The 144179-nt window shown below is 43.2% G+C and overlaps 3 protein-coding genes and 1 pseudogene across 6 annotated transcripts in view; 3 read left to right on the top strand and 1 right to left on the bottom strand.

Moving 5' to 3' along the window:
• The first annotated feature begins 18602 nt into the window (after window positions 1–18602).
• On the top strand, window positions 18603–97745 carry LOC139559608 (pre-B-cell leukemia transcription factor 1-like). 3 transcript variants are annotated; one of them, XM_071375753.1, is made up of 9 exons: window positions 18603–19069; window positions 20053–20126; window positions 88728–88975; window positions 90757–90947; window positions 91191–91326; window positions 91661–91820; window positions 92914–93026; window positions 94097–94186; window positions 96280–97745. In XM_071375753.1, the coding sequence occupies exons 1-9, from the start codon at window positions 18885–18887 to the stop codon at window positions 96370–96372; spliced, it is 1290 nt and encodes a 429-aa protein (XP_071231854.1). In that variant the 5' UTR covers window positions 18603–18884; the 3' UTR covers window positions 96373–97745. The 3 variants fall into 3 exon arrangements, with proteins under 3 accessions (XP_071231854.1, XP_071231853.1, XP_071231855.1); XM_071375752.1 differs by having other exon boundaries at window positions 92914–93047; window positions 96280–96506; XM_071375754.1 differs by lacking the exon at window positions 92914–93026.
• An 8953-nt stretch (window positions 97746–106698) lies between these two features.
• Window positions 106699–121738, top strand: LOC139560008 (hypoxanthine-guanine phosphoribosyltransferase-like; annotated as a pseudogene).
• Window positions 121739–129639: 7901 nt separating this feature from the next.
• LOC139559785 (rho GTPase-activating protein 21-like) overlaps window positions 129640–144179 on the top strand; it is a 108217-nt gene continuing 93677 nt past the window's right edge. For both annotated transcript variants that reach the window (XM_071376137.1, XM_071376138.1), the window contains exons 1-2: window positions 129640–129877; window positions 130667–130892. In XM_071376137.1, the coding sequence (XP_071232238.1) occupies window positions 130824–130892 (69 nt within the window). In that variant the 5' untranslated portion in view covers window positions 129640–129877; window positions 130667–130823. The remainder of the gene's footprint in view (window positions 129878–130666; window positions 130893–144179) is intronic.
• LOC139559939 (piggyBac transposable element-derived protein 4-like) lies at window positions 136151–140247 on the bottom strand. Its single transcript, XM_071376419.1, has 2 exons — window positions 139221–140247; window positions 136151–138520 (listed from the first exon to the last, which is right to left on the bottom strand). The coding sequence occupies exons 1-2, from the start codon at window positions 139577–139579 to the stop codon at window positions 136804–136806; spliced, it is 2076 nt and encodes a 691-aa protein (XP_071232520.1). The 5' UTR covers window positions 139580–140247; the 3' UTR covers window positions 136151–136803.

Raw genomic sequence — 144179 nt, forward strand, 5'->3', positions numbered from 1 at the left:
ATTTATGTTTACATGAGAGAATGATTTGTCTGTCAGCCTGATGGTTCCTAATGTTCTTCTCCCAGGAGCATTCTCTCTGCAGCGAACGCTGGCTGACACTCACCCTTAAGGACAACCTGTCCCTTCCTCCCTTACCAAAAGTCATGAATAGTTAATGTTTTAATACTGCAAGTATGCAAATAATGGAAATGGCATTTGATGTGGAGTAGGGTGGTTTGAAATGCACTGAAAACAAGTGCATTGAAAATGTATTGTATGTGAAACAGTAAGAAATTGAGAACTTACTGCATCAAGAGAAGGCTTGTTGACTGGATCAATAAGTAAGCACTATAATATGCTCTGGCACCCCAATGGTGGAACAAACTCCCTCACGACGCCAGGTCAGCGGAGTCAATCACCACCTTCCGGAGACACCTGAAACCCCACCTCTTTAAGGAATACCTAGGATAGGATAAAGTAATCCTTCTAACCCCCCCCCCCCCTTAAAAGAGTTAGATGCACTATTGTAAAGTGGTTGTTCCACTGGATATCATAAGGTGAATGCACCAATTTGTAAGTCGCTCTGGATAAGAGCGTCTGCTAAATGACTTAAATGTAAATGTAAATGTATAAATATAATATGTAGGAGCAAGGAGAGAAGGTCGTTTTACAAAGAGCCCTATTCTTCATACCTGGGAATTTGGTGTCATCATGTCATGCCCATATTGGCATTATATTATCATCTTAACACAAGCCGTGAACTATCTCTAGTTTTATTAATAACGTTTTATTCTGGTCCGGTCACGTGCTGAGGAAAAACTCCTGGTCCTGTACTGTATCTATAACATCTCGGGCCTGTTTCCCGGTTTTGCATTGAACATGCTTTTTACTTAGTCTATAGGCTTAAACGTGTCCAGAAAACTGACCCATACAGTAGCCTATATGTACTGTATATGACTTAACTGATCTCCTCCCTCTCTTTACTGTATTCAGAGGTCCTCTAGGGACACACAAAGCCTACATCAACTCAATTAACTGGGCACAGCCTGAGTATTACCATCATAGATTAGATTTCAGTGTGCGTTGTTTACCGGAGAAGAGTGGTTCGTAGAATAATATCTTTACAATTTGTGTTAGAGAAAAATGATGATGTTATCGTAGTGCAGAACAATAAAGATAGACCTACTCCTGCTTTAAATGTTTTATTATTATTATGTTATTTTATTTCTTCTTTGTTTGTACAAGTTTGCTCAGTCTGTTTATTGAAATAAATGTTATTTCTATATGTGAAGTACGCCTGTCTGATTTTTGTAAAATGCCACACAAAAAAAGACTTGCTCCTGCGTCTGGCTAAGTGATAATGTCTGTAGGGGCTTGTAGAAATAGAAAGTCGACCTTTTGTCGTATTAGGGTTTATACCTACATTCCTCTACTGTACACTGGGGAAAGTTGTGATCTTGTCTCCATGGTTACATAAGTGCTTTTGAACTGGTAGGAATCAAATCATGTGGCTGATGGACTTTTCAAATCAAACTTTTTTTTATAAAGCACATTTGTTACACTGGAAGGATTTCAAAGTGCTTAACAAATAAAATAATAAAAGGAGAGAAAGATAAGAACAATAGGTTTTCTAAATTAGATTAATTTAAATAATAATAAAAAAATTAAAAAAAACTGTGGACATGAGAGACTAATAAATAAAACAATATACAGTACCAGTCAAAAGTTTGAACACACCTACTCATTCATATGGAATCATGTAGTAACCAAAAAAGTGTCAAACAAATCAACATGTATTTTATATTTGAGATTGCCTTGATGACAGCTTTGCACACTCTTGGCATTCTCTCAACCAGCTTCACCTGGAATGCTTTTCCAACAGTCTTGAAGGAGTTCCCACATATGGTGAGCACTTGTTGGCTGCTTTTCCTTCACTCTGCCGTGCAACTCATCCCAAACCATCTCAATTGGTTGATTGTGGAGGCCAGGTCATCTGATGCAGCACTCCATCACTCTCCTTCTTGGTCAAATAGCCCTTACAAGGCCTGGAGGTGTGTTGAGTCATTGTCCTGTTGAAAAACAAATGATAGTCCCACTAAACCCAAACCAGACGGGATGGCGTATCGCTGCAGAATGCTGTGGTAGCCATGCTGATTTAGTGTGCCTTGAATTCTAAATAAATCACAGACAGTGTCACCAGCAAAGCACCCCCACACCATCACACCTCTTCCTTCATCTGTATCATCTGTTCACCTACTCTGCGTATCTCAGAAAGACACAGCGGTTGGAACCAAAATTCTCAAATTTGGAATCATCGGACCAAAGGACAGATTTCCACCGCTCTAATGTCCATTGCTCATGTTTATTGCCCCAATCAAGTCTATTCTTCTTATTGATGTCCTTTAGTAGTGGTTTCTTTGCAGCAATTTGACCATGAAGGCCTGATTCACACTGTCTCCTCTGAACAGTTGATGTTGACATGTGTCTGTTACTTGAACTCTGAAGCATTTATTTGGGCTGCAATTTGAGGTGCAGTTAACGCTAATGAATTCATCCTCTGCTGCAGAGGAAACTCTGGGTCTTCCTTTCTTGTGGCGGTCCTCATTAGAGCCAGTTTCATCATAGCGCTTGATGGGTTTTGCGACTTCAATTGAAGAAACTTTAAAAGTTCTTGAAATGTTCCGTATTGATCTTCATGTATTAAAGTAATGATGGGCTGTCGTTTCTCTTTGCTTATTTGAACTGTTCTTGCCATAATATGGACTTGGTATTTTACCAAATATGGCTATCTTCTGTATACCACCCCTACCTTGCCACAACACAACTGATTGGCTCAAACGTATTAAGAAGGAAGAAATTCCACAAATTAACTTTTAACAAGGCACACCTGTTAATTCAAATGCATTCCAGGTGACAACCTCATGAAGCTGGTTGAGAGAATTCCAAGAGTGTGCAAAGCTGTCATCAAGGCAAAGGGTGGCTACTTTGAAGAATCTCAAATATAACATGTATTTTGATTTGTTTGACACTTTTTTGGTTACTACATGATTCCATATGTGTTATTTCATAGTTTTGATTTCTTCACTATTATTCTACAATGTAGAAAATAGTAAAAATAAAGAAAAACCCTTGAATGAGCAGGTGTGTCCAAACTTTGACTGGTACTGTATATAGAATGGAATAAAATAATCAAATAGATAGTATGATTAAAAGCACCCTAAGTAAAACACGGCTAAAAAGGTGTGTCTTAAGATTTTTCTTTTAAAAAATGCTGACGCCCTCAGATCCTCCTGCAGGCTGTTCCAACGGCCAGTACCATTGTGGCTGAAGGCAGCCTCAGCAAACGTTTTGGTTCTGACCTTTAAAACAACTAGAATACCAGTGCCAGAGCATCTGAGGAACAGCTGAGGGCACATATCTTCAAAGCATATCAGACATGTATTTGGGTGCAAGGCCATGTAGTGCTTTAAAGATCAATAAAGTGATTTTAAAATCAATTCTAAAACTAACAGGCAACCAATGCAGGGACTTTAAAATAGGTGTTATGTGAGAGTTACATGGACTTCTACATGTCACTTCCTCTTTTGATTTTCAATCAGCATACAGAAAGACAAACCCAAACGTCACAAATGCTTTTAGGTATTTTGCTAGGGTTGCAAGTCAAAGTGTCATGGTGCCGTGAGGTCGCCTAGGCAGAGAGCTCCTGAACTTTTGTAAATATTGAATCATTTTTAAATGTATTTTTTTGTAAATAAAATTAACTTTTTTAATCCATTTGTTTACCTTGGCTGGCTAGCTAGCTAGCTAGCTGGATGGCTAATGCTTACATTTAAATAATATAGCAGCAGCTCCAGCTTTTTTGTTTCACTTGCCGGTTGGAGGGTGGAACCTGCGGTGTCTGAGATGTCAGAGAGGCAGAGGGACTGTTCCTGACCACTGCTGATGTGTGGATGATTTTCTGGTGCTTTACTGAAGCATCACCCAGGTGGGTGCTACACTGTCGGTAATGGAGGATCCTCTACCTACGGAGGTGTAGATACTATGGAGGACCTGGGAACGTCGGACAAAGCGATGGGCCCAGATGAAGAGCTCCTGGCTTGTCTGGCAGACTGTCTTTCTCCCTCGCTGTACTGTATCATTGATGCGCCCTCCGCTAACACCATACTGACTTTTCCAAACTGCCTCAACACCATTAGTTTTCAATCTTTCATTTCTTGTTCATTGAAGAATGATGTATTTTGTTAACAAGAGGACCATAATTGAAATGCATTTCTAAACTTTTTTTACACTTTCCTAAATGGTTTTTAAACATATTGTATCCACATGTGTAGTTGTATTGTGTTTTTAAACCAATTCAAATACATAATTTCATAAAGAAGCATACTGCACTTGACTTGTTGTTGAATTTAGGATTGGCAGAATGACAAGGTGTCATCTCATCCAATGAAAGTCGTATAAAACTGTCAGTCTGTCATTACGAAACAACAGAGTGCATGAATGCAGCTTTGACTACATGCTAATGGCTTCCCCTAACGGTCGATCATTATTGTGTTGTTAGCCACACGCTAATGTGTTTATATTATATGAGAGCTCCTCAATGGCATGCTGTTAGCTTTATGCTAATGAACTTAAAAAATAGTTAATCACTGTTGCGCTGTTTGCCACATGCTCGTCTATTGCTACATCATCACGGCGATGTGTTCCAGAGGTTAGCAAAACAGTGGCGTAACACATGATCGCTCTTTATGACTCTGGGGCCAGGAAGAGAGAGAGGGCCCTCAGACGACGCTAAAAAGACGCTAATGACAAGCCATTCAACGCAATCCAATTATGCAAAAGGAGTCTAAACAATTCCATCATCCCCTAAATTAGATTGTCCTAATGAGATGAAGGCACCAATTAATCCTGAATTAATTTCTACAGCTCATTTTCCCCCAGAAAATACTTTAAAATGCAAATACAAACCAGAGAAGAAACGGATAAGTGCCCTTCTGCAGGGGTTTTGGAGCAGTTTCTGATAATTTGTTGTGTTTTGGGTTTAATTGAGCTTAGCACAGAGGTGCATCAAAAAAGAAGAAAGATAACATAAGGAAGGGTGATGGACATTTAAATTGATTGCAGTGGGTTCAGTTTGAGGAAAGGGTCACGGGTGTCTGGGAAAATATCCTCAACATACTAACTGATTCTGACCAACTCAGGAGAGTGAGAAGAGCATCAGAAGAGTCAACAAAGGTATGTCTGGCTGTGCCCTAGTCAGAATTTAAAAACAAAGCAATTAAGAATTTTGTTCATTATCATCCTCACATTCCAAATTGTTTGCCTGCCAGCTGTCTAGAGTTGTGATAATTGAGTGATTTAACACATTTTTACAACAGCTTTCCCGAAACAAACTCCCCATCACCAGTGAGCTCTTATTTACAGAAAGGCACAATTTAGAAAGCTGTGATTCACATAGTTGGTTTTTAAGACATTTACTCAAATCTGCCATTCACTGTTATCATTTCAGTTTGAGTCTAGCTGGTGGAGGGAGAGAAACAGCCTTGTGTGCTGCATGATATCACTAAAGGTGAATGTTTAAATCCTAGATTCTTTGACTATGAAGCTGAAACTATCATATTGATTTTGCACTTTCATGTATTGTAACATTACTTTTTTAATTGCCTACTGTTTGAATCTTTCTTTTTAATTTAACAGTCTAACAGTGATGTCAGAAATAGAAGGACTCTCCGTAACCAGGCCCTGCTCACAACAGAACCGCTGGTGCACATAAGCTAATTATACAAGAAATCGAGTATTGAAAGGTGACATATTGATTGCAGAGCCAAGCACTGCCAGGTTCTAAATCACCAAACACTAATGAATCATTTTCCTGTTGGGAGAATTACATTTTATTTTGTTTGACACCATACCTGGCTGTACATAGAGTGATGATGTTTCATAAAGTGACAACTAAGCATCTAAACAGCTGAACTTAGTCCTCCTGTTCCTGTTTGTGTTTGTTTAGAATTTTCTTGGAATCCAGAACCAAATCTCGCGCCAGACTAGTTTTGACGTACCATATGTATATTTTGTGACAATGTAATTTTCATTACATGAATGGTTTGTATACACTATAATGATTGCTTACAGTAGTTTTCTCTCCACAGTTTTTTTAGTCTAGATGCCTTCTTGTTCACTTTCAGCCTCTGGAATAAGAGAGAAAAGACTAAACCAATGGACTGTGACACAGAGAAAAGATATCTGAGATAAGAGCCACTCTCCTCCACCTCCTACCTATCTCCCTCCCCCCTCTTCTCCCCCTCTTCTCCCCCTCTTCCCCTCTCTCTCCCTCTCTCCCTGTCTTCCACTCTCTCTCTGTGTGTGTTGTGCAGTAGTTATTTTTCGTCTCGGCGAGGCTGGGCAGTAAATACCATGCTCCTCAGACCACGGACCCGATGTGACCCTGCAACCTCCGTGTCTCCAACGCCTCTCCCAAGGTTCCTGGTTCCAAGGCCTTTCTGATGCACCGATGCTATGGCTGCAGCGCGGCCCAGGCCTGTAATTCACCCTGCTGCTAAATCGCCTGCCAGCAGCTATTGATTTTTGTTTCCCCAACCTCCAGTAGAGAGGGAAAGAAAAGATTAAAAACACTTTGTCAGTTTGGTGGGGAATAAAAATTCTGTGCAAGGGGATACCTAGGAGGCCAAGAGGTCAGGGCTGAGGCACTGTATGTCTTTATGGCTTTAACTGTTTCCCCACCAAATACATCTAAAAAATCTCTCTCTCTCTCTATTCTGTCTCTCTATTCTGTCTCTGTGATTCCCTGCTTAGTGGAGAGAAAATACTGCAGTGGTGGAGAAGGGATAAAGGTAGGGGGCTCGTTACGTAACACCACCCCTGTTCTTGGTAATCTAGCTTCTGCTTTATGAGTGTGCCTTATGGTTATGAGTCAGCAGCACCCAACACTTCTGTCTTATCCCTGCCAGTTAGGAAGGACTAGTTACTAACTTTTAGCTGCCAAAGCTAGGTTATTTATCATCCAATCTGATTACATAGTACCTTGACTTCAAACTGAGAAGAATAGCTAGTCTGGGTATGCTAATTAAGGCTATATAAGCTGCACTTTCCCCCATCCTATACAATTACAACAAAAACTCTATTCAGAGTATGAAGTAGCAGCCTACCTGTTGGCTCTTGGCCCGTCATTTTAATTCCGTCCTCCATTGAGCTCCTAACTTGCTTGCCATTGCACACATAGAGCCAGAACCTATCGCTGCTTACAACAAGCTACACAGACGTGCCTATCTCGTGAAAAGCCTGAGCATAAAGGAGACAATTTTCTCTCTTTCTCGGGGCCAAACCGTTATAATTACACATACCGGTGACCCGTGACAATCAAATCAGATCCGACCCGGATCTGAAGGTACACTACAGAATTTTGGACCCAACCCACCCACTCGGATCCTAGGTCGGGCACTGGATAATCACGTTCGGCTGGACCCATGAAGACCTCTATGTCTGAGTATTTTCAATCTAAGTACACAAAGCAACACCTTACATTTATTTATTTTTATAATTTTTTTATCCATTATTTTACCAGGTAAGTTGACTGAGAACACATTCTCATTTACAGCAACGACCTGGGGAATAGTTACAGGGGAAAGGAGGGGGATGAATGAGCCAATTGTAAACTGGGGATTCTTAGGTGACCGTGATGGTTTGAGGGACAGATTGGGAATTTAGCCAGGACACCGGGGTTAACACCCCTACTCTTACGATAAGTGTCATGGGATCTTTAATGACCTCAGAGAGTCAGGACACCCGTTTAACGTCCCATCCGAAAGACGGCACCCTACACAGGGCAGTGTCCCCAATCACTGCCCTGGGGCATTGGGATATTTTTTAGACCAAAGGAAACAGTGCCTCCTACTGGCCCTCCAACACCACTTCCAGCAGCATCTGGTCTCCCATCCAGGGACTGACCAGGACCAACCCTGCTTAGCTTCAGAAGATATAAACCGCCTCAGTAACAAAATACTGTCTATGGGTTGGGTAAAGTGTACATGGTCAACTTAGAATATCCTTCTAAAGAGAACTTCAAGGAACTGCTCATGACTGACGTCCATCCTACTGCATCGTACTGCATGTCTGTCTGTACCATGATTTGAACAGACTTTTTGACAATTTTTTTTTTTTACAGATTAATAATCCTTTAGCATTACTGTATCTCATCAGCCTATAGAAATCGGCCTGCTTGTGTCGTGTTGCCTGCTAACTGCCAACAGATAGAATGCTTGGAGGGAAAGTAATCCTAAAAGAACTGGTTGCCTGCTCCAAGGCAGATCATTGCATATTCACTTATTAACATAAGCCTCTGAGCTTGCAGATTAGTCATGTCTCCAAAGTGGACTCTCTTACCGTGTCCCGCTGGTTTTTGTTTGCGTGTGTGCTTTTGTGTGCACCCTTTTGTACAATGAATGTGTGTGCGGGTGTGTGTGTGCGTGCGTGCAGCTAGGTGGTACGCACTTGTGTGTGTGTGTGTGTGTGTGTGTGTGTGTGTGTGTGTGTGTGTGTGTGTGTGTGTGTGCAGCTAGGTGGTACGTGCTCATCCATGCCTAGACACATGGCTTTGTCTTGTCCTGGCACCATGCTCAGCTCACCAGATGTTCCCCTGTTTTATCATGCTCCTCCAGCGCTACATGTTTCAGGGGACAGTTGTGCTGTGTTAAGAGCATCCCGCTGGCTGCTCATATACAACCTGCGCTTTTTCTTTTCATTGTAGTCTTGCTTTGTAGAAAAATAAATTGCTATCGCCAACAATTCATAAGAGACTTCATTTTTGTCATTTTATAATGTGGACCCATAGAGCAGTTTACATTTGTGATAAAAAAAATTTTTTATATGGAATAATAGTAATTGACAATGTCATGGTAAAAATAGGTCAAATAAATATATCTAACTATTCCTGTTTTAATCAGCCTACGTGTCATGTGAGGCCTGCCTACAGTATCTCGTCCTATAATATTCTTTATTTGACGTGATCTTTCTGTGTGCAATGACACAGTACAACGGGTTACCAACCACATTACTGTGGTAGCGTTTTTTACTGTGCTCTGGCCCTCATTGGTTAAACAATCACAGGTGGACCTTGTGTAGATTAGTATTGGCATGATAAAGGGGAAGGATACACACACAGACACACACAGACACACAGACACACACATGCTAAGCAGCTGAGATACACCCAGGTGGAATTGGAACAAGCTGTACCCCTTGTCCACCCTGCTAGTCACCCAACCATCACACACACCCACTCACAAACACATGAAGTAAATCTGTCAAATAAGGCACCACTTGTTATGAAGGGGAAGATTCAGATGTATTAATTCAAAAATGAAGCAATCCTGTTGACAGAGGGACAGCTCTTCTCCATCTGTCATTGTTGAAGCCACACACGTCTGAATCCGGCATTCATTTGTCTTGTCGTCCCTGACAGTCAGATTTTCCCAGCGCACTCCCACCCAGGGATTTTTGGAGGGAGGCAGACATGAAAAAAAGGAAAACAATCTCGTGACAAGGAGAGGAGTTGTCTTTTTATGAATGCAAATTAATCTGTGAAAAATCAAGGAGCAGCTAGAGGGCTCGTCAGTCTCCCTCTCTCCAGCAGGCAAAATGAAAGCACAGAGCTCTATGAGGTCGGGGTGCTTACAGCCTTGCAGCTAAAGAGCCTATAGCTAATGTAAACAGGCATGGAAGTCTGGTGGCTGGTTGGCTGACACTTACTGTGTATATATCACTGGTGTCTGCTTCTCTGGACTGTTTCACAAAATGATAATAATCCCCTTCTACTTTTAACATGGGAAGTAAATGGCCATGACTGGCTTTGTATATGGCATTAGCAGCCATATAACATTGCCATATCGGTATTCTGTATTTTTCTTCTCTTGTACTGGAGGAGAGGGTCAATGCAGTTTAGACCCTATGCAATGCTGAGTCAACTCCTGCCCTCTAATCTTCTAATCTATTTGAGGCTTGATTAAAGTTGAATTCCTGCCCATCTTGACCTAATGTCAATGACCGTGTGTGTTTAGTCTTTTTCAAGAATATACAACAAAAACAGTAAAAAGCAACAACAGAAACAATGAAATTAAAGAATAAATAAAAGCAAACAGAAGTTGCCATTCAATAGGTACACAATAATACATAGAGTGGTGATGTTGTGTTGTTAACAAGATATTAGTTAATCAAGTCTTCCTGGTTTGTGAATGATATCCATTTCTCCCAGTTACTTTCAAATTCAGGTTTTTGGAGTCTTTAGGCATATGTCAAGCTTTCCATATTAAAGTTGTATTGGATTATACTTTTTCATTCTTCCAATTTTGGAACTTCTACTTTATACCAGTTCCTGGTAATGGCTTTTTTACTTGCAGCAAGGAGAACGTTTATCGGGTATCTGCCACTGCCCCTCACATTCTCTGGAACATTACCAAGGCACATTACAGGACAAGTTCTAGGGATTTCATATCCTAGGACATCTTTTAACACCGAACATACATTATCCCAAAACAATTACATCTTCTGACGTTTCAAAAAACATTGGTGTGTTTGGCATCTACATGGCCACACAGCCGCCAGGATCTGCTGTTGTATGCCTAGCTTTTGACTTTTCATTCTAGGAGTGATAAAAAAAAACTGGTTATATTTTTCCAACAAAACTCTCCATGTTCTTGAGTTTGTAGAAGTATGTTGAGTACTGCATATATATTGTCACAGTCTTCCTCTGAAATGTCTATATTCAGTTTCTTTTCCCATTTTAATATAAAGAGTTAAGTCTTGTCTAGGGGCTATCAGGCTATGACAGAGTGAAGAGATTGTCTTGGACATTGCCTGTTTATATGCATTTCGTTTCACATGGATAGTCATTGGTATTGAAGAAGGTTCTGTCATTTTGATCTATTTTTCAAAATAGTCCCTTAACTCTAAGTATCTTAAGAGATCTTGGTTTTTCATACCATATTTATCCTTTAAATTCTGAAAACTTAAGACTGCTGCATCCTCTACAATGGTACAAAATGCTGTCATGCCTCTCTTAGCCCATTCCCTACATGCTTTATCATAGATACCTGGTTAAAATGTTGGATCAAACACAAACCATTTCAACATTCAGATTTCTTCTTCCAGCTTGTGTTGGTTCACCATCTGAAACCAGAGGTCTAATGTAAATAATGATATAGGGTTAAGTATTCCTGTTAATGTCCCAGATGTGTCTTTATCCCCAGCTACAGTACAGACTGGATTGGGTGACCTTGAACTGCAGCCTCAATATCTTTCCATGTAGCACTGTATTGTGAGTCACACCAATACTCTAGTGACCTAAATTGTGCAGCTAAGTAATATTCCCTAAGATTTTTTATTAACTAGGCAAGTCAGTTAAGAACAAATTCTTATTTACAATGACTGCCTACCCCGGACGACGCTGGGCCAATTGTGCACCACCCTATGGGACTCCCAGTCACGACCGGATGTGATACAGCCTGGATTCAAACCAGGAACTGTAGTCACGCCTCTTGCACTGAGATGCAGTGCCTTAGACCGCTGCGCCACTCCGATGGATGATTAGGTAGTGCCATCCCCCGTTTGTCTTTAGGTAACTAGAGTTGAATATCTAATTCTTTGTTTCCTGCCATTACAAATTAACCATGATATTGACTTGTCCAACAGATTGAATTGTTTCAGGGGGACCTCAACTGGTAGAGACTGGAATAGGTAAAGCAATCTGGGGAAAATATTCATTTTAACACTCTCTATTTTAGAGCTGAAATCTAAAGGGAGAATGGACCATCTCTGTATATCTTTATGAATATGTAGGATAATTGGTTTATATATTTATATAGCTTTGAAATATCCTTTGTTAGGTTTACCCCTAGATACACAATATATACAAAAGTATGTGAACACCCCTTCAAATTCGTGGATTTAGCTATTTCAACCACACCCGTTGCTGACAGGTATATAAAATCGAGCACACAGCCATGCAATCTCCATAGACATTGGCAGTAAAATTGCTTTACTGAAAAGCTTTGTGACTTTCAACGTGGCACCATAATAGGATTCCACCTTTCCAACAAGTCAGTTCATCAAATTCCTGCCCTGCTAGAGCTGCCCCGGTCAACTGTAAGTGCTGTTATTGTCAAGTGGAAACATCTAGGAGCAACAACAGCTCAGCTGCGAAGTGGTAGGCCACACAAGCTCACAGAACGGGACCACCGAGTGCTGAGTGCGTCTTTCTTCGGTTGCAACACTCATTACTGAGTTCCAAACTGCCTCTGGAAGCAACATCACCACAAGAACTGTTCGTCGGGAGCTTCATGAAATGGGTTTCCATGGCCAAGCAGCCACATACAAGCCTAAGATCACCATGCGCAATGCCAAGCGTCGGCTGGAGTGGTGTAAAGCTCGCCGCCATTGGACTCTGGAGCCGTGGAAATGCATTCTCTGGTGTGATGAATCACGCTTCACCATCTGGCAGTCTGACGGACTAATCTGGGATTGGCGGATGCCAGGAGAACTCTACCGGCCCCAATGCATAGTGCCAACTGTAAAGTTTGGTGGAGGGGGAATAATGGTCTGTGATTGTTTTTCATGGTTCGGGCTAGTTCCAGTGAAGGGAAATCTTAATGCTACAGAATAATGGCATTCTAGACGATTCTGTGGTTTCAACTTTGTGGCAATACTTTGGGTAAGGCCCTTTACTGTTTCAGCATGACAGTGCCCCCATGCACAAAGCAAGGTCAATACAGAAATTGTTTGTCGGTGTGGAAGAACTTGACTGGCCTGCAAGAAACCCTGACCTCAACTCCATCGAATGCCTTAGGGATGAATTGGAACGCCGACTGCGAGCCAAGCCTAATCGGTCAACATCAGTGCCCAACCTCACTACTGCTCATGTGGCTGAATGGAAGCAAGTCCCTGCAACAATGTTTCAACATCTAGTGGAAAGCCTTCGCAGAAGAGTGGAGGCTGTTATAGCAGCAAAGGGGGAACCAACTCCATATTAATGGACATGATTTTGAAATTAGATGTTCGATGAGAATACTTTTGGTTATGTAGTGTATTTAACCTTTTTGTAATTCCATTTGAAAACAACTATCTTTTATTTTCTGCGATGGGATGTAATTAAAGCAGGGAATTTGTGTCTTGTGTACATTAAGGTGTGGCTGTGTTCTTCATTGCTGGGTCGGTGAGTAGTTTCAAGCTGAGCCCAGGTCTCTCTCTCTCTCTTTCTCTCTCTCTCCCTGTATGGGCCCCACTTTATTCATGCCTGAGGAATGCTGGTAGCTGCAAACAACAGATTTTTTCATCAAGGTTACTTCCTGGAGAGATGTATTGTTATGTACTTTACAGTCATGGCTTTCTACATAATCCTGCTTATAACTTGTCTAGTACTGTCCTGACCTGCAGTTCTGTGCAGTGAGTTGTTTGACCTTGGTAATGTTAGGTGGGTATATGTAGAGTCAGCATCCATTTGGTTGTGTAGCTCAAAATCATAGGGATTTTGTTCAGGATGATTAAATACCAACCTGAGCTCTATCAGAATCTTTATGGTCTTTTTTTCCGAACATAATCAAATTATTTGGCTGGAGATGATTTTGTATACTAATAGTATATTAAACTAGATCCTATTACTGTTGGGAATATAGAACTGCTTGAATATGGGAAAAAAAGTTGTATTACAAAAACAACTCTCCCCATTTATGTTTGAAGGAAATATCTAATATTTATAAGAATGTTATTTTCAGTGAGCTTCATTTGCAATTCTAATCAAATCCGGCTGAATATTTTTGGTGAGCTTATGAACGCTGCAGCAGCACATTAGGTTTTAATAGAGGGGAATGCGCAATGTCAGTAAAAAAAATAATTACGGCTCCACTGCTGTTTTCCTGAATTTGTAAGTAGGGTAGTGCCACAAACAAGGTCTTGTTTATTCAGTTCCTGTTTTAAGATCATTGTTACAGTATACTGTATGTGGATAAGATGCTTTTCAGAGAGATATGTATTGTAGCTAACTAACTCTACAACTAGCCTATAGCTCCAGTCATTCTGTCTGATTTATTCTGAAAACATTGAAGTTATTAACGTTTGAAAATGTATCCCACTGACTTACTTAAAACATAATTTTTTAACCTTTGTTTATCCAGGAAGTGCCATTGATGTCAGGAGACCTCTTTTACGAAGGAGACCTAACAGGAGGGAGATGATACACATATCTGAAAGGCATTATTTTCTGTTGTACATTAGTAAATTCTGAGAATAGACCCTTCAATAAGCACTACCCCTCCAGATTACTGTTGCAACCTCGGACAACATTTTCCCGGGAAGCCCAATTCCCCCTTCTAACCACTGGCAAAATCCCCTCACAATGATAGGAAACAGTGTTTTTAATACACAATGAAATTAAACACAGAAAAGCCTTTCCTAATCAGGAAACTATCAGGTATGTTGTGGTGGACTCTCATTACAATTGCTTCATGGTAACCTGGTAAAATTCTGTTTGTAGTGTGGCTAACCACGGTATGGCTCTGAATTCACTGTCAGCGTGCAGTCAAAGCTACAACCACTTTTGGAGCAAACTAGTGCACTCAAATCCTATCCTGATGTTGACAGCAGATGGGAGTTGTATTAATAACATGGATAACTTTGCTAGCTAACATACTTTTTGAGAAAACAAGTTATATTAAGTTGCTGGCTAGATAGCTAGCATTGGCAACGTTTGGTGGTCAATAAGACTAGGAGCTAGCTAACCAGCTGAGCTATCAAATAATGTAACAAAAGTATAATTTCGGATTTGAAAAATACTCCAACAGGCTCTGTATTTCAATAATCACAGTAGCAAGTACCCCTGGTACACTGTTAAATTATTTAGCCATTTAAACAATGTATTTTCTGAAGAAAACTCAGTTTTTCCCATGGTCTCACTGGCTTTCATGTGTTTCAAACTGAGCTTGACAGAGGTGTCGGACTCAATGACATTTGCTATCAATTGGAGCGCTTCGATTGGTTGCCCAAAAGTCTGGGTCAATTGAGAATTCTGATAAAATGATAATGCCCTCAAAGCCAAGGTTTGGAGGATATATTGGCACAGGTTCGTAGAGGGCCGGCAAACCGTGCCAATATATCCTACAAACACCGGCTTTGAGGGCATTATCACTTACCAACATATTTAAATAATGATTGACATAATTTCATTAAAAACATTATTTTGACGAGTTTATTCATACTATTTAATCCTTTAATTTAATCCACAAGATATAGTCCCGAAACAAAATCTATAGTTGCTACCCAAGCCGGCTTGTCACGTTCCTGACCTGTTTTCTCTTGTTTTGTATGTGTTTATTGGTCAGGGCGTGAGTTTTGGGTGGGCAGTCTATGTTTTCTGTTTCTATGTTGGTTTTGGGTTGCCTGGTATGGCTCTCAATCAGAGGCAGGTGTTTGACGTTTCCTCTGATTGAGAGTCATATTAAGGTAGGTTGTTCTCACTGTTTGTTTGTGGGTGGTTGTCTCCTGTGTCTGTATGTATGTTCGTGCCACACGGGACTGTAGCGTTTGTTTGTAGTCGTGTACCTGTTCGTGCGTTCTTCACGTTATATGTAAGTTCGTGTCCAGGTCTGTTTTCATCGTTTATTTGTTTTGTAGTTTATTCAAGTATAGTTCGTTTTCTGTCTTCGTTGTTTTGTCGTGTCTTAAATAAATCATGTCATCATACCTCGCTGCACATTGGTCTTCAGATCCCTCTCTCCTCTCCTCGTCTGAGGAGGAGGAGGATTTAGAGTATCGTTACACGGCTGGTCGTTTGTTCTATTGGTTCGGTTGCCAGAGAAGTGACCTAGTCGTTCAGTCTTTTTGTTCTGTATCTATGGACGTGACCCAGTTGTTCGTTCTAAATGTTCCATTGCCATACTGGCTGGCAACATTCTTATCCCTTGCTTGCTAGCTAGCCAACTACGGCTAACTTACAGTCACATCAAACAGCACAGACAGAATAACAACAGTAGCTGCAAGTTGTTTTCTAGTGATATTTATTTGGATACATCCATAACAATGAGCTAATGAGGCACAATTTCACCTGGCATAGAAAATGTGCTCACTCGTCAGGACACTGTTGTTCAGAGGAGCTAGCCATCAACACAGCGAACACAATAACTTCAAACTGAAGCTGGAAAGACTGCAAACTAGCTTTTTGTCAATGGACATTTCTTTGTAGATATCCATAAATATGATGCCAGCTGATTCATAATTTTGACTGTTATTGTAGCTATTGTTATTTTACTGCTGCTCTTCATTACTTTGTTACTTTTATTCTTATTCATATATTTTTTTTAAACTGTATTGTTGGTTAGGGGCTTGTAGGTAAGCATTTCACTGTAAGGAACCTGTTGTATTCAGCACATGTGACTAATAACATTTGATTTGATTTGATTTTGACTGGCTGAGAAATTCTGCCTGCCTCTCTCTCATCCCGACTCCCAGCCCCTACACGTTCATTACTATTGGACAGTTGGAGATCGAATTTGAATATTGAAACAATCTTGCAAATGTCAAAGAAACAGACAGCAAGGTTTATACAAATCTCCACTGTTGAAAACTAAATGTTAGTCTAAAAGAAATGTGAGATAATGTCTAGATGCTTTTTATAGTGAAGATCAAGTTTATAACTTCTCTGCCTCTGCTGATGAGACAGTGGATTCTGCAGTCAGATGGAAAAGAGTAAATAGGTATTTTAATGTCATAGATTTAGCCGGTGGTAATTTGTGGAATAGACACCGGCTGGAATGCGCTTTTAACCAATCAGCATTCAGGATTAGACCCACCCGTTGTATACATTTGAGTGGAACCTGTGAGTGACTGAGTGACATACGTGGTTCACCATTATGGGATCAAATTCCATTTAAATTGAAAGGCTATTATGCACAATATTACACAATAGATTTATGCAACACTATTACTCCACCTCAAGGCTCTTTAGGAAGAGATTACAAAGGTACGTTATGTTCATATGGCAGAAATCCATCACAGTTTTGTTCACATAAATGGGCATATGTGTAAAGAGAGTGTAGTGTCAGGGTGCAAGGTTAGAGCATGAGTCTAAACTGGGTGTGTGGTCCTGCAGTATAGAGACCAGACCCACACACACACACACACACACACACACACACACACACACACACACACACACACACACACACACACACACACACACACACACACACATATATATATACACATACACACACAGTTAAACACACACACACACACCACTTCCCCCTGCCCCCTGGGACAATTACTGCCTCACCTTCTATTCAGGACTTAATGAGAAAACGGACTGATCGATTTAACTCCAGCCATAACACGAGAGGAGGCCAGCACGGTGATAGCATAGATCAATTGTGCTGCTGTGAGGTATCCAAGACATCTAAAACACCAGCAACCTGTGTTGAAACAAATACTGTTTCCAAGATTATAACCATGTTCTTTCAGTAGTCTTTATAACATGGTAATAACATCATAACAGCTCAGTCTATATCTATATAGACTTAAATACATAGATTTGTAGTGAATATCTGTAGATAAATGATCAACGTTAAAGCCAAATCAACGTTATGAAAGACAAAGGTGTCTCAACGCAATATAGTACCTTAAACAGCTTGACCAATAAACATTCAAGTGGGTGTGGTCTGGCACATAAATGCATATAAATCAGTCAAAGATATTTCTATTGTAACATCATTTGGTACACATGTTGCAAATACCGTCAAGACTTAACATATACAAAAACATTCATATCGACCTAACAGTGGCGCTATAATGGGAACATGTTCATATCTCTCGATCTGTTTGACTCAGAGTGATGCAATTTGGTACACATGCTCAGGGATATGAGTCTAGCTAACCCACGCGATATCTCAGACTTCACTTGCCCGAATTTGACAAAACTTGGGTGAATGATATGTGGTGCCATAGAGATCTGTTGTTTACAAAATTGCACTGATTGGCCCATGGGGGGGTGCTGTATAATTTGTGGGGGAAGACATATTTACAGTTGCCTTGTTTTAATAAGCAATAGCCAGGTGAATCTGAAATGAAAGAAGACAATTCATTTATTTTAGATGGGGTGCCTGTTCCTTGTGACATCAGGTACAGAGCTTTGGTGCCAAGCCCAAATATTTATTACATATTCAGTCTCTATCCATCATTGTATTGCCACCACGTCCAGACCACTGAGCTGTTAAAGAAGGTCCAGACCCAGTGTTAACGCTCACATTTTATGTTTATTGCCGCGTCCCGAAAAAGATGATTGACTTTTCTTGAGGAGACGGAGGTGGGACTTATGCCCCCTTCTTCTCCAATCGTGGCTCAGGGGGCGGAGGCTTTTATTCCATACTCTGGTTGTGTGTCAGTTGCTACAGACATAAGCGAAACAATAACAATTGGTGTTACTTTCACTAACCCTCTGAGATTGTGACTGTTACATGTTCCGTCCATCAAGCTTTTAAGGAAATTGGGAAAGGCATATAACGTGCTCTGTGCACGTCAGTTTTGACACGATTTGAAACCCTTTAAAGTTGAATCTACTTTTTTTCTACAGTAGCTGTGCAGGAGTGGCCAGAGCCTAAAGCAGCTATTCATATCAGATTTCAACCAAACCAGCTGGGAGAGAGAGAGAGCGGATAGAGCGAGCGTTTGTCATTATCTTTCCCTTTCCGATACAGGAAAGCTTACCAGGGAGAGAGAAAATAGAGAGAGAGAGAGAGAGGGTGAGAGAGGAGGAAAGAGAGAGGGATCCAAAGGAATTTCTAAGGATATTTCTTCTGTTGCCGTGAAAAAAAAGTGCTGGTCAGTTGGGGGCGAGGCGAAGAGCGCGGTCAAGGATGGACGAGCAGCCTCGGTTGATGCACTCCCACGGCGTGGGAATGGCCCGACACCCCGGCCTGGCGCAAAATATGCAGGATGGCACAGGAGGGACGGACGGAGATGGAAGAAAGCAGGACATTGGAGACATATTACAGCAAATAATGACAATCACAGACCAAAGCCTGGACGAAGCGCAGGCCAGGTACGGTGGCATAGAAAATTATATTATTTTCAAAGTAATACCAAGATAGCATATTTATGAATTAAGAAATAACTACTGTAGGCCTACATTGTAATAATATGATGTGCATTCATGCTATCCAACGAAAACAATTACGCCCACCCGAACGCAACAACTGCTCGTAGGAAATAAAGTGCGTAACGTTAATCTACCTTCAACCGACCAGTTTTTATTTTGTGAAAGTTAACTTTTAAATGAACAGTGTCATCAAAAATGTAAAAAAATGTATGACGATATTAAACTACTGCAACTACAACTGAGCGGGGTGCATCCTCTTCCCAATTTCCAATCGCCTTGTATATTGTTACATATGAGATTACACAGTAATTCCCCGCTGTGTTACATATTGGGGGTGCATTCCTTTTGGATACTTTGTTTCTTTTTAGCCAACGGCAATAAAGGTTATCGCAGCACCAGTGCTGCGCCTCGAAATTGAGACAACGATCACATCTATTCGTGTTCCTGTGCAAGAATAGATTACATAGGATAGATTGGATCATATTCATTATTGACATCCCACCGTGAATTAAAATTGAAATGACCCGTGCTATTCATGTTAATTCATCTTAGTGGTTATAGATCAAGTGTAGTGGGACGACAAGTGTTCCAAGTGTGGTTTGTTGAGACAATGGAGACACTATAAAAGTACATTTTACACCAAAGTGTTTTCTCTATTAAAGAATAAGACTATGCTATACATTAGCTCTTTAGTTTAGATCACTGTGATTGAAGGGTTGTTCAATACTACATTCAGAATAATATGCATTGTTAATATCAATAGCAAGGATGGGCTTTATTCTTCCTTATCAAATTGACAGTGATCAAACAAGTCTCCTCATTTTAGATATGATACAATTCCATACAGAACACTTTTGCAGTTATTACTATTTCCTCATCTTATTGGATTTGGTTATAAAGTTGTGTGTGTTTCCCCTTTTTTATAGGAAACATGCACTGAACTGTCACAGGATGAAACCGGCTCTCTTCAACGTCTTGTGTGATATAAAAGAGAAAACAGGTAAGGTGAAATTCTACCACATTGAAAGAATAACTTGTATCAATCTTTTTTTCTCAAACCTTTTTTCTTATGTGGCATTTTTATGAAGTTATTATGGCCAAAACGACTTATAGCCCACATTATTATTTATAACAACCATATTTTGAACATTATAATATTTATATTACATTTCTAAACATACTGTATGTGTTCAGGAAGTTAACTCATATTCTTAACAATATGGTTCTACAATGCAACATGGTGCTTTGTGGCATCCTACTGTATCTATGTGTATTACCACACAACCAAACATCCTTATGTGTGTCAGTCAGTAGGCCAAAAGCAGACACACACATTCGGAACAGACAGCAGAGAAGAAAGGTCTTTACTGTACAACCAAGGTGGTGTCACTGAGACATGTATTAGGGCTGCACTAATTCACTTCGTTCTGTGTCATCATATTTTTCCTTGCCAAGTGTGATGCTGTTTGTTTGTGACACGCTGTGAGTGTTTCTACATGCTGATGCTGGCCAGAGGGATTTTCTCTGTTTGGGTTTGAAGCGAGGGTCAAAGTCATGTATAAGAATCTGTGAAATATAGGCACTTAACACAATATTAAAAAGAAGAAGCACTTGTCTCTGTTTATAAAAGAAAGTATGTGACTATTCTTGGAAAAAGTCCAAGTTCTAGCCTACTAAAGAGATATGTAGAAAATGGAAGTCAAACCGCAATCTAATACATATCTCTGAAGAGATATCTCTGAAGAGATATCTCTGAAGACATATCTCTGAAGACATATCTCTGAAGACATATCTCTGAAGACATATCTCTGAAGACATATCTCTGAAGACATATCTCTGAAGACATATCTCAGAACATGCCTTTTAACGGGATACTCTTTTGAAATTGTTAGAGGATGTTATCACTCACTCTGACTTTAACGTGGAAAAATGTTTCCAGCGACTATCATGACTGTCTGTAGCCAGCCAAAGAAATAAGAAAACAAATGGATTCAGTAAAGGAGGCCGTGTTATATCGTCTTCCTAATTTGCCTCTAAAGGTTAATTTACGGACATTTCATTACTGTGAGTCACTCTGGTACAGTGCTTCAAAAAAAGACGGGTTATTAACAGCGAACCCTGTGTGGTTTTCATTTTAGAAAAAAGGAGGGAGAAGAAATTAAGTCCAGTTTGTGAGAAGCCAGTGAGGTTTGGCCCCGGCCCCCTTCCTTCTCAGAGGAGTATGCTTAGAGTAGGGAGAGAGTTATGCCTGTTTTTTTTCAAACTGCCTGGCGTCGTTCTGGGTTCAACCAGAGTTCGTTTCCAAAATGAAGAAGAACAAAGTGACTTGGACCTTTTCATGCCCCCCCCTTGCTTCTCTTCTCTTCCCACCGTTCCTGGCAGGAACATAAGGGAGTCTGACTATAATGGCTCTCTTTGCCTGCTTACTCTCTCCGTCTTAATTTAGAGGTAAAAAATGCTGTTGAAGGTAACATTTCAACATAGATTTGCCATGTTGTTTTTGTAGGTTTCTACTCCTATCTCTTGAGTGGATTTAGTTCTGCTAATGTTTTGGCCTCTATCCAGTATTAGCTTCCTTTGACAGGGTTTCAGTTGGGTGGGCTGAATTCAATGTACTTGGCCCCTCAAGATAAAAGCACCATGGGGGAATCCCTTTTGAAGAGTTTACTGGTTCGCACACGCAAACTCACACATGCACGCAAGCACACAATGTCCATTGAGGTGTTGTTGTTACTCAAGCGCTGCATGCCTTGTGTTGCTGGGGGAAGTCATACTAAATTCTCGCTATTCTGTTGTTACATTTGATCCTGATGCTTTGTCACGTTATAGTCATCAAGTCCAAGCTATGAGATGTGTTTCACTCTATAAATGTAGATGTGTTATCAGCATCAACATCAGCATGTGGCAAATGTATTTTAGTGTAAAAAATAAAATGTTATTGGTCGAGAACCCAGTTTAGCAGATGTTATAGCGGGTGAAGCGAACTGCTTGTGTTACAAGCTCCTAACAGTGCAGTAAAATGTCAAACATGTACACAAATAATCAAAAAACGAGAAACGAGAAATCAAGAATGTCAGGATGAATCAAACGCTGTGTTAGTAATCCAAATGCAATCTTTGCATATACACCAAAAATATATACTAAGAATGATATGTACAGCCATAGATATATTACAGAGAGCTATGTCAAGAATCCTGTATATAAATACGCAGTGTGTATAAACAGTGTAAAAAAAAAAAAAGATATATTTGAATGAGCTATGTGAGAATACAGTATATCAATGCACAGTGTAAAAAACGGTATAAAAGAAACGGGAAGTGTCCAGTGTTTAATGTCTCTAATATACAGGGCCTTCAGAAAGTTTTCATACCCCTTGACTTATTACACATTTCGTTGTGTTACAGCCTGAAATCCAAAGTAATTCTTTTCTCACCCATCAACACACAATACCCCATAATGACAAAGTGAAAATCTGTATTTAGAATTTTTTGCAAATGTGTTGAAAATGAAATACAGACATATCTAATTTACATAAGTATTCACACCTCTGATTCAATACATGTTAGAATCACCTTTGACAGTGATTACAGCTGTGATTCTTTCGGGGTAAGTCTCTAAGAGCTTTGCACACCTGGATTGTACAATATTTCCACATTATTCTGTCAAGTTGGTTGTTGATCATTGCTAGACAGCCATTTTCAAGTCTTGCCATAGATTTTTAAAGCCGATTTAAGTCAATACTGTAACTAGGCCATTCAATGTCACCTGGTAAGCAACTCCAGTGTATATTTGGCCATGTGTTTTAGGTTATTGTCCTGCTGAAAGGTGAGTTTGTTTCCCATATTGAACCAGGTTTTCCGATAGGATTTTGCCTGTGCTTAGCTCTATTCTGTTTCTTTTTATCCCCCAAAAACTCCCTAGTCATTGCAGATGACAAGCATACTCATAACATGATGCAGCCCCCACCATGCTTGAAAATATGAAGAATAGTACTCAGTGATGTGTTGTGTTGGATTTGCCCCAACATAATGCTTTGTATTAAGGACATAAAGTGAATTTCTTTGCGAAATCTTTAGCATTTTTACTTTTTATTCTGTATAGGCTTCCTTCTTTTCACTCTGTCAATTAGGTTAGTTATTGTGGAGTAACTACAATAACACAGCCATTAAACTCTGTAACTGTTTTAAAGTCACCATTGGTCTCATGGTGAAATCCCTGAGCGGTTTCCGGCAACTGAGTTAGGAAGGACATATCTTTGTAGTGACTGGGTGTATTGATACACCATCCAAAGTGTAATTATTAACTTTACCATGCTCAAAGGGATTTTCAATGTCTGCTTTTTTATTTGTACCCATTTACCAACATGGTTGGGTAGGTTACTTTTTAAATGTAATCTGTTACAGTTACTGGTTACCTGTCCAAAATTGTAATCAGTAACGTAACTTTTTGATTACCCAAACTCAGTAACGTAATCTGATTACATTCAGTTACTTTTAGATTACTTTCCCCTTAAGAGACAAGAGAAGAAGAAGAAAAAATCATGTTCCCAATTGAACATCTATTGCAGGATAAATCAATGTTAAAGTTTACATAGCTGGCCATATACGGATGTTACATTTTACTTTATGGGTTGGTTGTGTTGGCTTTTTCAAACCCATCGCTTTCTACTACATATAATCATACGATTAAATTATATCTTTACATTAAAAACCCAATTCTATCAGAATTCCAGTCATTCCAATAAATGTTATACACCTTGATCTTCAAGAATAGGACTTGGAAATATGGAAGTATAGATTAGCCAAATTGTTTTGGGCATAACCTCAAAACTAAGGACTTACATGCTGACCAGACCGGACACGTCGCGTGCACGAGCGTCGCAAAATAAATGTGGAAATCCATGTTATTCAATTATTGCACCCACACTGCTCACGCGCGCCAACGAGCGTCTGCGACGCCAAGGGCTAAAATAGAACTCATTCCTATTTCTGATGCAGATCGCGCTGCAAGTCCTGCCTCTCCCATCTCCTCATTGGTTTATAGAAGCAGATACCCACGTGCCATCTCCTCATTGGTTATACCCACGTGGGTGATTGAAAGACGAACTGTTTTGCCAGTAGTCGTGGTAATACAATGAAAGTTTAGATGCGATCACCATATAAGTTAAACGATGAAAAAGACTGGAAGGAGGAGAGATGACTAGAAACGATTCGGTTGGCCGTTTTATGTGTGGATTAATTGTCGGAGTAGAGGTCCTTGTGCATTTCAGGCAAAATAACAACTCAATGTTTATATCCCAGGACAAATTAGCTAGCAACAGCAAGCTAGCTAAATAGGACAAATTAACGTTAGCTAGCAAGTGCAAGCTAACTAGCTAAATTGCCATACATGTTTAATGCTTTTCGACCTGTCCCCAAATTAATGTCATTGGTTCAGAGTTTGTTTTGATATTTTAACCTGCGTGTCGTGATTGCGTTTGGTGTGGGGGGGCAAAATAAATGTATGCACGATAGCGCACGCGCGCAACTGGTTTGGGTTCCATGTTATTGGCCAGCCCTACTCTGTTGATTATGATTTTGTTGTCATAGAGAACTGATTGGGCTCATTGATTCGAGTTGAAAAATAAATGTCGCGCTCATGGAATGGCATGCTTTGAGTACTACTGAAAAGTGCTATTTACATGTGAAAAATGAATGCCATATGCTGCATTTGCTATAGGCCGATTGTTTACCTTTTAGTTGGTGACACTTTGATATCTTGATAATATGCAACTGTTTAAAGGGCAAATCCACAAATGAAACAATAACAACACGGTCGACCCACCTCTGTTTTGATAAAAAGCTGAGGTATGGGCCTGGAGAAATGTAACCACTCAGATTAATAATATTCAGGGCTATGGGTGCAAGGACTGACCATCCATGATATCAACATTATTGTTTTAAACATGTTATGAGGCTATACAGTGTTTGTTTACAATTACAATGTTTACAAACATTGGAATAAAACAAGCTTATATTTTGGGTTCTCATGGAGTGTGACAGTTGAACTAAACTCATGAGGCATTTATAAGTTATATTCTTCAACAATCAATGGATATGTATACAGTTTAAGTCAGAAGTTTACATACACCTTAGCCAAATACATTTAAACTCAGTTTTTCACAATTCCTGACATTTAATCCTAGTAAAAATGCCCTGTCTTAGGTCTGTTAGGATCACCACTTTATTTTAAGAATATGAAATGTCAGAAGAATAGTAGAGAGAATGATTTATTTCAGCTTTTATTTCTTTCATCACATTCCCAGTGGGTCAGAAGTTTACATACACTCAAATAGTATTTGGTAGCATTGCCTTTAAATTGTTTAACTTGGGTCTGTCACGTTCCTGACCTGTTTTCTGTTGTTTTTGTATGTGTTAGTCGGTCAGGGCGTGAGTGTGGGTGGGCATTCTATGTTCGTTTTGTTCGTTCGGTTTTTGTGTAGTCTATTTTCCTGTTCGTGCGTTCTTCGTGTTATGTAAGTTCGTTTGTTCAGGTCTGTTGACTCCGTTTATTATTTAGTAAATTCTCAAGTGTTTTTCGTATTTGTCTTTATTCTTTAATAAATATCATGTCAAATTACTACGCTGCAAATTGGTCCTCCGATCCTTCTCGCCTCTCCTCGTCTGAGGAGGAGGACGAAGTAGAAGAGCGTTACAGGGTCAAACGTTTCGGGTAGCCTTCCACAAGCTTCCCACAATAAGTTGGGTGAATTTTGGCCCATTCCTCCTAACAGAGCTGGTGTAACTGAGTCAGGTTTGTAGGCCTCCTTTTTCAGTTCTTGTAGGCCTGCTTTTTCAGTTCTGCCCACATTTTCTATTGCATTGAGGTCAGGGCTTTGTGATGGCCACTCCAATACCTTGACTTTGTTGTCTTTAAGCTATTTTACCAATTTGCTTGGGGTCATTGTCCATTTGGAAGACACATTTGCGACCATGCTTTAACTTCCTGACTGATGTCTTGAGATGTTGCTTCAATATATCCACATAATTTTCCTCCCGCATGATGCCATCTATTTTGTGAAGTGCACCAGTCCCTCGTGCAGAAAAGCACCCCCACAACACGATGCTGCCACCCCCGTTCTTCACGGTTTGGATGGTGTTCTTCGGCTTGCAAGCCTCCCCCTTTTTCCTCTAAACATAATGATGGTCATTATGGCCAAAAACAGTTATATTTTTGTTTCATTAGACCAAATCAAATCAAATCAAATTGATATATATAGCCCTTCTTACATCAGCTGATATATCAAAGTGCTGTACAGAAACCCAGCCTAAAACCTCAAACAGCAAGCAATGCAGGTGTAGAAGCACGGTGGCTAGGAAAAACTCTCTAGAAAGGCCAAAACCTAAGAAGAAATCTAGAGAGGAACCAGGCTATGAGGGGTGGCCAGTCTTCTTCTGGCTGTGCCGGGTGGAGATTATAACAGAACATGGCCAAGATGTTCAAATGTTTATAAATGACCAGCATGGTCAAATAATAATAATCACAGTAGTTGTCGAGGGTGCTACAAGTCAGCACCTCAGGAGTAAATGTCAGTTGGCTTTTCATAGCCGATCATTGAGAGTATCTCTACCGCTCCTGCTGTCTCTAGAGAGTTGAAAACAGCAGGTCTGGGACAGGTAGCACGTCCGGTGGACAGGTCAGGGTTCCATAGCCGCAGGCAGAACAGTTGAAACTGGAGCAGCAGCACGGCCAGGTTGACTGGGGACAACAAGGAGTCATCATGCCAGGTAGTCCTGAGGCATGGTCCTATGGCTCAGGTCCTCCGAGAGAGAGAAAGAGAGAATTAGAGAGAGCATACTTAAATTCACACAGGACACCGGATAAGACAGGAGAAATACTCCAGATATAACAGACTGACCCTAGCCCCCCGACACATAAACTACTGCAGCATAAATACTGGAGGCTGAGACAGGAGGGGTCAGGAGACACTGTGGCCCCATCCGATGATACCCCCTGACAGGGCCAAACAGGCAGGATATAACCCCACCCACTTTGCCAAAGCACAGCCCCCACACCACTAGAGGGATATCTCCAACCATCAACTTACCATCCTGAGACAAGGCCGAGTATAGCCCACAAAGATTTCCGCCACGGCACAACCCAAGGGGGGGTTGCCTATCAATCATTGTTTTTGAAACCAGTGAAAATGCGTTCTTGCAACAGCTGCATAGTGTGGATCCCAGCCTACAGAATAAAAGTGGGGCTATTATTGCTCAATCTAATTCATACTGATAAAAAAAAATCCATAGGCCTAATGGACACATGCTCAAACTCGCACACTTTCAATAAACTTAAAGGGGCAATCTGTAGATGCTACATCCATTTTTGTACATCTAAATTGTACATACAGTTGAAGTTGGAAGTTTACATACACTTAGGTTGGTGTCATTAAAACTCGTTTTTCAACCACTCCACAAATGTCTTGTTAACAAACTATAGTTTTGGCAAGTCGGTTAGGACATCTACTTTGTGGATGACACAAGTAATTTTCCAACAATTGTTTACGGACAGATTATTTCACTTATAATTCACTGTATCACAATTCCAGTGGGTCAGAAGTTTACATACACTAAGTTGACTGTGTCTTTAAACAGCTTGGAAAATTCCAGAAAATGATGTCATGGCTTTAGAAGCTTCTGATAGGCTAAATTACATAATTTAAGTCAATTGGAGGTGTACCTGTGTATGTATTTCAAGGCCTACCTTCCAACTCAGTGCCTCTTTACTTGACATCATTTAAAAATTCTAAAGAAATCAGACCCCAGAAGACCCCCGGAAAAAAAAGACCCCAGAAAAAAATTGTAGACCTCCACAAGTCTGGTTCATCCTTGGGAGCAATTTCCAAACGCCTGAAGGTACCACGTTCATCTGTACAAACAATAATACGCAAGTATGAACACCATGGGACCACTCAGCCGTCATACCGCTCAGAAAGGAGACACATTCTGTCTCCTAGAGATGAACGTACCTTGGTGTGAATCAATCCCAGAACAACAGCAAAGGACCTTGTGAAGGAGGACACCAGTACAAAAGTATGTGTATCCACAGTAAAACGAGTCCTATATCGACATAACCTGAAAGGCCGCTCAGCAAGGAAGAAGCCACTGCTCCAAAACCGCCATAAAAAAGCCAGACTATGGTTTGCAACTGCACATGCGGACAAAGATCATACTTCTTAGAGAAATGTCCTCTGGTTTGGCGCCCCCCCCTTTGGTTTGTGGGGGCGCCAAACAATGATTGATAGGCAGCTTAAACTTCTTGAATTCAACCATTATTGGGTTCAAATACACATTTAGATTTGTGAACAGCCATTCACAACAACCACAATCCGTAAGGCGCAAATGGCTTAATGAGAGAGCAGCAGTGTGATTCACATCAATGCGCTATGTTGATATCAAGAATAAGTGATATCCGTATCGCCGTAGACTACACCACTGCTTTCGTCCTTACCTCCAAGCGTTTATTCAAGTTGGATAATCTTTGAATTCTGACAACAGTCGCACCATTAGAAGACATAGCTTGGACTGTAGCCTACAAAATCCTCTTCCTGCTCTTTCCCCGCAAAAGTGGTCTCTGACTTGCGATCAGACTCGCTCTGGTGGAACAAACTTAAACTTGCGCCTTTTTCAATGCTGATTTCAATGTTATTGAGAAAACAGAGAAGTGTCAATAATATTTTTTCCCCGCAAACATCCTTTCTGAATTTAAAAGTAATCCTCGAAGTAATCATCTAGTTTTTCAAAAGTATCTGTAATCCGATTACAATATTTTTGCTGGTAACGTAACGGATTACAGTTACCGGTTTTATACTTTACTCCCCAACCCAGTTTGCCAATAGGTGCCAATCTTTGCGAAGCATTGGAAATCTTCCCTGGTCTTTGTGGTTGAATCTCTGTTTGAAATTCAGTGCTAGATTGAAGGAATTTACAGATTATTGTATGGGTGGGGTACATAGATGAGGTAGTCATTCAAAAATAATGTTAAACACTATTATTGCACACAGATTGAGTCCATGCAACTTATTTTGTGACTTGTTAAGCACATTTTTACTCCTGAATTTATTTAGGCTTGCCATAACAATGGGGTTGAATTAATTTGTTAAACTTTCTAAAAACATAATTCCACTTTGACAGTATGGGTTATTGTGTATAGGCCAGTGACACAAAATCTGAACTTAATCAATTTTCAATTCTGGCTGTAACACAACAAAATGTGGAAAAAGTTAAGGGGTGTGAATACTTTCTGAATGCACTCAACATGGGACAGCAGCGTTGGCTGTGTGTGTGCGTGTGTGCGTGTGTGTGAGTGAGTGAGTGAGTGAGTGAGTGAGTGAGTGAGTGAGTGAGTGAGTGAGTGAGTGAGTGAGTGAGTGAGTGAGTGAGTGTGTGAGTGAGTGAGTGAGTATGGACGTATGCGTGTCTGAGTGTATATGTGAGTACAGAATTGTGTGTGTGTGTGTGTGTGAGCTTGTGTGTGTGAGCTTGTGTGAGTGAGTATTTTTGTCTCTTACTACAGGAGATGGTGCGATGGCTGTTCAACAGTATGATTGCCTGGAGATAGAAACTGTTTTTCAATCTTTCGGTCCTGGCTTTGATGCACCTGTACTGTCTCTGTCTGCTAGATGATAGCAGAGTGAACAGACCGTGACACACCTTAGTGATGTGCACACCAAGGAACTTGAGGCTTTTAACCTCTCCCACTTCTGTCTCCTGTAGTCCACAATTAGCTCCTTTGTTTTTTTACATTGAGGGAGAGGTTGTTTTCCTGGCATCAATCCGCCAGGGTCCTCACCTCCTCCCTGTAGGCTGTCTAGTTGTTGTTGGTAATCAGGCCTATTACTGTCGTGTCGTCAGGAAACTTGGTGATTGAGTTGGAGTCGTGCGTAACCACGCAGTTATGGGTGAACAGGGGATACAGGAGGGGGCTGAGCACACACCCCTGGTTGAGGAGCAGTGTGGCGGAGGTGCTGTTGCCAACCCTCACCACCTGGGGTTGGCCCATCAGGAAGTACAGGACCCAGTTGCACAAGGAGGGGTTCAGACCCAGGGCCCTGAGCTTAGTGATGGGCTTAGAGGGCACTATGGTGTTAAAAGCAGAGCTGTATTTGGTGAAAAGCTTTCTTAAATAGCTATTCCTCTTGTCCAGGTGGGATAGGGCAGTGTGCAGTGCAACAGTGATTGCTTTGGCCGTGGATCTGTTTGGGCAGTATACAAATTGTAGTTTGGATGAGATTTATAGAACACAAAGACCTAAAATCACATGGTATCATACCATTCCTTCTTTCTATGTATCTAGTTGCTGTTCATCTTGTGGGCATAGATAATTTCCCCCCTGTGAAGAGCAGACAGAAGCCCAGAGATCCACTGCAGCAACAGCAAAAAATTACTCAAACCTTCACCATGACATTTACAGCCAAATGTGCTGAGAGCAGAGTGTGCAAAAAGAGAACAAGCCCGTAATTTGTCAGGTCTTTTTTATATTATTTTATAAAGACTCAGCCTCTCCTCAGTTTTACATTGTTGCAGCCAGAGTCTCTGGAGGATTGCAAAGGAGAGACTATTAAATCGGCAGGCAGCCTGGTTTATGCGACTGTTGTGTCCCCTTCTGTGACAGCACTAAGAGGTCATAGATATGGCACTGTAGGTTGGCTTTCCTTTTCTAGATCTGATTTAATGTTTAAAGGAAAAGTTATGTTTTTAAAGGTAAAATCACCTGGGTACACTGTATCGTGTGTGTGTGTGTGTGTGTGTGTGTGTGTGTGTGTGTGTGTGTGTGTGTGTGTGTGTGTGTGTGTGTGTGTGTGTGTGTGTGTGTGTGTGTGTGTGTGTGTGTGTGTGTGTGTGTGTGCGCACATTTGTGTTCTCTCATTTTTTGCCCCCAGCACGTCTATCTTACTGTTTTACAGAGGATTACCATAGATGAACTACAACTTTTCTCATTAGAAATACTTTGTGGTATAGAGTACATATAATTGTTCAGTATTGTTTGTTTGGTTTTCCTCAGTGTCTCCAGCTATTTCAGGAAAGCGTGTCTTTATTTGTAAAATTAATGTAAGTGCTTAGCACTGTGTTTCATTTGTCATACACCCTGTGTGTGTGTGTGTGTTTTTGCATGTGAAAGAGCGTTAGTGTGTGTCTGTGTGGAACCATTACGGATAGTGGAGCTGGCACGTACAGGTTGACAGAGCAAGAAAAGCCAGACACCAAGTCAACGTTTCTAGGTGTCAGATTACAGGCCAGAGCTCTCTCTCTCTCTCTCTCTCTCTCGCTCTCTCTCTCTCTCTCTCTCTCTCTCTCTCTCTCTCTCACAAAAACCCTTTCAAACTCTCTCTCTCTCTCTCTCTCTCTCTCTCTCTCTCTCTCTCTCTCTTACAAAAACACTTTCAATCTCTCTCTCTCTCTTTCTCTCACTGTTCACCAGGCCAGTGTATGTCGACAGCCGCTCATTACTCCAGACTCAGGTCAAATGGATAGCTCCTGCATGTCAAATATGATCAGATGTAGACTATATTATACCACTGGTAGTTGTCAGACCTAAGGACCTGGTGAACTCAGTGACCCATGTCACCGAGCCACTAATTTTCACATACTAGATAATAGAACCGCTGTGCTTTCGATGTTGAGCATATTGCAGCATTGCAGATTGTACCTGTGATCGAAGTTGAAGTCTGGTGTGGTTCTTATATACTGTAGCACACATCTGGAGAACACTGGTATTCTTTCATTAGAATAGAGCAAACCTGCACATATTTTCTTTGACAAAATTTGCTTTGATGGCTATGTATTTGCTAGTTAATGATTTTGTGGTGGACTTGGAGTAAATTTAGTGATAATGGAATGTCAGATAACTATTCAGTTGGTTTTATAGCCCAGTAAGCTAATAAACACATCAATTACATCAGTATTGTGAATGATGGTCTGCTTGTTTTAGCCATGGAGAGAGACTGGACTGGACACTTGTGTTGTGTTGTTGCTGCTGCTGTTTTTCACTATTTAATTGACATGGCTGTCCATGATGAGTTCAGAGGTTAGTTTTCAGTCTTTTTGTTACTCCTCACTCATCTCCGCTGACAGATGGAGTCATTTGTCTGCGATATGCCGTGTTCTGTCCTGAAACTAATGGCTATGTCCTTGGTTTCCCCACCGTGTTAGCAGGCAGACAGTATATCTGTCCCCCGGCCTGGCCTGTTGGTGTTAGCAGGCAGACAGTATATCTGTCCCCCGGCCTGGCCTGTTGGTGTTAGCAGGCAGGCAGTATATCTGTCCCCTGCCTGGCCTGTTGGTGTTAGCAGGCAGACAGTATATCTGTCCCCCGGCCTGGCCTGTTGGTGTTAGCAGGCAGGCAGTATATCTGTCCCCTGCCTGGCCTGTTGGTGTTAGCAGGCAGGCAGTATATCTGTCCCCCGGCCTGGCCTGTTGGTGTTAGCAGGCAGACAGTATATCTGTCCCCCGGCCTGGCCTGTTGGTGTTAGCAGGCAGACAGTATATCTGTCCCCCGGCCTGGCCTGTTGGTGTTAGCAGGCAGACAGTATATCTGTCCCCCGGCCTGGCCTGTTGGTCTTAGCAGGCAGACAGTATATCTGTCCCCCGGCCTGGCCTGTTGGTGTTAGCAGGCAGACAGTATATCTGTCCCCCGGCCTGGCCTGTTGGTGTTAGCAGGCAGACAGTATATCTGTCCCCTGCCTGGCCTGTTGGTGTTAGCAGGCAGGCAGTATATCTGTCCCCCGGCCTGGCCTGTTGGTGTTAGCAGGCAGACAGTATATCTGTCCCCCGGCCTGGCCTGTTGGTGTTAGCAGGCAGACAGTATATCTGTCCCCCGGCCTGGCCTGTTGGTGTTAGCCGGCAGACAGTATATCTGTCCCCCGGCCTGGCCTGTTGGTGTTAGCAGGCAGACAGTATATCTGTCCCCTGCCTGGCCTGTTGGTGTTAGCAGGCAGACAGTATATCTGTCCCCCGGGCTGGCCTGTTGGTGTTAGCAGGCAGACAGTATATCTGTCCCCCGGCCTGGCGTGTTGGTGTTAGCAAGCAGACAGTATATCTGTCCCCGGCCTGGCCTGTTGGTGTTAGCAGGCAGACAGTATATCTGTCCCCGGCCTGGCCTGTTGGTGTTAGCAGGCAGACAGTATATCTGTCCCCCGGCCTGGCCTGTTGGTGTTAGCAGGCAGACAGTATATCTGTCCCCCGGCCTGGCCTGTTGGTGTTAGCAGGCAGACAGTATATCTGTCCCCCGGCCTGGCCTGTTGGTGTTAGCAGGCAGACAGTATATCTGTCCCCCGGCCTGGCCTGTTGGTGTTAGCAGGCAGACAGTATATCTGTCCCCCGGCCTGGCCTGTTGGTGTTAGCAGGCAGACAGTATATCTGTCCCCCGGCCTGGCCTGTTGGTGTTAGCAGGCAGACAGTATATCTGTCCCCCGGCCTGGCCTGTTGGTGTTAGCAGACAGACACTATATCTGTCCCCGGCCTGGCCTGTTGGTGTTAGCAGGCAGACAGTATATCTGTCCCCCGGCCTGGCCTGTTGGTGTTAGCAGGCAGACAGTATATCTGTCCCCCGGCCTGGCCTGTTGGTGTTAGCAGGCAGACAGTATATCTGTCCCCCGGCCTGGCCTGTTGGTGTTAGCAGGCAGACAGTATATCTGTCCCCTGCCTGGCCTGTTGGTGTTAGCAGGCAGACAGTATATCTGTCCCCTGGGCTGGCCTGTTGGTGTTAGCAGGCAGACAGTATATCTGTCCCCCGGCCTGGCGTGTTGGTGTTAGCAAGCAGACAGTATATCTGTCCCCGGCCTGGCCTGTTGGTGTTAGCAGGCAGACAGTATATCTGTCCCCGGCCTGGCCTGTTGGTGTTAGCAGGCAGACAGTATATCTGTCCCCCGGCCTGGCCTGTTGGTGTTAGCAGGCAGACAGTATATCTGTCCCCCGGCCTGGCCTGTTGGTGTTAGCAGGCAGACAGTATATCTGTCCCCCGGCCTGGCCTGTTGGTGTTAGCAGGCAGACAGTATATCTGTCCCCCGGCCTGGCCTGTTGGTGTTAGCAGGCAGACAGTATATCTGTCCCCCGGCCTGGCCTGTTGGTGTTAGCAGGCAGACAGTATATCTGTCCCCCGGCCTGGCCTGTTGGTGTTAGCAGACAGACAGTATATCTGTCCCCGGCCTGGCCTGTTGGTGTTAGCAGGCAGACAGTATATCTGTCCCCCGGCCTGGCCTGTTGGTGTTAGCAGGCAGACAGTATATCTGTCTCCCGGCCTGGCCTGTTGGTGTTAGCAGGCAGACAGTATATCTGTCCCCCGGCCTGGCCTGTTGGTGTTAGCAGGCAGACAGTATATCTGTCCCCGGCCTGGCCTGTTGGTGTTAGCAGGCAGACAGTATATCTGTCCCCGGCCTGGCCTGTTGGTGTTAGCAGGCAGACAGTATATCTGTCCCCGGCCTGGCCTGTTGGTGTTAGCAGGCAGACAGTATATCTGTCCCCGGCCTGGCGTGTTGGTGTTAGCAGGCAGACAGTATATCTGTCCCCCGGCCTGGCCTGTTGGTGTTAGCAGGCAGACAGTATATCTGTCCCCCGGCCTGGCCTGTTGGTGTTAGCAGGCAGACAGTATATCTGTCCCCCGGCCTGGCCTGTTGGTGTTAGCAGACAGACAGTATATCTGGCCCCGGCCTGGCCTGTTGGTGTTAGCAGACAGACAGTATATCTGGCCCCGGCCTGGCCTGTTGGTGTTAGCAGGCAGACAGTATATCTGGCCCCGGCCTGGCCTGTTGGTGTTAGCAGACAGACAGTATATCTGGCCCCGGCCTGGCCTGTTGGTGTTAGCAGGCAGACAGTATATCTGGCCCCGGCCTGGCCTGTTGGTGTTAGCAGACAGACAGTATATCTGGCCCCGGCCTGGCCTGTTGGTGTTAGCAGACAGACAGTATATCTGGCCCCGGCCTGGCCTGTTGGTGTTAGCAGGCAGACAGTATATCTGGCCCCGGCCTGGCCTGTTGGTGTTAGCAGACAGACAGTATATCTGGCCCCGGCCTGGCCTGTTGGTGTTAGCAGGCAGACAGTATATCTGGCCCCCGGCCTGGCCTGTTGGTGTTAGCAGACAGACAGTATATCTGGCCCCGGCCTGGCCTGTTGGTGTTAGCAGGCAGACAGTATATCTGGCCCCGGCCTGGCCTGTTGGTGTTAGCAGGCAGACAGTATATCTGTCCCCCGGCCTGGCCTGTTGGTGTTAGCAGGCAGACAGTATATCTGGCCCCGGCCTGGCCTGTTGGTGTTAGCAGGCAGACAGTATATCTGGCCCCGGCCTGGCCTGTTGGTGTTAGCAGGCAGACAGTATATCTGGCCCCGGCCTGGCCTGTTGGTGTTAGCAGGCAGACAGTATATCTGGCCCCGGCCTGGCCTGTTGGTGTTAGCAGGCAGACAGTATATCTGGCCTGGCCGGTTGGAAGTGCAGAAGCAGCATTTTATTCTAGCCAGGATTTTAGTTTCCATAGAAATACGAGTGACCACGACTCTCTCTGTTCTTTCATAAATAACAACGTTTCCCAAACGTTCTTTGAAGTTTCTCAATTGATTAGTAGTTTTAACAAACCTCATGACACTGCTTCCTAGAAATGTAAATGGTCGATAATTGGCTGCGCTGATTCTCCTGACAAAAGACGTTAACTTTCATAAAATGTTCTACAGAAATAGCCTAGACCCCTTTACTGGTGGGAAAATGAATGCAGTGTCTTTCCCATCTGGGTCCTGAAGAAGATTCTCTTCCTATCTACATTGTAGCACTTTGACAGTGCAAACAGACAGACACACTTCAGAATCACTTCAGTTGTTCAGAACCGACAAGACATGTCCAGTGTTTCCCCTGTTCCTATTTTCCCATCATATGAACCCACACTTGCAATTAGGACAGCTTCTAAATTATGCAAATGGTGAGTGTGGTAATTGAGACATGCTAATCATGTTTAAAGAGGCTAATTACAACCTGTATATCTGAGGTGGGAGTTGTTAATTTGCTATGATAACAGGTCTGGCTGTTGGAATGGTCATATGGTGGAATAGTGTGCGTGTTCGTGTGCGCGTTCGTGTGTGTTTGAGTGTGTGTGCGTGCGTGCGTGCGTGCGTGCATTGGTTCCCCAAATGTCCCCACAAGCATAGTAAAACAAGGAAAAGTCTCCCTCTTGGGGACATTTCACACATCCCCATGAGAGAAATGTCCCTATGAGTGTTAGGTTTAGGATTAGGGTTAGAATTTGAATTAGGAGTTAGGGTTAGGCTTTGAGTTAGAGTTAGGGGTTAGGGAACATATCATTTTGAATGGAAATTATACTGAACAAAAATATAAACGCAACATGAAAGTTATGGTCCCATGTTTCGTGAGCTGAAATAAAAGATCACAGACATTTTTCATTAGCACAAAAAGCTTATTCCTCTTAAATTTTGTGAACAAATTTGTTTACAACCCTATTAGTGAGCTTTTCTCTTTGCCAAGATAATCTATCCACCTGACAGGTGTGGCATATCAAGAAGCTGATTAAACAGCATGATCATTACACAGGTGCACCATGTGCTGGGAAAAATATAAGGCCACTCTAAAATGTGCAGTTTTGTCAAACAACACAATGCCACAGATGTCTCAAGTTTTGAGGGAGTGCGCAATTGGCATGCTGACTGCAGGAATGTCCACCAGAGCTGTTGCCAGAGAATTTCATGTTAATTTCTCTACCATATGCCGCCTCCAATGTCGTTTAAGACATTTACGTCCAACCGGCCTCACAACCGCAGACCACTTGTAACGATGCCAGCCCAGGACCAACACATCCGGCTTCTTCACCTGCGGGATCGTCTGAGACCAGCCACCCAGAAACTGAGGAGTATTTCTGTCTGTAATAAATCCCTTTTGTGGGGCAAAAACATATTCTGATTGGCTGGGCCTGGCTACCCAATGGGTGGGCCTGGCTCCCAAGTGGGTGGGCCTATGCCCTCCCAGGCCCACCCATGGCTGTGTCTGTGCACAGTCATGTGAAATCCATAGATTAGGGCCTAATTTATTTATTTCAATTGACTGATTTCCTTATATGATCTGTAACAGTAAAATTGTGGAAATTGTTGCATGTTGGGTTTATATTTTTGTTCAGTATAATTTGAGTTCCCTACAAGGATAGAAGAACATGAAGTGTGTGTGTGTGTGTGTGTGTGTGTGTGTGTGTGTGTGTGTGTGTGTGTGTGTGTGTGTGTGTGTGTGTGTGTGTGTGTGTGTGTGTGTGTGTGTGTGTGTGTGTGTGTGTGTGTGTGTGTGTGTGTAGGAGGTGGTGTGTACTGTACCTCCTCTGGGTCATCAACCAGTACGAATAATTTCCCTTTGGGAGAAATATTTTTCAGTATCGATTCCTCAGGTGAATGTAAGTGTGCATAAATCACCTAGATATTGGGAGTATTTCATAAAGGTGAAGGTGAAGTGGTTTCCGATTGATCTTGCCTCTTGAAATACTCCATTATCTCTGCATCTACATGTAGCCTACTGTTCAGAATAATTGTTTTTGTCCGTGCTAGAGACACATATATTGGTCCAATAGTACATTACTAATAAAGGTCCAGTCCACTAATGAAATAAATGTATTATATATTTACGTATATATATATATATTATTTAATAAAATTAAAAAAAATACGATTTTTCAGGGGGTGCTGCAGCACCCTCAGCATCCCTACTTCCTGCGGCAATTGGGAGAGAGAGCTAGAGAGAGCGCGAGAGACAGAGATTTCATTGCACTTATTCAACAAAAAGTATGAATGTATTGTATTTCTATTTACAGTCTATGTTTACTGCACTCCTCTCAATTTGGTTATCTGATACAGCAGTATCGTATCGGCCATTCTGCAAATGCGGCATTTATAAAAGGCTTTGTTCTTACTTGTCTGACATATATCATATTCAGATCCATTACGGTAAGAATGCCTTCCCACTTATCTGACACTAAATTGCTTTATAGAGGAAATTTGTTCCACAGCGCAGTGGAGTGTTCTGTTTTATCTGATGTTTGTTTCTAGTGCAGTTTTCAGTCCTAGGAAACAATAACAACATAATTGCAGTGGAGAGCCTCCTCCACTATTGTTCTTTTTTGGGAGCAATGTGTAGTGGTTTTCTTACAGTAGATGTAATGTTCCTTCAAGCTGTCTGAAAATTCCATCCGCTTTATTTCTCTATGAAAAGAGGTTCAAATCACACTCAGTTTCTGCGATAACGTGGAGTTAATATGTGGAATGAAAATGTCATTGGTAGTAGGTGTAGTGTCACTACACAGTAACTAATAGTGGTGAGCGATTAGTGCTTTTTGAGGTCAGTTCGATTTCGGTTTGATTGTTAAAAAATAATCAAGTTTTCGATTTTGTTTTTGATTATTTTTGGGGGACGTTAAATGCATTATGTGGGTTGATTTCTGTAACAAGAATAAAACAATGAATAAAAGTCCCATGATGGTAGTAATTGCCCATTACTGCTTATATCTTGTTGACAATCAGTTATTCACATTTCTTTACTTTAATAAAATATTTCAGTTGATGTTTATATTACATTTGTTTTAGGCCTATTTGATAACTTTATTATTTCATTCCAAGTCATCATCTCATCTCTATAGAGCTGCTGTCTGACAAAACCACTATTTTAGTGGTTCTTCAAAGTAAATAAGGCATACTTTTATGACTGCTGAATACCAGCTATCACTCAATTAGATCATGTATTTTCAGGTAGAGATACCTCACGAAGCAGCTGCTCTCTATCCCTCTCGATTGGTGCATCATTCTGTCCATTCTCTCTGTCTCTGTGTCTGCACCGATGAGACAAGTAGGCGCACAGTGAATGATGGTCTTTGTAGTTAATTACCACATTTTCTGCTCTAAACTATGTAGAATATTGGCCTGTTTGAAACTACAACTCCCTACTACATCGCACAGTTCGGGCTTGATCTGATTTAACTCTAGAGAAACTGCACATTGCGCTCACAGAAAAAAACTGAACGAAATGGAATTCAAATAATTGGTCAGTAAATTAGTTGTTGAGGGTGAATGAGGGTTCTTATTCACAGCTGTGGAACAAGTCAGTTTTTATGATTTGTTTCTGTAGTTTGTAGGCTACTAAAATGTAGTAATTTAGGCCTCTGTACTGTACCACCATGCATTTCAACCTGAAATGTTACTGATCCATTCAGATTTTTCTTCAATATCTTGCTTGGTTGCCATTTAAACACCCTGGGACTTGATATCGTTTAATTCAAGGGTCTTGGATCACGTTTCTCTCGCGCCCCGCTGCTCACATTTGACGAGTGCGTCAGCCAGCAGCATGCTGTATAAAGAAACCCCCTCGGCTGCGGTGAACAGTCAAACATGAAATGGCGAGAGGCCCTTCCCTGCCCAACTTAGTAAAAATGACACAAATTAATACACGCTACTTAAACCAGACCAAGATTAATGGTTGCCTTTCGCTGCGATTTAGGAGCACTGTCAGTCGCTGCTCACTGCCCAGACGGAATCAACACCAATCGATGTTGCTGCTCCCTCTCCGGCTCTACTCTCACTGGAGCTGGTTAGGATGGTAACAGGACTGCAGTAAGTGTGCGTGCACACACAAATGCACACACAGACATACATATATATATATATATATATATATATATATATATATATATATATACACACACACACACACACACACACAAATCCCAGTGCACAGAACAAGAAATAGCTATACTATGAAGAAGGATGTAAAAGTGTTAAATCAACGTTTGTGTCTGTGTATGTATCATATTTTTCTTATGTACTGTAGTGCGGTGTTCACCACAGATGAAAGCTAGACAGTGTATTCTGTATTATTAATCAGTTGCTACATATCAGATGGAGAAGAGCAGTGATTGGATGTTTCAGTTACTCATAGTAATGCCTTGGTGTAGTGACTCATGCAGTGCAGATAGCACCATTCATTTTAATCAGGACAGGGGGGTTAGATGGGTGTGGATATGTCTCCCTCATCGCAGAGTAGTTTTCCATTTAAATGCTGTCAGGTGTTCACACATTCACACATACAGGTGCGCGTGCCATGCACACACACACTTCAAATGCAAAAATCAAATCAAATGTTATTTGCCACATGCACCGAATTCAACAGACCTTACAGTGAAATGCTTACTTACAAGACCTTAACCAGTTTTAAGAAAGTATTTACTAAGTAAACTGAAGTAAACAATAAATATATAAAAATGCAAATGAAAAAAATAAGAAAATAGAAGAAAAAAAGAATAATTAAAGAGCAACAATAAAATAATAGGAGTGAGGTGGGTACCGGTACAGAGTCAATGTGCGGGGGCACAGGTTAGTCGAGGTAATTGAGGTAATATGTACATGTAGGTAGAGGTAAAGTGACTGCATAGATTGTAAACAGAGAGTAGCAGCAGCGTAATAGAGGGGTCTGGGTAGCCCTTTGATTAGCTGTTCAGAAGTCTTATGGCTTGGGGGTAGAAGCTGTTGAGAAGCCTTTTGGACCTAGACTTGGCGCTCCGGTACCGCTTGCCGTGTGGTAGTAGAAGGAACAGTCTATGACTAGGGTGGCTGGAGTCTTTGGCAATTTTTAGGGCCTACACATACGAGCACATACGAACACACGCACACATACACACAAACACAAACTTACACACAGAGATACATGCGCACACACCGGTGGAGACTCCTCAGAGGAGGAAGGAGAGGACCATCCTACTCAGTGAATTTTCAATTTTTTTATATATACAACTATTCAAAATATATTAATGTCGCAAAATAACTGACTAAAACATAATGTTTTGTAATGATGGTCTACAGTAGTTTTAACAGCACTCTCGGTTAGCATCATGGTGCAGTGATATAAAGTAGTTAAGTAAAAACACTTTAAAGTACTATTTAAGTACTTTTTACTTTTACTCCACTACATTCCTAAAGAATATTATGTACGTTATACTCCAAACATTTTCCCTGACACCCAAAAGTACTCGTTATGCTTAGCAGGACAGGAAAATGGTCCAATTCACACACTTATCAAGACAACATCCCTGGTCATCTACTGCCTCTGATCTGGAGAACTCACTAAACACATGCTTCATTTGTAAATTATGCCTGAGTTTTGGAGTGTGCCCCTGGCTATCAGAAAAAATAAAATAAAATTCTTAATATAAGGAATTTGAAATGATTTATACTTGTACTTTTACTTTTGATACTTAAGTATATTTAAAACTACTTTTAGACTTTTACTCAAATAGTATTTTACTGGGTGACTTTCACTTTTACTTGAGTCACTTTCTATTAAGGTATCTTTACTTTTACTCAAGTATGAGAATTGGGTACTTTTCCCACCACTGCCATGGTGTAGCCAGAGGACAGCTAATTTCCATCCTCCTCTGGGTACATTGACTTCAATACAAAACCTAGGAGGCTCGTGGTTCTCACCACCTTCCATAGACTTACACAGTAATTATGATGACTTCCGGAGGACATCCTCCAACCTATCAAAGCTCGTGCAGCATGAACTGACATGTTGTCCACTCAATCAAAGGATCACTGAAAGCATAAACTGCAGCTAGCTAGCACTGCAGTGCGTAAAATGTCGTGAGTAGTTGATTCAAAGAGAGAGCAAGACAATAGTTGAACAGTTTTGAACAAATGTATTTCTTAAAAATTAAGGAGAAGCAGCAGAGAGAGGCGATGTCACGTTCCTGACCTGTTTTCTGTTTAGTTTTGTGTGTTAGTTGGTCAGGACGTGAGTTTGGGTGGGCATTCTATGTTATCTGTTTCTATGTTGGTTTAGGGTTGCCTGGTATGGCTCTCAATTGGAGGCAGGTGTTTGGCGTTCCTCTAATTGAGAGTCATATTTAGGTAGGCTGTTCACAGTGTTTGTTTGTGGGTGGTTGTCTCCTGTGTCTGTGTCGATGTTTGCACCATACGGGACTGTTTACGGTTTGTTCATTTATGTAGTCTGTTCCTGTTCATTTCGTTCTTCACGTTGTATGTAAGTTCGTTGTTCAGGTCTGTCTACTTTCGTTTTGTTATTTTGTATCATTTTCAAGTATAGTTCGTTTTCGTGTTTGTTCGTTTTGTTTATTTAAAATAAAAATCATCATGTATTCACAACCCGCTGCGCCTTGGTTCGATCACTACTCCTCCTCTTCTTATGAAGAGAGAGAGGAACGCCGTTACAGAACCACCCACCTATCCAGAGCCAAGCAGCGGTGTAAACGGAGTAAGGGACAGCGAAAGAAGGAGGAATGGACTTGGGACGATGTATTGGACGGTAAAGGTTGCTACACATGGGAGGAGATCCTGGCTGGAAGGGATCGCCTCCCATGGGAACAGGTGGAGGCACTGAGGAGAGCAGAGGCTACTGGGTTGAAGAACCGGAGTTATGAGGGGACGCGTCTTGCACGGAAGCCCGAAAAGCCCGTGAGTAACTCCCAAAAATTTCTTGGGGGGGGGCTAAGGGGTTGTGGGCCAAGGGCAGGTAGGAGACCTGCGCCCACTTCCCAGGCTAACCGTGGAGAGCGGGAGTACGGGCAGACACCGTGTTACGCAGTAGAGCGCACGGTGTCTCCTGTACGAGTGCATAGCCCAGTGCGGGTTATTCCACCTCCCCGCACTGGTAGGGCTAGATTGAGTATTGAGCCAGGTGTCATGAGGCCGGCTCAACGCGTCTGGTCTCCAGTGCGTCTCCTCGGGCCGGCATACATGGCACCTGCCTTACGCATGGTTTCCCCGGTTCGCCTACATAGCCCGGTGCGGGTTATTCCACCTCCCCGCACTGGTCGGGCAACCGGGAGTATTCAACCAGGTAAGGTTGGGCAAGCTCAATGCTCAAGAGTGCCAGTACGCCTCCACGGTCCGGTATTTCCGGCACCACCTCCCCGCCCCAGCCTAGTACCTACAGTGCCTACATTACGCACTAGGCTACCAGTGCATTTCCAGAGCCCTGTTCCTCCTCCACGCACTCTCCCTGTAGTGCGTGTATCTAGCCCGGTGCCTCCAGTTCCGGCCCCACGCACTAAGCTACCAGTGCGTCTCCAGAGCCCTGTACACACTGTTTCTTCTCCCCCTACTAATCCTGATGTGCTTGCCCTCAGCCCGGTGTCACCAGTGCCGGTACCTCGCACCAGGTATAGAGTGGGCTTTGAGAGTCCAGTGTGCCCTGTCCCTGCTCCCCGCACTAGTATGAAGGTGCGTGTCCTTAGCCCCGTGCCTCCAGTTCCGGCACCACGCACCAGGTCTACAGTGCGCCTTATCCGGCCAGAGCCATCCGTCTCCCCAGCGCCATCTGAGCCATCCGTCTCCCCAGCGCCATCTGAGCCATCCGTCTCCCCAGCGCCATCTGAGCCATCCGTCTCCCCAGCGCCATCTGAGCCATCCGTCTCCCCAGCGCCGTCTGAGCCGCCCGTCTGCCATGAGCCTGCAAAGCCGCCCGTCTGCCATGAGCCTGCAAAGCCGCCCGTCTGCCATGAGCCTACAGAGCCGTCCGCCAGACAGGAGCCGCTAGAGCCGCCCGCCAGACAGGAGCCGCTAGAGCCGTCCGTCAGACAGGGTCTGCCAGAGCCGCCAACCAGACAGGATCTGCCAGAGCCGCCAACCAGACAGGATCTGCCAGAGCCGCCAGCCAGACAGGATCTGCCAGAGCCGCCAGCCAGACAGGATCTGCCAGAGCCGCCAGCGAGCCATGAGCAGCCAGAGCCGTCAGCGAGCCATGAGCAGCCAGAGCCGTCAGCGAGCCATGAGCAGCCAGAGCCGTCAGCGAGCCATGAGCAGCCAGAGCCGTCAACCTGCCATGAGCAGCCAGAGCCGTCAACCTGCCATGAGCAGCCAGAGCCGTCAGAGAGCCATGAGCAGCCAGAGCCGTCAGAGAGCCATGAGCAGCCAGAGCCGTCAGAGAGCCATGAGCAGCCAGAGCCGTCAGAGAGCCATGAGCAGCCAGAGCCGTCAGCCAGCCATGAGCGTCCAGAGCCGTCAGCCTGCCATGAGCGTCCAGAGCCGTCAGCCTGCCATGAGCGTCCAGAGGCGTCAGCCTGCCATGAGCGTCCAGAGCCGTCAGCCTGCCATGAGCGTCCAGAGCCGTCAGCCTGCCATGAGCGTCCAGAGCCGTCAGCCTGCCATGAGCGTCCAGAGCCGTCAGTCAGCCATGAGCTGTCCCTCAGCCAGAAGCGGCTAGTAATTCAGAACTGCCCCTCAGTCCAGAGCTGTCTCTCTGTCCGGAGCTGCCCTTCAGTCCGGAGTTGCCCCTCTATCCTGAGCTACCTCTTTATCCTGAGCTACCTCTCTCTCCTAAGCTATCCCTCTGTCCTGAGCTATCCCTATGTCCTGAACTACCTTGTCCCAGAGCTGTCCTTGATTCTGGTGTTGCCCCTAAATTTAGGTGGGGTTATTTGGAGGGTGGTCATTGTGGGGAGGATACGGAAGCGGGGATTGATTATGGTGGGGTGGGAACCACGCCCGGAGCCTAAGCCACCACCGTGGTCAGATGCCCACCCAGACCCTCCCCTGGACTTTTTGGTGATGCGTTCGGAGTACGCATCTTGAGGGGGGGGTTATGTCACGTTCCTGACCTGTTTTCTGTTTAGTTTTGTGTGTTAGTTGGTCAGGACGTGAGTTTGGGTGGGCATTCTATGTTATCTGTTTCTATGTTGGTTTAGGGTTGCCTGGTATGGCTCTCAATTGGAGGCAGGTGTTTGGCGTTCCTCTAATTGAGAGTCATATTTAGGTAGGCTGTTCACAGTGTTTGTTTGTGGGTGGTTGTCTCCTGTGTCTGTGTCGATGTTTGCACCATACGGGACTGTTTACGGTTTGTTCATTTATGTAGTCTGTTCCTGTTCATTTCGTTCTTCACGTTGTATGTAAGTTCGTTGTTCAGGTCTGTCTACTTTCGTTTTGTTATTTTGTATCATTTTCAAGTATAGTTCGTTTTCGTGTTTGTTCGTTTTGTTTATTTAAAATAAAAATCATCATGTATTCACAACCCGCTGCGCCTTGGTTCGATCACTACTCCTCCTCTTCTTATGAAGAGAGAGAGGAACGCCGTTACAGGCGAAGCGAGAGAGAGCTATCTATATATCGTTGTATTTTTTTCCACTTACTTAGCTAGCTAATCCAGCTAGCTAATTTAGCCCACTCAAACACCCTGCTCAAACAGAGAGGAATGCTATTTATGTTAGCTAGCTGGCTAAGACTATCCAACACTGGAACTCTTCCAAGTCAAGGTAAGCTTGCGGTTTTATAAATTTATTGGCAATGCAGCCCGCCGGTGTAACTGTTAAACTGATTGCTGTACACTGTACTGCGAGATTGAAGTGGGTTTACTAACGCGTTAGTTCTTCTGTGTTAGCTAATATGGTGACAACGATGTAGGCTGTGTAGCGGTTAGCGGTTAAGGTATGAAGGTTTGGCTTGGAAAGTTTTTTTTTGCCTAGTTACCGACAGCTGTTGTGTTGTGCACTGAAGTCCACAAGCGAAGGGAAAAGGTGAGTCCAACTGTTTGGACTAATGATTACACCCTAGATCAGCTAGATGCAGTCAAGAGTGTGCAAGGTGGTGTTGAATGTGTCACCATCTGTCACCTTGATTATTCCAATTTGTCTCTCGACCTGTGCACCTACGTTATAATCTTTCATTCGTAGTCTAGGTTATAGCAACCTCATGATGGGTACAGGGAAAATTCAAGTATCATGTAGTAGCCTAAACCTATCGATGTTACATTGAACTGGGTGAATGGAATATGAATGACAGTCATCCAATATGCTGTAATAGAAATAAGGCCTTGCTCATGAAGAAAAAGTCCTTCCTAATCTTAAACAGCACCGGCCGCAACTAGCACCGACATGCACACACACACATACAGGCACGCATGCCCACACAAACACACACACACACACTCACACACATGTTCAAGTGGATTGAGAGTGGGGGAGAGGTTGCCGTGGGTAACGCATAACGACGAGGTAGTCTCTGTGAGCTATTCTAATTCATGTTAATAAACCTCGCCGTTGCTGTGAGAGACAAAAGGCCCCCAGATGAGTCTGTCACCGCACCACCTTCAGCAGGAGGATAGGAACATACAAAGAATACTGTAGAGAGAGAGAGAGAGAGTATGGAAGGTAGGGAAAAGAGAGAGAGAGATGATACATTTTGTATCCATTCTGAATCGTTTGGGGTCTGCAGAATCAAACCGCCTCACATCCACAATCCCCGGTGTGTGTGTGTGTCTCTGTACTCAGTGTGTGTGTGTGTGTGTGTGTGTGTGTGTGTGTGTGTGTGTGTGTGTGTGTGTGTGTGTGTGTGTGTGTGTGTGTGTGTGTGTGTGTGTGTGTGTGTGTGTGTGTGTGTGTGTGTGTGTGGCTGGGGAATTGAAATAAGCTCAGCTCCCAGTCTCTTGTGATAGCTAGCTAGCTGGTGACTCTGTGGGGGTGTGGATGAGGTGGGGGAGGAAGTAGAGCTGTGGTTTTGGATCACTTCCCAGGGCGGACAAGAGTGACATCCCAGGTTGTGTTTAGCACAGCGGGGTGAGAGCAGCAGTGTTAGCACAGGTCAGCACTTGGCTTGGCTCCTTGGCTACAGATCATAGTAAAGGCCATCTCTGGGAGCCAGATAGTAGGGGTCCTCTGAAGTCCCCTTAAAATACCCAGGGAGGGTTCTTCAAAGGGGGATGGAAACCCAATGACCTGAATTTGAAGAGTGTCCTGTGACGTATACTTTATAGTAAGAAAACCGTTTCAGATGGTGGATCAGGAGGACAAATAATATTTGGTGTAGTTTAAGTGTGTTGTGACTTATACCAATTTCCACAGTTCCATTGTTAGAATGAATGATATGAATGTATAATCTGACATGTTTCAGGGGGGCAGGTAGACTAGTGGTTAGAGCGTTGGACTAGTAACTGAAAGGTTGCAAGATCGAATCCCCGAGCTGACAAGGTTAAAACTGTCATTCTGTCCCTGAACAAGGCAGTTAACCCACTGTTCCTGGGCTGTCATTGAAAATAAGAATTTGTTCTTAACTGACTTGCCTAGTTAAATAAAGGTCAAATGTAAAAAATGGTGGTGTGTGTGATATGCACCAACCCATACCTGTTGACCATGACAACGACCTATAGGATGAAAGTGATTAAATACACTTTGGATCATGCAGCTTATTCTCACTATGATTCTCCCTAGCTGTACTCCATATACCCCAAAGATGTAGAGCTGTTGGTTTCCCTGCCCCTGCTGTCTACCAGCTTGCCTTTGGCAGTGTTAGTTCTGGACAGTTAACTCCCACTGATATGATGTTAATTGCTGTCATTTTCCTTTTTAGCTTGAGCATAATCAGCAAATTATAGACTTCTCGAACAGTATTATTAGACCACATCCCCATCACATGTACCCCTTACCCTTGGAGCACAGTTGGGAAAGGCACAGGTGGCAGGTTTATGTGTGTGTGTGTCATGTACTATTTGAGGAGGGGGCAAGATCATGCATTGCATAACAAAATGGAAAGTGAGTCGAGAGGCATGTGTTGCGAATTTAACGAGACTTCACATGACTATGTCCCCGTCAAGTGTTAAGCTGACATTTTGCAGGTCCTGCTTCTCTAGCTGACTCTCTGTATACGTTTCAATGTTGATGATTGATCATCCCATGTTGTTCTTCATTTGCCTGTGTGTCATTTCTCCTTGGTTTCCTTTCCTCTCTCGTCGTCACTGCACTGCTCCATGGTAAACACGGCTGTTTTATGACACAGGGACGTAAATAGATGTTGTGATCATATTGACGGCTTGCTAACTACTGCACACACACCACGGTGGCTAGGAAGTAAATTTAGACTGAAGGGAACGTCAATTAATTTAAACCATATGAAAGTGAACACCGTCCATTAAAAGAAATTCTTTTTTTTTTTGGTGGGTGTAGCCAACACTCATCAAAATACATTTCGGGAGGCTCAAATGTAACCATAAAGATTTTGACTTACAAGTACAGTTGTCCTGTAGCACAAAATGATAATACATTTTCCAGACCTCTAGCCTTTCAAATGTCAACACTAACATCGAAAGTTATTGTGGGCAATATTGTGTCACTGTTGATCTGAAGATAACTCTTCTATTGTGATATTTGACCTTTGTCCTTTTCAGACCCGCTCCTAGCCCCCTAGTTTTATAGGAGATGGCCTTCGACAACATGTTTAGCAGTCTCCTCCCACAAATACATAAAGTCCCTTTATGTCCCCATTACTTCCTTTTATAGAGCGTTTCCCTCCTCTCCTTCCCTCTCTCCACCAATTCCATCATATTGATATTGGGAGAGCCTCTGCGGGATAAAGGAAGGGGTCTAAGAGCTCCGTGGATAGTTTAACCTTGATAAAACAGTTGTTTCAGTGAGCCTGATTTTCTTCCATCCGTCTTCATCCGACAAGGCCCTGCTGAAGTATGCAAATGAAGCCAGCAGAGGGGAGCGCCCTGTGCGGTTAAATGGGGCGTTGCGAATGTGCGGTGTACCGCGCCGCTGGGGTGATACTACTTTCTGTCCAAATTTACTATGTCTTCTGTGAACGAACTGAACCCCCCCTTTCTGTTCCTTGACGGCTCCACATCCAGAATATACAGCCCCTGGGTAGATATAGGACCTCTCATAAAACATTACTACCATGTAAAGAATTTTACACTTCCCACGTACTTGTTCATGTTATAGCTTTTTAATGTTTTGTGCACTGACATTTGTGTTTATGTGTGTGAGAGAATACAGAATATGTGTGTGTGCGTGTGTGTGTGCGTGTTCAGTTTGGTCTGTTTTATTGAGCCATTTCAGGAATATGTCTATTTATAGAGTTAATTGGGGAGTATGGGAGTGTAATAATAATGTTTATGATAATAACTGTTGATGTTTTAAAACTAAATGCAGTACAATGAGCTTCTGGACACCATTAAAAACACATAAAACATAATAAATATCACCAATCAATCATGTTTAATGATTTATGGTTGTTTGATATATATTTGCTTGTACTGTTTAGTGTTACAACCACTGGAACTGCGGAAATATTCGGGTTGACGTTGAATTCATTCGGAGCGTCATTAGAAGCAATAGACAGAAATGGGTTTTCTCTTTTTTTCCTGGTCTTATGAAAATGCTACATAGTTATATATATATTTTTCATTCAACCTTTATTTAACTAGGCAAGTCAGTTAAGAACAAATTCTTATTTACAATGACAGCCTCCCCCGGCCGATTGTGCGCTGCCCTATCACAGCCGGATGTGATACAGCCTGGATTCGAACCAGGGACTGTAGTGACTGAGATGCAGTGCCTTGGACCGCTGCGCCACTCGCCAGCTTTTAATATGTTTAATTAATTTGTTTTAGCTTAATTTGCCTATTAAGTTGTGTAAGTGTTTTGTTTGTGTGTTTGATATCACTCATGTATGCTCACATGGCAGCATTATGATTGATTTCCTCTCTCTCGCTCTTGATTTTGATTTGATTTGATTTTGTTCTCCACTTTACAACTAATTTCAGAAAGTAGGCCAGCGGAGAGTTCTGGAACACAAACCACACATCTAGTCTCGCCTCCATCACTCCAGCCACCACACATATAAAGCTGTCAATCAACCACACTACTGCCTGGCCCTGTTATGGCTTGCTGGCTGTGTGGGTGGGTCCTCAGGGTGATGGATGGCTCCCAGAGCCTATCAGGTGGCACAGAGCATCCATCTCTGTCTGAAGCCTGTTAAACAAGCTTGGGAAAGCGGCCATGTAGTTCTAACCACCATTGGCCTCCACTAAAAAAAACATTAACATTAATGAAGGATGGCTTTAAAAGTTCACTAGTAATAGGCTGGAATTAAATTTATGAGTCAGACGGTTGGCCGGAGAGACGTTGTGATTAATGGTTGTGGTGGATGGATGGGAAAGAGGCATTTAACCCCCTGAAACATCGATTTGAAGGGAACACCTGCTCTTTCCATGACATAGACTGACCAGCTGAATCCAGGTGAAAACTATGATTGCTTATTGATGTTACTTGTTAAATCCACTTTAATCAATGTAGATGAATGGGAGGAGATGGGTTAAAGAAGGATGTTTAAGCCTTGAGACAATTGAGACATGGATTGTGTACGTGTGCCATTCAGAGGGTGAATGAGCAAGACAAAAGAGTGCACCGGTTTGAGTGTGTCAAAAACTGCAAGGCTGCTGGGTTTTTCCACGCTCAACAGTTTCCTGTGTGTATCAAGAATGGTCCACCACACAAAGGACATCCAGCCACATGACACAACTGTGCGAAGTATTGGAGTCAACATGGACCAGCATCCCTGTGGAACACTTTCGACACCTAGTAGTACAGGCCTACACGAATTGAGGCTGTTCTGAGGGCAAAACGGGGTGCAACTCAATATTAGGAGTTCCTAATGTTTTGTACACTCAGTGTAGATAGAACACGCTTCCTTATCATTATGCCTCTTTCAGTCCTTTTCCTTCTGTCATCAAGCTGTAAAATATTTCCACCGTCTCCTCAGTGGCTCAATGGAGAAACAAGAAAGTGTGTGATGTTTTAAGTGATCGCAAAAATAAAGCTGCCACTCTGTGCTGTTATTCTAATAGTGATATTCACTTTTGTCCCTGCTGTTATTTAACAGCCTTTCTTAATTGTTGCGGCAGGTAACTGCTCAGGTCCTGGTGGTGAACATACCAAGGCAATTTCAATACACTCCAGCTGCCACTTTACCTGGCTGACAGGTCCTTTTTAGATATGTGACGTGAGGCTGCCGTTGACACACGGCAGCACTACTCCTCTCAGTGGTCTTGGAGGCCGTAGATTACTGGAGCTGCGTAGGGTAATTAAACACTCAAAAGGTCTGATTGCACAAGCAACACAAGCAACTTGATTCTGCTTTTCAGCAGTGCAGTTCACCATCGTATAGCCTACTGCAGGAAAGTGCTCGGGTTGTCATAGTGCATTACGACTGTCAAAGGCAGAGTGGTCTTCTTTCACACTGCAACCTACTCAGAATTTGCATTTTAAAGGGACATTCAGAAATATATTTGTACTGAGCAAACAGTGGTCTGTTATATTACGTAGTCGTAAGGAATAGTATCAAGACCGTGAACCGTGTCTCTTTCTATCTCTTCCCTCTTTTTCTCTTACTATCTCTCTCTCTCTTCCCTCTCTTTCTCTTACTATCTCTCTGTCTTCCCTCTCTCTCTGCTCGCCTCCTCTCTGCTCGCCTCCTCTCTGCTCGCCTCCTCTCTGCTCGCCTCCTCTCTGCTAACCTCCTCTCTGCTCGCCTCCTCTCTGCTCGCCTCCTCTCTGCTAACCTCCTCTCTGCTAACCTCCTCTCTGCTAACCTCCTCTCTGATCGCCTCCTCTCTGCTCGCCTCCTCTCTGCTCGCCTCCTCTCTGCTCGCCTCCTCTCTGCTCGCCTCCTCTCTGCTAACCTCCTCTCTGCTCGCCTCCTCTCTGCTCGCCTCCTCTCTGCTCGCCTCCTCTCTGCTCGCCTCCTCTCTACTAACCTCCTCTCTGCTAACCTCCTCTCTGCTCGCCTCCTCTCTGCTCGCCTCCTCTCTGCTCGCCTCCTCTCTGCTCGCCTCCTCTCTGCTCGCCTCCTCTCTGCTCGCCTCCTCTCTGCTAACCTCTGATGCCATTAGCGTTGGATGAGGGGAGAGGGTTCTAGTCTTAATGAATTCTGATGTGTCCTCCCATTCCCCCACCTAGATAACCCGACCCTCTCCAAAGCTAAGGGTGTCAAATTAGAACAGCCTGGAAAGGAGAGAGCATGGGGATGGAGCGTCTCCTCTCTCATCCAGGCCTCTGAATCACCTTCAAATCACCTAATGGAACATGAAATTCATAAAGAATACCTACAGAGCTACAGTAAAACTGATTTCATTACCATTCACGCCAAGTCATAATGTTCCTTCCATTTTAGGGGGGTGGGGTCACTGAGCAAATTTTCGGTCTGTTGAGCGGAAACTTCAACTTCGTGAACATTCTGTGCAGCTTCCGGTGCGAGTTTACTGTGAACACTAAGGCTTTACCTGCTTCAAGTTACAGTTTTAACAGTGGCCTAGGAGGCTACTGTGGCTATTTGATCATAATGTAGGTCTATCAGAGTGGACTACTATCATAACACATCATCACATGGAAATAGGTATTGAAATAGCCATTCTATGATACAGCCTACAGTAGCAGTCAATGTGTGGTGTTCAATGTAGGCTTACATGCAGGGCTTGACATAAAAAAGAAATGCCACTTGACCTTCAGGCAAGTAGGTGACTGAAATTGTTGTTGTTTTGTGTTGTATGACGTAAGAAACCACATTATACAATTTTAATGACATATTATTCCCATACCATTATTATTACAGAAAATCCGACACAAATCGATGGTACCCTCTACCTACTTAGTGGCTGCTTACCGTAAAACTTAAATGAGTAGCCCATTTATTTCCTCAAATCTCTGAACACAATAGGCGCTTATTAGAGACAGGCTTCTATTTGAGCCAGGCATCTATTTCCTTAATAAACACAGATTTTGCTCATTTGCATAATTTTTTGTTTAATTCCAGCATTCACTTCGAGCATTTTAATAAATTTCTTCATTTTTGGCACTAATGTGTTATAATTTACACACTGAGTCACATTTGTTTTGTCTTAAAAATAATTTCTTATCCTTTTTGACTGTGCTTTTTCGGCAGTTATTACTTTCACCACTAGAAGGTGATCAGCCGATTTCTAAATCAAATCAAATTGTATTGGTCACATACACGTGTTTAGCAGATGTTATTGCGGGTGTAGCAAAATGCTTCTAGCTCCGACAGTACTATCTAACAAGTAATATCTAGCAGTTTCACAACATTTCCTGGCACCACACTCCCAGAGCCCTCACCTCCTCCCTGTAGGCTGTTTCATCATTGTTGGTAATCAAACCTACTACTGTTGTGTCATCTGCAAACTTGATGATTGAGTTGGAGGCGTGCTTGGCCACGCAGTCATGGGTGAACAGGGAGTACAGGAGGGGGCTGAGCACGTACCCTTGTGGGGCCCCAGTGTTGAGGATCAGCGAAGAGGAGGTGTTGTTTTCCGACCTTCACCACCTGCGGGCGACCCGTCAGGAAGTCCAGGACCCAGTTGCACAGGGCGGGGTTCAGACCCAGGGCCTCGAGCTTGATGATGAGCTTGGAGGGTACTATGGTGTTGAATGCTGCGCTATAGTCAATGAACATCATTCTTACATAGGTATGCCTCTTGTCCAGATGGGACAGGGCAGTGTGCAGTGTTATGGCGATTGCGTCGTCTGTGGATCTATTGGGGCGGTAAGCAAATTGAAGTGGGTCTAGGGTGGTAGGTAAGGTGGAGGTGATATGATCCTTGACTAGTCTCTCAAAACACTTCATGATGACAGAGGTGAGTGCTAGTCATTTAGTTAATTTACCTTTGCTTTCTTAGGTACAGGGACAACGGTGGCCATCTTGAAGCATGTGGGGACAACAGACTGGGATAGGGAGATATTGAATATATCTGTAAACACACCAGCCACCTGGTCTGCGCATGCTCCGAGGATGCGGCTAGGGATACCATCTGGGCTGGCAGCCTTGCGAGGGTTAACATGCTTAAATGTCTTACTTACTTCGGCCACAGAGAAGGAGAGCCCTTGCTCCTTGATAGCGGGCCGTGTCGGTGGCACTGTAAGGGGTTCAGCCTGTGCGGAAGCAAGAGGTCGGTGTCCGCGACGTAGCTGGTTTTCCTTTTATGATCCGTGATTGTCTGTAGACCCTGTCGCATACGTCTCGTGTCTGAGCCGTTGAACTGGGACTTTGTCCCTATACCGACGTTTAGCCTGCTTGATTGCTTTGCAGGGGGAATAACTACACTGTTTGTATTCTTCCATATTCCCAGTCTTCTTGCCCTGGTTAAATGCGGTGGTTTGTGCTTTCCGTTTTGCGCGAATTCTCACATCTATCCACGGTTTTTGGTTGGGGTAAGTTTTAATAGTCACAGTGGGTACAACATCTCATATGAACTTCCTGATAAACTCATTCACCGTATCGGTATATGTGTCGATATTATTTTCTGAAGCTACTCTGAACATATCCCAGTCTGCGTGATCAAAACAATCTTGAAGCGTGGATTCCAATTGGTCAGACCAGCATTGAATAGTCCTCACCACGAGTGCTTCCTGTTTGAGTTTCTGCCTATATGAGGAGAGAAGCAAGATGGATTCGTGGTCCGATTTGCCAAATGGAGGGCCTTATATGCATTCTAGAAGGTAGTATAACAATGTTTGAGAGTTTTAGCAGCGCGAGTACAACAATCAATATGTTGATAGAATTTCGGGAGCCTTTTCCTCAAATTTGCTTTGTTAAAATCCCCAGCTACAATAAATGCAGCCTCAGGATATGTGGTTTCCAGTTTGCATAAAGTCTAGTGAAGTTCTTTGAGGGCTGTCGTGGTATCCGCTTGGGGGGGAATAACACGACAGTGGCTATTATTGATGAAAATTCTCTCGGGAGATAGTACGGTCGACATTTGATTGTGAGATATTCTAGGTCAGGTGAACAGAAGGACTTGCGTTCCTGTATGTTATCACAAATACACAATAAGTTGTTAATCATAAAACATATACCTCCACCCTACTGCTACCCGGAGAGATGTTTGTTCCTGTCGGCATGATGTACTGAGAACCCAACTTGCTTTACAGAGTCAGACAGTATATCTCGAGAGAGCCATGTTTCGGTGAAGCAGAGTATGTTACAATCCCTGGTGTCTCTCTGAAAAGCAACTCTCGCCTTGAGCTCATCTATTTTATTATCTAGAGATTGGACGTTAGTGAGTAAAACACTCGGGAGTGGGTGGTGTGCACCCTTCCTATTTTTGACCAGAAGACCGCCTCGAGTACCTCTCCTCCACCGGCGTTGTTCTGGGTCAGCCTCTGGAATAAGTTAAATTGCTCTGGGGAGAGCAAACAAAGGATCCGCTTCAGGGAGGTCGTAATCCTGGTCGTAATGCTGGAAGTTCTGGTGAGTAACTGCCGCTCTAATATCCAATAGTTCTTCCCGGCTGTATGTAATGACGCAAAACAATTCCTGAGCTAATAACGTAAAAAATAGTACATACACAACAAAATAATGCAGAGTTCCTTAAGAGCTAGTTGCAATGCTGCCATCTCCGTTGGCCATCTGTGTGTCTGTACTCCTGAAGCTGTTGACTGTTTTTATTCTTGCCAGTTAGCTAGCAGTTCTCAGCTGTTAGCAGCCAATGGCTAGCAGTTCTCAGCTGTTAGCAGCCAATGGCTAGCAGTTCCTACTGTCGAAATACTGATGATTATCATAATCAGAGTCATTACTGAATTATTTAATGTGACAAATCAAACATTAAACCCCGCAATCAATTCATGGTAATTCATTTCGACCCGGCGTTTATTTGAAACAGGTGTTTATTTGCTGAAATCTGCGCCATTGCCAGGCTATTTAACTTCTTACGGCTGAAATCCCACTAACGGGATCGATATGACAACAGCCAGTGGAAGTGCAGGGCGCCAAATTCAAACAACAGAAATCTCATAATTAAAATTCCTCAAACATTTTAAAGATAAACTTGTTCTTAATCCCACCACAGTCTCCGATTTCAAAAAGGCTTTACGACGAAAGCACACCAAACGATTATGTTAGGTCAGCAACTAGTCACAGAAAAACACAGCCATTTTTCCAGCCAAAGAGAGGAGTCACAAAAAGCAGAAATATAAATAAAATGAATCACTAACCTTTGATGATCTTCATCAGATGACACTCATAGGACTTAATGTTACACAATACATGTATGTTTTGTTCAATAAAGTTCATATTATTATCCAAAAATCTCAGTTTACATTGGCGCGTTATGGTCAGTAATGTTTTGCTTCCAAAACATCCGGTGATTTTGCAGAGAGCCACATCAATTTACAGAAATACTCATCATAAATGTTGATGAAAATACAAGTGTTATACATGGAATTATAGATCCACCTCTCCTTAATGCAACTGCTGTGTCAGATTTTTTTTTTAATTACGGAAAAAGCACACCATGCAATAATATGAGTACGGCGCTCAGACACAAAAACAAGCCATACAGGTACCCGCCATGTTGTGGAGACAACAGAAGTCAGAAATAGCATTATAAATATTCACTTACTTTTGATGATCTTCATTAGAATGCACTCCCAGGAATCCCAGTTCCACAATAAATGTTTGTTTTGTTCGATAAAGTCCATCATTTATGTCCAAATACCTCCCTTTTGTTCGTGCAAAAAGTTCCGTTACAGTTCGTAGAAACATGTCAAACGATGTATAGAATCAATCTTTAGGATGTTTTTAACATAAATCTTCAATAATGTTTCAACCGGAGAATTCCTTTGTCTTTAGAAATGCAATGGAACGCAGCTAACTCTCACGGGAGCGCACGAGACTGAGTTCATGGCACTCTGCCAGACCTCTGGTTGAAACAGCTCTCATTCCCTCCTCCTTCACAGTAGAAGCCTCAAACAAGGTTCTAAAGACTGTTGGCATGTAGTGGAAGCCTTAGGAAGTGCAATCGGACCACATTTCCACTGTATCTTGGATAGGCAAAGAGTTGAAAAGCTACAAACCTCAGATTTCCCACTTCCTGGTTGGGTTTTTTAAAGGTTTTTGCATGCCATATGAGTTCTGTTATACTCACAGACGTCATTCAAACAGTTTTAGAAACGTCAGAGGGTTTTCTATCCAAATCTACTAATTATATGCATATCTTAGCTTCTGGGCCTGAGTAGCAGGCAGTTTACTCTGGGCACCTTATTCATCCAAGCTACTCAATACTGCCCCCCAGCCATAAGAAGGGACAGCCATCATACAAAACAACATCACAGACTAAGTCTTGCATAGTTAGAATTGTTTTGGTATGTTGCATTGAAATGGGCTAATATTATGTTGATTCCATCACAATTCCCACCTTAGAGGGAAACGTTGATAGTGTAAACTAACAGGTGTTTTTTCTGCGTGGCAGTCCTGGGGGAGCTGCACAGCTTAGTATACCTACTACTGTACAAGTACAGTCGTGGCCAAAAGTTTTGAGAATGACACAAATATTAATTTTCACAAAGTTTGCTAGTTCAGTGTCTTTAAATATTTTTGTCAGATGTTAATATGGAATATTGAAGTATAATTACAAGCATTTCATTAGTGTCAAAGGCTTTTATTGACAATTACATGAAGTTGATGCAAAGAGTCAATATTTGCAGTGTTGACCCTTCTTTTTCAAGACCTCTGCAATCCTCACTGGCATGCTGTAAATTAACTTCTGGGCCACATCCTGACTGATGGCAGCCCATTCTTGCATAATCAATGCTTGGAGTTTGTCAGAATTTGTGGGTTTTTGTTTGTCCACCTGCCTCTTGAGAATTGACCACAAGTTCTCAATGGGATTAAGGTCTGGGGAGTTTCCTGGCCATGGACCCAAAATATCGATGTTTTGTTCCCCGAGCCACTTAGTTATCACTTTTGCCTTATGGCAAGGTGCTCCATCATGCTGAAAAAGGCATTGTTCGTCACCAAACTGTTCCTGGATGTTTGGGAGAAGTTGCTCTCGCAGGATGTGTTGGTACCATTCTTTATTCATGGCTGTGTTCTTAGGCAAAATTGTGAGTGAGCCCACTCCCTTGGCTGAGAAGCAACCCCACACATGAATGGTCTCAGGATGCTTTAATGTTGGCATGACACAGAACTGATGGTGGTGTTCACCTTGTCTTCTCCGGACAAGCTTTTTTCCGGATGCCCCAAACAATCGGAAAGGGGATTCATCAGAGAAAATGACTTTACCCCAGTCCTCAGCAGTCCAATCCCTGTACCTTTTGCAGAATATCAGTCTGTCCCTGATGTCTTTCCTGGGGAGAAGTGTCTTCTTTGCTGCCCTTCTTGACACCAGGCCATCCTCCAAAAGTCTTCGCCTCACTGTGCATGCAGATGCACTCACACCTGCCTGCTGGCATTCCTGAGCAAGCTCTGTACTGGTGGTGCCCCGATCCCGCAGCTGAATCAACTTTAGGAGACGGTCCTGGTGCTTGCTGGACTTTCTTGGGCGCCCTGAAGCCTTCTTCACAACAATTGAACCGCTCTCCTTGAAGTTCTTGATAATCCGATAAATGGTTGATTAACGAGAGAATCACTGACATGATGTCAGCTGGTCCTTTTGTGGCAGGGCTGAGATGCAGTGGAAATGTTTTTTTGGGGCTTCAGTTCATTTGCATGGCAAAGAGGGACTTTGCAATTAATTGCAACTCATCTGATCACTCTTCATAACATTCTGGAGTATATGCAAATTGCCATCATACAAACTGAGGCAGCAAACTTTGTGAAAATGTATATTTGTGTCATTCTCAAAACCTTTGGCCGCAACTGTACAGTATTGTCATGGTATCAGTATTATCTCCTGAAACTAGAAAGCTAGCATACTCGACTAGCCTAACCAACGCTGATCACAGTATTATATATGGGCTACCTGTTGTTGTTATTTAGTTCAATAATGGTTTGATGGCTGACATTCCCGACTCAACAGAGGTGTGTGATCCGACGCTTACGCACTCTTCCTGAGCACTGTGTTTAGTTTTCCTTGGCAGGCTCAGGCCACAGCTCATTAGACTAAGAGAATCCGCCGCCTTAATTAATGATATGTAAATATCCTTTTGAATTAACTGCATTTGCATATTAACAGAGATTTCTGGAATCTGTGGCGTAATATATTTTAATTAGGGATTCATTAAATAGAATGGGAATTTCATTTCGCCTGGCAGGTTATGTTAGGTGTGAAGCGCACGTCTCGCCCAGTGTCTGACTGCTGAACCAAGCTATACCAAAACATGAAGGAAGCATCTCTCTCTTTTGCTCGCTCTCTCCCTCCCTCTCTTGCTCGCACACGTACACACACACACACGTACACACACACGCGCACACACACACACACACACACACACACACACACACACACACACACACACACACACACACACACACACACACACACACACACACACACACACACACACACACACACACACACACACACACACACACACATACACACATACACACACACACACTCCTTGAGCCTCCAAGGCCTTCCCAGGGGGTCTCCACATAACAGCATGCTAGCTTTGAGGGGGGGGGATCTAGTCTGTAGTGTGTGTTGTTGGGGGGTGTCCCTGATTGGCTTCATTTCATTTCATCTCCTCTGTTCCTTTTTTCTAGAGTAAAGGGAATAACTCTCAGACACGGAACACTAGTTGTGTTGGCAATTATGTTAATGGCTTGCCATTAGGCCATGATTCTGTATGAGCAATTGGGGAGAGAGGGCACGTTTTCACAGACCAAGTCAATGCCAGTGCTGCGGCTGCTTGATACCTTTCCAGTAGACTCATTTACATAAACCTACAGCCCTAGTGTACCTGGCCAAGCGTGGGGATCTTTTGTCTTTTCTTTGTTGTGAATAAAATCAGTCTTGTCATGAACACAAACTCCTTTGTCATGAAACTGTGCAAAACTCTTATTAATATTCATAGCCAATGTTCATATCTTTTTAGGATTGCATTACGAGAGCTTTTACGACATAGATAGCTAGATGAAGAAATGAGCCAACTGAGGGTTTATTGTTTCAAATAGGAGTTGTAGAAGAGACATGGAGTAATAAGGCCTATGTTAGTGCTGGCTAGAATCAAAGCAGGAGCAGAAACACAAGGGAAAGAGAGATCCTTTGGCATTTCTGATGTGTAGTCAGCAGCGTGCTGACATTATTGATCCAGGACCTCTGGATTCATTATGAGAGCTGCTGGTGGAACTGCCTCCACCCACCCTCCACCTCACCACATCTTTATTTATGCTGCTTCCCCCTCTCCTCCTTCCTCCTGCGTGGCTCAGCCTCTCCTCTTTTATACTCCATGCATTATTATTTTATAAAAACAAAATTACAGCCTCCTTATCAGGTGTATTTAGGCGTGGATAAGACCTGTCCTTTTTGGCCCTGCCTAGGGATGGGGGAGTTATTTTAGGTCTGGAGGGGGTGTAGGAGAAAGGCAGGGGTGGAGGGGGTGGAAGGGAGAGAGTATAAAGTGCCCCTGTCAACCCTCCCGCACTGTCTGTGAGATGGACTCTCGCTCATCCCTCTCTCTCTCTCTCTCTCTCTCATCTTTAATGAGAATCCTTCTCTAATTGTGTGAGCGGGTGGATGTGTGGTGTGCGGGCAGCGATGCGGTGGGCAGGCAGCGGTGCGGTGTGCGGGCGGGGGTGAGGGAGGCCGGGGGGGTTAGATTGTGATACTGGCTACGTGACCGCTATGCTGATGGAGGCAGGGGATCAATAATTTAGGCCCTGACCTTAATGGTAGTGTTAAAAAGCTCATCTGTCTGGAGTCTGGAGACTCAGGCCCTTAAAGGTGCGGCGCAGAATAAATTGAGGCTGGGGAGCTAGCTGGAGCCATAGGTAGGTGGAGGAGTGGGGGATGGTGGGAGCACAGAGGATAGACAACAGAGGAGGAGAGCGGTATGAGCGCCTTTCAACAGTGGCTCAGTCTATGAAAGGGGGGATCATGAGTTTAGAATGATCTACTACATCCACATACATTGTTCCAAACATTCATCTTCTTAGTGATTTAAATGAATGCTGTCATAAGCTTCTGGTTGTATTTTTGTCTGGTGGTGTTGGTGGTAATCGGTTCCATGAAAAATCCTTCCCTTCATTTTATACAGTGATGCTTTAGAATAGTTCACCCAGTCAGCGATACCGGTACTGAACAAAGAGAGAGAGCTGTAACGAGTGGCTTTAATCTGGTTCTGGAGCTTGTTTTCTTCTCTGAGCCTTAAGGCCATACACATTGAGAATTCGGACATCCATCGATTTGATTCGGGGACATTAATGTCAAGGCCCCATGCGTCTTTCTCTCTCTCTGTTTCTCTGTCTCGCTCTCTCTCTGGATCCTCAAGCCCAGGCGGACGAGGCTTTCATTCCCCTGATGGCAGGATGCAACCATCTCAACCCCCCACCACCTCCTCCCCTCCATCTCCCTCTCTCTACTCCCCCTTAGGGGATGATATATTAGATATAACCAATTCAATTTTATGCAGCCAGGACAGACGCCCTGGGGACATAAACACACACATTTTTAATACACTCCTCACCAGGAAGCCCAATGCAGCGGGAGCCTGGCGGAGCCTACTGCCCGCTCGCGGCTGCTCAGGGTCTCCTCTCACACACTCAATTATTAATGTAACGGCCGTAGCGACTTAAATAATAAAGACAACCTCCCTCCCTGCAAAGGAATGGGACAAGGACAAGTCACGGAAGGAGTTAGCTTTGCCAAAAGTCATATGCGGTAAAATGAAGCAGAAAATAAACAGGGGGACTAATGACTAACCTTCAGTGTTGGTGAATACTGTATCCACCCAAAACTAATATGATAAAAGGATGATCAAGTATTAGAATGGATATAAAACTACTGGTGTCATTCTGGCTGATGCAATATGATGAAATGTAACATTTATGTGAATGCGCAACCCCTTTTCGCCTTTTGAAATTGCCAACGTTTAAAGCTGGGGTTCGCTCGGGATTTACTCGTCAACCAATTACCATGCAAGTCAGGTCCGAATCCAGTGTAGGCCTAGTTGAAAAACTGCCTGCTAAAGGCTGATATCCCCAGTATTCTGGATTTCTGTCACTTCCAGGGTCACTCAGAGGAAGTTCAGTACTCTGGTTTTGACGTGATGAATTGTGACATTATCTTTTACTTGGTTTCATTAGATTCACACTCTGGCTCTCCTTACCTACTAAGCCTGGCTGGTCTGGGGCCTGCTCTGCCCTGCGCTGCTCGGCTAGGATGAGAAATCAACTGGCCCCGGGGCAAATATATTTCCTGCTCCCATCCCGAGCTCGTTTCTCGGTTTCATGTCTGTTTTAAGGTGTAATTAATTATTCAAATTAATTTTGAAACACAAGTCAAATTTGGAGTGGCTCATTCAAAGGCACATGCAATTTTCTTCTGTTAATGGCAAGTAAGCTCTGCTATTAGATTGAAAAATAGGCTCATTGTGTCTGTTGACTTCGTGGCGGGCTGCGATGAAGGATGGCGACAAACTGAAGTGTTTAAATCGGCGAATTGAAATGAATGCCCCCTCAAAGCCAATACTGCTGACGATACATTTAAGCTAATACTCCGGGAACGTAAAACGAATGGAAAGATTGTATTTCACCAAAATCTATTTTGCCTCAGAACACAAATCATGGAGGGAAAAAACAAAATGTCGTACAACATCGTGTTCCTTTTCTAACTTGTGGAATGTCATGGTGTAGATCATTCTTCATCACTCCCTTTCTTTGCAATCTGTTTTCAGTTGTTTCTGTCTCCTGTCCTAGCCGTTCATTGCATTTATGGTCATTTCATACTTTAATGCTACATATTTAATGTTAATATGTCCCTTTCCATCTCTGGTGCTACGGACATGTTAAGACATGTGCAGAGGTCATGCATCAAGGCACATCATTTATTTACACAATTTATTTTTATTTTATTCATGTTAGTTTTCATGTTAGTTTTGAATAATTGAATGTGGTGAAATGTTTCTTTCTTCACCTGTAAGTGCCCTCCAGTCTGTGACACATTGTAACACTTAAAAGTGTCCTGTCACAAGCCTCACGATGGATGCTGTTGTTGTTGTCAGTGAAGGTTGATAAATATATTGATTGGAATTACCCTGCATTTGCGCTAAAGGCCAGGACAGAGACAGACAGAGCCACTGTAAGAGGCTATAAGTGTATCTTTTTGTTCCTTTTCCCTTAGAATTTACTGCCAACGGCTGAGAGGGGTATTTATTTTGCTCAGTCTCTGCTCTGGTATCCCAGAGTTGGCAGAGTGATTTTGTAGAATAGAAACATTATAGACTGTTACTGTCAAAGTGTTAAATGTGATGTATATAGCTGGGGGTTCAGAGGGAGGAGGAGCAGGTGGAGGGGATGAGGAGGAGGGGGGAGGCAAGGAGGTGAGCAATGGCACCGCCAGGCAGCCGTGACTGCAGCAGCAAGGTGCTCCTGAGAAAGTAAGAGAGAGAGAGACGATGTAGAGAAAAGAGAGAGGATAGAGAGACGAGGTAGAGAAGAGAAATAAAGAGAGGGAGAGTTAGAGAGACGATGTAGAGAAAGAGAGAGGAAAGAGAGACAAGGTAGAGAAGAGAAATAACAAAGAGAGAGGGAGAGAGAGAGACAGGGAGAGGGGGATGTGAGGGATGGCAGGGTAATGTGGCGAGAGGTAATGGTTTCTCTCAGCCCACTGGAACAGAGGGGAGATCATTAGCCACCGTCACCATCCCTGTGCTGTGCCTTGACGCCATTTACCCCCCTCACCTCACCATAGGCCCCCATCAGGGTGGGGAGACAGGGAGATAGACACACAGTGTTTGTGTGGAGGGACAGGGAGTGGGAGACACAGTGTTTGTGTGGTGAAACAGGGAGAGGGGGAGACAAACGATGTCAGTGTGTTTCTGTGGTGCTAGACCACCGTAGCAGAAGCAAATTGGCAGAGTGCCGCTCCAAGGAGGCGATAGTGATCTGATGAGTGGCTCATCGTAGTATGCTCCCTCATAAGGATGGATAGCCCACATACTTTGTTTCAGTACACTCTTAGAAAAAAAGGGTTCCAATAAGGTTATTCGGCTGTCCCTATAGGATAACCCTTTTTGGTTCCAGGTAGAACTATTTTGGGTTCCATGTAGAACCCTCTGTGTAAAGTGTTCTTCATGGTACACAAAAGGGTTCTTGAAAGGGTTCTCCAATGGGGACAGCCGAAGAACCCTTTTAGGTGTTAGATAGCACCTATTTTTCTAAGCGTGTAGGACTCCCACATAGACAGGCAGACACAAATACCTATTGTCTCCACCTGCATCCCTTTTATTTTGATGCACTCAGCCGCATTCTCTTTTGTAGGATTCAACAGTTAATTTGGCTCCTCCTCCTTAGTGAGGATAATTCTCTGTTCCCTATAGACGTATTACTGGCAATACACATGGTGCAACGTGATACTGTTGAATTTACATTGAGTCCCAGGAAAAGGCAGACTACAAAAGCTTGTAGACTTATTTTCATTATTAATAGCCTATTGGAGGAGAGATGCACTCTTGCTCTTGCTCGCTGAATGTAAAATAGGCTACAGCATCGGAATGGGCATGAGTAATCGAGTACTCGAACGGACGTCAAAGCCCAATCTTGAACCAGAGATCACATTTTTTTTAAATACTGTAAAACTATTTGGTGGAATGTGCTTTGTGGCTGCCTGAATGGGCAAGTGAAATTTGTGTTGTGTGACAAAACTGCACATTTTAGAGTGGCCTGTTATTGTCCCCAGCACAATGTGCACCTGTGTAATAATCATGCTGTTTAATCAGTTTCTTGATATGCCACACCTGTCAGGTGGATGGATTATTTTCAAATTTGTGCCCAACATTTGAGAGAAATAAGGTTTTTCTGCGTATGGAACATTTCTGGGATCTTTTATTTCAGCTCATGAAACATGGGACCAACACTTTACATGTTGCATTTATATTTCTGTTCAGTGTAAATCGAATGTCTGTATATTGAAAAGAAGACCGATTTTGTTTGTAACACTGAAAAAATGTTTTTCAACTCGCCAAATTGAGGCCCATTTCAAATGATCCCTCTTGTAGAATAACTGTTCCAGGCACAAGATGCTCGTCACTTCGCACTGGCAACTTTTTTATTTTGGACAAATATTCTGTTCTGTTTTATTCTGTTATATAACATAATGTTGTTTTTTTTACTATAAAATAGGTGTATCTTGACTGTGATAAAGGCTCTGGAAAAAGAGCGTCTTATCTGCTAAATCTTTAAAATGAGGCTATGCCATTGCACAGCCATAGGCTTCTACAAGCAAGCGCCACTGCTGAAGATTGTGTTCCACAATATAATGTAACCAGTTGATATTATGGTTTCAATAAATTCATCTTAAATGTCACTTCCTTTTTTATTAACTGAATGTACAAAACATTAGGAACACCTGCTCTTCATGACATACAATTTTTTTTGACTGACCAGGTGAATGCTATGATCCCTTATTGATGTAACCTGTTAGATCCACTTCAATCAGTGTAGATAAAGGGGAGGAGACAGGTTAAAGAAGGATTTTTAACCCTTGAGACAATTGAGATATGGATTATGTGTGTGCCATTCAGAGGTTGAATGGGCAGGACAGAATATTTTAGTGCCTTTGATGTGCACCGGTTTGAGTGTGTCAAAAACTGCACCGCTGCTGGGTTTTTAATTCTCAACAGTTTTCTGTGTGTATCAAGAATGGTCCACCAGCCAACTTGACACAACTGTGGGAAGCATTGGAGTCAACATGGGACAGCATCCCTGTGGAATGCTTTCGACACCTTGTAGAGTTCATTCCCCAACGAGTTGAGGCTGTTGTGAGCCCAAAGAGGGGTGCAACTCAATATTAGGAAGGTGTTACTAATGCCTTGTACACTCAGTGTATATGGGACAATTTAGCAATTAGGATTTGTTATCTGTAATGGTTATGATAAATTAGGCATTGTTGCATTCTGTTGGCATATAAATAAATGTGCACATGTTTTTTTTCCAGTGCGGGCGTTGTAAGTGTTTTAAATGTACATTTTTATTGAAGTGCTCATGTACTAAAAAAATTATAATCAAGCGAGTACTCGGACAGTCCAAAATGGTCAAATGCCCATCCCTACTACAGCATTAAGAACAAGCGGGGAAATGAGAAGACCGTACTTTCCTATAGTAAGCCTATCTTTAACACTGATAGGCTACATCCTGACAAAATACACCATATGATTGGCCTGCTAATGTACCTTTCTGGACCTTATAAACTGTCAAGAATACAGTTGAAGTCGGAAGTCTTCATACACCTTAGCCAAATACATTTAAACTCAGTTTTTCACAATTTCTGACATTTCGTTTTTTTTTTAAGTAAACATTCCTTGTCTTAGGTCAGTTAAGATCACCACATTATTTTAAGAATGTGGAATGTTAGAATAATAGCAGAGATAATTATTTATTTCAGCTTTTATTACTTTCATCACATTCCCAGTGGGTCAGAAGTTTACATAGTATTTGGTAGCATTGCCTTAAAATTGTTTAACTTGGGTCAAACGTTTCTGGTTTCTGGTCCATTCCTCCTGACAGAGCTGGTGTAACTGAGTCATGTTTGTAGGCCTCCTTGCTCGCACACCCCTTTTCAATTCTGCCCACATTTTCTATAGAATTGAGGTCAGGGCTTTGTGATGGCCACTCCAATACCTTGACTTTGTTGTCCTTAAGCCATTTTGCCACAACTTTGGAAGTATGCTTGGGGTCATTGTCCATTTGGAAGACCCATTTGCGACCAAGCTTTATCTTCCTGACTGATGTCTTGAGATGTTGCTTCAAAATATCCACATAATTTTCCTTCCTCATGAAGCCATCTATTTTGTGAAGTGCACCAGTCCCTCCTGCAGCAAAGCACCCCCACAACATGATGCTGCCACCCCCGTGCTTCACGGTTGGGATGGTGTTCTTCGGCTTGCAAGCCTCCCCCTTTTTCTTCCAAACATAACGATGGTCATTATGGCCAAACAATTCTATTTTTGTTTCATCAGACCAGAGGACATTTCTCCAAAATGTACGATCTTTGTCCCCATGTGCAGTTGCAAAATGTAGTCTTGCTTTTTTATGGCGGTTTTGGAGCAGTGGCTTCTTCCTTGCTGAGCGGCCTTTCAGGTTATGTCGATATAGGACTCGTTTTACTGTCAATATAGATAGTTTGTACCTGTTTCCTCCAGCATCTTCACTAGGTCCTTTGCTTTTGTTCTGGGATTGATTAGCACATTTCACACCAAAGTACGTTCATCTCTAGGAGACAGAACATGTCTCCTTCCTGAGCGGTAAGACGGCTGCGTGGTCCAATGTGGTTTATACTTGCGTACTATTGTTTGTACAGATGAACGTGGTACTTTCAGGCGTTTGGAAATTGCTACCAAGGATGATCCAGACTTGTGGAGGTCTACAATTTTTTTCTGAGGTCTTGGCTGATTTATTTAGATTTTCCCATGATGTCAAGCAAAGAGGCACTGAGTTTGAAGGTAGGCATTGAAATACATCCACAGGTACACCTCCAACTGACTCAAATTATGTCAATTAGCCTATCAGAAGCTTCTAAAGCCATGACATCATTTTCTGGAATTTTCCAAGCTGTTTAAAGGCACAGTCAACTTAGTGTATGTAAACTTCTGACCCACTGGAATTGTGATACAATGAATTATAAGTGAAATAATCTGTCTGTAAACAATTGTTGGAAAAATTACTTGTGTTATTCACAAAGCCGACTTGCTAAAACTATAGTTTGTTAACAAGACATTTGTGGAGTGGTTGAAAACGACTTTCAATGAGTGTATGTAAACTTCCAACTTCAACTGTAGACCCAAACTGATCCAAATGGTTGCATAATATTTAACGAATGAATGGCCTAATATCTAGCTTATAGCAAAGTCCTTCTGACTTTGGCTTCACATCACATCATTACTTTGGCTTCACATCAGCTCTTCCAGCTGTTCCCGTGCGCAATAGGCTATAGCCTACACAAGCCTCTCCACAATAGGCCCTTCCTCTTCTTGTGATATCCAAGGCAAAGCTATAGGACATTTATTTAGCTAATTCTTTATACTAGGCCTAATAGCCTATTCAGGGGGAAAAGTAGGCTTGCTCTTGCTAATTGCTGAATGTAAAACAGGCCTACAGCATAGGCCACTCTAACTGTCAGGGAAAGTTGAGGAGAGAAAGTGCATTGGTGTGATCACTTTTGGCTGGTTATGATAACATTGTTGCGCTGATGCCTTGCAAATAGTTGCGCAGGACAGACAGAGAGATGAGCACAGTGCAAAAGAAGACCCAAAGGAATTGACAACCATTAGAAAAACTGAAATCACTGGCAAACCACTTGACTCCATCACTTCCGTTGTTTGCTTGTGCCCATAGCAACGTTAGAAAATGAGGTGGATAGACATTTTGACATTGTCCTCTATATCTAAGATTATTGGAGTTTGGGAAACTACAGTACTAAAGCAGTTGATTGTCATATCATAGCATCTCTGTTTTTTTTAAATATTTATTTTCTATCCACTCAGTTATAGAGGTTAAAGGGTTAAAGACAACAGGACTTAAGCTGTTTTACAGATCCTCCACGTCTTATTCAAGACTTAGTCATGCTGCGGACAGGGAAAAAAGCTTGTGAGAAATATGATCACACCAATAAACCAGACCAATTATTCCCCATTGACAACCTTCAAAACCCTTTTTTATGGCCGATTTATCCAAATAAAACTTTATTGCACCAGTGGAAGAGGACACTGTCATTTTTGCATAGCTTGTCCAAGCCGTCACGATTTTATGTGATTGCGGTTATTGCACCTCTGTGACATTTTCTACTTTATTGAACAAGACTTTAAAATATGGTAGGCAGTATATAAAAAGTGAGGGAAAGGGATGAGTGTTCCAGTCCCAGGAAGTTGAGACCTGACTGAAACAGACTGTGAAGTTGGTTGATGTGGCTGTCTGCTGTTCAGATCTAATAAACTCCTTCATGAATTGGAGTGCTGAACACAGGATGTTGTGGTATAATACTTATTTTGGGCATTAGAGAATATCCTACCTAAAAAATATCCACCTTTCTCTCAGGTTTCTCTCTCGTTGTGTGTGTGTGTGGGGGGGGGGGGGGGGGGGGGGGGGGGTGAGAGAGAGGGGTACTGGCCTTGCTCTGTGTGTAATTAAATGGGGGTGTCTGTCAGGGCGACTGGGTCTTTGTGTGGACCCATATGTTTGGGTGCTGATACAGGGAGGGTTATTCTGTTTGGAAGGCTGATAACAGCCCGTTTATAACCTTGGCACAGACCAAGCCCTAATCTGGCAGGAGCACCCCCCCCCCCCCCCCCCCAACTCCCCTCATCCCTCTCCATTAGCACTACACATAGGCACCCCAAATTCTCACAGAAAAGAACATTGGCGACTCTGTCACAAAGAGGAGATGGGCTTGACCCAAATAGACACAGCTACTTCACCCTCTACACCCCGTCTGTACAGATGAACCGATGTTCCATATATTTATGTACAGCAGTGGAGGCTGCTGAGGGGAGGACGGCTCATAATAATAGCTGAAATGGAGTGTGTTGGCTGGAATGAAGTGAATGGAATGATATCAAACGCATGAAAACCCCTCCAAAAAAGATGCTACCATTCCATTCACTCCATTCCGACCATTATTATAAGCCGTCCTCCCGTCAGCAGCCTCCACTGATGTACAGTCAGGTCCAAAATGATTGGCACCCTTGATAAAAACACACACAAAAAAGGCTATAAAATAAATTATTAAAATGCTGAGCTATATTGTATGCTCAAACATTTAGAAAATTATATTAGTTTATACTAATAATTGCTCAGAGAAAAAGGTTTTGTTTACCTTTCAACACCTTACCTTGTGAGGATAATGGAGCTTTTTTCAAAAATGTTTTATTAGATTGGAGAACACATTGGAAGGGATCTTAGACCATTCCTCCATACAGAATCTTTCCAGATCCTTGATATCCTTCGTCTGTGATTATGGACTGCCCTCTTCAATTCAAACCACAGGTTTTCAATGGGGTTTAAGTCTGGAGACTGAGATGACCATTGCAAAATGTGGATTTTGTGGTCAATGAACCATTTCTTTGTGGATTTGATGTGCGCTTGGGGTTATAGTCTTGCTGGAAGATCTACTTGCGGCCAAGTGTCATCAATTATGTTTCGTTTCATGATAAAAACCATTTAAAGGTGTAGTGTTGTGTTTTACCCTTTCCCCTTCCTTTTCTAAACTGAACTTGGCAGTCATTGTGGCCTTGCAGTTGTATTTCTGCTCTCCTGTCCGTCTGTTCAGTTTACAGTTACAACTCTCATTATTGCTTTCTGCTATTGACTGGGAGCTTACCTTGCACATCCATTTTTCCCCATTAGTGTATACTATGTCTTTTGTAATGTTTCTGTTTTTCTTCACTTACTATTTCTCTGACTGACATGTTCCTGATTTTGTTCCTTTTCCATATTGTCATAGTACTTGTTTTAGTTTGATTTAATGGACCATGCTTTTAATTCTGCTGTTGCCAAGGTTTTGTGTGTGTATATGTGTTTTCAAGTAATTTCCATGTGTTTTGAGGAACTTCATTTGAGATTGTGTTTTCTTCACTGGCAGAATTGAAATTGATCTGTTGTTATGATAGTTTGTACAAGGCAGAAAAGCACTAACAATAGTTCTGTACAATAGTATTTTAAGATACTGTACTTTCAGTATGACAGTACGACTGGTGGTTTAGTGATGGATTGTTCAACCAACACTGTAGACATTTTAATTTTGATATCATGGTGTCACGTGTACTCCCTCTCCAGCCTCTAGGTCATCAGGCTGCTCATTATCCCGCACACCTGTCACCATCATCACGCACCTCATGACACTCACCTGGACTCCATCACCTCCTTGATTACCTTCCCTATATATGTCAGTCCCTTTGGTTCTTTGCCCAGGCGCTAGTATTTCTGTTTATATATGTTTCAGCTTCATGGCTGTGCGTTGTTCCTGTTTCTTGTTTTGGATTCCGTTCCTTTATTAAATGTGTTCACTCCCTGAACTTGCTTCCCGACTCTCAGCGAACATCGTTACACATGGAGGGTCAGTCCTTGCATCCATAGTTCTGTCTATTAACCTGAGAGTGGTTACATTTCTCCAGGCCCATACCTCAGATTTTTACCAAAACAGAGGTGGGGCGACCGTGTTGTTATTGTTTCATCTGTGGATTTGTCCTTTAAACAGTTGCATATTATCAATATATCAAAGTGTCACCAACTAAAAGGTAAACAATAGGCCTATAGCAAATGCAGCATATGGAATTCATTTTTCACATGTAAATAGCACTTTTCAGTAGTGCTCAAAGCATGCCGTTCCATGAGCGCAGCATTTATTTTTCAACTCGAATCAATGAGCCCAATCAGTCCTCTATGACAACAAAATCATAAACAACAGAGTAGGTCTGGCTAATAAGTCCTTCGTTTTGGAGTTATGCTCAGGTAAAACAATTTGGCTAATCTATACTTCCATATTTCCTATTCCTGAAGATCAAGGGGTATAACATTTATTGTAATGACTGGAATTCTGAAAGAATTTGGTTTTTAATGTAAAGATATAATTTAATCGTATTATTATATGTAGTAGAAAGCGTACCATCCATATATTGCCAGCTATGTAAACTTTAACATTGATTTATCCTGCAATAGATGTTCAATTGGGAACATACATTTTTCTCTTCTAATGCTGCTTAAGGGGAAAGTAATCTCAAAGTAACAATGTAATCAGATTACGTTACTGAGTTTGGGTAATCCAAAAGTTACGTTACTGATTACAATTTTAGACAGGTAACTAGTAACTGTAACAGATTACATTTAGAAAGTAACCTACCCAACCTTGCTTATATCCCACTGTCTTAAAGACATCTTCACTCAGATTCTAATTGATAGCAAGCAGGGCCGGAGTCTGTACTCTTTCTGTAGTCTCCACCCATCCTGTTCCCAAGATCTTGCCAACTCCTATGGTCATTGTCACAGCGAGTTGGTAAGACAACACAAACAGACTTGGCCTGTGTATAGTATTGCGTGATAACAGAGTTTTTACAGGGCCAGGTCCTCCCTAGTTGTGTAATGTGCAGAAATAACAGGCCCTTCTCTGTATGGTGTTACTGCAGTTTGTTGATTTCTCCGGGGCTAGCAGTACTGTCGATGTGAGACTTGAACCTTTCCTGACAGTTAAAGACAAATATTTGGAACGTTTTTCTCAAAAGGGATGACTTGCGATTTGCTTTTGGTGCAAAAATTACGGTTGACTTGATCTGTCTCATGCAAATTATGTCTAGCACTGCATTATATATCTCTGTTTTGCATGATCACTTTTGCCCCCGTTAGGCTATACCCTCACCATGGCTGGAGGCTAATCCTATGACCCCCCCCCCCCACACACACACACACACACTAATGATTGACAGCAGGGGCTCCCTGTGACCCACTATTCTTGCATCAATTCAACCCCCCCAAAGGCCTGTGGCTACGATTAATGACTAGCTGGGTCCGCTGCGTTGGTGGTAGTTTTGGGAAGGGTGTGGGGTGTGTGAGGGGCCTGTGCCCCATGCCACTGTCTGCTATAGACTGAGACACTCACTGTGTGGGGCCTGCAGGCATATCCAGTATCCACCGCCCCATCTCCAGCTTCAACAGCACTGATCTCTCCAGTCTTTAGGAGCCCCCTCTCACCCAATCCCTGTCTCTCTCCCTCTGTGGAGGATGATCCATGCAGCTAATTACTGTGATTGGGTAGATTGCTAATTCTCTCTATGGAAGGCAATGGTGGTAGACTAATGCAGAAAAAGAAATGAAGGGTCAGGGGGTAGTGGGCGTTGGGTTGTGTCAAATGTAATGTAAGCGGACTGAAAGTAGTTTTAAGGTGTAAGATAGACAGACAACACTCTGAAGGAAGGAGAGTATTGTACATTATGATATGGTTTCCTCTTTTCTCCTGGTTTAAATGCTGGTCTCAGTGTGTGGAGCATAGCCTCCTGTAATCCAGTGTGATGGCTCACATTGTTTTACTGCACAGGCAGTGTTTTTTACAGCAGGACTCAGTCGCAACAACAGTAACCCTCCTGGGAGTCTCAGGCAGCTAGTGACAGCCTCCAAACAAATCGCACACTCGGCAGAAATCTGCTGCGTTTCTTTTTCTCCCGACTGACTTCAGCCTTGATGGGATTGGAGACTCCCTGATAAATGCAATGAGGCAATCTTTCCACCCAGAGCAGCTATAGTGCTCAAGATTTACAATATTAATGGTCATCACACTCTATCACTCTATACTCTGTAGTGTTCAGGTTTAGGGAGTCTGAATCTAAACAGGAGTCAGAGAACCTACAGTCATGGTATCACAACTTCAGGCATTCAGTGAAGCTTCCTTTCCTCTTGTTCTTTGCTTTCTGCGGATCTGCTAAATACTTGTTTTCCAACCAGCTGCATTGTAAAATAAAATGAAACAACGGTTAGTGGGAAATCTGTGTTCTCGCATCCCCTTACGTAACATTCATGCCTCACGTGTTCCTATGGCAAGGCAGAGTGTGAACAGTGTGACAATAGTGTGGTTGTTTACGAGTGGCCATATGGTGGATGTCCTCTGCCTGCTAGCTGCAGGGAGACTTTCCCCCCGGAGATCAGCTGATATTGTTCTGTAATGAATCTGTTTCCCACCAACGAACCCTCTACTCATCCTTGTCTTGTCCCAGGATCTCCCACACAGGGGTGTAAACACCCCCTAAACTACAGAGGGAGCTGTGGAACGTCCCAGGTAGGCCTAACCAAATGCTGTCAGATGGAGTCAGCGTCTCCCCTTTGCCAAAAATAAACCTGCCCGCCCTGGCTTGTACAGCCTAGTTCCCTGCCTGCCTCCAGATGTGACTTAATTTACTGCGACTCGGCTAATTACTGTAATTAAGGATTAATTACTGTTAATTACCTCGCATAAACTCATCACCAGTCAAAGAGCGGAGTCTTATGAAACGTGCCATACACACGAACACACACCACAGGGACCCCAGAAGGAGCATGTTGTTGGCCTCTCGTTGGATGCCTGATCAGTGTGTTGCGGAGAGGCCCCGTGTAGAGACACAGTAGGGGCACAATAAAGGGCAGGACTCCAGCTACTCGTGGACAGTCACCTCTGAGCTCCATGCGGTTCTAACTACTATCCATCGCTTCACCAACTCCTGGAGCACTGCGTCTCTCTCTGGTGGCTGCTGCCATTTGCTGCATGACTTTCAGGCTAACAAGTCCTTGCCGAAAGTTAGGGAAACCATTCAGGGCATATTTTTTTAAGGCCTTCAGGTTTTCGTGACCTCACCAGGATAACACTCCTGCCACTACATTACTAGTTCTGAACACCCACCCATCTTTTTTTATCTAATGAGGGAACCCCACAACATTTTCCCATTTCCATGCTGACAGTCAGTAGGGTGTCAGTCAGTGTGTTGGTTATAATTAGTTAGAGCCTGGATGGGTAGATGGTAAACGCCGGAGGCAGGCAGCATTTTTAATGAAAGGTAATGAACGTACCCCCAACTGATTCCACCCTCAGGAATGGAGATTAAGTCACAATGACCCGGTCCCTTTGGTACATCAGTGACACACAGACGAACAGACACACACACAATTAACAACATTAAAAGAATATTGACTCCTCGGGTCAGTGTTATTTGATTGATGAGATCTAGTGTTGGGAGGGATGTTGATAATTAAATGTGATTTAAATATGTATGGTCTTCCCCAAATGAATCATCCCTACACCATGTTACAGAACAGGTCAAATATATAACATTTCAACACAGGTCAACACAAAAAGATAGAAAAATAACAGGTAAACAGTCACTGTAGTAATTCACCAGCTTCATTACTCACTACACTCAAGAGCACAGCTGTTTTCATCTCTCTGAGATGAGAGACCATGAGTAAACTAAGCATTATTAACTTGTTTTTACTAATAGCCCAGCTAGCACATTTGGTTCCTTGGAAAATGTGGTAACATACATTTTTGGTTTCCCATTGGTTCTGGGAATGAAGCCATATGTTTCCTGACCGGTAAAACTGAATTAAATCTACCAGACACTTTATTACTTGTTGTGCTGTATGTGATCAGAAGATGGTCCCACCAAAAGTGAGCCTGCCTAGGGTATACAGTGCATTCAGAAAGTATTCAGACCCCTTGACTTTTTCCACATTTTGTTACGTTACTGCCTTATTCTAAATGGATTAAATTGTTTGTTTCCCTCATCAATCTACACACAATAACCCATAATGACAAAGCAAAAACAGATTTTTTGAAATGTTAGCAAATTTACAACAAAAAAAACGGAAATATCACATTTACATTAGTATTCAGACCCTTTACTCAGTACTGAGATTAAGCACCTTTGGCAGCATTTACAGCCTCGAGTCTTCTTGGGTATGACACTACAAGCTTGGCACACCTGTATTTGGGGAGTTTCTCCCATTTTCCTCTGCAGATCCTCTCAAGCTCTGCCAGGTTGGATGGGGAGCGTCACTGCACAGCTATTTTCAGGTCTTTCCAGAGATGTTTGATCGGGTTCAAGTCCGGGCTCTGGCTGAACCACTCAAGGACATTCAGAGACTTGTCCCAAAGCCACTCCTGCATTGTTTTTGCTGTGTGCTTAGGATTGTTGTCCTGTTAGAAGGTGAACCTTCGCTCCCAGTCTGAGGTCCCGAGAATTACGGTCCTTCTGGAAGGTTCTCTCTTTTCCACAGTGGAACTCTGGAGCTCTGTCAGAGTGACCATTGGGTTCTTGGTCACCTCCCTGACCAAGGCCCTCTTCCCCCATTGCTCAGTTTGGCCAGGTGACCAGCTCTAGGAAAAGTCTTGGTGGTTCCAAACTTCTTACATTTAACAATGATGGAGGCCACTGTGTTCTTGGGGACCTTCAGTGCTGCAGAATTTCTTTGGTACACTTCCCCAGATCTGTGCCTCGACACAATCCTCTCTCGGAGCTGTAAGGACAATTCCTTCGACCTCATGGCTTGGTGTTTGCTTTGACATGCACTATCAACTGTGGGACCTTTATATAGACAGGTGTGTGCCTTTACAAATCATGTCCAATCAATTGAATTTACCACAGGTGGACTCCAATCAAGTTGTAGAAACATCTCAAGCATGATCAATGGAAACAGGATGCACCTGAGCTCAATGTCGAGTCTAATATCAAAGGGTCTGAATACTTATATAAATAAGGTATTTCTGTTTTTTATATTTGATAAATTTGCAACAATGTCTAAAAACCTGTTTTCAATTTGTCATGATATAGTATTGTGTGTAGATTGATGTTTTACATTTTTTTAAATCCATTTTACAATAAGGCTGTAACATAACAAAATGTGGAAAAAGGGAAGGGGTCTGAATACTTCCGAATGCACTTTATAATACTTCATATAGAGGCCTTTAACTCTCTCATAGTTAGCTGACTATACAGCTCCCTGCTCAACAACACTCGCAACTTATCAAGAAGAGGATATTCAGCCATCATGATTTCCATTGACGCTCCAGGGCGATTAAAACTGCATGAGCCCGAGAATGGGTTTGATTAGATCAAGACAATATATTTTAAGACACCTTAAGAAAGGACAGACTGCTTGACAGACGATTGCTTGGGGGCTAATGTATTGCCTATTTTGAATAATACATTATTTTAATGGAGGGGCCTTTAACTGTGGGGGGGGGGGTTCTGAATGGTCTTTCCTCCTCTGGCGGGAGGGAGGCGTTTGGCTGCTGCTGCCTCGTTATCGGGACCGGCCCCTCAAGACTCAGCCTGGCCTGCTTAAGCCTCAGATGACCGGCACCATCATTACCGTTATTAGGAGTAAATTTAGGGGAAAGTTTCGCTGAAAAACACCCACCAAGTTGGTGCCTTGTGTGGACCTTGTCTTGCCCTGCTTCCCTTGCTCTGCACTGCCATGCCTCACCTGGCCTCTTTCACTGCATCTAACTGCATGAGGAACCATCGGTCGGTCGATCAGTCGCCAGTGCGGAGGAGGGGGAGAGGAGGGGAGGAAGGGGAGGGAGCGGCCACCAAATCCGCCTAATGTGACGCCTGTCGGCTCGTCTCCCACCAGCTGTCACTTCCCAAATGCACTGGGGTTCATTTTTTTAATTGACACCTCCTCGCTTTCATATTCCATTTTTTTTTCTTTCGCCTTTCCTCTCTCCCTCCATCCATAAATCCATCCCTCTCTACTTCTTTTCCCAACCTTCCTTCTTCCTCCTCTCTCTCTCTTTTTTGTTTCCTAATTTTTTTATTGTCCTTGTCGTCTGCCCGGCCTCTGTCAGCTATAACACTCTGGGTTCTGCCCGCTTTCAAACATGACTCTGGAGATGGCTGATAAAGCATAAAGCAAGTGTTTTAGAGGTTCTTTATGGCTTTGCCCTTGTGTACTGGAGTTGTTCTAGTCCCCATTATCTGGTGATGGAGTGGACATTTTGGGCCAAGGAGACTTTCCCGTGAACACAGTGGGGAGTAAACATTTCTAAGGACAAAACTGCTTGATGATTTAAAATAAGGAACATAACATGCTTGTAGACTGACTGTAATAGACACTGTGCTACCCATGCCAGTAGATACCCATACATGTAGTAAATATTACGCTGCTTAGCATCAGTAGCTTGTGCTTCTATCAGATGAACCGCTCTGAAATGAATATAATTGATTGTTTCTATGCTGACAGATTCCTCATACCATGATACCAACACATGCAGAGCAGTGGATGAGTTTAATGCCTTGAGCAATGATCCCATATTAATGGGCATATACAGTGAAACAGAGGTGATTTTCCCTTTAAGGTCTAGGGATATTGTTGATCATTTGTTTTAGTTGTTTGTGATACTCATCATGTCCATTGTAAATCATCAAACTGCTTCTTCAGGATTTCAGATTGTTGTTTTTTTCTGTCCCAGAATGCTGTGTGGCAGGGATGAATGGTAGTGATGTTCCATTATCATGTTGCTGTCGCAACCACTCCCGCTGACTGTGGCCCAAATACAGACACACAGTCACACACACACACACAGAGAGAGAGAGACAGGCCCACACAGACAGGCGCCGCGCTCCTGTGTCAGGAACACAGCTGATTTATGAATCGCTGAAACCCTGGATGACGTGTGCCCACAGAATCAATACAAACCCTGCTTATATGCCTGGCACTGTGACTTCGTCCAGACCAAGGCAGAGGAAGCACATACACACGGATATGTGCACGCACCCACACTCACACAAAGACATACACACACACATACAGACATACGCACACACACACGTACACACAGAACTGCAGAGGAGTGTATTGCGTTACTGTATCGACGTGGAACCGGCCCAGCGTTGGCTGCTAGCTGCCAGTCAGAGGCGAGGAGGGTAAACTTTCATCATGGCTGTCAGGGAAATCACTGCTGCCTTGTTTGGCCGTACATCTTCCTAATTGTGACAGAATACTTCAACATCATTAATTAAACATGCTTTCATTTAAAAGCGCTCACTGGGAGCCAGGGCTGGGGGCTGAGAGAGAGGTAGTCTGCCAATATGCAGAGACGGCTGTTTTAAGGATTTGTATTTTCTGTGTGTTTGTATGGGTGGCTGCGTGGTAGGTTTGTGTTTGTGTTCAGACTTGTGCTATGCAAACATCTTACACCCCAATACGACAGAAGAGTTAGGACTATGAGCTGTCATTTGAACGAAAACAAAACAATAGTCTTAATTCAGAGAGAGAGAGAGATATTAAACAGGTTGAATTAAACATGAGTACAGAGGGAGGGAGATTCTGAGTCATCTCACTGTTCAATTAAAGCCTGTCTGTAACAGTCAAGATAAAATGATGGCAGTCTTTTTATAGAAACACACTGTTAGTCTGAGATAAGACCACAAACGAACCATGTTCCTCCAAGCACCGATGGTCCGAGAATACTGGCCTGAGAGACCTATCAATGAGTTGGACCAATGGGAAACAACACCATTCTAACAATACCAAGCTTTTCATTTGATGTTGTGGAAGAGAACAGCCATTTATTTCAAATCAAATTGTATTAGTTACATGCGCTGAATACAACAGGTGTGGACCTTACAGTGAAATGCTTGCTTACAAGCACCGAACTAACAGTGCAGTTTAAAAAAATATGGATAAGAATAAGAAATAAAAGTAACAAGTAATTGAAGAGCAGCAGTAAAATAACAATAGCAAGACTTTATACACGGAGTACCGGTACAGAGTCAATGTCCGGGGGCACCAGTTAGTTGTCCGGGGGGGAGTGGCAGGGGGGGGGTAATGCAAATAGTCTGGGTAGCCATTTGATTAGATGTTCAGGAGTCTTATGGCTTGGGAGTAGAAGCTGTTTAGATGCCTCTTGGACCTAGACTTGGCGCTCCGGTAACGCTTGCCGTGCGGTAGCAGAGAGAACAGTCTATGTCTAGGGTGGCTGGAGTTTTTGACAATTTTTAAGATCTTCCTCTGACACCACCTGGTATAGAGGTCCTGGATGGCAGGAAGCTTGGCCCCAGTGATGTACTGGGTCGAGCAGTTGCCATACCATGCAACCAGTCAGGATGCTCTCGATAGTGCAGCTGTAGAACCTTTTGAGGATCTTTAGGACCCATGCCAAATCTTTTCAGTCTCCTGAAGGGAAATAGGTTTTGTCGTGCCCTCTTTATGACTGTCTTGGTGTGTTTGGACCATTCTAGTTTGTTGGTGATGTGGACACCAAGGAACTTGAAGCTCTCAACCTGCTCCAATGCAGCCCCATCGATGAGAATGGGGGTGTGCTTGGTCCTCTTTTTCCTGTAGTCCACAATCATCTCCATTGTCTTGATCACGTTGAGGGAGAGGTTGTTGTCCTGGCAACACACGGCTAGGTCTCTGACCTCCTCCCTATAGGCTCTCTCGTTGTTGTCGGTGATCAGGCCTACTACTGTTGTGTCATCAGCAAACTTAATGATGGTGTTGGAATCGTGCCTGGCTGTGCAGTCATGAGTGAACAGGGAGTTCAGGAGGGGACTGAACACGCACCCCTGAGGGGCTCCTGTGTTGAGGATCAGCGTGGCAGATGTGTTATTACCTACCCTTACCACCTGGGGGGCGGCCCATCAGGAAGTCAGGATCCAGTTTCAGAGGGAGGTGTTTAGTCCCAGGGACCTTATCTTATTGATGAGCTTTGAGGGCACTATGGTGTTAAACACTGAGCTGTAGTCAATGAATAGCATTCTCACATAGATGTTTAGTTTGTCCAGATGGGAAAGGGCAGTGTGGAGTGCAATAGAGATTGCATCATCTCTGGATCTGTTGGCGCATTATGCAAATTGGAGTGGGGCTAGGGTTTCTGGGATAATGGTGTTGATGTGAGCCATGACCAGCCTTTCAAAGCACTTCATGGCTACAGATGTGAGTGCTACGGGTCGGTAGTCATTTAGGCAGGTTACCTTAGTGTTCTTGGGCACAGGCACTATGATGGTCTGCTTGAAACATGTTTGTATTACAGAATCGGACAGGGAGAGGTTGAACATGTCAGTGAAGACACTTGCCAGTTGGTCAACGCATGCTCGCAGTACATGTCCTGGTCGGCTACAGAACAGCTGGTGCTCTCATGCATGTTTCAGTGTTATTTGCCTTGAAGCATGCATAGAAGTAGTTTCGCTCGTCTGTTAGGCTCGTGTCACTGGGCAGCTCTCGGCTGTGCTTCCCTTTGTAGTCTGTAATGGTTTGCAAGCCCTGCCACATCCGACGAGCGTCAGAGCCGGTGTAGTACGATTTGATCTTAGTCCTGTATTGATGCTTTGCCTGTTTGATGGTTCATTGGAGGGCATAACGGGATTTCTTATAGAGGTCGACCGATTTAATCGGCATGGCATGGCCGATTAATTAGGGCTGATTTCAATTTTTCATAACAATCGGTAATCTGTATTTTTGGACGCTGATTACGGCCTATTACATTGCATTCCACAAGGAAACTGCGTGGCAGGCTGACCACCTGTTACGCGAGTGCAGCAAGGAGCCAAGGTAAGTTGCTAGCTAGCATTAAACTTATCTTATAAGAAACAATCAATCACTAGTTAACTACACATGGTTGATGATATTACTAGGTTAACTAGCTTGTCCTGCTTTGCATATAATCAATAAGGTGCCTGTTAATTTGTCATTGACTCACAGCCTACTTCGCCAAACAGGGGATGATTTAACAAAAGCGCATTTGCGAAAAAAGCACAATCGTTGCACGAATGTACCTAACCATTAACATCAATGCCTTTCTTAAAATCAATACACAGAAGTATATATATTTTTTAATCTGCGTATTTAGTTAAAATAAATTAATGTTAGTAGGCAATATTAACTAGGGAAATTGTGTCACTTCTCTTGCGTTCATTGCACGCAGAGTCAGGGTATATGCAACAGTTTGGGCCGCCTGGCTCGTTGCGAACTAATTTGCCAGAATTTTACATAATTATGACATAACATTGAAGGTTGTGCAATGTAACAGCAATATTTAGACTTAGGGTTGCCGCCCGTTCGATAAAATACGGAACGATACCGTATTTCACTGAAAGAATATACGTTTTGTTTTCGAAATTATAGTTTCTGGATTTTACCATATTAATGACCAACGGCTTGTATTTCTGTGTTTATTATATTATAATTAAGTCTATGATTTGATAGAGCAGTCTGACTGAGCGGTGGTAGGCGGCAGCAGGCTCGTAAGCATTAATTCAAACTTTACTGTGTTTGCTAGCAGCTCTGTTTATGACTTCAAGCCTATCAACTGCTGAGATTAGGCTGGCAATACTAAAGTGCCTATTAGAACATCCATTAGTCAAAGGTATATGAAATACAAATGGTATAGTTAGAAATAGTCGACGCGTCATAATTCCTTTAATAACTACAACCTAAAACTTCTTAACTGGGAAAATTGAAGAACTGGGAATATTGAACCACCAGCTTTCATATGTTCTCATGTTCTGAGTAAGGAACTTAAACGTTAGCTTTTTTACATGGCACATATTGCACTTTTACTTTCTTCTCCAACACTGTGTTTTTGCATTATTTAAACCAAATTGAGCATGTTTCATTGTTTATTTGAGACTAAATAGACTTGATTTATGTATTATATTAAGTTAAAATAAGAGTGTTAATTGTTCCTTCAGTATTGTTGTAAATGTCATTATTACAAATATATATATAAAAATCGGGTGATTAATTGGTATTGGCTTTTTTTGGTCCTCCAATAATTGGTATCGGTATCCGCGTTGAAAAATCATGATCGGTCGACCTCTAATTTCTTATAAACTTCCGGGTTAGAGTCCCGCTCCTTGAACGCGACAGCTCTAGCCTTTAGCTCAGTGCGGATGTTGCCTGTTATCCATGGCTTCTGGTTGGGGTATGTACGTACGGTCACTATGGGGACGATGTCATCGATGCACTTATTGATGAAGCCAATGACTGATGTGGTGTACTCCTCAATGCCATTGGAGGAATCGCAGAACATATTCCAGTCTGTGCTAGCAAAACAGTCCTGTAGCTTAGCATCTGCTTCATCTGACAACTTTTTTATTGATCTAGTCACTGGTGCTTCCTGCTTTAATTTTAGCTTGTAAGCAGGAATCAGGAGGATATAATTATGGTCATCTTGCCAAATGGAGGGCGAGGGAGAGCCTTGTATGTGTCTCTGTGTGTGGAGTAAAGGTGGTCTAGAGTTTTTTTTCCTCTGGTTGCACATTTAACATGCTGATAGAAATTTGTTAAAACGGATTTAAGTTTCCCTGCATTAAAGTCCCCGGCTACTAGAAGCGCCGCCTCTGGGTAAGCATTTTCTTGTTTGCTTATGGCGGAATACATCTCATTCAATGCTGTCTTAGTGCCAGCCTCAGTCTGTGTTGGTTACGAACAGTTTTGAAAAAACTCTCTAGATAGATAGTGTGGTCTATAGCTTATCATGAGATACTCTACCTCAGGCAAGCAATAGCTCGAGACTTCGTTAGATATCGTGCACCAGCTGTTATTTACAAAAATACATAGTCCGCCGCTCCTTGTCTTACCAGACGCCGCTGTTATTTCCTGCCGGTATAGTGTATAACCAGCAAGCTGTATGTTGATAGTGTCGTCGTCATGACTGACTTACAGTTTGGAATGTCCCATTGGTAGTTTACTTCCACGTAGGTCATCTTTTTTATTCTCCAAAGATTCATGTTTGCTAGCAAAATGGAAGGAAGTGGCGGTTAATTCGATCGCCTACGAATTCTCAGAAGGCAGCCCTCCCTCTGGCCCCTTTTTCTCCGCCTCCTCTTCATGCAAATGACGGGGATCTGGGCCTGTTCCCGAGAAAGCAGTCTATCATTCGCGTCGGGCTCGTCGGACTCGTTAAAGGAGAAAAAGGATTCTGCCAGTCCGTGGTGAGTAATCACAGTCCTGATGTCCAGAAGTTATTTTCGGTCATAAGAGACGGTCGCAGCAACACTATGTAGAAAATAAGTTACAAACAACGCAAATAGACTAACAAAAACACAATCGGTTGGGGACACGTAAAACGTCAGCCTTCTTCTCCGGCGCCATTTTCAAATTTTATTTATGGTGTAGCATTATGAATCTGCCTCCTATTGCCAGATAATTATGATAATGTAAAGTTTTAGGGTGGCAGAGTTCACTGATGCTGGACTGGCATTAAGGCCTTTAATCGATTTCATTGTCCTTACTGAACAGGAATAAATAAAGCTGATTGCTATGGTTAGAGTTATTATGTCACAGCACAGTGAATTGTATGATTATTTCTATTAATTGTGTTTATTTGATCCATTTCATGCTTTTAGTCTTGTACTGGAAGATACGGGGAATGAAAAAATCAGTTTGGTCCATTAGGTTTCCTCTCCAGTTGGAAGTAGACTACATGTTGTTGTCAGAAGAACCCGACAGTATTCTAGTCAAGTTGTCCTACTGGTCTGTGAGGAATAGCAAGGTGATATTGTTGTTCTCTATCTCTCGTCTCAGTCTTTTAAATTCAGAGGGGACACGGAGGTTAGAGATAGTGACTCTGACTGGAGAGACAGTGTCTGAGAGTCGGACTGTTGGGAGGGTTCTATGGCTGAGGAATGAGAGATGAGTTAGGAGTTGACTGACTGAGGTGGAAATGATGTGTAGCTTTAGGGCTTTTTAAGTTTTGAAGGAATGCAGGCAGGAGAAATATTGACAGAAGTCAACGCTCGCAACACACACGCACGCACGCACGCACGCACGCACGCACGCACGCACGCACGCACGCACGCACGCACGCACGCACACACACACACACACACACACACACACACACACACACACACACACACACACACACACACACACACACACACGCAAATTCTCCTTTCTGAACCCCTGACCTTTCCAGTCGTCTGATAGCCATTGACATTTGCCTCCTGAGTCTGCATGCTCGGATGGTGGAGCTGATTGGGGTGAGGGAGGGGGAGGGGGAGGAGGAGGGGAGAGGGTTCATGGGAGAGACCGGTTCTCCGTGACGGCCTAGGAGTCCATCTTGACGTCTCTCTCACTGGAGAGGTCAGCAGGAAGGCAGCTCATCCCATGGACAAAGCCACAGACCAGAGCATAGCAGCATACTGTAACCTGTGCCAGACAGACAGTCTACTCCAGCACATCTCTCTCTCAGCATGCCACTGTCATTTACTGAGATTCTGTCAAATTGTCACTCTTAGCAATTGTAAATACTGCATGTTTACAGGGAATGATTTAGCCCTTATAGTTGGTTAATATACAGATGAATTGATGCAGACGTATACTCTGTCCTGATAGTGTAGTGTATGCTGCCTGTCTTTGTTGGTAAAGATGGTGGATGAAATGAACAGGCTACACCTGGTTGTTTTCACCACCTCTGTGAGGAGACAGAAAGCTCTGCTCCTTTACTTAGGGAGCCTTCTAGTGGCAGACAGAGGGAGAGCAGGGTGGTCCACAACACACAGCCCTGGTCCAGTACCATAGTGAAACACAGCCCTGTTCCAGTACCATAGTGAAACACAGCCCCGTTGGTCCAGTATCATAGTGAAACACAGCCCTGTTGGTCCAGTACCATAGTGAAACACAGCCCTGGTCCAGTACCATAGTGAAACACAGCCCTGGTCCAGTACCATAGTGAAACACAGCCCTGTTGGTCCAGTACCATAGTGAAACACAGCCCTGTTGGTCCAGTACCATAGTGAAACACAGCCCTGTTCCAGTACCATAGTGAAACACAGCCCCGTTGGTCCAGTATCATAGTGAAACACAGCCCTGTTGGTCCAGTACCATAGTGAAACACAGCCCTGGTCCAGTACCATAGTGAAACACAGCCCTGGTCCAGTACCATAGTGAAACACAGCCCTGTTGGTCCAGTACCATAGTGAAACACAGCCCTGTTGGTCCAGTACCATAGTGAAACACAGCCCTGTTCCAGTACCATAGTGAAACACAGCCCTGTTGGTCCAGTACCATAGTGAAACACAGCCCTGTTCCAGTACCATAGTGAAACACAGCCCTGTTGGTCCAGTACCATAGTGAAACACAGCCCTGTTCCAGTACCATAGTGAAACACAGCCCTGTTGGTCCAGTACCATAGTGAAACACAGCCCTGTTGGTCCAGTACCATAGTGAAACACAGCCCTGGTCCAGTACCATAGTGAAACACAGCCCTGGTCCAGTACCATAGTGAAACACAGCCCTGGTCCAGTACCATAGTGAAACAGCCCTGTTGGTCCAGTACCATAGTGAAACACAGCCCTGTTGGTCCAGTACCATAGTGAAACACAGCCCTGTTGGTCCAGTACCATAGTGAAACACAGCCCTGTTGGTCCAGTACCATAGTGAAACACAGCCCTGTTGGTCCAGTACCATAGTGAAACACAGCCCTGGTCCAGTACCATAGTGAAACAGCCCTGTTGGTAAAGTACCATAGTGAAACACAGCCCTGTTGGTCCAGTACCATAGTGAAACACAGCCCTGTTGGTCCAGTACCATAGTGAAACACAGCCCTGGTCCAGTACCATAGTGAAACACAGCCCTGTTGGTCCAGTACCATAGTGAAACACAGCCCTGTTGGTCCAGTACCATAGTGAAACACAGCCCTGTTGGTCCAGTACCATAGTGAAACACAGCCCTGGTCCAGTACCATAGTGAAACAGCCCTGTTGGTAAAGTACCATAGTGAAACACAGCCCTGTTGGTCCAGTACCATAGTGAAACACAGCCCTGGTCCAGTACCATAGTGAAACAGCCCTGTTGGTCCAGTACCATAGTGAAACACAGCCCTGTTGGTCCAGTACCATAGTGAAACACAGCCCTGTTGGTCCAGTACCATAGTGAAACACAGCCCTGTTGGTCCAGTACCATAGTGAAACACAGCCCTGTTGGTCCAGTACCATAGTGAAACACAGCCCTGGTCCAGTACCATAGTGAAACAGCCCTGTTGGTAAAGTACCATAGTGAAACACAGCCCTGTTGGTCCAGTACCATAGTGAAACACAGCCCTGGTCCAGTACCATAGTGAAACAGCCCTGTTGGTCCAGTACCATAGTGAAACACAGCCCTGTTGGTCCAGTACCATAGTGAAACACAGCCCTGGTCCAGTACCATAGTGAAACACAGCCCTGTTGGTCCAGTACCATAGTGAAACACAGCCCTGTTGGTAAAGTACCATAGTGAAACACAGCCCTGTTCCAGTACCATAGTGAAACACAGCCCTGTTGGTAAAGTACCATAGTGAAACACAGCCCTGTTGGTCCAGTACCATAGTGAAACACAGCCCTGTTCCAGTACCATAGTGAAACACAGCCCTGTTGGTCCAGTACCATAGTGAAACACAGCCCTGTTGGTCCAGTACCATAGTGAAACACAGCCCTGTTGGTCCAGTACCATAGTGAAACACAGCCCTGGTGGTAAAGTACCATAGTGAAACACAGCCCTGTTGGTCCAGTACCATAGTGAAACACAGCCCTGTTGGTCCAGTACCATAGTGAAACAGCCCTGTTGGTAAAGTACCATAGTGAAACACAGCCCTGTTGGTCCAGTACCATAGTGAAACACAGCCCTGGTCCAGTACCATAGTGAAACAGCCCTGTTGGTCCAGTACCATAGTGAAACACAGCCCTGTTGGTAAAGTACCATAGTGAAACACAGCCCTGGTCCAGTACCATAGTGAAACACAGCCCTGTTGGTCCAGTACCATAGTGAAACACAGCCCTGTTGGTCCAGTACCATAGTGAAACACAGCCCTGTTGGTCCAGTACCATAGTGAAACACAGCCCTGTTGGTAAAGTACCATAGTGAAACACAGCCCTGGTCCAGTACCATAGTGAAACACAGCCCTGTTGGTCCAGTACCATAGTGAAACACAGCCCTGTTGGTCCAGTACCATAGTGAAACACAGCCCTGTTGGTAAAGTACCATAGTGAAACAGCCCTGGTCCAGTACCATAGTGAAACACAGCCCTGTTGGTCCAGTACCATAGTGAAGCACAGTCACATAAAGTAAACAGTCACAAGTGAACATTTTTGTGTGCGTGGGGGTGGGTAGATAAATGTGTATCTGTGTGCATGGGGGGGTATGTGCCATGAAACATCCTTCTGCACTCTGTGGTACTGGCTGGAGGGGGGAGGGAGCAGAAAGCTAAGTGCCTGTGGGGGTGTGAGGGGTGAGGCGCAGGTTCAAACTATGGCCACTACACCCATCACTGTGACTGGACACCCCGAACTGTGTGAACACGGACAGCAGTGGGCCAGTAGCCTGAAGGGCCAGTAGCCTAAATATGTCTGACAACTACCTTGTTAGCACCGTTTCTTCAGCCATAGAGAGTCCTTGAATTTTGCTGCTTGTTTTCTAGCGTTACTCAAAATCTAGCTTAGTATTTATTTATTAAAGCCGCAATATGTAACTTTTTGGGCAACTCGACCAAATTCACATAGAAATGTGAGATATAGATCTGTCATTCTAATTGAGAACAGATCTACAGCTTCTTAGACTTGCTATATGTGCCCTATTTCTATGCTTCCTGTTCTTAAATGTATTTTTAGCATATTTTACTTTTGGTTTTATACACCAGCTTCAAACAGCTGAAAATACAATAATTTGGTTTATGGAAAATATATTTTGCGGCAGTTTAGATGGTACAATGATTCTCTACACTAAACTGAAATTAGGCAAACTATTTTAGAATTTTAGCCACCAGAAAATGGCGAAACGATTTCTGCATAGTGCATCTTTAAGTTAAAAAACAATGATCATGATGTGACTTTGATGCATAAATAAGACTAATTCCAGTGTTGATACATTGTTTTTGTCCCTTATCACTGAGATTATCCATATTGATATTAGACGTTTCATTTATGACACCATTTTAACCCGTTAGGTTATGAATGATGATATTATTAGTTTGCCTGACCGGGAAGATCCTAATTTTTTTATGACACAATGTTATTGTTTTAGCCACTGAGTAAATATCGTAATCTGCTCTCCTGGAGTGCAAAAAATATATATTAACTCTCATGGAAGTCTGTGTTAATTATTTACATGAAATGATATTCAAAATCGATGAGATGATAGTTTTATTATCTTGGGTGCTGCCAGGCTCACTAACATCCAGGTTTTTTATGGCACAGTCATGGGCTATTAAAGATATGGTCATATTTCACACAGAACAGGTTGAAGACAGTAGTAGACTGCAGTCTCACCGTTGGTGACTGGTACACTCACTCCACTTCTCACCCAAACACTGTTCATTCATATTAACTGGTCCTCTTTTCTTTGCAGTGCTGATCATCAGACTTTGCATTGCATCAGTGTTGTGTTTGTTTTTGCATCACTAGAGAAGTTTCTTACTAACTATTGTCTCTACAGTGCTCAGTATCCGTGGCACCCAGGAGGAGGAGGCTCCAGATGCCCAGCTCATGCGATTGGACAACATGCTGCTGGCGGAGGGCGTGTCCGGACCAGAGAAAGGGGGCGGGTCTGCGGCAGCAGCAACAGCGGCGGCAGCAGTGGGAGGAGGGGTGGGCCAGGACAACTCAACAGAACACTCAGACTATCGGGCCAAGCTGACTCAGATCCGCGGGATTTACCACACAGAGCTGGAGAAGTATGAACAGGTGAGGACAGACCACACCCCTCGTAAACGCTCTTTCCCTTCCCATAAGCCCTCTCTGCTCTAAGAAGACCCTCACAACCCCTCGCACTTCCTATAGGTAACCCCTTTCTGCCTAAGCGCCCCCTACTCTGATTTCTGCCATCTCACTACATATTGAGGACCCTTGTAACTGTCCTCTCTCCCTTCCAATAGCCAACCCCACTGCAACCTCACTACATATTGAGGACCCTTGTAACTGTCCTCTCTCCCTTCCAATAGCCAACCTCACTGCAATCTCACTACATATTGAGGACCCTTGTAACTGTCCTCTCTCCCTTCCAATAGCCAACCTCACTGCCATCTCACTACATATTGAGGACCCTTGTAACTGTCCTCTCTCCCTTCCAATAGCCAACCTCACTGCCATCTCACTACATATTGAGGACCCTTGTAACTGTCCTCTCTCCCTTCCAATAGCCAACCTCACTGCCATCTCACTACATATTGAGGACCCTTGTAACTGTCCTCTCTCCCTTCCAATAGCCAACCCCACTGCAATCTCACTACATATTGAGGACCCTTGTAACTGTCCTCTCTCCCTTCCAATAGCCAACCTCACTGCAATCTCACTACATATTGAGGACCCTTGTAACTGTCCTCTCTCCCTTCCAATAGCCAACCTCACTGCAATCTCACTACATATTGAGGACCCTTGTAACTGTCCTCTCTCCCTTCCAATAGCCAACCTCACTGCAATCTCACTACATATTGAGGACCCTTGTAACTGTCCTCTCTCCCTTCCAATAGCCAACCCCACTGCAATCTCACTACATATTGAGGACCCTTGTAACTGTCCTCTCTCCCTTCCAATAGCCAACCCCACTGCCATCTCACTACATATTGAGGACCCTTGTAACTGTCCTCTCTCCCTTCCAATAGCCAACCTCACTGCCATCTCACTACATATTGAGGACCCTTGTAACTGTCCTCTCTCCCTTCCAATAGCCAACCCCACTGCAACCCCACTGCAATCTCACTACACTCAGACTGCACACAAGTCAGTGCACACAACCACGCTTTCAGAAATCCCTTCCCAGCTGGCAATCATTTTATCAGTCACACACAAGTCCTATGCCAAGAGAGCATCCCGTCCTTCCCATTGATGTCAAATATATTACCGCCTGTCATCATCTCAAAGCAGGCCCGTCATCACTTCCTGTCACAGTGTTACATTTGCACCTGAGAATACTCATGTCACCGCTATGTGTACTACTGCAACTGAGTGTACGGGCGGAACGGCTGTTTGCTATGAACTGAGTCTCGTTTCAACTGACACGACCCTGGTGCTGACAATCAACAGACTTCCCTGTCCCCAAACGCAGCAGACACTTCCCAGTGACTGATTCTGACAGAGAAAGAGAATGAGAGAGACACTGAGTGAAAAGACAGAGAGGGAAGTGGAGCGAGAGAGAGACAGGAAGACAGTTCAAACCTGCTGAACGTGAACAGGAATGAAAGCCTCCTGTCATTTTAGACGTCTTCACTTGTTACTTTTTTCCTCACGATTGAAGAAAGGTCTCCTCAATATACAAAGAAATTCTCACTGCTTGTCTACCTCATCCACTGCTATTGTTTCTGCCACAGCACTGCAATACATTACTGCTACATTACTGTACATCGAGAGTATTACTACTACCACTTATAATACTGGTAATACTAACAATGCTAGCAGTGTCTTACTTCTCTACTGTGTCCAAGTGCGTGTGATTGCTATCTGCCTCATATGAGTGTGTCTGTCTTTAGGCATGTAACGAGTTTACCACCCATGTGATGAACCTGCTGAGGGAGCAGAGCCGCACACGGCCCATCTCACCCAAAGAGATTGAGCGTATGGTGGGCATTATCCACCGCAAGTTCAGCTCCATCCAGATGCAGCTCAAACAGAGCACCTGCGAGGCCGTCATGATCCTACGCTCGCGCTTCCTCGACGCCAGGTCTGTGTGGGACTGTGTGTATGTGTGTGACGTGTCTGTGTGTGTCTCTCTCTGCGTGTGTCTGCAGATTTTTTTTAATGTTTAAACAGAGTGTATCCTGGGTCGCTCTACACCAAAGACAACAGAGTTTTGTAGAGTGCGATGATGGAGATAACGTAGTCCAGCTGTCTCTCTCTAATATATTGTAATGAAGGAAATGACCTGTAATTGTGATATTTAATACGTTTCTCTCTCTCTCTGCAGACGAAAGAGAAGGAACTTCAACAAGCAGGCAACAGAGATCCTAAATGAGTATTTCTACTCCCACCTGTCCAACCCCTACCCCAGTGAGGAGGCCAAGGAAGAACTGGGCAAGAAGTGCTCCATCACAGTGTCACAGGTACAGTATGCCGCCACATAGTCTTTCTTGACCCACATAAACCTATGAGCTATCTAGCTAGCATGGCCATTTGTTCGACAATTGCATTCACACTGCTATGTCACAGGAAGTCAGCTAGAAGAGACTGCATCCAAAATGGCACTCTATTCCCTACATAATGCACTGCTTTTGACCAGAGCTCGTGTCACTCAATGGGAATCTGGTTTCTTGACAATCTGGTTTCTTGAAAGATGTGTTTTCTACATAATACCTTACTCAAACAATTGTTGAATTAAACTTTAGTTTAATTTGTTGTCATGTAAAACATAATTATAATATGTACTTTATGTTACAGGTATCGAACTGGTTCGGAAACAAGAGAATCCGATACAAGAAAAACATTGGCAAGTTCCAAGAGGAAGCCAACATGTACGCCGCGAAGACAGCTGTCAGTGCAACCAATGTATCAGCCCATGGCAGCCAGGCCAACTCCCCGTCCACCCCCAACTCTGCAGGTCAGTATCAATACCAGCCATAATGGATCTGACCAGTATGGTACCAAGTCAGTACTGTTAATGTTAGTTTGGCTGCATAGTAAACCCAACTGAACAATGCTAGATCATATAGAGTGCTGAATCATTATATAAGCTACATTGAAAGGTATCCACACTACAGTAGTATGGACAATTCATTTCAGAAATATGACACAGTTGAGCAGAGAGGTGTAGAGCACTGATTAGAAAACCTGGCTTTACCCAACCCTGGGCCCCAACTCAAGAATCCAGTCTCAGCTCTGTTCCTTTTGAATAACAAAATAATGTCTGCACCCCCCCCCCCCTCCCCCTCCTTCCTAAACTAACCCAATAACCTGTGGCTCGGTCCCTCTCTCTCTCTGGGGTTTGTCGGGTGAACACAGTAGACATATTGAACTCTTGGAGTCTTGGTTAGAGAAATAACTATCCTGTGACTTGTCCGGTTGACCTTGTGTGTCATTAAGCTGATGACGGGTGTCCTAGCCTAGTCCTTTGTCATCATGTTGACTCTTCAGCTGTGTTGGGTTATGGTCTAGTCTTGTGTTTTTCTGCCTTGAAATCAAGTTAGGCTGCGTTCTCCTTTAACATCTGGGCAGTTTGGCTCCATTAAAGGACAAAGATTTTTTCAGTTCTTCCTGCCGATCGATTAGCACTTCCTTAATGAGCCAACCGGTCCGGTAGCAAGGAACTTAAACTGCAAGACAATCCATATATTCTACATTAGTTTCACCCCGGTTTTAACCCCTAACCTCAATATTCTTGATAATATGATTATCATCATAATTACCACAGAAGTAATAGTTGGTATAGGTTTATTAGTAAAGTGTATATTATGCTTATAACATCCCTTGCCAATACATTTCCAGAGGTACATAAAGTCAGTGTAGATGGTGATTGGTCACTGATGTCGTTCCCTGTTCACTACACCACATTTGGCTTTCAACCCTCTCCCATTAACCCACCTGACTGCACTTTTTCGGTTGCATGATCGTGTTAACTCCTCTTTCCTCTCTTCTCTTTCTACCGTCCTTCCCCACTTCTCTCTCGTTCTCTCTTTCACTGTCTGTCCTTCCAGGTTCTGCTGGCTCTTTTAACATGTCAAACTCCGGAGACTTGTTCATGAGTGTGCAGGCTCTGAATGGGGACTCATACCAGGGGGCTGGGGTAGGGGCCAACGTTCAGTCCCAGGTAGGATCCTCGCAGAAACTAGTACGTAATCCATGAATTATTGGTACACTAGTTGTCATGTAGATAGAAACCCAGCTAGCAGTCATACAGTGGCCTATTTGTGGCCCGTTGAAGGCAAAGTCAACCAACCACGGCGGACAGCCATATAAGGGCTTATATCATAAGACTGAATTTCCCTGCTCAGTAGTTCAGGCACTGTCCGGCCTATAAATGTTCCATTGAAATCATCAAAAGCCCAGAGCAGAGTCACTTGACCTAGTCCGTGAGACAGAGGTTATATGTGGCCTTTAGCCATCACACTAATATGGCGGCCATTGTCAGGCTCATGAATGAATAGACGACTGCAGACAGTTTTGGAAACAATACAAGACTCGTCAACACTCCTGACAACGGTTGTCGTAGCCACTGGTGCACAACAGTCCTCTGACCTTGCCCTGTTGGACAACTATGGCCAACACAGAGTTTCTGAGTGTTGGGATTGGGAGGGAGTCTCACTCACCATAGGTTGGGTGGGAGGATTACCACCCGTGGTGATATTCTCATTTGATTCAACCCCCTCTAGCCCCCCAGCCCTATCCCTCCATCCGTCCCTCCTTTCTTTTTAAATCAACTCTCCAAATGCTCAGGTGTTTCATAAATATGCATAGGATTAACCCCCTAAGGTGAATAAGAGGTCTCCTGGGTTGATACTTCATTGAAAAACAATGTCCTTGTCAAAAGGTAATTTGGCTGCGCACTTCAAAATGTCTTCCCAGCCGCTGAGGAGTGAAGATGAGTTTTGAGTCGTAGAAGCAATTGGAAATAGTTAATTTGTTGCAGTTTTGTTCCTCTTTGAATTTTAACCAGATATTCATATAAGTTCCCTCGTGATGGTGTTTGTGGTCATTTGTCTTTGTTGATTTGTGAAATATTTTGTGTTGAACCTGATCATTCTAAACCGTCGCTGTAACCTTTCCCAGTGCAGGATACCCTTTTGCTATCTGACCTTATGCATGAAGGTCTTTGTCATGTATAGCTTTTGTCTGTCTGACCCACACATTTCTCTTTCTCTCTGTGTGTGTGTGTTCCAGGTGGATACTCTTCGCCATGTTATCAGCCAGACAGGAGGATACAGTGACAGTCTCGCCGCCGGCCAGATGTACAGTCCACAGGGCATCAACGTAAGAACACCACCACCAAAAAACAACAACAACCGTCTTGTCATTTCATGACAATATTGCCTTTCTATTCTTACTTTGGTCTCTTTGAAAGAAAAAGAAGCTAACTATTTCTATACTATACTTCTGTAGCTATTCTTCTTTTGTTTCCGATGCAATACCTTTATTAGGTTTCAGTTTGTCCCTTTGCCCAATTATTTCAAAGCCAACGGGTGTAGGATGCCACTTAGTTAGCAGTGGCCTGTTGGTGGCTGGGCTGTTGTCCAGGCAACGGCCCCTGTGCCGGTCATGCCCCGGGCGCCAGGCAACAAGGCAGGAGTCAGACAGAGCGAGAAGCCGGTCGGCTGGACGTACGGACACGCTTAGAGCTTGTCTGTCTGGTGACATTAGTGTTAGCGAGGCACCTGCAGCCGACAGGAGCAAGGCCACAGGTGTCCCCCTGCCTGTCCAACACTCAGCTCACATGGCACCAAATGAAAAGAAGCACAGACCTCATTTGGGGCCAAACAAATAAATAAAAAGTTGCCCTGGAGTACAAGCTCCAGTCCAATTTATTTACCACCCTAAAATAACTCGGCAAGCCGATGTTAAGAACAGCACGTTCTGATAGGGGTATTTTGTCAGGGCTGGGAACACTGGGGGGGGTGGGTGTAGTGTTAAGATCTACAGTGACAGGCTATGTTGTAGAGAGGGGAATCAATAAGACAGTCACAGCAGGCTGAGAGGGGGTCTGGGCCAGCAGTCTGAGCGCATTGGTCGCATCATTCGTCCAACAACCACAATGACACCGACAGCAGCGGTCCCTATAATGTCCTAGACAAGATGCCAAAAAATTATGTAGTGGTGGAAGGAAGACGTTCTCCATTTAACCCCTCTATTTGCTTCCTCAGTAAACTCTGTTGGAACTAAGCTAAATGAGGGCTGATGAAAATGGCCGATGATAAGATCACGGTCGGTTGCGGTATGTTAGTCAATGGATGCATAGAAGGTGGTTTCTGTGAGGCAGCCTTTGGCCAAACAATACGGGCATTCACATTTGCAGCTCATCAGTCTTAAACACACATCTGTCTGTGCAGATATTGGGACCCTCTGCCCCATACCTCAAAATCTGAGCCGAATCTGAATGCAATTTTTTTTTAAGTATTCAAACATCAACTTGCAGTGAATAAATAGGCCTAATAAATAGGCCTAATAAATAGGCCTAATAAATAGGCCTATGCCAAATCCAAACACTAAAAAGATTATGTCATTCTAAAACACTTCTTCTTTAAATTGTAGAAATCATGTTATTATTTTTTCTGTAGAAGCTTTCGATCCTGGATGGATCTTTTTCATTGTGCAGCTAAACAATTTCCACTCATTCTGAGGTTTCTAATGACTGAGCTGAGGCAGGAAGCAGCGTTCACATGGCAGACCTCTCCTCTTCTATCATTGAACAGTAATTACGGCTGTGAAATAGGCGGAGGGTGTCACCAAAGCTGAAGATTTTAAACGTTTTCTTTTCTCTCCTCTCGGTTCAAATGTGATGAAAGACTGGCTCTATGTGAAATAACAGGTTTTGAAAATAAGAGGGTGCCAAAGCCCATCTCCAACAGCTTTCACCGATGGCATGGAAATTGCCATTAATGTCCCAAATGCTCTTTAGCCTACCTATCTTCTGGGAATTGAAATTGCCTCCTATTTTACAAACCAATTATATTTTCATCCCAGTTGCGGATGTGATAATTTGATATAATTGATTCTCCCATCAACCCTCTCGGAGGTTGTGTGCAAGAGCTGTCTATATGTTTTCAATAACATGTCTCTTTATTGTCTGTACATGAGGCCATTTTGAGACAGATGGGAGATGGAGTCTTATATTGTTGTGCCTTGATAGAGTAATTGTACTATAATATATTTGGAAGATGCATAATCCCGCAAAGTGCAAAAGGGTGTTTGTCAGTTCAAGAGTTTCATGTTAGCTAGAGATACAGCTAAAATAATATACAGTATGTGAAATTATTCCTGTATCTATGAGGAAATGTGTCCTGAGGCATACAACAAATTGTCTCACAATTTTATCTCTAGAAATGTGATTCTTTTTTTTTGCTCCACAGACAAACGGTGGGTGGCAGGATGCTCCGACCCCCTCGTCAGTGACCTCGCCCATAGAAGGACCCGGAAGTGTTCACTCGGATACCTCCAACTGATTATTTTACCCTCCACACACACCATCACCACAACCCAACGATGAACTGGCAGAGCCAATCACAGTACTAAACATAGAGGCATACTACACAGTGTCCTGTAGATTTCAGGGGTGCTGTGAAAACCATTACTATAGCAACCTTTCCTCAGCTACAGTACTACGGGACATTTGAGATGCATACATACAGTAATAGGAATTTCAAAACAAAAATCAAAATGATACAGAAATTCTTAATACAAATGTTTGTACAGATTTCACAGGATATTCAGAGGGCTGGGTTGCTTAATTACCTGTGATGGGTTTACTCATATTGATGATATTAAGTGATAAGATAAATTTAGACAACCAAACCTGTATACTTCAATTCAAATGTTTAATTCTACCTCTCAGCGACTAAAAAGTTAACAAATATGAAAGAACATTATTTGTTTTCTTAAACATGAACTTTGTCATTGTAAGAAAGAAGCACTTCGTCATGCTTTGTTTTGCGGTCCCTCCTCACTGGGCACATACTGGTTGAATCAACGTTGTTTCCACGTCATTTCAAGGAAATTACGTTGAACCAATGTGGAACAGACGTTGAATTAACATCTGTGCCCAGTGGGTCACCTATTCGATGGTACGCCATTTAGGCTTTTAATGTTGCTCCCCTGTTTACAGTGTGTGCTTGATGAACTGTGTTCGCTTTACCCTCTCCCACAGGGAAATAACCAAGAAGACTTAGAACTTGATCTACTAAATGTTTTTGTATTAGTTTCTCCGTAGAGGACTTTTAGGGAAAGCAGGTCAGCCTAGTGAACTATGAGGACCCTTCACCCTGACTAGCAGGTCTTCAATCTGGGTGGAAGGCATTAGAAAAGGAAAACATGCTGGTACGAGAATGCTCATTGGCAAATCTAAAGAATTTAATGGAAATTGAGTAGACAATTGAATATACATTGTAGATGTGTGTCTTCCTGATTTATAAACTTCTGCCCCATGACCCCTTTGATAAGAACGCAGGAGATCTGTGGGCCCACAAGCACTCATAGGGCTCTGTTCTGATATCCATACTAGCGTACCACTTAGTCTTGCTAACACCATGCTCTCGACGTCACAGCTCGCTGTGTAGTCACGTGGGTCGCGTCGGCCAGGCTACGCACCACTTAGAATGCATGCCCAATACATGCTTCATTCTAAGTATGCTAGTGTGGATATTGGGAAAAAGCTACAGAGTATGTGCTGTTGATTGTCTGAGGGCCTGAGGAAAGCCTTCCTTTTTAACAACCACCTCATTGAGTATCAGTGTCTCATCAGAGGTAAACGTGTGAAGTTACAGTTATGTCATGTGTAAAAGAGAAAAAAAAAGGAAATAAACACCTGTCATCAACAACCCAGACGAGTTTGAATCACATCATTCATTCCAGTGAGAATAACTAAACAAAAGAACACATCGTCTCAATCTAAAAGTCATTTGGAATCACTTCCTGTGTCTGATTGTTTTGGAGCCTATGGGGTCAATAAGAGCAGACATAATGAGCAAAGTGGCGGAAACATCTAGTCATTTTGTCCTCGTCTAATGTCATTTCCTCGTTCGCTGTCTCACTTCAAATTCATTTGCTTTTTTAGTCGCCAAATGTTACTGTTAACCAAAACTCTTATATTTGTTGATCTATTGTTTTTTTATGTGTACTTTCTAGAGGTCGTAACCCATCTAGCTACATTCACTCATATACTTATATATTAGATTTCTCACTTTACCTTTTGCCAACTGTCCCAATTCTGGTGCAGCAATCCTAACTGGGGAAAAATTCAATTGATAACCAACTGAACAATGCTGCCTAATTGAAAAGCCATTGTAGATGAAACCCTTTCTGGAGAAAATCTCTGTCAAGGATCTGTGTAGTAACAGTTTGTTTTTGACTACATGGAATCAGAATCTAGTTAAACATGGAAGTCGTTACGTTAATATGATTCAGTTACTCCTAGCTCCGCTGATGCAGGTAACACCAGGACTGAACTTACAGTAGCCATGATGCGCAGGGCATGAGATGCCTTTTACCCCGTGATATAGCTCAGAAGATATATTGTTTTCCTGTGATTCAGTGTTCATTGTTCAGCCACTGTTCCAAGGCACTCTCCTGCAATGGAACTATATTGTTCTTTAAACCCAGAGTTGATTTCTGTTTCTCTTTTTTTTTGCCATTTGAATTTGTTTTACAAAATGTTACAGTATATGACAGCATTCTTTCTTTCACTGTATCAAGAATGTCACCTGTGCCCTTGCTTTTCACTTCTTCAATTGACTTCTATCAGTCCTCAGAATTCATGAGCATTTTGAACGTTGTGCTAAAAGGTCTGTAATGTCCAGAGCAAAACTAGAGATGTGAAAATTCCTTCAGACAAACAAAGATATTTGGACATTTGATATACTTGTCCTTATGTTATGTGGACTATAGTTATTCTTTAGTATTTTGTTATTTACTTTTTATAGTGTGCTATTGTATTTCATGGTTCCCATTTTCTTGTCAATTAGCTCTCTCATGATGTGATTCTGTGAACATTGCCACATTGTACTTGACTTTCTTTGTTGAACCATAATTTCTACAGTTTCAACATTAAACTTATTATACTACTATATAATACATCAAGACAAAACAATGGCATTTTATTATTGAATATTTGAGCGAGAAAACAAGAATAATATACTGATGTTTGCCAGTTTTGCAAAATGTTATAGTTTTTTATATGTGATATAGATTTTAATGCACCAATTGTAAATTCAGCTTCCCAAACAATGTACTCTAACAAGTTCAAAAAAGCTCACTTGCCATGTCCCCTCTAATTAATTGATTTGTTGTGCCAAAGTAGAAGTATTCATAATTTATTCATTTTTGAATAACTCACAATAAAACTGTAACTCCCCTATTAACTACAAGTGAATCTCAACTACTTGATACTCTACAGGGACCCTGAGCTCTACAACCCATTCGCTCCGGATCCAGATTTAGAAATATGCTTGTTTGCCAATAAATGCAATATGATAACACACTCCATATAATATAGCTTTTGTGTTTTGATAGCTGAAAGGAGAGGTTCATATATATATATAATGCATGTAATTTGTTCTTTAATAAAATACTGCTGTGTTTTTGAATCATTTGTCACACATTTACATATATGTTTCAGATAGTATTCTGGTTCACTTGGTCCTGTCAAAGTTATGAAATAACATGCCAGGAGACCGCTTTACGGATATCAGAAAAATATTTATATTCTATTTTTAACATTCTATCGCTTATTTATAGTCAAACATGTATCTAATCATCGTTCAGGAATTTTCATTACTATTTGATGTGTAGGCCTACAGCATGCTTTGTTATATGACCTTAGGAGTCACATCTGACAACGAGGGCATTGTGAAGGGTTTTGGCTCTAACAGTTTATATGCATGTGAGCATAACCCTTTGGTTATGGAAATGTTGAAGCCCTGGAGTGTTTTGTTACGCTACACATGAAGGACGTTCAATTTCAGTGTCTTCCAAGAGCTTTTGTGTCAATCAGATCCTCACACCGTTTAGACAACCAATGGTCCGGTCCCCCTTTGCCACATGTTATCTGACATTTCCACAGCTCTTTCCGTAGAAATAAACTGGGCCGCCCACAGTACAAAGCGTCAGGCAGGATGTGCTCTTCAGAGAGCTTCCCTGGTAAAGGTCATTTGAGCTGTAGCCAGGCGATGGACATCAGAGAGTCACACAGACGGAAGATGATCATTGTCATCCAAAGCAGTGATATTTCACAGTTTATCTGAATTGGCCAATGTGGGCCATTTGAAAAATAGAACAGTAAACCATGGCTATGTTGATGTCCGTGCTGCTATGGATACCAGTACTATGGTGTGGACATTATGAAGATAGTGAGGGATTTCTCCTCTCCACAAATGGTTGATTGGATAAGGACTGGCAGATGGAAGGCTGCAACATCTCACAAGTCAAATCTTGTGAGACCCTTTCCAATAAATAGAGGGGACATTTAAGACTTGTGTGTGTGCACGTGCGCCCGCATGCATGTATGTCTACATGTGTGTGTGTGCTTACTAGCATGTGGAGGGTGTTATCTCCTGTAAGTAGGTCAACCAGGAACTCAATCACTTCCTCTTGTTGTCTCGTACCCTTGAATGAAACAGACAGTGGAGCTGGAGTGGCCACGTTGTTGTTGGGTAAAACCCTCTATACTACCAATGAAGACATTATTTGGCTGGACAGTGGCATGTCTGGCAGAATTACTTTCACAACTGCTGCATATTCATAATTGCCTAAATATAGTGTGTGATGGTGGGAGAAAGGGACAGTAGGCAGAGAGGGCTGTAGAATAGATAGACACTAGGCTTGACTGCTGAGTGATGGTGAAATGCCAGAGCCGGACTGCTCACCGGCCCCAGGGCTGAGAGGAAACAGGACTCTTTCTCTAAGAGCAGAGACGGCATCAAAACGATTTGACCAAACACACTTGATCAGTGTCCAAACCTTGATCCCTCTCAACTCAGGCAAAATTAAAATGCTGAAAACAAAAGGAGAGCATTGCCCATCACATGATGTTCATATTATGGTATACTGTTTGTGACATGATCATAGTCTGAAGTCCATTTCACAGCACCGTACTTGACAGCTTGCTGACACTCCCAAAATTGTCATGGCTCACAACAACCCTATCATTTCATTTAGGTCATTCAATGACAATGGCCTGCAATGAATGTCACAACTCATTCCTTCCAGATATAAGAAGTGAACTCATGAACTCATGGAGAAGTATCAAAGCCACAAAAGTAATACCTTATGATCCAAAATACACTATATTCACTACTTCGGGTCCAAGGCGTTGAAGAAAAAAACAGACAATCCAATGATTCTCAATTCCATTTGTATTTGGGAAAATGTTAATCAATTCATGAGATGGATCATCACGCACCCCTATTTGGAATAACCCCACTTCACCTCCAATGTTTAAAGTCCTGGTTCCAAAGTAGCAACATGAATTTTAAACATGTGTACTATAATGGATCTCTACTGTCATTCAATCAATTACAAGAAATATTTGGATTATCCAAAGCCGATTTCTTTACGTTTTTTCAACTCATCTTATTCAATTAAATCGCTTCAGCAGAATCTGGATTAACCTAATGCATCTAGCATAGAGAAAATACTGAAAGATGCTGCTACGCTAAAGAAGTTGATTGCCAATGTAAGGGTGTGAACTGGCGGCAGAGAAGTCAGACGCAGGAGAGAAATAACTGGGTTTCCAACGGCGCAGTTTATTTACAAAAACCCACCAGAAAACATAATAATACAAATCAATGGGTAACATAACCCGACGCACACCAGTACAGACGTACACATACACTTACAATAAACAATCACCGACAAGGACATGAGGGGAAACAGAGGGTTAAATACACAACATGTAATTGATGGGATTGAAACCAGGTTTGATGGAAGACAAGACAAAACCAATGAAAAATGAAAAATGGATCAGTTATGGCTAGAAGGTCGGTGACGTCGACCACCGAACACCGACCGAACAAGGAGAGGGACCAACTTCGGCGGAAGTCGTGACAGCCAAGTTATATCAATGGTTGATTGAAACTCTATCTGATGTTTCAGAACCTATAAGGAAATAATGGGAAACCGATCTAAAGGAAGAAATTGAGGAGAACCATTGGTCACAGATATGTGAAAATGCTCATACCTGCTCTTACAACCTAAGACATAAACTACTACAATTTAAGATAATTCATAGGTCTTACTACACTCCTGCCAGAATACATGTAACACACCCAGAAATGTAGCATCTCTGTTGGAGATGCAAAAGTACAAAGGAACCTATTACATATGCTGTTGTCCTGTGACAAACTGACACCACTTTGGGATAATGTAGCCTATGCGCTATCATTTCATTGTGTCTAGGAGTTTGGATTCATCCATCTCCACGATTATGTCTGTTGGGAAGTGTAAATATTGGTGATCAATATCAGAGAAAGTTTTGTAATCTAGGCTTTATTTCTGCAAGAAAAATGTGTAGCTATGAATTGGAAAGCATCATACTCACCCTCTATAACAAACTGGAGGACTGAGCTGTCTAGTTACATCCCTTTAGATGCAGTGCCTTCAGAAAGTATTCATACCCCTTGACTTATTCCACATTTTGTTGTGTTACAGCCTGAATTCAGAAGTTATATTTTTCTCACCCATCTACACACAATACCCGTAATGACAAAGTACAAACATGTTTTTAGAAATGTTTGCAAATGTATTGAAAACGAAATACAGAAATATATTTTTTACGTAAGTATTCACACCCCTGAGTCAATACATGTTAGAATCACATTTGGCAGTGATTACAGCTGTGAGTCTTTCTGGGTAAGTCTCTAAGAGCTTTGCACACCTCGATTGTACAATATTTGCACATTTATTTTTTTGATTTTTTTTTAAAGCTCTGTCAAGTTGGTTGCTGATCGGGCCTCCCGAGTGGTGCAGTGGTCTAAGGCACTGCATCACAATGCTAGAGGTGTCACTACAGATCCGCGTTTGATCCCAGGCTGTGTCGCAGCTGGCCACGATCGGGAGACCCATGAGGTGGTGCACAATTGGCCCAGCGTCGTCTGGGTTAGGGGAGGATTTGGCCGGCCGGGATGTCCTTGTCCCATCGCACTCTAGCGACTCCTGTGGTGGGCCGGGCGCATGCACGCTGACATAGTCGCCAGTTGGACAGTGTTTCCTCCGACACAGTGGTGCGGCTGGCTTTCAGGTTAAACGAGCTGTGTGTCAAGAAGCAGCACGGCTTGGCAGGGTCATGTTTCAAGGACGCATGGCTCTCGTTCTTCGCCTCTCCCAAGTCTGTGTGGGAGTTGCAGCGATAAGACAAGACTGTAACTACCAATTGGGTATCATGAAAAAGGGGTAAAAAGTGCAAAATAAAATAAGAAGTTGGTTACTGATCATTGCTGGACAGCCATTTTCAAGTCTTGCCATATACAGTGGGGCAAAGAAGTATTTAGTCAGCCACCAATTGTGCAAGTTCTCCCACTTAAAAAGATGAGAGAGGCCTGTCATTTTCATCATAGGTACACTTCAACTGTGACAGACAAAATGAGAAAAGAACATCCAGAAAATCACATTGTAGGATTTTTATGAATTTATTTGCAAATTATGGTGGAAAATAAGTATTTGGTCGCCTACAAACAAGTAAGATTTCTGGCTCTAACAGACCTGTAACTTCTTCTTTAAGAGGCTCCTCTGTCCTCCACTCGTTACCTGTATTAATGGCACCTGTTTGAACTTGTTATCAGTATAAAAGACACCTGTCCACAACCTCAAACAGTCACACTCCAAACTTCACTATGGCCAAGACCAAAGAGCTGTCAAAGGACACCAGAAACAAAATTGTAGACCTGCACCAGGCTGGGAAGACTGAATCTGCAATAGGTAAGCAGCTTGGTTTGAAGAAATCAACTGTGGGAGCAATTATTAGGAAATGGAATACATACAAGACCACTGATAATCTCCCTCGATCTGGGGCTCCAAGCAAGATCTCACCCCATGGGGTCAAAATGATCACAAGAACGGTGAGCAAAAATCCCAGAACCACACGGGGGGACCTAGTGAATGACCTGCAGAGAGCTGGGACCAAAGTAACAAAGCCTACCATCAGTAACACACTACGCCGCCAGGGACTCAAATCATGCAGTGCCAGACGTGTCCCCCTGCTTAAGCCAGTACATGTCCAGGCCCGTCTGAAGTTTGCTAGAGAGCATTTGGATGATCCAGAAGAAGATTGGGAGAATGTCATATGGTCAGATGAAACCAAAATATAACTTTTTGGTAAAAACTCAACTCGTCGTGTTTGGAGGACAAAGAATGCTGAGTTGCATCCAAAGAACACCATACCTACTGTGAAGCATGGGGGTGGAAACATCATGCTTTGGGGCTGTTTTTCTGCAAAGGGACCAGGACAACTGATCCGTGTAAAGGAAAGAATGAATGGGGCCATGTATCGTGAGATTTTGAGTGAAAACCTCCTTCCATCAGCAAGGGCATTGAAGATGAAACGTGGCTGGGTCTTTCAGCATGACAATGATCCCAAACACACCGCCCGGGCAACGAAGCAGTGGCTTCGTAAGAAGCATTTCAAGGTCCTGGAGTGGCCTAGCCAGTCTCCAGATCTCAACCCCATAGAAAATCTTTGGAGGGAGTTGAAAGTCTGTGTTGCCCAGCAACAGCCCCAAAACATCACTGCTCTAGAGGAGATCTGCATGGAGGAATGGGCCAAAATACCAGCAACAGTGTGTGAAAACCTTGTGAAGACTTACAGAAAGCGTTTGACCTCTGTCATTGCCAACAAAGGGTATATAACAAAGTATTGAGATAAATTTTTGTTATTGACCAAATACTTATTTTCCACCATAATTTGCAAATAAATTCATAAAAAATCCTACAATGTGATTTTCTGGATTTGTTTTTCTCAATTACAGGCCTCTCTCATCTTTTTAAGTGGGAGAACTTGCACAATTGGTGGCTGACTAAATACTTTTTTGCCCCACTGTATTTACAAGCTGATTTAAGTCAAACTGTAACTAACCCACTCAGGAACATTCAATGTCATCTTGGTAAGCAACTCCAGTGTATATATATATATATTTTTTTGTTTGTTTTGAAAATAAATGTTATCCCATTTTCTCCCCAATTTTCGTGGTATCCAATCGCTAGTAATTACTATCTTGTCTCATCGCTACAACTCCCGTACGGGCTCGGGAGAGACGAAGGTCGAAAGCCACGCGTCCTCCGAAGCACAACCCAACCAAGCCGCACTGCTTCTTAACACAGCGCGCCTCCAACCCGGAAGCCAGCCGCACCAATGTGTCGGAGGAAACACCGTGTACCTGGCCCCCTTGGTTAGCGCGCACTGCGCCCGGCCCGCCACAGGAGTCGCTGGAGCGCGATGAGACAAGGATATCCCTACCGGCCAAACCCTCCCTAACCCGGACGACGCTATGCCAATTGTGCGTCGCCCCACGGACCTCCCGGTCGCGGCCGGCTGCGACAGAGCCTAGGCGCGAACCCAGAGACTCTGGTGGCGCAGTTAGCACTGCGATGCAGTGCCCTAGACCACTGCGCCACCCGGGAGGCTGACTCCAGTGTATATTTGGCCTTGTGTTTTAGGTTTTTGTCCTGAAAGGTGAATTTGTCTCCAAGTGTCCGTTGGAAAGCAGACTGAACCAGGTTTTCCTCTTGGATTTTGCCTGTGCTTAGCTCTATTCCATTTATTTTTATCCTAAAAAAACTCCCTAGTCCTTGCCGATGACAAGCATACCCATAACATGATGCAGCCACCACCCTGCTTGAAAATAAGAAGAGTGGTACTCAGTGATGTGTTGGATTTGCCCCAAACATAGAAGCTTTGTATTCAGGACATATAGTTAATTTATTTGCCACATTTTTTGCAGTTTTACTTTAGTGCCTTGTTGCAAACAGGATACATGTTTTGGAATATTTGTATTCTATACAGGCTTCCTCCTTTTCCTTCTGTCATTTAGGTTAGTATTGTGGAGTAACTACAATGTTGCTGATCCATCCCCAGTTTTCTCCTATCACAGCCATTTAAAGTCACCTTTGACCTTATGGTGAAATCCCTGAGTGGTTTCCTTCCTCTCCAGCAACTGAGTTAGGAAGGACGCCTCTATCTTTGTAGTGACTGGGTGTATTGATACACCATCCAAAGTGTAATTAATAGCTCCACCTTGGTCAAAGGGATATTCAATGTCTGTTTTTTGTTGTTATTGTTATTTTAATCTACCAGGTACCTCATCTTTGTGGTTGAATCTGTGTTTGAAATGAACTGCTCGACTGAGGAACCTTAGAGACAATTGTATGTTTGGGGTACAGAGATGAGGTAGTCATTCAGAAATCATGTTAAACACTATTATTGCACACTGTCACGCCCTGACTTTACTTATATTTGCTTTCTTTATTATTTGGTTAGGTCAGGGTGTGACAAGAGTGGTTTGTTTAGTTTTTGTATTGTCTAGTGGTTTTCGTCTTGTCTAGGGTTTTTTGGTTATCTATGGGGATTTTGTATTGTCTAGGGGTATGTAGGTTTATGGTGGCCTGAATGGGTTCCCAATCAGAGACAGCTGTTTATCGTTGTCTCTGATTGGGGAGCCTATTTAGGTTGCCATTGTCCATGTTGGTTTTGTGGGTAGTTGTCCATGTTTAGTTGCCTGTGAGCACTACGTTGGCGGCACGTGTCGGTTGTTTATTGTGTTTTTGGTGACATTGTTAAATAAACAAGTATGTACGCTCAAAACGCTGCACCTTGGTCCACTCCTTTAAATGGCCATGACAGAACTACCCACCAAAAGAGGACCAAGCAGCGTGGTAAGAGGGGGCAGCATTTGTTGGAGAGTTGGACATGGGAGGAAACCCTGGACGGCAAGGGACCCTGGGCACAGACGGGAGAGTATCGTCGTCCTAAAGAGGAGCTGGAGACAGCTAAGGCGGAGCGGCGACGCTACGAGGAGTTGGCTCGAGGAGGCGTGCATGAGAGGCAGCCCCAGAATTTTTTGGGGAGGGGCACACGGGGAGATTGGCGGAGTCAGGTCATAGACCTGAGCCAACTCCTCGTGTTTGCCGTGGGGAGAGAGTGACCGGGCAGGCACCGTGTTATGCGGTGAAGCGCACGGTGTCCTCAGTGCGCACTCATAGCCCGGTGCGCTACATCGCAGCTCCTCGCATCGGCCGGGCTAGAGTGGGCATCGAGCCAGGAGGGATGGTGCCGGCTCAGCGCATCTGGCCTCCAGTGCGTCTCCTCGGCTCGGGTTATTCTGCACCAGCCCTACGCACGGTGTCCCCGGTTCACCAGCACAGCCCAGTGCGGCCTGTTCCAGCTCCCCGCACTTGCCGGGCTACAGTGGGCATTCAGCCTGGAAGAGTGGTGCCAAGGCTACGCACCAGATCTCCAGTGCTCCCCCACAGCCCAGTGTATCCGGTGCCTCGGCCAAGGAAGAGGCCTCCTGGATGTCTCCCCAGCCTGGTGAGTCCTGTGCCTGCTCCCAGAGCCAGGTCTCCTGTGTGTCTCCCCAGCCCGGTGAGTCCTGTGCCTGCCTCCTGTCCGGGGCTGCCAGAGTCGCCCTCCTGTCCGGGGCTGCCAGAGTCACTGAAGGCACTGTATGTTATTATAAGTTAAATAAAAATCTGAGACATTTGATAGAATTTTGAAGATAAAGTTTTTTATAGTGGCTGTTTTGTTTTTGTGTTATGTTGTTTGTGAAGTAGAAAAAGTGAACTCATACAGACTACAAGCTTTGAATCATTTAAATAATTTTCAGAAACCCTGGCTGCAAAACCATATTAGATTAGTGTTAAATTACTCCATTCTTTAGAGGTGACACACTAAACTGTCTGATAGAAATCAAATGTTTCTCTCTGACATCTGGCTCTCCAGCTGTTGTTACACCACTGTTTAATAATTACAGCTGCCGTGGATGTGGATGGGCCCACTCCGCACTGCACGGCGCAGGAGGGTGGCCCAGACACCTTGTCCAACCCTCCTAAACAACTCCCAGCAGACGCCACTAATGTGGAGCGACAGAGCTATTCCACGACGGATCTCCTGCTGCTAAACAAAACGAACAAAAAGGATCCCGTACGGTTTCATGAGGGGAGAGGGGTCTTGGAATCTTAGAATTTGGCTCATTAGAGTAATCACAAAGACGGATAAAATGAAAGGTGGATTTATATGGTGAAATTTTTAAAAGGGATCATGAAAGAATAGTGTTTGGTACATGTGGACCATTAAGCAGAGGTTTGCACTGCAGTTTGGTGTGTGTGTGTGTGTAACAGTATACCTGCCGACCCTCTCCTCTCCCCTACCTGGGCTCGAACCAGTGACCCTCTGCACACATCGACAACAACCACCCTTGAAGCATCGTTACCCATCGCTCCACAAAAGCCGTGGGGGGGGAACAACTACTTCAAGGTCTCAGAGTGAGTGACATCACCGATTGAAACGCTATTAGCGCGCACCCCGCTAACTAGCTAGCCATTTCACATCGGTTACTCGTGCGTGTGCGTGTGTGTGGTGTGGCCCTTTATTATCTATCTAGCAGAGTTCCCTCTTGTGGTGAATGGGTGTACATTCATTACATGAGGGGCCCTGTGCAAGTTTGTTTCATACCGCAAGATGGCAATGTTAATCCATTTCCCTCAGTATAGAGCACGCCAGTTTGTAACCCTAAAAACGGGAAATTAGTTACCTTTAGTTCGTTCAGCCATTCCTATGGGGAAAATGAATGGAGAAAGAATAGGGTTTGGGATAAACACTGAAAATAAGGTCTGAGGTTAACACAGGCTTAGGAGATCTTATACGTTTTGTTCTATGATATAATATTAGTCAGTTAACATTACCTTTATGAATTATGAAGCCTTTATGTGCATGTTTTATTATGTCAATGCTTCAAATAAAAATGTTTAAAAGAGACATTAGCTGATGAAGATTATCTCATAAAACAAAATGTATAAGATCTCCAGACTCCAGACAAGGACCATATTTTTGGTGTTTATCCAAAAACCCTACAAATACTAGATTAATTTGCCCATAGGCTTTGCCCAACAAATCATGGCAGAGTTAGTGCCTAAAAAAAGACACCAATAGTATTGCACTGGGTGTTTATAGGGATCTTGAAGATTGAAATACTAGCAATTGGATGGATTATTGATACATCATTCGAATAATATTGTTACTTTTGTGATTGTTTTTCAAGTTTAGCCATTCACCTATGACTTTCTCTAACGCTTGTATAGGGGATTCTTCCATTATAAAATAGTTTTGTGCACCACCGCTGAGGTAGCTTCCTGCCACGATCTCCAACTGACTACTACCTCTCTGAAAACGTCTAACACATCATTGTGATCTCTACAGCACTGTTGGCTGGTCGTCACTGATCTTGCGTAGGCTTAAACACTGGTATACACTGATTTATAAGGCCATATTGGGTAAAATGCCATTTTATCTCTGTTCTTTTTTAGTCAGGTCGGTAAATATATATCAATTACGGTCCCATTCTCATTTGCTTCTAACAGTACCAAAAAGTAGAACAGGTCATGGTAGAAATAACTTTAGTTACTTAGCTCCATGGTCCTGGAATTCTCTCCTGAACATTTAAAAATTTGATGATCTAGTTTCGTTGATCGATGTATCTATCATAGAAGAGTGTAATTGTCTTTAGGACAGCTGTTTTTAGTCAAGACTTTCGTGTTTTTAACGTAAAATGTTTTTGTTGTACTGTACGTGTGTTAATAGTTGTGTTTAATGTTGTGTTAGTGTATGTAAGTTGTTTTGTCTGAAATGTTGTTCCCCCTGTTGCTATTGGACCAGGTCTCTCTTGGAAAAGAGATGTTATCTCAATGAGAAAAAACTGTTTAAATAAAGGTAAAATTAAATAAAAATAAAAACCAATTTGGGTTCCAGAAAAGTGGAGGAATTGTGGTAAATACAATGACATTGTTTGGAAAAGAAAGCCTACTTGGCTATGGGATGCACCCTGAATTAGTGATCACTTTGACGTGGATACTTGCTGTTAAATATGTTACATGTAAATGTGCCTACTACAAACAAACAACCTACTACAAACACACTAAATTACTTTGGTTGTTTGTTACATAATTATTACACATGCCTGTTTGATGCCTGGTATGGACTTCACTTGTCACTTAAACTGCATGCAAATATTTGAATGACTATTATATTTTCCCTCCAAGATCATGACTGGCCAGGTTACAGTTTAGAGCTGTTTAACTATCCAAAACACTACTCTGGGGATCTAGAGGGTGTTTGCATCCCATATGGCATCATCATGGACAGGTCAAATATTTAGCATAAATGCAGAAGGCCTATTTACCAATTTAGTTGGTAAATATGTGAGCACTGACATGGGGAAACTACAAGACTTTCAGTCACCCAGTCCTCATACAGATGTAGGATCTTAATTTGATAACCCTGTTGCAGGAGAATTGTCATTTAAAACGTGTAATGCATTTGTGGTTTAAAAAGGTCATACATCTGTAGTCCTCAGTGGTCAAACAGAACAAAGGACAATTTCTGATCAGGATATTATCAGTGAATGTGAAGATACAATCCCGATAGCCCACCGACAGATAAACAGAGAGAGATGGAGGGCATCTTGGAGAGAGCTTGGATTGAGTAACACCCTCTTATCTTTTACATACTTGTGTTGCAGGACAGAGTGTCTTGCCCGTAACATCATGGGTACCTGGGCGACCATGACATCGTCGTGCTATGTGTGCTGAAAGCCGGGGATCAGTTCTGTGCCAACCTGGTGGAGAGTATCAAAGCACTGAGCCGCAACTCCCACCACACTCTGCCAATTAGTGTCAACTTCATCCGCCTCAAGAGTTATGTGGTAAGGACTTAAATAACCAACTTGTTCTTATTTGATGCTGGACAAGTGGACAGGGAGTTTCACAATGTAGAAAATAAGCCTTTGTGATGCATTCAGTCATAAGACTTCCAGATAAAAGTGTCATGGTTTGAGATTGTAGTGTTTCTTTCTCTGGTCCATGTGTGCCTGGTCATGCCTGTAGTCATTTCCAGCTGGCATATACAGTATAAAGCATTTAGGCCTACAGGGCTGTTGTACACAGTTTATGTTCTATCAGTTTTTTTATTTTTTTATGTCCATAATATTATTGTAATTAATGTTGTATTACTGTAAGCTCTTACACCACACTTGACCAAATCCAAATGAATTAAAATTATTGTTTGTTTTTCTTTCCATTTCTTGTAGAATCACCAGTCAACAGAAGATCTCTCTTTCCTGACTGGAAAGGTGAGTAGCACTGCTGTACACAGAAAATATAACACATACCAGACAAGCTGTGAGCAGATATAGTTATGAGCCTTACAAATCCACATACCGAAGATGTTTTGGGGTGCTGTCGATGGGGTGGCAGGGGGGCTGGGGCTGGGGGGGGGGGGGGGGGCTGCTGATGAGAGCTTTTCTACGCTAGTACAGGAGTAATAAAGGCCTAGTTCACTGACTTGGCAAATAATTTGTATTTAATTTTGTATTTGTTTAAATTAATATATATGTTTTTTTTTTACTTATCAGGGGGTGCTGCAGCACCCCTACTATGACCGGTTCTATGACCGGTTCTCACTTAAAAAGTCAATGATGTGTCTTGAAAGCAGTTGATATGATCGTGGTGCTTCTCAGTAGTAGTTGTTGTTATTCTGAACTGAGAAAGAGTTGGGCAGTATCTCTAAACAACCAAAAGGTGGCAGTCTTCCCCACATTCAGCCTCCCCAAATTTTGGAGCTGAACTCAAAGACCGTGGTTAGTTATGGCCTTGATTAGATTTAATCCACAACCTGGACATGTGACAAAGCTATGACCACATCTTTCCTCTTCTGTCAAGGACTAGAATTTATCACTATTTCTGGCAAACTGCTGCTACCAATTCTCCTTCCACCCATTAAAGTATATCTATTATATTTGCGACATACAACGTTTGTTTGCATAAATAGCTGCTGATGTCATACTAGAAACATAGCATCATTGCTCATTGTCTTGGGAGAACAAGACATTGGCTTAGTTTGTCACTATTCGTCTGTCTGTCTGTGTCTGTCTGTGTCTGTCTGTCTGTCTGTCTCTGTCTGTCTGTCTCTGTCTGTCTGTCTCTGTCTGTCTGTCTCTGTCTGTCTGTCTCTGTGTCTGTCTGTCTGTCTGTCTGTCTGTCTGTCTGTCTGTCTGTCTGTCTGTCTGTCTGTCTGTCTGTCTGTCTGTCTGTCTGTCTGTCTGTCTGTCTGTCTGTCTGTCCGTGTCCAGCCATTAATGGGATCATAGGTCAGCGAGGGAGACGCTGCTGACATAAATCAGACACAAACACTGACACAGCCTTTAGAGAGGCGTGGCTCAGATATTAGTGTGTAAGAAAATGCTGAACCACTGATGAGTTATGGGATGGTGAGTTTAACTCATTTCTCTGTTGCTTTTCTACACAGATTATGTTAGGACTGTGTGTGAAATCATTTACAGTTACTATGTGGTTTATTGTTTCTTTGAAACAGGTACTGACTATTGTACATAGAGTAAAACTGTGGATTGTTAAGTAATTGAGGCCTAGGGAAAGTTGACACAATATCTACCACTGATGTATTGTAGATACTAGCGAGAGATTCCAGTTTCTACCCATATAGTTTACACTGTCTGGATTGAGGATTAAGATGAGTAATTGTTTACTGTCTTGAAGAAATTAATGGAACTACTGAGCCCCAGATAGACAGACAAAGCATCCACTCAGCATGGCTTAATTTCTGCTTGACTGCATTCTTCACATGAAATTAAAGTACAGTACAGCACTACCACTGTATGAGATACGTTTGTTTTCAGGCAGCATGTTTAGGATTGGGATGTCTATTGTCTTCTCTTGAGTCTTGAGAATACTTTAGTTCATATTTGCGTCAAAAGTTCCTCAAATACACATCCATGCTAAATTGCAGACAATGCTGGCAGACATAGAGCCACAGAGCGAGAGAAGACACAGACTTTCTAGTCAGATAAGCAAGGCATTATTTAGACATGCCTTGTGTAATCACCAATATAAAGTAATAAGTCACACACTGCTAGCATTAATAATCAGGAAGAGTTAGATCATGCCCCTGGACGACTGAGTAGAAAGCCCTTGTTTTGTCCAATATGATTGGCCACCTTATTTCTTCTGCAACATGTGATGTCTGGTATTGGCTGGCTGTCCCTGCCTGCATAGGGCAATAGGTCAACAGTGGGAGGCATGCCTCTGATAGACTTTTTGCAATATCAGGAATGTTCAGTTCCTCTGCAACTAGAAGAAAACAAATTATTTTTCATAACGGATCACTTTGTCTAGGGGAAACACTTATTGAGTAGTACTGTATTCTACCTCTAAATCCATATGTCCCATGCCATGTTACAGACTTCATAGTGCCTTTGTGTGGGCATAGGCATGTACTGCTTTTTTGATGCTTACCATTGTCCAAAATGTATTTGTGTAACATTGTTTTAACATTGATATTGTTCTAACACTCAATATATGATGTGCATAATTACAGGTAACTGCCAAAATAATGGAAACATTTGAGTAAATGAGAGATAGGCGTGGTTCCTGAGTTAAGTAAGCAACTAACATTCCATCATGCTTAGAGTCATGTATAAAAATTCTGGGCAGGCCTTACTTTGGCTAACATGGCTATGCCCCATAGGATGACAATGCCCCCATCCACAGGGCACGAGTGGTTACTGAATGGTTTGATCAGCATGAAAATGGCATAGACCATATTCCATGGCCATCTGTCACGAGATCTCAATCCAATTGAACACTTACGGGAGATTTTGGAGTAGCGCCTGAGACAGCTTTTCCACCACCATCAACAAAACCGCTAATGATTATGTTTATTTTTGGAAGAATGGTGTTGCATCCCTCCAATAGAGTTTCAAGCACTTTCCAAGGTGCATTGAAGCTGTTCTGGCTCGTGGTGGTCTAACGCCCGATTATGACACTTTACGTTGGTGTTTCCTTTATTTTGTCAGTTACCTGTATTTCATGTGGTTATGGAGTCGCCCCCATATGAAGACTTTATTTCCAAAATGCTATATCCACATTTTTTTCACATTTGTGCTTTTCATCAGAAATGATTGCTTATGGGCACCTTCATGTGTGTGTAAACTATTACTCTTCTAATTGCTGATCTTCACTGGCCTACACACAATACCTCTTAATGTCAAAATGGAATTATGTTTTTCGAAATTTGCACAAATTAATACAAAAATGAAAAGCTGAAATGCCAATAAGTATTCAACCCCTTTGTTATGGCAAGCGTAGAGAAGTTCAGGTGTTGTCACGATCGTCGTAAGAAGTGGACCAAAGCGCAGCGTAGCTAGTGTTCATCTTGATTTTAATAGACAGAGAACACTTAACAAAACTAATACAAAAACAATAAACGACGACCGTGAAGCTAAATAACAAATAGTGCTGACACTAAACACTACACATAGACAATCACCCACAACCCACAATACAAAACAGGCTACCTAAATATGGTTCCCAATCAGAGACAACGCAAAACACCTGTCTCTGAGAACCATATCAGGCCAAACACATAGAAATAGACAAACCAGACATACAACATAGAATGCCCACTCAGATCACACCCTGACCAAACAAAACATAAAACATACAAACCAAACTATGGTCAGGGCGTGACAGTACCCCCCCCCCCCTCAAGGTGCGGACTCCGGCCGCAAACCTAAACCTATAGGGGAGGGTCTGGGTGGGCATCTGTCCGCGGTGGCGGCTCCGGAGCGAGACGTGGACCCCACTCCACCATAGTCATAACCCGCTTTGGTGGCGCCTCTGGAGCGGGGATCCTTGCAGCGGGTCCCGGACTGAAGACCATCCTAGAGGGCACCACCGGACTGAGGGGCGGCTCCGGACTGAGGGGCGGCTCCGGACTGAGGGGCGGCTCCGGACTGAGGGGCGGCTCCGGACTGAGGGGCGGCTCCGGACTGAGGGGCGGCTCCTGACTGGCGGGCGGCTCTGGCAGCTCCTGACTGGCGGGCGGCTCCGGCGGCTCCTGACTGGCGGGCGGCTCCGGCGGCTCCTGACTGGCGGGCGGCTCTGGCGGCTCCTGACTGGCGGGCGGCTCTGGCGGCTCCTGACTGGCGGGCGGCTCTGGCGGCTCCTGACTGGCGGGCGGCTCTGGCGGCTCCTGACTGGCGGGCGGCTCTGGCGGCTCCTGACTGGCGGGCGGCTCAGACGGCGCTGGGCAGACGGGCAGCTCAGACGGCGCTGGGCAGACGGGCAGCTCAGACGGTGCTGGGCAGACGGGCAGCTCAGATGGCGCTGGGCAGACGGGCAGCTCAGACGGCGCTGGGTAGATGGGCAGCTCAGATGGCGCTGGGCAGACGGGCACACCTGTAGGGAGGAGACGGAGAGACAGCCTGGTGCGTGGGGCTGCCACAGGTCCCACCAGGCTGGGGAGACCTACAGGAGGCTTGGTGTTAAGGGGAGGCACCTGAAGGACCGGGCTGTGGGGGAGCACTGGAGCTCTGGTGCGCAGTCTTGGCACCACTCCCCCAGGCTGGATAACTACTCTAGCCCGGACCCTCCAGAGTGCAGGCACAGGTTGAACCGGGCTGTGGGTGAGCACTGGAGATCTGGTGCCTACTATGCGCACCTCTCCCTTAGGCTCCACTCCCACATTTGCCCGGCACGAGCGGAGCGCAGGCATAGGACGCACTGCACCCTCCCAACGCCCCGGAGACGCAGAGCCGGCGCAGGATACCCTGGACCGAAACGGCGTACCGGAGACCAGACACGCTGAGCAGGCACAATATGCCCTGGCTGGATGCCCACACTCACATAACACTTTCGGGGGGCTGCCCTATAGCGCACCGGTCTATGGGCACGTACTGGCGACACCGTGCGCTTAACCGCATAACACGGTGCCTGACCAGTAATGCGCTGCTTATAATAAGCATGAGGAGTGAGCTCAGGTCTGCTACCTGGCTTAGCCACACTCCCCGTGTGCCTCCCCCCCAAAAAAAATTGGGGCTGCCTCTCGTACCTGTTGCGCTGCCTTGCTGCCTCCTCATATCGCCGCCGCTCAGCTTTCGCTGCCTCCAGCTCTGCTTTGGGGCGGCGATATTCCCCAGCCTGTACCCAGGGTCCTTTCCCATCCAGAATCTCCTCCCAGGTCCAGGAGTCCTGCGATCGCTGCTGTCCGATACCACGCTGCTTGGTACTTGGTTGGTGGGTGATTCTGTCACGATCGTCGTAAGAAGCGGACCAAAGCGCAGCGTAGCTAGTGTTCATCTTGATTTTAATAGGCAGAGAACACTTAACGAAACTAATACAAAAACAATAAACAACGACCGTGAAGCTAAATAACAAATAGTGCTGACACTAAACACTACACATAGACAATCACCCACAACCCACAATACAAAACAGGCTACCTAAATATGGTTCCCAATCAGAGACAACGCAAAACACCTGTCTCTGATTGAGAACCATATCAGGCCAAACACATAGAAATAGACAAACCAGACATACAACATAGAATGCCCACTCAGATCACACCCTGACCAAACAAAACATAAAACATACAAACCAAACTATGGTCAGGGCGTGACAGGTGTAAAAAAGCCTTTACAGAATATTTTTTTCCCCAAAACAAGCATCCTGCTTGCAAACAAGTCAGTAAAGTAATACTGCCAAAAGAAATTTGGAAAATAAATTCTACTTTTTGTCCTGAATATAAAGTGTTATGTTAGGGGCAAATCCAACACAACACGTTACTGAGTACCACTCTCCATATTTTCAAGCATAGTGGTGGCTGCATCATGTTATGGGTATGTTTATAATCAGTGGCGACCCGTCATTCAGGGCAGGTAATGTAGAGCCCCACATGTTTTGAGCCCCAACTGTTTAGCTTTTTTTTTAAATAAGATTTATATATTTTTCTGACTGTGTTGCATGTTATTTTTGCATTAATACATGTCACATATCAGTTTGCAAACACTGTAAAAAAAAAAAAAAATACTGTATATATATATTGAGTTACAAACATGCCGCCGCCGTAAAGAAGGCCCACCCGGACCCTCCCCTTTAGAGTCAGGTTTTGCGGCCGGAGTCCGTACCTTTGGAGGGGGGGGGGGTACTGTCACGCCCTGACCTTAGTTATCTTTGTTTTCTTTATTATTTTGGTTAGGTCAGGGTGTGACGAGGGTGGTATGTGTGTTTTTGTCTGGTCTAGGGTCTAGGTTGTGTGTGTAGTCTAGGCATACGTAGGTCTATGGTGGCCTGGATTGGTTCCCAATCAGAGGCAGCTGTTTATCGTTGTCTCTGATTGGGGATCCTATTTAGGTTGCCATTTTCCAGTTTAGTTTGTGGGTGATTGTCTATGTTGATGTTGCATGTCTGCACTCGTTATTATTAGTGGGAGAAGTTGTACCTGCTGTGACTATTAAAACCTACCCTAACCAGAAACCGTGGATAGATGGCAGCTTTCGCGCAAACCTGAAAGCACAAACCACTGCATTTAACCATGGAAAGTTGACTTGGAATATGGCCGAATACAAACAGTGGAGTTATTCCCTCCGCAAGGCAATCAAACAAGCGAAATGTTAGTATAGAGACAAAGTGGAGTCGCAATTCAACGGCTCAGACACGAAACATATGTGGCAGGGTCTACAGACAGTCATGGACTACAAAAGTAAAACTAGCCACGTCATGGACACAGATGTCTTGCTTCCAGACAAACTAAACACCTTCTTTGCACGCTTTGAGGGTAAAACGCTAACAAGGACTGTGGTCTCTCCTTCTCCATGGTCGACTTGAGTAAGACATTTAAACGTGTTAACCCTCGCAAGGCTGCCGGCCCAGATGGCATCCCTAGCCGCATCCTCAGAGCATGGGCGGACCAGCTGGCTGGTGTGTTTACGGACATATTCAATCTCTCCCTATTCCAGTCTGCTGTCTCCACATGCTTCAAGATGGCCACCATTGTTCCTGTACCCAAGAAGGCAAAGGTAACTGAACTAAATGACTATCGCCCCATAGCACTCACCTCTGTCATCATGAAGTGGTTTGAGAGACTAGTCAAGGATCATATCACCTCCAACTTACCTGTCATCCTAAACCCACTTCAATTTGCATAACGCCCAAATAGGTCCACAGACGATGCAATCGCCATAACACTGCACACTGCCCTATCCCACCTGGACAAGAGGAATACCTATGTAATGCTGTTCATTGACTACAGATCAGCATTCAACACCAAAGTACTCTCCAAGCCCATCATTAAGCTCTGGGCCTTGGGTCTCAACCCGCCCTGTGCAACTGGGTTCTGGACTTCCTGATGGGCCGCCTCCAGGTGGTGAAGGTAGGAAACAACATCTCCACTTCGCTGATCCTCAACACTGGGGCCCCACAAGGGTGAGTGCTCAGCCCCCTTCCTGTACTCCCTGTTCACCCATGACTGCTTGGCCAAGCACGCCTCCAACTCAATCATCAAGTTTGCAGACGACACAACAGTAGTGGGCTTGATTACCAACAACAACGAGACAGCCAATAGGGAGGAGGTGAGGACACTCGGAGTGTGGTGTCAGGAAAACAACCTCTCACTCAACGTCAACAAAACAAAAGAGATGATCGTGGACTTCAGGAAACAGCAGAGGGAGCACCCCCCTATTCACATCGATGGTACAGCAGTGGAGAAGGTGGAAAGTTTTAAGTTCCTCGGCGTTCACATCATGGACAAACTGAAATGGACCACCCATACAGACAGTGTGGTGAAAAAGGCGCAACAGCGTCTCTTCAACCTCAGGAGGCTGAAGAAATGTGGCTTGTCACCTAAAACCCTCACAAACTTCTACAGATGTACAATTGAGAGCATCCTGTCGGGCTGCATCACCGCGTGGTACAGCAACTGTGTCACAAGAAGGCCAAAAAGATCATCAAGGACAACAACCACCTGAGCCACTGCCTGTTCACCCTGCTACCATCCAGAAGGCGAGGTCAGTACAGGTGCATCAAAGCTGGGACCGAGAGACTGAAGAATAGCTTCTATCTCAAGGCCATCAGACTGTTAAATAGCCTTCACTAACACAGTGAGGCTGCTGCCTACATACAGACTTGAAATCATTGGCCACTTTAATAAATGGATCATTAGTCACTTTAATAATGACACTTTAATCATGTTTACATATCTTGCATTACTCATCTCATATGTATATACTGTATTTTATACCACCTATTGCATCTTGCCTATGCCGCTCGGTCATTGCTCATCCATATACTATTTATATGTATTCTTATTCCATTCCTTTACTTAGATTTGTGTGTATTAGGTAGTTGTTGTGGAATTCTTAGATTACTTGTTAGATATTGCTGCACTGTCGGAACTAGAAGCACAAGCATTTCGCTACACTCGCAATAACATCTGCTAGCCATGTCTATGTGACCAATAACATTTGATTTGATTCGATTTAATGGAATGTTCGCATCCTGTATATTTGACTGTGATGCATGGTTGTCTCACCTAGCTATTTTAAGATGAAGGCACTTACTGTAAATTGCTCTGGATTAGAGCATGTGCTAATTGACAAAAATGTCTAATGTAAAGGTTTTACATAAAGATGTCATATTAAATAATTATTTTTAAACATTTTGTAAATATTGATTTCACAAATGTATAATTTGTACAGTTCTTTATTACACATGTAGTTATTTGTTACATTTGACTGTGTAAAACCTAGTAGTACTACTTATTTATCTGAGAGTGAGGCGGCTATATAGCATTTTGCAAAAAAACTTGATTATGTGTCTCTCTGAAATGAAACCATCAAGTGATAGATTTTAAGCGAATAGATGTCTGTCATTGAACAAACCAATACCATGATCAAAGAAACTTGGAAAGAAACTCTTCATACTGTATGCACATATTGCAAATCCGTCTCAACCAAGTTTTTCAGTCAATGTTATCTTGGTATGCATGTGCAGAAATGTGGTAGATTGTAGATACGTCTTTACTATTCCTACCCATGCATAACTGCTTCCTTTCTCTTTTCTCTCTTACCAAAAATAATATCCTAATCGTGGAGGTGAGTCAACATGCTTATTTCCTTCCTCTCCTCTACTGGAGTCTCGGAGTACATCCATCAAATACTCCATAACTTTCTCCAGATGTTTATCAAAGTCATGGGGAGTGGAGGACATTGCCTCATAGCTCTCATTCTCTGTATGTAGGTCTGAGTTCTACCAGACCAGGGTCATATTCATTAGGCACCAAACAGAACAAAACAGACTGAAACAAGGAAGGACTACACAAACTTATCCAATAAGAAAAGCTCCTTATCGTTTACCAATGCGAAACATTTTTCTATGGTGTGCCCTAAAGAATTCGACCCTGAATTGGACAGTCACAACTTTTTAATTGATTGTCTGAGTCTGTCCATTAGGTAAGCTTGATTGTCCCTTCTCAGAATTGATTCAGAAACGTTCCTCTTAGCACAGTAATTGGGTGCCTATTATAGGTACCTCTACATTGGGAAAGATTCTCTTTGAAACGAATGAAAACAGTCAGTGCTTACTTTAAGCAGACATCCTTAGAACAAGCATATGAATACAGCTGTGTCCATTAGTAGTCTATACAGAAACATTAATAAAATGCCAAAATACTGTTACAAAATGTACAGAATCAAAGCAAATGGCACTTCTAATAGAGGAAGAGACTGAAGCAGTCATTGGAAGTTATTCTATGAGCCTCTTTAAGTCCTGTGCAGTTCTGTTCTTTGTATCATAGAATAGGTTTTCATATTAAAAGGACATACACTCTCTCATTTCTAGTCTCACCATCATCTAATGCATCTAATGTGTCATGAACTAGTTGGCCTATGTCATCGAATGCCATAAATGACTATATGACAAGAATGGCTGCCATTGCATTTGTTGCATTGATGGATTATAGGGAATGTGTTCGATGTCATCCCCCAACACACATGAACATACACACACACACGTGTCACATTATGAATAGAGGGGCCACACAATAAAGCCACACAATGCAGCTTCCCCTTCACCGCAAGCCGAACGACTTAAACCACCAGTGTCACTAGTGGTGTTCAGGGTCAGATGGGTTTCTGTGTTACCCTGGGTCACACTTTGGTTGTCCCCTTTTTAACTGTGGGTTCAGACTGCTCAGTGCAACTGGGGCTACACACATAGCTACAGTACACACATGCACACACACAAACACACACTCTCTTGTGCGCATGCACACACACATATCATTTATTATTATTTATTTTAGAGCACTCTTATTTGTTTTGTTAGTGTGAGATACCAGTGAGCTCTCAGCTTGGTGTATTTTTGACTTTGAGTGTTGACAGCCAGTATCATAGTCATGCTGCTAAAGTTCTTCTGTGTTTTTTGTCCCCTGCAGGCCATTGTAGACACAGGCAAGACAATGAAGACTCTCCTTAAACAGGTGGAGGCCTTTAGGCCCAAGAGGATCAAAGCAGCAGGGTGAGTCCTGGCATAGAAACACTAACACCATAACATATCAGGTGACCCACGCCAAGTCACTCAATTTCCTGTTTACAGTCTAGACAGAAAGGAAGGAAGAAAGGGGCTTTGTTTCAGTGTACTACAGGTTGAAATATTGAAGATGTTTCAATAATATGCTTGTGTTGAGTGTGCCTCCTGTTTTTCTTTTTGAGTTTGCTGGTGAAGAGAGTGCCGAACGGTTCAGGTTGTCTCCCAGATTGTATGTAGCAGTTCTATACATTTTTCTTTTATGTTTTCATTATTATATGTTAGCTTCAATAAACCTTGGCATAAATTCTACAAGTGTCTGGAACTCTATTGGAGGGATGCAATGCCATTCTTCCACCAGAAATTCATAATTTGGTGTTTTGTGGATGACACTCAGGTGCCGCTCCAGAATCTCCCATAAGTGATCAGTTGGGTTGAGATCTCGTGACTGAGACATGCACACACACCCTTATGCTCCTTTGAGACCCATGTTTCCTTTATTTGGGCAGTTACCTGTATAGAGGGCTTGCAGTTGCATCACAAATCACCTAGCAACCGCACCAGGCGCCATGTTGGAAGACAAAACTCAGTCTGTTGGGTGCCCTCCAATCGTCCACACAGATGGTTGCGTTTCGCTGCCACCGGAAACTTTGGGAAGATTGACCATTATTTAGTTGTTCTAAGGACCCAGAAAACGGAGGCAGTGGGAGAACCTATTCAAGTAACTACATTTATTTTGAAAGTGATCAAAAACTATGTACACTGAACAAAAATATAAACGCAACATGTAGTGTTGGTTCCATGTTTCATGAGCTGAAATAAAAGATCACAGAAATGTTCCATATGCACAAAAAGCTTATTTCTCTCAAATATTTTTGCACAAATTTGTTTATATCCTTGTTGGTGAGCATTTCTCCTTTCTAAGATAATCCCTTCACCTGACAGGTGTGGCATATCAAGAAACGGATTAAACAGCATTACCATTACACAGGTGCACCTTGTGGTGGGGACAATAAAAGGCCACTCTAAAATGTGCAGTTTTGTCACACAACACAATGCCACAGATGTCTCAAGTTTTGAGGGAGCGTACAGTTGGCACGCTGACTGCAGGAATATCCACCAGAGCTGTTGCCAGAGAATGTAATGTTAATTTCTCTACCATAAGCTGCCTCCAACATCGTTTTAGAGAATTTGGCAATATGTCCAAAGCAGCCTCACAATCGCAGACCACATGTAACCACCCCAGCCCGGGACCTCCACATCCGGCTTCTTCACCTGTGGGATCGTCTGGGGGGGGGGGGGGGGGCAGAGGAGTATTTCTGTCTGTAATAAAGCCTTTTTGTGGGCCTGGCTCCTCAGTGAATTCCTATTTCTATTGTCCATTGAATTGAAAGTAATTCTGCTTTTCTAATAACAGGGAATTGCACTGTTTTGGGAGGAGAATGTACTTCACTGCCATTGTTCATCTGATTTTCAGGATTTACTCAACTTAAATTCATCCATGATATAGAACAGGGTATGAGACATTGCAATTAGATAACCAGCTCTGTAATTTACTGTATGCAAACACATAAATATATATGCCATTTAGCAGGCACTTTTATCCCAAACGACTTAGTCATGCGTACATAATTTTTTTAGCATATGGGTGGTCCTGGGAATAGAACCCACTACCCTGCCATTGCAAGCACCATGCTCTACCAACTGAGCTACAGAGGACCAGTCAATGCACGGTTTTTCCTTCATAGAAAATAAAGTGTCTTTATGTATGCTTTTTGTACTTTACTTTGGTCACTATGGAGCTGCTCACCAGATTGAAACCCACTGTTCATCACGTCTCACTTAGGCCTAACCATGTATCAATGTCACGTTCCTGACCTGTTTTCTGTTGTTTTGTATGTGTTTAGTTGGTCAGGACGTGAGCTGGGTGGGAATTCTATGTTGTGTGTCTAGTTTGTCTGTTTCTATGTCCAGCCTAATATGGTTCTCAATCAGAGGCAGATGGTAATCGTTGTCCCTGATTGAGAATCATATATAGGAGGCTTGTTTTGTGTTGGGATTTTGTGGGTGTTTGTTTCCTGTCTCTGTGGTTGTCTGCACCAGATAGGTCTGTCTCGGTTTTTGCACATTTTGTTATTTTGTATGTTGTTTGTAGTGTTTCACTTGTTCTTTTATTAAACATGTTGAACACTAGCCGCGCTGCACTTTGGTCCTCTCCTTCACCTATGGAAGAAAGCCGTTACAATCAAGCTGTTGATACATTCAAATCCGAAAGTCCTACCTTATTCAACCAAAATAATCGTGTGATGATAGTATACCATAGTCATGGCATATTTCATATCCCATATCCCGACTATTACATGACAACACAACTCTAAAAAGTCCTACACAACTCCGAAAGTCCTACCTTATTCAACCAAAATAATCGTGTGATGATAGTATACCATAGTCATGGCATATTTCATATCCCATATCCCGACTATTACATGACAACACAACTCTAAAATTGTTGTCTCATTTTCTGTCCTTTCCCAGTTTCTTGGTCATAAACACCTGGTCTTCCTGGAAGCTTTTTAGGGTTCTGGTTGTTTCACCTTGTAGTGGAGAAATGGGTCAAAGAGACAACTTTACAAGGTTCGAACTTGCCTCAGCAGACTTTAACCTGGTAAATGCACTGAAAAACTAGGCCAGCAGAAGAAAGAATAGAGATACTCAAAGGACCAAAAGAGAGCAAATTGTGTGTGAACTGCTGGGTCCATAGTATACACCTGACATATGATTCCACAGTGTTTAAGCAGCGGGACAAGCAGTGTTATAAAAACAAAAAGGTTTTGTCTGTTTACCTGCTAGTGAACTCTCTTATTGTATTTGATAAGTGATTGCCTCTCCATATAAAATGTTACAGCAGACAATTGAGACATTCAAGATTACTATCAATATCAACCTATTCCAGATGTATATATTCTTGTTTATGTCATGTTACTTACACCTCTAAAATAGAGCCGGTCCTGCATGCCCATAAAATGTAAGTATCTACTCTTGCCACCACAGCCCCTCACAGAACCGTTGGAAGTAGAACTGGCAGCCGGTTTGGCGGTAGAACTGGACAGGCAGGGCAGCATTGTGAAAGTCCCTTGGCCAGGATGACCTCCTTGACAAAAGCCACCAATCCCAGGAACAGGTGGTCCCTTCTGTAGGGAAGGAATGAAAGGGACATTTGTCTGGGCCCTGAGAAAAACAGCACTTTTAAGTCCCTCCTTTCAGGTTTGTGTGTGCGTGCAAGTGTGTGAGTGTGAGCGTGCATAAAATGTAACAAATTATAACACAGACCATGTCATTTTAATTCCCCCCCAAACATATCTAAGTATTAAAGGTTAAACTAGCACGTACATCAAAGTACTCTGAAAAAGCTAAATTGTAGAACCTAAATGCTATAATTCCAGTACAATTCAGTCGGAGACCCCAGCCAGTGTGTGTGCCAGATATTACTACAGAGGAAAACCAAAGAGTGTAATGATGATTGTATTGGATGGCGGGAACTGTGCATGCCTCTCTCTCATTCTCTCTATCGCTCATACAGTGGGAATAAACATTCCACAGCCACTGCTTCTCAACCCCACTGAACCAGCCACCATGTGACTATTGTAATCTAGCCAAGCAGTTGTTGTATGGGTGTATGAGTGTTTGTATAGGTGTTTGTGTGTGTGTGTGTGACAGAGATAGATACAAACAGACATACATTTTAGTATTGGTCCCCCGTGGGAATCGAACCCACAACTATAGCATTGCAATGGTCTACCAAATGAGCCACATCATCACATCATCACAAACCAATTGATGTCTCAATGTATTCAATTACTGTAGTGTGCATTGTTTTTCTTCATTGTGATTGAAAGTCTACAGGTACAAACCTAGATGACCAGGCTATGTACAATACAGTAATTTACATTTACATTAAGTGGTTTGTAAGGATGGTAAATGAATACTGCATAACAAGTGGTTGTTTTTCCATTTTATTTGATCAAGAAAAATATTTTATTTGATGTGGATGTTTTGTGTCTTTGCTCATAACTTTGCACCTTTTGATGTAAATGTTTGAAGACAGGGTTTTGTACTTTCTGGATCCCATTAGAATGACAATTGCAGAAAAAGGGACAGGGCAACAACTATTACAATTCCAACTATAGAATCCTGCAAGATACTGTTCTTAATTATACAACTACCTTTTTTGCCAAAGCAGAGATGCTGAAGAAAATGTTGGTCCGTCAGTATTAGTAAAGGTCCAATATTTCTTTCAAAAAAAAATGATTCATACTTTTTTTATTCCGATTTTTCAGGGGGTGCTGGAGCATTTCAGAACTATTTAAGTCCTCTGAGTTTTATCACTTTGAGTGCCCCAAAAGTTAAAAAGTCCAAAAGGTTTCTGCCTCACTAGCTAGGTTTCCATCCAATTGGTGACAGATTTTCATGCCTATATTCAAAAATCTGCATAAAGACAATATGCACATTTTCCCACCGGTGGGAAACGAATTTTACAGACACAAAAAAATCCCACCATGTCGAACGAACAAATGATCTGTTGGCATTTATAAAATCTACCGAAACTGACGGTTTATTAACCACGTTTCCATCCACATTTTTTTATTCATGTAAAAAAAATCAAGATGTGATGGAAACAGGGAGTTTCGGTACAATTTTATAAATGCAGACAGATAATGTGTTTGTTTGACATGGTGGCATCTTTTTGTGTCAGTAGAATTTATTTTGCGAGAAATGGCAGTGGAAATGCCTTTATGGGCAAATATTTATATAACAACCATCATATGGAAGTATACTTGGAGTCACATTAAGATATGGTGTGTGGTCCTCCCACGATGACTCTGGAAACCATGCAGTTTATTAGGCTACAGATGGAATAAGTTATAATATACTTCACAGGGTGGTGAAAGTGCACGGTGATCTTGATGCTCCTTTCCAATAAATATCGAGGGTCTTATTCTGGTGACATGACGCTTGACTGCCTTTTGGCAAATAAAATGATTCTCACTCTTATCCATAATAATCGTATAATGTAGACTAGTTTACCCACACAGCCTACCCACACTGGATCTGCGAGCTGTTGGCTAGAGAGCACGTGCAAAGACTAGAGTAGCACATTTGCTATTTAACGCAACAGTTTTTGTGGCAAAACTATCGGTAGAGTTGATTTTGATTTGGAACATGAAAACGTAAGTGAAAAAGTACATTGTGTGCACTACATCATCACACACTGACTTTTATCCACAACAAGTCTATTTGGTGGAAACACACCACTGGTGGGAAAATTCGCATATTTTCTTTATGCAGATTTTTGAATATTTGCATTAAAATCTGTAGCCAATTTGATTGTAACCTAGCTTGTGGAATAACAAAAACACCACCTCATGCGGCTTTGTAAGGAGTCATACGATTGGTCTAATTTTAAAGCAGAAGTTGCTACGATGATTGTGATTGGCCGGGAGCCGTGAACGCTTTTGTTCAGAACCCATTATGGTGTTTTAGGTGTCAAGCTTATGGTCATGTGGCAGCAGTGTGTAGGAGGGAGATTCCTAGATATGAGAAGTGTGCAGGAGGACATCAGCCAAAGGAATTTGTAGTATTGGTGGAAAAAGTTGTGTGTGTAAACTGTAGGGGTACCCATGGTGCCGGAGATTAGAGGTGTCCTGTCAAAGAAAGGCGGGTTGAGGTTGCCAGGATCAGAGTAGTGCAGAAGATGTCATATGCTGAGGCAGTGAAGAGAGTCTAGAGGAAGGTGGGTCCAGGGTGAGGGATCCTAAGAGGATCCCTGTGAGTAGGCCGAGGTGAACAGAGAGTGAAAGGAATAACGTGCTTCAGTAAGGTTGTTTTTTTGCGTTCATGGCCATGGTTGTTAATTGTACCGCAGGAATGGAACATAAATCACAGAGGATAGATGTTGTGGTGGCAGCTGCAGAGTACTTGGGTGCAGTGGCAGATTTAGGTTTGGGCGACATGGGTAGGGCGGCATCTTGCAGGGGGTGGCACGGGGCGCCCGCATAAAAAAAAATCGGAATGGTGACATCAATCATCAGGTTTACAGACGACACAACAGTAGTGGGCTTTATCACCATCAACGACGAGACAGCCTACAGGGAGGAGGAGAGGGCACTCGGAGTGTGGTGTCAGGAAAACAACCTCTCACTCAACGTCAACAAAAAGAAGGAGATGATTGTCGACTTCAGGAAACAGCAGAGGGAGCACCCCCCTATCCACATTGAAGGGACAGCAGTGGAGAAGGTGGAAAGTTTTAAGTTCCTGGGCATACACATCACAGACAAACTGAAATGGTCCACCCACATAGACAGTGTGGTGAAGAAGGCGCAATAGCGCAACAGCGCCTCTTCAACCTCAGGAGGCTGAAGAAATTACAGATGCACAATCAAGAGCATCCTGTCGGGCTGTATCACCGCCTGGTACGGCAACTGCACCGCCCTCAACCGTAAGGTTCTCCAGAGGGTGCTGCGGTCTGCACAACACATCACCGGGGGCAAACTACCTGCCCTCCATGACACCTACAGCACCCGATGTCACAGGAAGGCCAAAAAGATCATCAAGGACAACAACCACCCGAGCCACTGCCTGTTCACCCCGCTATCATCCAGAAGGCGAGGTCAGTACAGGTGCATCAAAATTGGGACCGAGAGATTGAGAAACAGTTTCTATCTCAATGCCATCAGACTGCTAAACAGCAATCACGAACTCAGAGAGGCTGCTGCCTACATTGAGACCCAATCACTGGACACTTTAATAAATGGATCACTAGTCACTTTAAACAATGCCACTTTAAATAATGCCACTTTAATAATGTTTACATATCTTACATTACTCATATCACATGTATATACTGTATTTTATACCATCTACTGCACATTGCCTATGCCGTTGGGCCATCGCTCATCCATATGTACATATTCTCACTCACCCCTTTAGATTTGTTTGTATTAGGTAGTTGTTGGGGAATTGTTAGAGTACTTGTTAGATGTTACTGCACTGTCGGAACTTGAAGCACAGCATTTCGCTACACTCACATTAACATCTGTTAACCATGTGTATGTGACCAATACAATTTGATTTGATTTGCACTATCGGTTTTCTATCGCTCATTTGCACGTCACGTCAATGATATCATGTCACCGTGTGGGACTGTGGGTCAATTAACCTTGTCGGAGTGGGCACACTGATTTTAGTTTGTGAGCTAGGCAGGCTACTGCCTGGGAAGGTTTCCCACTCAGAAGTATGAGATGTAGAGGGGGGCGGAGGTAGGTTGACCTCAGGTCTCCCCACTGGAAGCCTGAGGTAGGGGGAGCGGGGGAATCTATCAAATAGCGCACTTCTAACTTTGTACAGTACTAATGCAATTAGTAAAATCAGTCACACTATGTAACGCTACCAAATACACCACAATTCATTCATAATACTGTGAATATATAGTTTCACAGACATATCGTTGCATTTTTTTCTGGTTTGTGCAAAATCGTTAATAACAATATAAAACCATTCTGCACACCACCAAGGTGAATTGTTTTAGTCTTGACTCTTGGTTGGGTGATGGGTAATGTATTGATGCTCGAGTGCCAAATCAACACAAATGTATTTCTATTTGTCTTTGTTACTTCTTATTTTTGTAAATATTTTATATGTATATAGTTTAAAATGTTATGATTATTTATTTGTGTTGTTCCAAATGTCTGAATTATTTGTAATTTTTTTTTGTGTTGGCGGGGGGCGCTGAAGGGGGGTTTCGCCCAGGGAGCCATACAAGCTAGAACCGCCACTGCTTGGGTGTACGAGATTTTACTGCAGAAGAGTTACAATATGTTTTGAATTATAGTGTCCCATCCTCCCAGTCTGCTGGCCTGGAGCAGGGTCAGATGGGGCAAAAGTAGCAGGAATAGTGGTGAGGTTTTAATGGAGGCAGGGTTAGTTGGTAGGGCAATAAATCAATAAAATCCATGTATTTTACAGTGTGATGAAGTCATACTACAGAATAATACGCTGATACACAGCCAATACAGTAGTCGGCGGAATACCCCTATGACATTTGTTTGCGGACCGTCATAATACCAAAGAAGAAGAAGCCTTGCCGGGAGTGGCGCTGGCGAAAAGAGGATGGTCTTTGGCATTCTGGAAGGCTTGAACAAAATTCCAACTTCCAGCAGCAGCGTGTCTCCCCGGAGTTCGGATGGGATACATCTGTGACTGTATTTCGTTAGGATATGGAAATATGATTGAAACTGACACTGGGCCAGAATTTTATTTGAGTGATTTTTATGGGAAATAAATACGTTTCAACACAGTCTGTAACGTCGCTTTTCACAACAGGTAGGTTTACTTTAGCCCATTAAATAGCATGCTAACGTTAGCTGGCTACCTACTAGCTAACTTAGTCACATTGCACGGATATTTGTTTTTATGCCAATTACAAACTTCTGAAGAATAGCCAGCTAGCTAAACAGGTTCCACGCGTTTGTTTTGTAATGTTAGATGTAGCTAGCTAACTACACCTCAAACTCTTGCTGTATCGTGTCATCTGTAATTTAAACGTTCTCCGACCCCACAACGAAGTTTTTTGTTGTTGAGGAAAACTTTGGCTTCTTTGTATTGATCGGATCCAACTACATTAACGGAGTTCAGCCAGGGCAGGAAAAGAATCGGCGACCAACGTAACGACATGCCTGTGTTTTTACAACTTGACCTGTTTTCCTTTATCTGATTAGAAAATAACACAACGTATAGTACGGTGACCAGTGAAATACGTCTCAGTTCGCTCTCGGTCTGAGCACAAGAACAACAGGGTGGCAAGTTTTGACTCACGAGTTAGTTACTAACGTTAGTCCGCGAGCGAGTCGCATCGATCGGCTTTGCCTCCTCACTTGTTGCTTGGCTTCCTGGTAATAACCTAGCTAGTTAATCATTCATACGGTCGTTTTGGTAAATATTATTAGAAAGGTAATAGGAAGCACATTTTTGCACTAACCTTAGTTAGCATTTTCACATTTCAACTATGCTTATCAATGTTTGTTAGCAAAAATTGGAATATAAATTGTATTGTGTATTTCAATACAGCAGTCACTAATGCAATTCGTTCAAATAAACTTGTTTCACATTCAGCTCAACAATTTGGACCAGATACGGGAACATGGATTACGGTGTGAACTGGAGAGACGAACCCTAACGTTACTTGGAGGACTCGACTGCTGTCTATTTGCTGGGATCTATAGCTTTCGATGTGTGCACTAAAGGATTGTCACCTCTTGTGTGAAGTGAAATGATGGCGTCACGTTGGAAAGGTCCATTCGATGAAGAGGAGAGACTGACCAGACCCTCTTTGTGCAAGGTACATAAGCCCCACTCAAATTCATGCCCAAAATTTCAACATTTTACCACCTTAAAGGTTGTTTTTGGGTGACCTAAAGTTCTTCTCATGGAAATTGGGGTCCTGGAGATGATCAATTAGATGTAGGTTAAGATACAGGTAACTGCCAAAATAAAGGAAACACTTGAGTAAATTATGGGGATACAAAGTATATTGAAAGCAGATGTTCCTGAGTTAATTAAGCAATTAGCATCCCATCATGCTTAGGGTCATGAATAAAAATGCCCAGTTGCCAATTATTTTGGCTACCATGGCTAGAAGAAAAGATGCCAGCTTCAAAATCGGCTCACTTGCAAATATTTCACTCAATTATTAGATTTTGACACAATAGGAGTAGGCCTAACCTAAGCTTAGTTCTCAACCCAGTTAGTGTCAGCCTGTTCCACCAACCTCAGCTCACTTAAGCCTAGTGTATGTTCTTTTAATCCAATCTATGTCCATTTAACCCAGTAAAACCCATTTTATCATGACAGTCATTTTGACCAATCACTGATATTGGAGTGTTTAACTGCAGACGAAACATACTATAGTAATGCATCCAATGTAGTTATTTTCCACAGTTAGTGTGCCACTAGAGAATGGGTTGTTTTTCTCTGAGGAGCCCTAACCTATAAAGGCTCTATTAGACAGACCCCCCCTCTCCACTCCTGTGATCTGTACCTCATTAAAGCCCAGGGCTTAACTTGTTTAGCAGCCATTTACAGAGCATTATATGGCTCTCTGATGGATATCGGAAATTGGATAGAGGACTCTGCTTTCTTCCTGTAGGCTTTGGGTTGTCTGTTATGCTCAGTCTCTGGTAAATATAGAGATGGGTTAGGGTTAGCTTAGGCTATTTTATCCAGTTTCATTTCTCCATTACACTGTGTAAAGGCTGGACACTGTAAAATGTGTAGTTTAACACTGTGTAGTGTTCTGCTTTCTTGCCGATTTAAACAAAAGTTCTGTTTTCCTTTTGATGACACTCCTAATAGGGAAGTAATGATTCACCGCATCAGTCCTGGTTCAAATGTTTAAGATATGAGTTCATCGGTCTGGAGGATTCCAAACAGATCCAAATGTAGCATGCATTTGTCAGAAAATCGGCACAAAAGTAATGAATCGCCGGTTTACTATTTTTGTTGATCAAATTACTTTCTACCTGAAAATACCTCTAATCTTTTGTGACAACTGCATCCTCCTTGTCTAACTAAGCATGTAATTATGTTGACAGTCATTGATCTACAAGTCATTTTGCATGCCAAACAACCCCAGACAATATCAGTAGCCTAGTCAAACTGCTCGCTGTGCACAGCTTCGTGCGCTGACCAATGAGAAGTAGGCCTGTTCCTGATCTGGCTCATCTATGCATCACCTTCAGCATTCAAATAAAGAAAAGTTAGTAAAAAAGAAAAGCAAACTAACTGATAGTGGGTTGGTAGATGCCCAATTTTCCTTATGGCTCAGCTCAGGTGCCTACATACACAATAGACATACATAATTCACATATACACACACATACAGAGAAGTCAGCTCAGACAGATCCAGTTCAGAGAGGCCCAGCTCAAAAGCGCCACAGCAGCAGATTTTAATTTAAGATCGGTGTCCGGTTGAGCTAACGTGCGCTAATGTGATTAGCATGATGTTGTAAGTAACAAGAACATTTCCCAGGACACAGGTGTCTTTATATGGGCAGAAAGCTTAAATTCTTGTTAATCTAACTGCACTGTCCAATTTACAGTAGCTATTAGTGAAAGAATACCATGCTATTGTTTGAGGAGAGTGCACAACAACAAAAATGTTTATCATGGCAACTGGTATGATACATTCACCCCTGAAGGTAAATAATGTACTTATATTCAGTAATCATGCTCTGATTTCGCATCCTGAGGGTCCCAGAGATAAAATGTAGCATAGTTTTGTTTGATAAAATCTATTTTTACATTCAAATGTAGGAACTGGGTTCTACAGTTTGAACCCCTGCTGTGTCTGCCCCCCCCCCCCCCCATCTAGATGTGTGAAGGTTAGTGTATTTTCTGTAGGGAAGCTGATTATCCATAATTACCATATCATTTTTGTATGTTCTCTATAGTTATGTACTTGAATATGTATCAATTTACCAATTCGGCACATTTGCGCAGACTTGATACAACATTGTGAACAGTAATGTAATGGTTCATTGGATCAGTCTAAAACTTTGAACATACACTGCACACCAAAATCTAAATTGCTCCTAGACTCCTATGTGATATAATGGCCTTTATCTTGCATTTCAAAGATGATGGGGGAAAAGAGAGAACTTAAAATGCATGTTTTTTTCTTTGTATTATCTTTTACCAGATCTAATGTGTTATATTCATCTACATTCATTTCACAGTTCCACAAACTTCAAAGTGTTTCCTTTCAAATGTTATCAAGAATATGCATATCCTTGCTTCAGTTCCTGAGCTACAGGCAGTTTAGATTTGTGTATGTCATTTTAGGCGGAAATTTAAAAAAGTGTCGTCAGCAAACTTTCCTTAAGAGGTTTTAAAATGGAAAATGAATGTGTATGCAACAAATGTTAGCACATCAAATCTTATAGATTCTTTATTCTAATCAAACCCAATCGCACCGAATCGTTTCAAACTAAAACGTATCGTTCCTGTATCGCATCGGAGCCCATGTATCTAGATACGTATTGAATCGTCGTGAAAGGGACAGATGCACATCGTTAACGCCTAATAAAACTAGTCAATCAGACTGTAATGTTTCAATGAACTGAATGAGTTCATTGATGGTCACTGGAAAATGTTATATTTTTCAATTAAACTCCCATCACATTACGAGGCCAGAGGGCCAGCGTAGGGCTGGGCGATTATATAGAATTAATTAGTTTTTAGTGTTGTCACGATACCAACATTTTACTAAAGATACAATACTAGGCCAAGTATCATGATACCGAGTTGTTAAAAAAATCAGTGGCCCAGCGTAGTGTTAGCCCAGCACACATGTTCCCTATTTCGAATTGTTCTGCGCATATGCTGCGCAAAAACCTGTCACTGAAATTCACAATTCTACTCAATACAACACATTGAATTTAACTTCACACTGTTCAGTGTATTATAGAATACAGAATAGACTGGCTGATTTGTTCATATTTGCAAAGGCCTACCTGTGTTTTGGCTGGAGGAATGGGAGTAAGGAATATACATGCATAATGATCTGCATGTAATTGTGTCAGTAAGGGGAAAACACTGCATGAAACCTTTACTCATCAGTTAACACAGACAGACACACTGTCTCCCTCTCTCTCATTAACACACACCCCACTCTCTCTCCCACAAACATACACACACACACACTGCTCCCAACTTTTAAAATGTTAGACATCAAACAGAATTTATGGAGCACCAGAATGAAATAGATTATTTAATTAGTTAAGGCTTACATTAGAACTATATGAATCTTACCTTTGATGCACATCTCATGAGTAGCAGACCCTTTTCCTTTCTTTCTGTGCCAATCAAATTTGCCTAAACCTACTATCAAGTTACCAGGTTGTTAGCTAGCTAGGAAACATGACTGAACAACGTTAGCAACCTGAGATTAGTTTGAAACAGCACGCAACATGGTTTGTGAAATTATATGAAATGCGTGCGAATCCCCATAGAAAGAACAAAAGGCATCGGGTAATATGGGTGATCTTTTTTTTTACCCGTTTAAGTTAGAGACAAGCAGTTTTTTTTGCTGTAAAACTGCAAGTATGCTTGTTGTGAAGCGGTGCTCCTTTTCCCCTCTGACACTGAGGCTGCATGATGGTGAACTTGCAAAGTATACTCTGAATGGACTGTGCTCTTGGCTATAACAGGCGATTTAAATGATACAATGTATCAACATTGCTTGCTCTGCGTGCTGCTCCAATGTTAATAGTGTACATTTATGACAACAGAAGACTCAGTAGGGTCTGCATCACAGCTACATTATAAAACTGACACAGGAATAGATGCGCATGAAGAGCGGGACGAAGAGAAGCAGGTGAGGGCTGTTAGGGGATGCGGCTGGCTGATTACAGCTGCCACACGTGATATACGCATGAAAGTGAAGTGGATATTACTGGACCTGCGCATACAAGAGACTAGTGGCTGTTTCAATTCAACTGCATTTATAAACAAAACTGACTTTATAAACATTTTATAACCGGCACCAGCAGGTTCTTTAGATCAGTAGGGCTGAAAATAGGTAGTAGTATCATATGAAACGGTACAACGGTTTTCTAAAATGTTGGTATAATAAGTATCATGACGTTTTGGTACCGTGATATTACTGTGGTACCAGTGTACCGTGCAACATATGCTCACTTTGAGGCAAGCAACACTGAAGCATAAATCAGAGCACCAGCTGTTCCAGACGACTGTGTGATCACGCTCTCCATAGCCGATGTGAGAAAGACCTTTTAAACAGGTAAACATTCAAAAGGCTGCGGGGCCAGACGGATTACCAGGACGTGTACTCAGAGCATTCGTGGACCAACTGGCAAGTGTCTGCACTGACATTTTCAACCTCTCACTGTCTGAGTCTGTAATACCAACATGTTACAAGCAGACCACCAAAGTCCCTGTGCCCAAGAATGCGAAGGTAACCTCGTGGTTAGAGCGTTTCGGTTACTGGATCGAATCCCCAAGCTGACAAGGTAAAAATATGTAATTCTGCCCCTGAGCAAGGCAGTTAACCTTTTGAGAATACCCCTCCCCCCCTTTTCAATTTCCGCCTGAAGACATACCCAAATCTAACTGTCTCTAGCTCAGGCCCAGGAGCAAGGATATGCATGTTCTTGGTACCATTTGAAAGAAAACACTCTGAAGTTTGTGTAAATGTGAATTGAATGTAGGAGAATAAAACACAATAGATCTGGTTTTGATAATACAATGAAAAAAACCATACGTTTTTTCATTTTAATTGTTGTATCATCATAATTAAAATGAACAAGATAAAACAAACATCTAGATATGAACATGGGAACAATTTCAGTGAAAAACATAAGAAGGCAACAGTACTTGTGCAAAGTTTCAGAATGATAACTTCCAAAATGAGTGTGCTACATGACATTTATCATGAGGCTACCCAGGTGTCCCACACAAGTAGCCCAAATGTACCCAAGTGGCCAAATTGGTGAAGGTATACATTCTGAAACAAATAACTATATACAAAACACCAAAATGGTATTCTAACACGCCCCACAAAAAAAATGAGGGAAAAAAATGAAAAAAAAATCGATTTTTTTTTTATAAAAAAAATATTTAAATTTTTCTTATAATTTTTTTCCCCCCAAAAATAAATAAAATATACATTTACAAAATAACATGGGTGACTATTTACACTTTCAATATTTGGAAGACCCTCAGTCCTCTATCAAATCAAATGTATTTACATAGCCCTTCCTACATCAGCTAATGTCTCAATGTGCTATACAGAAACCCGGCCTAAAACCCCAAACAGCAAGCAATGCAGGTGTAGAAGCACGGTGGCTAGGAAAAACTAGAAAGGCAAAACCTAGGAAGAAACCTAGAGAGGAACCAGGCTATGAGGGGTGGCCAGTCCTCTTCTGGCTGTGCCGGGTAGATATCACAGTGGTTGTAGAGGGTGCAACAGGACAGCACCTCAAGAGTAAAAATGAACAGTTTAGGTAGGGTTCCATAGCTGCAGGCAGAACAGTTGAAACTGGAACAGCAGCAAGGTCGGGTGGACTGGGGACAGCAAGGAGTCATCATGCCAGGGGGTCATGACGCATGGTCCTGGGGCTCAGGTTCTCAGAGAAAGAAGGAGAGAAAGAGAGAGCATACTTAAATTCACACAGGATAAGACAGGAACAGTACTCCAGATATAACATAACCCCACCCACTTTGCCAAAGCTCTACACAATATTCTGCTGTCGATGCCAGATGCTATAGCAGTCTCTTTCTGATGTAAAGCAGAGGGTCACCGAGCATGTGGTGCATGTGATGGGCGACTTCATCTTACAAACAACACAGCAACGCCTCCATGCTGTGCCCTTTTGGCCCTTAGGCACATCCATGTCTGCACAAATATATCTGGGCAGATGAACACTTGTGGCAGGAGCAGAAGGGACAGGGCTTGGTGCAGTGGTGCTGTAGGCAGCAAGCTCCTTGATGAGCTGCTCTCTGAAGGCTTTCTGTGTGAGGAAGGGCTTTCCACAGCTCTTAGCCATTTCCTTCTGTAGGATGAATGCATTCACCACAGCAATGTCGACGAAATGATAGAAGAACGTCTTATACCATTTCATCGTCTTATGGAGAACATTATAATAGCCTATCAGCGCATCTGATAGGTCCACACCTCCCATGCTCTTGTTGTAGTCCTTCACTGCAGTTGGAATGGGGACATTTTTGGTGGTCCAATTCCCAGTGCCATCCTTGATACGCCGGGCAACATGATCCCCATTGAAGGACTTGTGTATAGTTGAACACATCACGACTTCCCGGGTATCCATCCACTTTACAAAAAGCAGGCCATCTTCGCGTATCCATCGCATGGCCCCCCGCTCAGCCCGCTTAGGCATGTCATTCACCTTGGTCTTCGGAAAGCCCACCCGGTTGGTGCGAATGGTGCCACAAGCCCACACTTCCCGCTTCCTCAGGTCTGTGAACAGGGTAGGGCTTGTGTAGAAGTTATCCACAAATAGTTTGTAGCCCTTCCCCAGCAGTTGGAAATCCAATAACTCCATCACAGAGTCATAGCTAAGTCCCTTACCAGTCGCACAAGTGTTCTTCCCCTCATAGACAAAGAAATTGCATGTGTAGGCACACACAGAATCAGCCAAAACAAACAGCTTGTAACCCCACTTGGTTGGCTTGTTACGCATGTATTGTTTGAGGCCAATTCTGGCCTTTGAGGCTACCATCCTCTCATCGATGGACAGGTTCTGGGCTGGCTGAAAGTAGGTCTTGCAGGCCTCAACAATGCTGGAGTAGAGAGGTTTGATTTTGCACAGTCTATCAAACGTTGCTGTGCCTTTCTTCTTTTCATTCTCTTCATCAACCTTTGGGTCACTGATGTGTAGCGCCTGTGAAACAACCAGAAACCTTTTGCAGGACATAACAGTCATGGGGAAAGGCAGTTGGTATAGTGATGACGTCTTCCAGTAGTCAATCAGGCTCTTCAGCTTCACCAGCCCCATGTAGATGACCATTGAAAGGTAGCAGTAAAAGTCTGACATGGATACAGGCTTCCATGCTACCTTTTTGCCTTCCTGCTTCTTCTTCCCAAACTTATTCGTGTTAGACACGAGTGAACCTACAACAGAATGGGTGAAAAACAACTGGAAAAGCTCAAGTGGGCTGTAAGTTGTGGTCGAGTTCACCTGAGGTCCAGGCTCCCTTTTCGGTCGGAAAGTAGGCTGGGGTGGCTCCACATCATCTTCCAGGACAGTGTGCCAACGCCCTTCTGTCCCTTCTCTAGCAGGTGGCACACTTCCCCTCTTCCGCTTCTTTGTCGGCGCCTTCACACCGGTAGATGGCCCAGAGACAGCAGGGGTCCGGCTGGAAGAACAAGTTGGCGCTGGGGGCTCTGCTGGGGGCTCTGCTGGGGGCTCCCAGTCGGAATCAGTGCCACTGTGAATAAAAATTTTCAGTTAGAATAGTTTCACATATGAGCCCTGTATCAACGGGTATAATAAACATATACGTTTTTATTTAGAGAGAGAGAACATGGAACTAAACAATCACTGGTTTCAAATCATATCTGAGGCCATGCTACCATAATATATTGTCAAAGTACAGTACACATGCTGGCTGTATGTGTTATAGTAGAGTACACATGCTAGCTTTGTGTGTTGGCTGTTACATTCTACAGAAATACATTTTTATTTATTTATTTAGAGAGAGAGAACATGGAACTAAACAATCACTGGTTTCAAATCATATCTGAGGCCATGCTACCATAATATATTGTCAAAGTACAGTACACATGCTGGCTGTATGTGTTATAGTAGAGTACACATGCTAGCTTTGTGTGTTGGCTGTTACATTCTACAGAAATACATTATTTATTTATTTAGAGAAAGAGAACATGGAACTAAACAATCACTGGTTTCAAATCATATCTGAGGCCATGCTACCATAATATATTGTCAAAGTACAGTAGACATACAGTAGACATGCTACATGCTATACAAACGTACCCTCACTCACAATGAATAGACCACGTGTACGTTGCACATTTCATAAAATGTGCATATATTGCAACTAAAACTAAAAACAATCGCTAATAACATTTTATATTACAAACGGCATTAGCATGACAAGAACTTACCAATCCAAAACGATATCCTCTCCTTCTAAGAAATATGCCTCCGTCTCTGAATCAAATGAACACGCTCCAACCGATTCCTCCTCAGACAACATTTCTGTATCTGTACCACGATCAAGTTCCTCTAAAATTGCCTCTACATTGCTAAATCTAGTCTTGGACTTAGCTTTCCCAGACTTATTCGCCATAATGTTCGATGAAAATGATGTTGAATAAAGTTGAAGATGCGCGTTGCCGATATACCGCTGTGCGTAATAATTTTCAGACCTTCCTCGTTGAAATGCGATTTGAAAAGACTTCTGTTGCGCACACGTTCCCCGTGTGAGTTCATCTCCAAACAAATTACCATTTGATAGTGCCATTTACGTCTGTTCATTGGCTATCTAACCAGCTAGATTTCAAGACGATGAGTGGTCATTGGGTTAAAATACAGTCAATCAAAGAGACAGTGGTCATCCGATTGGTATGCAAATGAGGTCGGAGGTCGATGTCTTCCAATCGTTTTTTTCGGATCAATACGTCCCGCAAAATGACCCATCAAGTTTGGTTGTGTTACAGACAAACAGTTGATTTCAATGAAACCAACCTTGACTGGATAACGTCAGGTTTAGTCAATGTATTTAGGTCGGATGTTTCGCCGAAAATTTAATGACATGAAATTCAACGACATAAGCGTTCACAAAATGTTTCGTGTTAGGCTATAAAGAATGGATTTAACCGAACAAAAGACCATTCAGTGTGTAACAATGAGCCTTGGGATTGCAAACAGAGAAAGATTTTCAACAGGTAAACCATTTCTTTCAACCCAATCTGTGATATTGTTACGCTTGTGCTGGTTGAAAAGTATTTATTTATGGAGCGCTGAGCTCAGATAATCGCATCCTATTCTTTCGCAGTAAATCATTTTTTAAATCTGACAACGCAGTTAGATTAGCAAGATTCGAGGCTTTTGAAGCATGTGAGACACTTGTATTTTCAGGAATGTTTAATATGACTATTTGTGGCGAACACCGTATGTTGTCTATTTTCAAACCCGTATCCGGGATCAGTACTAACTAGAGGTTAACGCACTGTTCCCCGGGTGCCGAAGACGTGGATGTCGATTTAAGGCAGCCCCCCCGAACCTCTGATTCAGAGGGATTGGGTTAAATGAGGAAGACACATTTCAGTTGAAGGCATTCAGTTGTATTTTACGACCTTTCCCTTTCCCCTAAATGACTACCGCCCTGTAGCACTCACGTTGGTAGCCTTGAAGTGCTTTGAAAGGCTGGTCTTGGCTCACATCAACACCATCATCCCAGAAACCCTAGACCCACTCCAATTCGCATAACGCCCCAACAGATCCACAGATGACACAATCTCAATCGCACTCCACACTGCCCTTTCCAACCTGGACAAAAGGAAAACCTATGCGAGAATGCTGTTCATTGACTACAGCTCAGCGTTCAACACCATAGTGCCCACAAAGTCGACCATGGGACAAACACCTCCCTCTGCAACTGGATCCTGGACTTCCTGATGGGCTGCCCCCAGGTGGTAAGGGTAGGCAACAACATCTGCCACGCTTATCCTCAACACTGCGGCCCCTCAGGGGTGTGTGCTTAGTCCCCTCCTTTACTCCCTGTTCATCCACGACTGTGTGGCCAAGCATGACTCCAACACCATTAAGTTTGCTGACGACACAAGTGGTAGGCCTGATCACCGACAACGATGAGACAGACTATAGGGAGGAGGTCAGGGTCCTGGCAGTGTGGTGCCAGGACAACAACCTCCCCCTCAACATGATCAAGACAAAGGAGCTGATCGTGGACTACAGGAAAGGGAGGGCCAAACAGGCCCCCATTCTCATTGACGGGGCTGTAGTGGAGCGGGTCGAGAGTTTCAAATTCCTTGGTGTCCACATCACCAACAAACTATCATGGTCCAAACACACCGAGGCAGTTTTGAAGACGGCACGGCAACAACTTTTTTCCCCTCAGGAGACTGAAAATATTTGGCATGGGTCCCCAGATCCTCAAAAAGTTATACAGCTGCACCATCAAGAGCATCCTGACCGGTTGCATCACCACCTGGTATGGCAACTGCTCAGCATCCGACCGCAAGGCATGACAGAGGGTATTGCGTACGGACCAGTACATCAGTGGCCAAGCTTCCTGCCATCCAGGACCTAATCTCAGCAAAAAAAACGTCCTCTCACTGTCAACTGAGTTTATAATCAGCAAATTTAACATGTGTATTTGTATGAACATAACAAGATTCAACAACTGAGACAAACTGAACAAGTTCCACAGACATGTGACTAACAGAAATTGAAGAATGTGTCCCAGAACAAAAGGGGGGTCAAAATAACAGTCAGTATCTGGTGTGGCCCCAGCTGCATTATGTACTGCAGTGCATCTCCTCATGGACTGCACCAGATTTGCCAGTTCTTGCTGTGAGATGTTACCCAACTCTTCCACCATGGCACCTGCAAGTTCCCGGACATTTCTGTGGGGAATAGCCCAAGCCCTCACCCTCAATCCAACAGGTCCCAGATGTGCTAAATTGGATTGAGATCCGGGCTCTTCGCTGGCCATGGCAGAACACTGACATTCCTGTCTCGCAGGAAATCACGCACAGAACGAGCAGTATGGCTGGTGGCATTGTCATGCTGGAGGGTCATGTCAGGATGAGCCTGCAGGAAGGGTACCACATGAGGGAGGATGTCTTCCCTGTAACGCATATCGTTGAGATTGCCTGCATTGACAACAAGCTCATTCTGATGATGCTGTGACACACCGCACCAGACCATGACGGACCCTCCCCCTCCAAATCGATCCCTCTCCAGAGTACAGGCCTCGGTGTAACGCTCATTCTTTGGATGATAAATGCAAATCAGACCATCACTCCTGGTGAGACAAAACCGCGACTCGTCAGTGAAGAGCACTTTTTGCCAGTCCTGTCTGGTCCAGCGACGGTGGGTTTGTGCCCATTGGCAACGTAGTTGCCGGTGACGTCTGGTGAGGATCTGCCTTACAACAGCCCTACAAGCTCTGTCCAGCCTCTCTCAGCCTATTGCGAACAGTCTGAGCACTGATGGAGGGATTGTGCATTCCTGGTGTAACTCGGGCAGTTGTTGTTGCCATCCTGTACCTGTCCCGCAGGTGTGATGTTTGGATGTACTGATTCTGTGCAGGTGTTACACGTGGTCTGCCACTGCGAGGACGATCAGCTGTCCGTCCTGTCTCCCTGTAGCGCTGTCTTAGGTTTCTCACAGTACGGACATTGCAATTTATTGCCCTGGCCACATCTGCAGTCCTCATGCCTCCTTGCAGCATGCCTAAGGCACGTTCACGCAGATGAGCAGGGACACTGGGCATCTTTCTTTTGGTGTTTTTCAGAGTCAGTAGAAAGTCTGTAAGCTGTTAGTGTCTTAATGACCGTTCCACAGGTGCATGTTCATTAATTGTTTATGGTTCATTGAACAAGCATGGGAAACAGTGTTTAAACCCTTTACAATGAAGATCTGTGAACTTATTTGGATTTTTACGAATTATCTTTGAAAGACCGGGTCCTGAAAAAGGGACGTCTCTTTTTTTTGCTGAGTTTATATTCTAGGCGGTGTCAGAGGAAGTCCCAAAAAATTGTCAGACTCTAGTCTCGGTCCAAAAGGCTCCTTAACAGCTTCTACCCCCAAGCCCTAAGATTGCTGAACAATGAATCATATTGTGTTTTTACATTTTTTATTATTTAACCTTTTATTAACTAGGCAAGTCAGTTAAGAACAAATTCTTATTTTACAATGACGGCATACCCCGGCCAAACCGTAACTCGGACGATGCTGGGCCAATTGTGCGCCGCCCTATGGGATTCCCAATCACTGCCGGATCGAACCAGGGTCTGTAGTGACATCTCTAGCACTGAGTTGCAGTGCCTTAGACTGGTCCCGAGTGGTGCAATGTAAATAGCCACCTGGACTATTTACATTGATCTCCCCCCTTTGTTTTAATAAACAGTGAGTAGGATCAGTGTTATCTATGCATAGTGACTTTACCCCTCCCTTCAAGTATAAATTACCTAGACTAACCTGAACCCCTGCACTACCGGTACCCCCTGTATATAGCCTTGTTATTTTATTGTTATTTTTTATTTTATTTGAACTAATTAGATTAATTTGAATGCATGTTTTAGCGCAATGTTCGAAATGCTTGTATTGCAAGAATTGAGGTTGATATTTTTTGCTGTTTTTATGAGTGTTTGTCTTTTTGGTTACATCTCCTTGGCTCCTGTGCTGTGTGCACAGTGCGCCTTCCGATTCGCACACAGACACCAAGCCCCTGCCACTCAAAACAACAATGAAATATCTAATTCCTCTCTGACAACAAGCAAACTAGCTATTTGCATTTTAGTTTTTGTCCAACATAATCAGTCATGTCATATGAACACCGAAACATAGACATTATTTTACTTTAATAGTGGAGAACTTAACCTTTTTGTAACAATACTCTGTCTCAACTTCCAAAATGTAGAACAGAGCAGACCCTACTAAGAGCAGACCCTACTAAGAGCAGACCCTACTAAGAGCAGACCCTACTAAGACAAGAGTATCAAGGAACATGACTGTGGAAAATGTATGCTGTTTCTGTCACGTGGCATTACGGTACCACGAGCAGCATTTTAGCCACAGACATATGTGCTAGCTCTCTAGTCTGTGTTCTATAAATGTGAAATGAGTATAAAAATACAATTGAATAAGGAATTGGCAACTCGTTCTCGTTCTGAGAAATGAGCATCTTATCCAGGTAGGCCACTTGATTTCAACATCTAAACAAAGTGAACAGGCTATGTTGTTCAAACAGAGACGGACAGAAGAGTTCAACTGTTCTACCTCATTAGTAAATAGATTCAAGTTGGCTATACTTTAAATATAAAAATTAGCTGGCTACTCACTAGCAGGCGGGCTAGTGCTCAAGAGATTGTGTT

The sequence above is a fragment of the Salvelinus alpinus genome, chromosome 30, assembly GCF_045679555.1.
Source record: "Salvelinus alpinus chromosome 30, SLU_Salpinus.1, whole genome shotgun sequence".
NCBI lineage: Eukaryota > Metazoa > Chordata > Actinopteri > Salmoniformes > Salmonidae > Salvelinus > Salvelinus alpinus.

Bases quoted from the DNA above. Each gene is read 5' to 3' on its own strand.
- LOC139559608 (XM_071375752.1), top strand. From the start codon at position 18,885: ATGGACGAGCAGCCTCGGTTGATGCACTCCCACGGCGTGGGAATGGCC. The intron at 19,070-20,052 runs GTACGGTGGCAT...CCTTTTTTATAG, and splicing joins CTGGACGAAGCGCAGGCCAG to GAAACATGCACTGAACTGTC. The intron at 20,127-88,727 runs GTAAGGTGAAAT...TTGTCTCTACAG, and splicing joins TGATATAAAAGAGAAAACAG to TGCTCAGTATCCGTGGCACC.
- LOC139559939 (XM_071376419.1), bottom strand. From the start codon at position 139,579: ATGGCACTATCAAATGGTAATTTGTTTGGAGATGAACTCACACGGGGA. The intron at 138,521-139,220 runs GTAAGTTCTTGT...TTTTATTCACAG, and splicing joins GAGGATATCGTTTTGGATTG to TGGCACTGATTCCGACTGGG.